General features: G+C 39.8%; 11 protein-coding genes across 16 annotated transcripts in view; 5 read left to right on the forward strand and 6 right to left on the reverse strand.

Moving 5' to 3' along the window:
• The first annotated feature begins 3,171 nt into the window (after window positions 1-3,171).
• On the forward strand, window positions 3,172-7,866 carry acta2 (actin alpha 2, smooth muscle). Its single transcript, XM_030774135.1, has 9 exons — window positions 3,172-3,197; window positions 4,725-4,896; window positions 5,229-5,357; window positions 6,004-6,114; window positions 6,394-6,478; window positions 6,566-6,727; window positions 6,976-7,167; window positions 7,278-7,459; window positions 7,642-7,866. The coding sequence occupies exons 2-9, from the start codon at window positions 4,768-4,770 to the stop codon at window positions 7,783-7,785; spliced, it is 1,134 nt and encodes a 377-aa protein (XP_030629995.1). The 5' UTR covers window positions 3,172-3,197; window positions 4,725-4,767; the 3' UTR covers window positions 7,786-7,866.
• Window positions 7,867-10,102: 2,236 nt separating this feature from the next.
• On the reverse strand, window positions 10,103-15,144 carry stambpl1 (STAM binding protein-like 1). The gene is made up of 10 exons (XM_030775465.1): window positions 15,100-15,144; window positions 14,108-14,325; window positions 13,760-13,835; window positions 13,251-13,346; window positions 12,650-12,959; window positions 12,397-12,521; window positions 11,756-11,893; window positions 10,963-11,075; window positions 10,356-10,455; window positions 10,103-10,182 (listed from the first exon to the last, which is right to left on the reverse strand). Exons 1-10 carry the CDS (start codon window positions 15,127-15,129, stop codon window positions 10,126-10,128), a joined length of 1,263 nt encoding a protein of 420 aa, XP_030631325.1. The 5' UTR covers window positions 15,130-15,144; the 3' UTR covers window positions 10,103-10,125.
• A 3,939-nt stretch (window positions 15,145-19,083) lies between these two features.
• On the forward strand, window positions 19,084-21,559 carry ankrd22 (ankyrin repeat domain 22). Its single transcript, XM_030775916.1, has 6 exons — window positions 19,084-19,104; window positions 20,057-20,248; window positions 20,553-20,660; window positions 21,002-21,079; window positions 21,250-21,348; window positions 21,482-21,559. The coding sequence occupies exons 1-6, from the start codon at window positions 19,084-19,086 to the stop codon at window positions 21,557-21,559; spliced, it is 576 nt and encodes a 191-aa protein (XP_030631776.1).
• Window positions 21,560-22,381: 822 nt separating this feature from the next.
• Window positions 22,382-31,915, reverse strand: LOC115812801 (lysosomal acid lipase/cholesteryl ester hydrolase-like). The gene is made up of 9 exons (XM_030775311.1): window positions 31,811-31,915; window positions 30,668-30,788; window positions 29,474-29,672; window positions 29,205-29,314; window positions 24,658-24,794; window positions 24,403-24,549; window positions 24,159-24,230; window positions 23,695-23,763; window positions 22,382-22,615 (listed from the first exon to the last, which is right to left on the reverse strand). Exons 1-9 carry the CDS (start codon window positions 31,913-31,915, stop codon window positions 22,382-22,384), a joined length of 1,194 nt encoding a protein of 397 aa, XP_030631171.1.
• Window positions 31,916-41,024: 9,109 nt separating this feature from the next.
• LOC115811493 (lysosomal acid lipase/cholesteryl ester hydrolase) lies at window positions 41,025-50,637 on the reverse strand. Of its 3 annotated transcripts, none has more exons than XM_030773721.1 (10): window positions 50,607-50,637; window positions 49,854-49,971; window positions 48,220-48,337; window positions 46,209-46,407; window positions 45,945-46,054; window positions 43,398-43,534; window positions 43,129-43,275; window positions 42,801-42,872; window positions 42,077-42,145; window positions 41,025-41,867 (listed from the first exon to the last, which is right to left on the reverse strand). In XM_030773721.1, exons 2-10 carry the CDS (start codon window positions 49,962-49,964, stop codon window positions 41,634-41,636), a joined length of 1,197 nt encoding a protein of 398 aa, XP_030629581.1. In that variant the 5' UTR covers window positions 49,965-49,971; window positions 50,607-50,637; the 3' UTR covers window positions 41,025-41,633. The 3 variants fall into 3 exon arrangements, with proteins under 3 accessions (XP_030629581.1, XP_030629583.1, XP_030629580.1); XM_030773723.1 differs by lacking the exon at window positions 50,607-50,637 and adding an exon at window positions 50,249-50,586; XM_030773720.1 differs by lacking the exon at window positions 50,607-50,637 and adding an exon at window positions 50,232-50,586.
• A 751-nt stretch (window positions 50,638-51,388) lies between these two features.
• On the forward strand, window positions 51,389-78,091 carry rnls (renalase, FAD-dependent amine oxidase). 2 transcript variants are annotated; one of them, XM_030775691.1, is made up of 7 exons: window positions 51,389-51,559; window positions 52,548-52,653; window positions 52,862-53,007; window positions 54,095-54,256; window positions 70,131-70,304; window positions 73,643-73,818; window positions 77,933-78,091. In XM_030775691.1, the coding sequence occupies exons 1-7, from the start codon at window positions 51,442-51,444 to the stop codon at window positions 78,083-78,085; spliced, it is 1,035 nt and encodes a 344-aa protein (XP_030631551.1). In that variant the 5' UTR covers window positions 51,389-51,441; the 3' UTR covers window positions 78,086-78,091. The 2 variants fall into 2 exon arrangements, with proteins under 2 accessions (XP_030631551.1, XP_030631552.1); XM_030775692.1 differs by having other exon boundaries at window positions 54,098-54,256.
• A 19,719-nt stretch (window positions 78,092-97,810) lies between these two features.
• Window positions 97,811-111,048, reverse strand: ptenb (phosphatase and tensin homolog B). 2 transcript variants are annotated; one of them, XM_030773778.1, is made up of 10 exons: window positions 110,317-111,048; window positions 105,215-105,299; window positions 104,436-104,480; window positions 104,133-104,176; window positions 103,703-103,941; window positions 103,155-103,296; window positions 101,860-101,928; window positions 101,279-101,445; window positions 100,682-100,903; window positions 97,811-99,969 (listed from the first exon to the last, which is right to left on the reverse strand). In XM_030773778.1, exons 1-10 carry the CDS (start codon window positions 110,393-110,395, stop codon window positions 99,784-99,786), a joined length of 1,278 nt encoding a protein of 425 aa, XP_030629638.1. In that variant the 5' UTR covers window positions 110,396-111,048; the 3' UTR covers window positions 97,811-99,783. The 2 variants fall into 2 exon arrangements, with proteins under 2 accessions (XP_030629638.1, XP_030629639.1); XM_030773779.1 differs by lacking the exon at window positions 101,860-101,928.
• A 2,050-nt stretch (window positions 111,049-113,098) lies between these two features.
• atad1b (ATPase family AAA domain containing 1b) lies at window positions 113,099-119,082 on the forward strand. The gene is made up of 10 exons (XM_030773583.1): window positions 113,099-113,110; window positions 114,692-114,879; window positions 115,159-115,257; window positions 115,499-115,619; window positions 115,884-116,084; window positions 116,239-116,345; window positions 116,514-116,603; window positions 116,835-116,885; window positions 117,014-117,150; window positions 117,546-119,082. Exons 2-10 carry the CDS (start codon window positions 114,706-114,708, stop codon window positions 117,664-117,666), a joined length of 1,101 nt encoding a protein of 366 aa, XP_030629443.1. The 5' UTR covers window positions 113,099-113,110; window positions 114,692-114,705; the 3' UTR covers window positions 117,667-119,082.
• Window positions 119,083-119,102: 20 nt separating this feature from the next.
• papss2b (3'-phosphoadenosine 5'-phosphosulfate synthase 2b) lies at window positions 119,103-126,121 on the reverse strand. Of its 2 annotated transcripts, none has more exons than XM_030773582.1 (12): window positions 125,984-126,121; window positions 124,418-124,532; window positions 123,728-123,963; window positions 123,381-123,519; window positions 123,047-123,165; window positions 122,789-122,902; window positions 122,471-122,598; window positions 121,950-122,154; window positions 121,613-121,748; window positions 120,901-121,169; window positions 120,498-120,727; window positions 119,103-120,257 (listed from the first exon to the last, which is right to left on the reverse strand). In XM_030773582.1, the coding sequence occupies exons 1-12, from the start codon at window positions 126,008-126,010 to the stop codon at window positions 120,116-120,118; spliced, it is 1,860 nt and encodes a 619-aa protein (XP_030629442.1). In that variant the 5' UTR covers window positions 126,011-126,121; the 3' UTR covers window positions 119,103-120,115. The 2 variants fall into 2 exon arrangements, with proteins under 2 accessions (XP_030629442.1, XP_030629441.1); XM_030773581.1 differs by having other exon boundaries at window positions 119,104-120,257; window positions 121,950-122,155; window positions 122,487-122,598.
• A 722-nt stretch (window positions 126,122-126,843) lies between these two features.
• minpp1b (multiple inositol-polyphosphate phosphatase 1b) lies at window positions 126,844-130,944 on the reverse strand. Its single transcript, XM_030774520.1, has 5 exons — window positions 130,331-130,944; window positions 129,720-129,914; window positions 129,002-129,099; window positions 128,609-128,739; window positions 126,844-127,904 (listed from the first exon to the last, which is right to left on the reverse strand). The coding sequence occupies exons 1-5, from the start codon at window positions 130,908-130,910 to the stop codon at window positions 127,526-127,528; spliced, it is 1,383 nt and encodes a 460-aa protein (XP_030630380.1). The 5' UTR covers window positions 130,911-130,944; the 3' UTR covers window positions 126,844-127,525.
• An 8,902-nt stretch (window positions 130,945-139,846) lies between these two features.
• Window positions 139,847-141,924, forward strand: part of sgms1b (sphingomyelin synthase 1b) — a 4,099-nt gene continuing 2,021 nt past the window's right edge. Inside the window, exons 1-3 of the mRNA XM_030775615.1 lie at window positions 139,847-139,884; window positions 140,775-141,396; window positions 141,521-141,638. Of these exons, the coding sequence (XP_030631475.1) occupies window positions 140,783-141,396; window positions 141,521-141,638 (732 nt within the window). The 5' untranslated portion in view covers window positions 139,847-139,884; window positions 140,775-140,782. The remainder of the gene's footprint in view (window positions 139,885-140,774; window positions 141,397-141,520; window positions 141,639-141,924) is intronic.

Raw genomic sequence — 141,924 nt, forward strand, 5'->3', positions numbered from 1 at the left:
AATTTGTCGGTCACCCTCTGTCCAATTCATCAACGGCCAGTTTCTAACTGCAGGACTGCTGTTGACTGGATGTTCTTTTAGTAACAGATCGTTCTCCACCCAGCGGTGACACTGACGTAGTAGTGGCATGGTGATGGGTGTACCTTGGGTATGACTGCATCATGCAGAATAGTGTTACAACGTTACTGTTTTTAAATGTCAGCGTTACTGGTGGGCTGAGAATGGTAAGCCACCCAAAACACATCCTAAGAAAAACAAGTCCTGATGATTGACAACTGATGAGGAGCTAAAGGATGGCTTGACAAATGTGCATAGCAACAGATGGACCATAATCTGTACACCAAGAAGGTTTACCTAAAAGGTCAGTGTCTCTAATAAAGTGGCTGGTGAGCTAACAAAGTGAATGGTAGTACATTCAACTGATATTCTGGATTGCATGTTCCTCCTTGAAAATAAAAGCCTGAGAGAGAGAGAGAGAGAGAGAGAGAGAGAGCGAGAGAGCGAGAGAGAGAGAGAAAGAGAGAGAGAGAGAGAGAGAGAGAGAGAAAGAGAGAGAGAGAGAGAGAGAGAGAAAGAGAGAGAGAGAGAGATGTCATAAAACATTCCAAAGCAGGATCTAAGCAGATGCCTGTTGATGTAAGATGTCCAATGAGATGCTAGCTAGAGGAGTCCTTTAAGAACACAGCTGCTTTGCCATTTTCGGTCAAAGCACATGCCAATAGAGCGGAGGTTTGTCCACTGCCCCATTATTGTTTGACACTCCACTGTTCTGATATGAGTGGTTGACTTTAGTTATACAGATTACAGTAAATTCAACAGAACCTGTAGGAATAGTTAGAATATTTGTTATTGTAGTAAAATAGAGCAGAGTTCATGCCAGTGGTTTAGTATCTATTAAAGTAGTGCTTGTGGCAGGAGCAGTAACAAGAAGAAATGTTGTAGAAGCATCATTAGCAAGATGAGCTGAACATGAAGCAAAGTTGCAAAAAGAGTTCTAGTTGTAACAACAGCTTGGTTATAGGAACATTTGGGTAATGATTTTTTTTTAAGACCACCAATCCTAATTTTATTGGTAAAATTGTTTGGATACAGGAAAGCTATAATACCTCATTATTACAACTAAAGTGAAACTCTACACCTCAGAGACAAAATCATTCCAAGGAGTTCTACTGTAATGTCTGAGGTGAGTCACAACATGGAAGAGAGCATATCTAAACATGGTGATGAAAATCTGCTCACTGATCCGTTATCATGAGGGACATCCTCAAATCAGCATGCTCCAACTGCGAAACCTTCCTACATGTGTGCAACTGAGGGATTTTCCCATGGTCCTGCCGCACACACACACACACACACACACACACACACACACACACACATGCACACACACACACACACACACACACGTGTGCACGCGCACGCACACACACACACACACACACACACACATACACACACACAAACATGCACAGATATTTCTATAGACTTAATTAATTTCTTTCTGTGAGGTTGTATTTTTCCCAGACCACACCTTCAGTTGGCTTATTTCTTCCCTACATGCCTTGGACAGGAGACTTCTGCCAAGTCTCGCCTTATTTACTGAACAGCTCCTTTTTTGGTGCTGCATTAAAGGCCGGACTCACTGTTAGCAGGGTGGGGAAAACTGGGCCGTTTCCTTGAATGTGGACAGCTGGGCTGAAAATGCCCAAAAAAGATAGATACAACCGCATGTTTATTGTAGAGCCAACGTGATTGGGCCGTCTGAGTGTAAGAAACCATTCAAAGAAGAGTGCCCAACTCTATGCAAAAAAATCTGTGTTCAAAGCCTGTGGACATATCTTCACAATGACACATCTGACATGTCTTTACAATTAGTATCAAACAATTTTAATTTTTAGTTGGATTTACCCTCAGACAATGGCTAATGTCTGTGAATAACTGTAACCTCAAGACTATTTTAAGTCACGACTCACATTTGTTTTCTGATAACAAACTTTGAACATTCCATGCATTTTTTCCATGAATCAGTTGAGTCCAGAGTATGCATGGTAAGAGATCTGATACACACAATACCGGAATTACACAGTGAGGTCCTAAGATACATCTGGCCTATGGAGCACCTCCACACTTACACATACACACACAGACACATACACACACACACACACAGACACACACACATACTATTGCATATTCAACTTAGACTTCAAGATCTGTCATGTCAGGATGCAACATTTACAAGTCTTAACAAATTTTTTAAAAGGAAACGCATGATGGTGAAAAGACAAAAAAAAAATGTTCCACTCTTTAACTGGGCTAATCATCCATTAGAAAATCAATTGCCAGTACATGTGGGAAAAATTGGAATGAGGAAATGCACTGCTGTAATGTCCTCTGACACACATACAATCCTGTCTACATAATTTTCCTGTGGTTTTGGACCAAATTCTATACAAGTGTACATAACCAAATTTTAGTTTTACAGTTTATAAGAATAATGGATTAATGACATGGTATAACTTTATAGGTGAATACCAAAGTGAGGACATCACAAACTGTCTTGTGACACTGTTGCGATCCCAATACATGCTGAAAATGTAACATTGTACAATGGCATTTTACATATTCTTTTTTAGATTTTTAATAAATAATCTGTCCACATTGAAACATAAAATGAGTCATTGCAATACACTGCCTCGCAGAGTTGGACTATGGTTAGTTATAGTATATGACTTAACAGTGTGATGTGACCTATGTCCTGACGTAATCCCAAATCATTGTGTAGACCTTCTCTCTCTCTGTCTATTCTCTTTTTTTCTCCTTTGCTGTCTCTCTCTTGGTCACAGGTATGAGTGAGTAGAGAGCATTGAATGTGGTTTGGAGGCCCGGCCTTTTCCTCTGTGTTTATGTTCCACGATGGTGAGATCTCCTGCCTTTCAAAGAAAAAATGTCCCTGGAATGCCTGGAGTGCTGAGGCTAGAGGTGGATGCAGAAGCACCCGGATTGGAGTGTTTTCCCCCAGTCATCCCTATAAGGCTGTACTGGAGTGAGCCTGAGGGACGGAGTGCGGCCCAGGCTCCTTGTTTGGGATGTGGGTGGGGGAAGCATACAGGGGCTGGGAGCTACTTAAGAGCTCAGCAGGCCAGTGAGGGGTACACCATCACAGAGTGGCAAAACCCCGGCCCAGCACTGTCAGGGTAAGTAGCAAACACCGATCCTTGCTTGGCTTCGCATCACCTTACCTACTCTCTCTCTCCACCTTGTTCAAAATCCTACACTGACCCTGGGATACCAAGTGTGAGTCTGCATACTGGAAGGTGATATCTGGGCTTGTGCACATATATTGCTTGGACCTTAAATGTAATTTAATGAATTGTCCATGGTAGTTTTTAATGTGTATACTTGAGAAACAGGTGTGGGTCAGTTAGCTTGACAGAGCTTTTTTTTGCTATGTGGTTTGTTGTATGCCATGGTCAAAGACTTTAATGACTGTCCATTTGTTTTGACCGAGGACTGTGCATGTTCAAAATGGGTTCGAAAGAATTTAGTGCGACGTTCGATAGTCGTTTGAATGCACATAGATCAATATTTGAACTCATCCATAACATTTTATCTCAAGCATGTGTTGCTGTATGCGATCCTTGATTCAGACAACTGATGCAGGAAGAATGCATTGTGTAAAGGCACAAGATGGACTGGGTGCTCTTTGTGATAGATTTGTGGTGTGCTACTTGTCTAATGGCTTCGGATGCGAATAACTGGGGTCTTTTGTAATGGAGGGTGCATGTTGTACATGTAGGGGTCAGACGGAAATTCATACAACCCTGCTGGAGAGGTCTGGACCCTCGTGAGTGATGGCTCTTTGATTTGAAAGGTTTATGACTAAATATGGTTCTTCTGGACTCTAGCAGAGGCAACAGTTACTGGCCTCTCCCACCCATCTTTTTTTCCCCTACTCTCTTTTTTCATGAACTCTTGTAGACACACAGGGCCAGAGAGAGAAGGAGTGTTAGTACAGTCCAAAGACAGACATGACTCCCCATCATTTCCAAATTAGGAAGTTTTCCCATGGTGCAGCATTCATTCATTAGACACAGTATTGGAAGCCTTCTGATGGCTGTGCAAGAACTCCACAGCAATGTTATTGGTCTTTCTTTTATTTTTTTTTTTAATCAAACTTAGATTCTTTTTTTTTAATTTGCATTAATTTTGGAATTTTTTTTTCATGATCCTTGTAATCTTTCATAAGATTATTTTATTGCAGGTCTTTGCATTGTTACGTACGAGATGTCAAAAAGGAAGTTTAACAGGAGTTTAAAAATACTTTTAAATATCTCTTTTGGCTTCCGTTTCACAGTATGAGTAATCACTTCAGTAGTGAATTTAAATGTGTTGCAGATGTTGAGAGGTTGTGAGGTACTATGTTGCTATGCAGTTCATTCATGATTTAGAGAAGGGTGTGGTCACTATACTTGAGGAAAGGCACATAGACAGAGATGCGAGCGCACACGCACACACACATACACAGACACACACATGCACGCGCACACACACACACACACACCCTTTGACAATTACTCACTCACTCACTCACTCATTATCTAAGCCGCTTATTCTAATCAGGGTCACGACTTTGAGCTAATGAATTTCTCGATTGTTGTCGTAGTCCCAAAGCCGCACTTTGATAACAAGAGATAAACAGCCTCTTGCATTGTGCTTTACAGTGATTGTCTCCTGTTGGAGTGAAGAAGGCAACCCGAGCTGAAAATGTGTGACGACGAGGAAAGCACTGCCCTTGTGTGCGACAATGGATCAGGTCTGTGTAAGGCAGGCTTCGCCGGGGACGACGCCCCCAGAGCTGTCTTCCCCTCCATTGTGGGTCGTCCCAGACACCAGGTAAGCAGCCGTGGGCTCACCACAGAGAAACATTACACTATATTGTTACTATGTGCTCACAATTTTTTTTTTTTAAGAGAACCTCATTTTTTTTTACTTATTTTGTTAAATAATTATAAATGGATGAGAGCTGCAGTTTAGCAGTCTGTATCCAAAATTAGACTATGCAAATGCTTAAACGTACAAATTTTAAAAATATTGTTCTTTAAATCAAACCCAAGTCACCAAATGTCAAGTCAGTGGCTCTTTAAAAGCAAATTTAAAAGCTATTGACCAATTTTGTCTTTTATTCGACTGTATTTATGAGTGGATCTGATTGCTTCTCTCCTCAGGGTGTGATGGTGGGTATGGGGCAAAAAGACAGTTATGTAGGTGATGAAGCTCAGAGTAAAAGAGGTATCCTGACCCTCAAATACCCCATTGAGCATGGCATCATCACAAACTGGGACGACATGGAAAAAGTAAGCAACTACAAAAGTAAACAAGTTTGGCAGGATGGTTTGTGAAAGATAGAGACTGATAGTCCTTGTAAAAATAGCAACATTAGTAGCACACAACATGATCTGTAGTAATTATCCCAATTATACCACAGATTATCCAAACTGTCATGTCGTGCTATTTACTGCGAGACATTTATATATCCCCTGTGACCACAGTGATGATAACACAGCACAGCCAGCATAATCAGACTACTTTCACTTTAAGTTTCAAAGACCTTGGGGGTGTGTTCATATGGTGTGCACTCAAGCCTGAATCAACAGTGCTTCTACTATTGAACAGTCTGACTCATCCTCTAATGACTCACAGAGAAATGTGTTATGCACATTTCTCAAAGCACACGCTGTCATCACCAAACACATGCGTGCAGCAGATGGTATTATTCCCGTACTTCTCAACCCACTTCACATCTCTCCTCCTCCTCTTCCTCCCACACGATAATCTCCACATGGTCACAACAACTAGGCTAATTAGTTAATTTTTTTTGAAAGACCAGAGTAATACAAAACATAATTTTGTGAGTTCATGCTTGTTGCCTACGTGCTGCGGTCGCCGACACAAGCTTGATACATTTGCTTATTGTTTGTTCATCTGTTTATTTCCCATCAGATCTGGCATCATTCTTTCTATAACGAGCTCCGCGTGGCCCCCGAGGAGCACCCCACCCTGCTGACAGAAGCCCCTCTCAATCCCAAAGCCAACAGGGAGAAGATGACCCAGGTGTGAGAGAGTTTCCAAACAGAGGCGGCCAACGACTGCCAGTGTGCTCTCAAGAGCCTCATGAACACTGTCTAAACAGACATAATGGGACATTGTTTTCAAAATGCTATTTAAACTAAAAGATAAACACTGGGAATAGAGGCACTTATGACTTATCCAGTTTACCTGTGGTACTTTCCTTCTGTGCTGACAGAGAGTATTTATTGAGCTTGTACTATTTTTATGAGTATATTGTCTCATAAAATGGTGATCGCTTATGTTTCTCGTGTCTAACTTTAGATCATGTTTGAGACCTTTAACGTTCCAGCCATGTACGTAGCTATCCAAGCGGTGCTGTCCCTCTATGCTTCTGGCCGCACAACAGGTAAGCTCGTGTGATCAGTTGCATCTGCTTGGTTTTCAACAAATGGATGTGAAACATATGTCAAAACTGAGTATCTCCTCTGTACAGGCATTGTCCTTGACTCTGGTGATGGTGTCACCCATAACGTGCCTATTTATGAGGGCTACGCTCTCCCCCATGCCATCATGCGTTTGGATTTGGCTGGCCGAGATCTCACTGACTACCTCATGAAGATCCTGACTGAACGTGGCTACTCATTTGTGACCACTGGTATGATGGAAACACATTGCCACTAAGATTAATGCTAAAGTCTGTCACAACCAGAGGCGTACGTGTGTGATAAACCTGATCGAGCAATCCTTTCTTGAATGTATTTACGAACATGTACAGTAAAACAAATCTGAGTAATTCACATCTTTGAACTTACATTTGAGTTATATCTCAAGCCATGTTTGAGTTTATCCAACAATTCCTCCGTATTACAGGGAGTTGAAATCTCAATATTCTTCTCTATACAGCTGAAAGAGAAATTGTCCGTGACATCAAGGAGAAACTTTGCTATGTTGCCCTGGACTTTGAGAACGAGATGGCCACTGCCGCATCCTCTTCCTCTCTGGAGAAGAGCTACGAGCTTCCTGATGGACAAGTCATCACTATTGGAAACGAGAGGTTCCGTTGCCCCGAGACCCTCTTCCAGCCTTCCTTCATTGGTAACCTCTATCAGCTTTCTCTGCCGTCATTCCATTCATCTCTCTTAAGACGTCCTAATTCTTGAAAGCACAAATGATTTGCTAACCTATGAAACCTCATGCACTCCTAGGTATGGAATCCGCTGGTATTCATGAAACCACTTACAACAGCATCATGAAATGCGACATTGACATCCGTAAGGACCTTTATGCCAACAATGTCCTCTCTGGTGGCACCACAATGTACCCTGGCATTGCTGACAGAATGCAGAAGGAGATTACTGCTTTGGCCCCCAGCACAATGAAGATTAAGGTTTGTATTCTGAAGCTCAACAATAAATGGGTCACAGGAATCTAACTTGACGAATAACACACAGCGTGAAACTCCCTAAAAATACATAGATATATAAAACGCAGTAAGCGGACGGACCTGAAACATCTTAAAAACGTATCAAATATCGATTGTGACTCATGATGTCATGTCTGTGTGCTCAGATCATTGCTCCTCCAGAGCGGAAATACTCCGTGTGGATTGGCGGCTCCATTTTGGCCTCCCTCTCCACCTTCCAGCAGATGTGGATCAGCAAGGGGGAGTATGACGAGGCTGGTCCATCCATTGTGCATCGCAAGTGCTTCTAAGAACAACAAATCCACCACCTTCCCCAACTCTGCTCTTGCTTTACAGCCTGTAAACTGTGAACGTACCTTCTGTTTTCCTCTTTTTTTTTTCTTTTTTTTTTTGTCTTTGCACTGCCTACACTTGTGTGAATGTTTGGTTTTGTCATTGTGGTTATTATTTTTTTGTTTGTTTTGTTTTGTTTTTTCTTTTTTTTTTTTTTTTTTTGGATGAATAAAGCTTGAATGTGCTGCCAATCTTAAAATATTGGGGATATTCCTCGGGGGTGGTCAGATTCCTTAAGGAGGTAGAAAGAAAAATAGCTGTAACAGATTACCTAAGATCAGAGCTCACGTTCTCCCCCCCTTGTAACACGAAAAATACATCCTTGGACTTAATATGTCTTGCATGTGTAATATCACAGCTGTGGGCTTTGAGGCAGTTTGTATGGATGTTATCATGATAACCCCAGGAAAGAATAAAGCTCTGCAAACAGAACTTGTCTGGTCATATCCATAATCTTGCGAAAAGAAATGAGAAATACGACCTCTAAGACATTTCCTCAGATAAGATTCCTTCAAGCATTATTAAAATGGGCACACATACATATTCACAGTCATTGCCTCTGAAAGAGGCCTTTTGCCATTCAATACAAGTGTCTACATTCCCTTTTTTTGTTCAGTTCTGATTCTGAACACATGACTAGTCAGGTCTTGTTCATTCAGAGATGATATTTCATTGCTACAAATTCAAGTTCAAACAGCTATGACATACCTGTACAAATGCTTTCCCACTGCCCTTAATTCCCAGCACACTGGGCAACTGGCATCACATCACACAGTCTTATCAATCTCATGACTCAGGCAGCTCTCCCTAAAAGACCAACCCCCTCCAGAAAAGTACCACTTAATGACTACCGGGAACACACTCTGTGCGGGGGAAAAAACCACTCTTTCCAAGCTAACAGCGGAGTCATTTTCTTTGCTTTTATTAACAAATCTGCAGTGGAAAAGATGCTTAGTTTATCATCCTTGAATGAGTAAATATATCCTTTTTATCCTTCCTTCCTCTTGTTCATACATAATGGAAGGGAGCGCTAAACATTTAAGCTAACCAACTAGCATAGCTTACACAGTCAAAACAATTCCAACACCACATTGTGCGAGAAAATGATATGTTAAAGCCACTCACAGGGTGGCCAAAAAAAAAAAAAAAAAAGATTACAACTTTCTGAATTCCGTATGTTTTTTTCCTGTACTGTTTTACTGAAAATGGGAAGTTACTCTTACTGCCCTTGGGGGGGAGGGGGAGAAAACCAAGTTGTCACAATATGGCTTCATCATGGCATCGTAATGATGGAATGATACCTGAGATCAAGGTTGTGAAAGCCCTCACACTGATGGCAAAATCTCCTCCAATAAGGCGTATTAGGCTTCTTTGTGTGCTACGCTCCGCGCGCTTTGGTTTAGTCTAAGCAGTGAGACACAACAGCAGGGGGGAAATTTTACTATGTCTTAATGCTTTTCAGCTAGTCTCTAAATTTAAAACAGCTTCATACTTTCAAAAGAAGCATGACTAACAAACAGAACGCGATGAACTGTCGGATTTAAACAACAGTGAATCAACTATCTAAACATATTCTGATTCAGTAGAAAATTAGTTTAAAGTTGTTAACATGTAGCAATGTAGCACTGCCATTAGTAGGGACAAAACTCAAATCTCAGTATCCTTTCTTTCAAGTCTTCTCAATCATTAATATCTAAGATTTGAACCATAAGAAATCTTATAAGGGGGAATCCAATAATGATTTCAATGTGCTCATATCTAAGGCAGCAGATTATCTTATATGGAAGGTCAGAATATCCATGTCAGTTTACAATATCAAGAAGTTTTACGAAATTGGTCAAGATTTCAACATCTTACATAAGGCAAGAATCTAAAAAGATTCCTCACTTCCTTTAAGACAGTCCTGACAAAAGCCTTGTGGCATTGCTTGCTAAATAATGCCATCTTGAGGACATATTGTGATCCGACACTCGGTCAGACAATAAAACACTACAGTATTTGTCTTAAAACAGTTTTAAACATACCCAGCCATAACAAATTCAAACAAATCCAACCATTAGGTAATACACCACGAGAAAGCCTATACTGAACTAGAGACAGAGGAAAAACATCATTGAAACATCTCCATCACTTCACCACGAATGCTCACATTAATTGTGTGCAGCAAAGCAATTCCACTTCACAGTACCTCAGTTTCAAATAAATAAATACAAAAGCCTTAATGTAAACAAAGACATAAATAGAGGCTCTGATAAGAGGAGGAAAGGGGATAAGTTGAAGTGCTTCCCTTTTCTCTGTCACCTGAGGTCCAGCACGATAGTTTTTGAGTCCCTCACCATAACATGTTTGCAGATCTGCAAAGAGACAGATGTTAATTGCTCCACATCTCTATTCAAATGTTCGCAGGTTACTTAAATAAACAATGACGAACATGTGTAGTACATTTATACTGCGTGTTTTGTTTTTTTTTAAATGCTGATTTCTCTGAGTATTTAAGTAGAGAGTAATAAAGGCGTCAGTGTCTTACGGTGAAAAGAGGAGGGTCTTTTGAGTGGGGATGAAAGCCCTTCATTCTGCAACCTGCCACCTCCCCCATTCCAGAGCTGGTGAGTCTGAACACCCCTGTGCTGTAAGAGAAGAGAGAGAAGGCTGGCTTAAACAACACTCTACGTTCTCCAAAACATCTCTACATTTTAATCACATTAATTTACATACAGAGTGAATTATACACCTAAAGTTCACAAAATGTTTACTCTGTATGCCAAATGAATGACACAAATTAAAAAAAAAAAAAAGGTTTTATTTGCGAGGAATTTATAATGTTCCATGAACAGTCATGAATGTCAAAAACCAACTTAAAAACAGCAAACTTCCAGAAAAAGTATTAGGCTTTCACTACTGTATGCCAAGCATCAAATGCTCTGTACAACTGTAATGCTATGCTATACTATATAGTATACTACATACTGTATGTGTACACATTTCTGTCTGAGAAAATGTACTCACTAAAAGTGTACATACTATGCGGGTATATTCGGAGGGAAGCATTTGCAATCCCATATATCTGTCAGCAGGCATTGTGGGTATCAGACAGGTAGGTAGTCTGAGGTTTACTACAGAAAGATCTTACTCACTCATTGTGTTTGGGTGAGCAGACGATTGCAATGGCCTCCGGCAGCATGAGCTGATAGGAGCTGTGTGTGTGAAGGTCCACACTGGAGAGGAAGGCAGTCTGTGTGGGGTGTGTCTAGAGGTACAGTGAAAAATACACATTCACATTAAAGCCAAATGCTTTGTCACTCCTGCGCGTGGTCACAGAACAGAGAGCCAAGCGATTAGCAGGTCACAGGAAGAGGCTTGAAATAACTGCAATGTAAACCACTGAGGCTGGTTTCCATGGTGAACTTCAGGCTTAAACCCGTGTATATTTGATTATGCAAATAAAAAGGAGAACTGAATAGGACCACTTCCACTTTCCTGCTCTGCCCATCATCAGTGCCTACTTTCATTACAGAAATTTTCTACTGATTTCAACTAAATCACAACTACCAGTACTGCATAAGGGCAATGCTATTGGGTAAATTGTACAGGCAGGGCTTTATAATGAAATGGTTTTGTTTGTAAAGACATTCAGTGCTTTTCTCCAAAGTGCACTCGCCTAATTGTCAGCCATATGATGGTGGTACAAACATATGATCAAATTAAGAAATCGAGCCATATTTTTTCTGCAGTTACTTATGACCCTCCATTGAAACCCAAGCAGTTTTATGGTCAAACACTATGTGAGTCATTAGATAAACGGGCTTAGCAAACAAACCGCTTCAACTGACTCATGTAATGTGTGAACACAAGATTTTGTATTGTAGATAAGGCAGCCAGAGAGGAGGAGATGGAGGGAGAGAAAGAGAGAGAGAGAGGGAGACCCACATGGATCCAGCCCAAGGTCAGAAGGTTATGGTGATCCTGAAAACTGAAGAGCTCCTCTACATTCTCCATATCACAGTAGTCAGGGCCAGCCGACTGTTTAGGGACAATCACGTGGGTAAGTACAAACTCGTTGTGGGTCTGCAGGGATAAAAACAAAAGCTCGATTGCAGTTCGACAACCAACTCTCACGCGGCAGGGATAAGTTTAACTCATAAACAGAGAACAACACGTAACACATCACAGAAAAAGCCAAACAAATAATTCTTACTGGGAAAATATAAGATATTTCGGGTCAGTTACAGAATGAGAGAAGAATAATTCTAGTATTTCATACCCCTGTCTAGTATTACCATAATCTCCCTTGCTGTGAAATCATTCAGACCACACCCTGTAAGCGACAAAGCTCATGGCCGAGACAAAAAGAAAACTTCTCTTGACCTTTCCATGTTTAAAAACTGATACGTGAGTATGGAGTTACTCCCTAAGACGTTATTTGAATTGTAAAAAAATGCCCTCAGGAGTAAAGCATACACAAGACCTGTTTATAAATCAACATACTCACCTGAAAAGCACTAGAGTAAAGTTTGACTAGTGTTAAATGTGAGAGGGGAAAGTACACATCACTTTGACACAGCTCTTACCAGTTTTCCACAGAGAACTCCACAGGTCTCAATGCCTCTGGCTGTGTTGCTGTCGGCCAAAAGCAGGAACCTGTAGGTCAGGTCTCGAGGAATGATAACACGCCTTAAGCCTTCTACTCGCTGATCTGCATGCACAGAAAAACGAGCCCCAAAATGACTTTGTCACAATGAGACGGACATCGTTCACATGACCGAGATTTGAGACAGGTTGGTGACAGACAGAAAAAACCAAAAAAACAAAACTAAAACTTACTTTGTACAGCTGCTAAGGTGGCTGCTGGCTTGGTGACTGGAACGGGCGGTTTGTTGCGGTTGGGATCGTTGCGTAAATGGTTTTTGGGGGCTTGAGATAGGCAGGACCCGTCAGTTTGTTCAGGCACTTTCGGAACAGCTTCTTGTTTTTGATTGGCCTGCTCTTGTCTGCGCAGCTGGTCTTCAAAGTAACGGAACTGCTCGGACTCTATTTGCATTTTCCGCAGCTGAGCCACGCGCTGCCTCTCCTCCTCCAACAGAGAGAGTTTCTGCAGTCTTTCACCACAGACCTCCACTGGCACGGCCTGGCTCTGAACACACACACACACACACACACACACACATCACTCTCCATTGACAAATAACACTCAAAAAACGCTCAAATCAAATACATTGTGACCTGTGCCGTGATTGCCCCACTAAACACTAGGTACGTATTCTTTGAAGTTCATCTTTGTATAATCCTTGCATAAAATCTGCATTTGTAACCTACTCTAATAAGCAGGTGTTAAAGCCACATTGGCCTTAGAGCCGCAAATAGCTTTTTTGTGAGATACACATTTAAGCAGAGTGAATACTACAGATGAAATCGGAGTACTTACCTGGCTCTTAAGATATTCGCTGTGTTCCTTACTGTATTTTTCATGGAGGAGTTTCTTCAATTGATCCTTTCGTGGAAAAGCCACCTCTTGCAGTTTCTGAGAAGAGCAATTATGTGATGCTTACAAAATGTCTTTCAAGTACATGTCTAGTAGTTGGCATTGACTGATTTAGCTTTTAGAGATAAATCAATAACATAATGCTGACTCATCAAAATAACAACATTTGCTTCAGGAGGCAAATGCCTCACTACCAGAACTTGCATATTATTATGGTTTCTGTCTGTTTATGTTCTACACACATGACTATAACCACTGTTTATTTGCAACTGGAACACAGACAATCAGTGAGTGTTTATGGATTTTATTGGTCCCCATGGCTTGGATCTAAGAGTAAAATCTACTGTGGTACAGAGGTGCCTCCAAACTTCTCATAGGTGCTATCCAGATTAACTGTGTATGAAACTAAGCAGGTTGAGATTGGGCTAAATCACTCAGTGCGGGAGGTTTACCTTCATTATCACCTGTTTCTCTGGGACATTGCACTGCTGGTAGTCTCGATGAGTGGGGAGCTTCTCTACAAATAAACTGAACAGAGAAACCTCTTAATACAGCTTTTTTTTCCCCCAATCAATTTCAATGTCTTCTAAAATAGTTTTTTCAAAAATAACATACTATAGGAACACAGACGATACATGACTTAAAATACGTGACAGTACGCCAAGCAGTGCTTTAATGTTTCATCCTGAAACATTTTCGCATCAGAAAGAGACAATACGAACTTCTTCCTGACGGTGTGGTATTAATATGCTGATAAATCAGTTGTTCCGTTGCATTAGCACATCGTGTGAGATACGTACGTGATAAACTTGTTGTAGAGAACGAAGGCGTTCTCCAGACTGCCTTCCTCCAGGTACACCGCAGCCATGCGCTCCATCTCCACGCCAGAGCGGAAGTAGCGCCTCGGCGCAATGTCTTCGTTGATCTCAATGTTGTAACCCATTTTGCTTAAGGCTCTGACACGTTCGGCTGCTGGCAGAGTGACATCGGTGTGGTCCGGCTCAGCTGCTAGCTTTTTCTGCAGGAGAAAAGAAGTTCACAAAAAAGAAAAAAAAAAAAAAGGTTCAAATAATACGTTCAAATAAAAATGTTCTCTTCTTCAAGGACATCTCATCATATGACTCAGCCGCACACACGCCATTAGGCCCATTCCGGCGTTAGCGCTCACAGAGTGCTGGGGGAACGAGGGAGAACGGACCGGAAAAAAGTGAGCGTCTATGCTCAGCTGCCTTCCCAGACTCATACTAATGACCAAACAGAGGTTCTCTTTTAGGACTTCTTGAGAAATAAAGGCATCTTATCAAGATTCTGCGAGACTCGACGGAACTTGAACGCAAGTTCTGCAGCATGCCAATACTTACTGGACACTGCTGCAAACACAGACTACTGTATGGAGTCGACGAGTGTGAATATGTAGAAAGGGAAAACTTAGCGATGCTGTGCCACTGACAGCTTTAGCGCGAGTATCGAAGGAGGGGGCATTATTTATTGAGCCAAGGATGATAACACTCTCTTTGTCTTTCGTCGTCTATTCATGAGGAAGGGAAGTGAAGCGTAAAAAGGGGGCTAACATCCGTTCCTCTCCCTCCCTCCCACACATGGATAGAGGGAAACGAATGACAGAGCAGCTGCACTGAGAATGTTAATAGATGTGACTCAGAGGAAGCTAGTCCACCCCTGCTGTATGCCCCCCCCCCTTCCCCCCACCTTGACCTCCATCTAAGAGCTGCATAAGCCCGAGAGGCTAAAACCCTTACCTCGCGACCATCAGAAAGGGGAACATGAGACTCACCAGTGTGCTGAAACTGAAGCCTTGCTCCATGGTGAGTTTAAGATGCAGGCTGGCAGGCTCCAATCGTCCCAATGTGTCCATCTGTCATCTCCCAAGATGATACCACACTGAGGAATAGGAGACATTCTATCTGATATAATGACATCATTCTGTTGTTCAGTGGTCAGTGGATCGATGCACTTTGCTCTCACTGAGCACAGATCGTCAAATGCTTGCCACTGAAGACAATTACCCTGTACTCATTTGTTCAACCCCAAATGGAGCTGTCAGTGGCACATTTGCTAGTGCTACAATATCATCTAGGAGGATCAATTTTTATTTAAACACAATTTTTTTCATTTATTTTTTATGTTCACCTTATACCATATTATTTTGCCCACTTCATAAATCTCCACTGAGATTGCTAATTGAAATTCAGGGCAATCTTCTCCAAATAGCTAAACATGCTGTTATTCATTTCAAAAACTGTGCTACAGTTGCTATGACAGCTTGTAACCACGCAACAAAATATGATGACTCATGGATATCTTCAGCTGTTGGAAAATAAATCCTTGGTTTGCTTTATAATGAAGGACAGTATTCATCTACCTTTAGACAGTTTCCCTCTCTCTGTGTGTCCTTTTATTCTCTCAGTGGTGAAACTAGACAGCAGCACTAGATTTTACATTTACCACAGTGGCGGCTGAACACTTTTCAGTATTGTAGACAATTATATTCAGGTTGATGCTGCCATGGCAACTAAAAGTAGATGCATTATAAGAATGAGAACGTGCTAAGAAGGTGGAGTGAAACATAGGTGCAATTTAACACTGAGCAATCACTGAGCAATGTGAAATCAGGGCCTTGAATATTTGACTTCATTTTCCAAGTAAATTTTGTATGCAGCCCCATAGACTTTCAAAGGTAAGAATGAATAATTTGTTATTTAATCACTAGATTAATGATGTTAAACGAATAAAACATTAAATTGTTTTGCTTGACATAACAACCCTCTGTAAGAGAGGTGAAGCTTAGTTATATATATATATATATATATATATATATATATATATATTTATTTAAAAAAAACGCATTTGATTTAATTGCCAGGCTAAGTTTAATGTGTCTATAATTGTTCACATAGAATAAAATTTCCTGAACGATTTGAGTACTTGGCAGAGTTTCTACTCTCCCTCCTCCCCTACAACAGTGACAGCATCAGAGTAAATCTTTGTTGACAAGGCCTTGTTAATCCTTTGAATTCAGCGCATTTGTAAACTACAGTCAACAAAAGTGACAAGCAAGAGGCCACTGTAATTAAAAGAATCGTTACGCTGAATATTGAAATAAGACCATCGGTGGCATGAGAATTATAAACCAGAAACAAAACAAACAATTTAAAAAAAAGCACACATCTGATGTGAGACTGATCTTAGTTTTGCAAATCGTTTGCCTTAAATATCCTGTTCTAGGGATCCAAGAAATAGTTGATCTAAGTGCTGAGAGATGCCCCAACTAATTAACTAATGACCTGCAGCTTACAAATGAGGCTTGGCGTTGTCAAAGAAATGAAAGAACAAACCAAAAGCAGTTTTACAGCATACCTAAAGTTCCATGGCAAAAGCAAGTTAACACTCATGTACGACAGCCTTATTAGCACAGTGGATTAATGAGAGTGAATTGATCATCACTGTTGTATATTTTCCATATAATGTTCCTTACAACTCAAATGTTTACTAGGTTATTTTAGATGTGCACGACTTTTCAAGAGCTAATACTATATCCAGTAGCCACAGTGAAACCACAGAGTCAAAAAAATTATGAAAAGTTTCACTATCACTATCAAACACAACAATCAAGTTGTATGAACTAAAAGCAAAAGAGGTTCTTCAAGGTATCTTAACAGGAATTTACAGGAATACATGTTTTCACCACCTTTGTCCTCACACCTCTATTTATAGTATTAAACAAATGTTCTCTAAAAGACACATTCTAATAAATATCAACAACAAGAAATCAATTTAACCAAAGCAACATCAATTTTACATTTTATTACCTAAACAAATTTGAACACTTTCGTGTCTTTCATACCTCTTAGTTTTCGGTTTAGTCTTTTTACCCCCACGCGTTTTGGACCTCTGTGGCAAGGCATTATATCACATGCAAGTAGAACTGACCAAGGACTTGAAACCGTACACCTGACAGTTTCTCTTTAATCGGCATCTCAATCCCATGAAAACGACTATGGAAGGTATTTCCTATTCGAATCAACAGACCGCAACGTTCTGAATTAACTCTTCGGATATCACTTTGTAAACGATGCAGAGATTTAAAATTAAAATTCGAAAAATGCTTACCAGTAATTCACCTGCTGAAGTTGTTGACCCGTGCTCTGCATCCCTGGCCCTGTATAGTCGTCACATGTAGCACATACTAGAATTGAGAGCAAAAACAGGAAACACGAGTCAATAAAAGGTTGTTCTTTGATCATCAACATCGCATTTTTGTCTTTATACTTCACAATATTATTATCCAAACGCAAGAGGAGATGTAGGGTAAAAGTTTACAGACGGCAAAATGGCTGAAGACTGTCTCTCAAACTACATAACGTAACATATAAGATGGTTCATCCAGATCTCTGATTCAGATGAGCGTGGAGGCAGCTGCGGCGGTTGTTACAATGTGACAGATAAAGTGGGTGGGGAACAGAACAGCATTGGTCAACGTAATGCAGCCTATTCAAGTGTAACCAGTAAAATCGTGGCAGTTCAAAGAGCCGCTGACACTGTTATTACATTTAGGGACGCTGCCAACTAAGCACCAGAGCAACGCAGCTACCAACTGAACCGAGTTTTACATTATTTTTTGTATATGATTTTGAGTGGACCTGTATCATGAAGTAGCCTATCTTCAGTGTTACTTTGGGTAGGCTAACCTTCGTTTAACTTATTTTAATATCTAGACTAGCTTCTCAAAATGTATCAACAGAGTATGAGATGTGTCCCGGTCGAGAAATGAGAACACAGCAGACTGATCAAATCCGTTCATTCTGGGATGTTATTATTTATTGCGCTTGAACCAAACCATCATAAATTACACTGTGATGTCAGCAAATTGTGAGTTACTCGGAACACTCGCCAGGTGGCGCACGAGCCTCAAAACCGTCAAAACGTCCTTTAATCATTGCGACGGATGATTTTAAAAATTCTCATTTGATGTGGTTGCTTGAGTGGCCGCTACAAAACTTAAAGGAGCCAGCCAAACGGAATTACCAGTTGGGCATGTATATTCATTTATTGTTGTGTTATACTGCAACGTTTGAACTGTTTTAATGGCAATGTCAGTGAAGACCCTGTTGCATTTACTACATGTCTTTCACTCTTAAACGAGGTAAAAATGACATTATAATGATAATTATACGATACATGTTGTCTTGTAAATTTATACATATATATTTCGTTTAAAATAATATAATTTAAAGGCTTGCGAAATTAGTGTAAAAATCATCACATTAAATTTTTTCAGGGTTTTGTGAACTTGTCCGACAGCGATATAGGTGATGTTTTTAGGATTCAATTAGGATACTGTTTAAAACCCCTCCTGTAGGTGTGTTGATTACGCCATGTTCACAATCATGGGTGAAGCGAGGCCGTCATGTTTTTGCTTGTTGAAACATGTGAGACAGTTCCGGCTTCGTCTAGGTAGATTATGATAGAACAGAAATATTTGTCACAAATGCTGCAGTTGCAAGAGCACATCTGAAAAATACCATACCTTCCTGACTCATGTACTCCATCCGCAGACCACACCTTTCGGTTGAAAGAGAATCTACGTATGATACATGTTAAATCAAATCAGGGCAAGGGGTCCGTTCTAAAGTTTCTCCAGCACTGATACTGGTCCCAGATTTTTATTGAGTTTGGGTCACCACTGTCGCTGACTGGGAACCAGGTGTGTTTGCGATTGTGCTTTGTTTACGACACGACGGAGAAAAGGAAGTGCGACATGGGGATATTATACTCCGAGGTATTGTATAAAACAGATCTGTACTCCTTACCTTAAAGAAACGCTCTCATGTTCTGTCGTTTAGATATGTCGGATGTCCAGATTTTATGGGTACCGTACCGACTTGGTTTTGTTTTGGTGTTGATTGTCTAGGAACTCTCTAAGAACCATCCGTAAATAGAAGCAGTTCGTAGTAAATATAGATAGACACTGAGGGTGACGGGGGTCTAGTTGAAATTACAATATTATATAGTGGACATGTAATTGAATATGGAAAGTGGAAATTGAAATACGGATATATATATTTATATGAACAAGCGCATGCCAACCTCTTTAGAACCTGGGAAAGGCTTTGGTAAATGTTGGATTTCATCTGACACCCCCACCCATTTACTAATTTATTTGGCAAGACATTGCATGATACTAGAAATACCTTCTTACAGTACTTTTACAGACCAACATAAACTTTTTGGATCTTATTGGAAAACTTATCAGCTCCCTCTTCAGTTTTTTCAGGCATGCTGTAGGCCGACCTTCTAGATAGGATTACAACATGCTGACTGTGCTTCCGTGTGTTGAAGACAGTGACAAAGTATAAATTGTACCTTTAACATAAAAACAATCAGCATCTAGGTCTTAATATGGAACAAATTTGTGCATACCCCAGAAATATTGCACATGGAAGATATGAGAGCGACAACTTAATGCATAGTGTTTGTGCTTTGTAGAAGGGTGTGTACTAGGTGTAGACACTGTATGCAGTGAGATGTGACTAGACCTGTTAGACCTCTTCACTTGTCAGTTATTATGTTATCATGTGATCCCAGCCAAATGTAGGCTAAAACATAACCAGCTCCCATACCTACTTCCAGTTGTTGGTTATCATTTGTTATATTGTGTTTGTTGTCATGCACAATTAGGTCAGCAAGGTCTGTAAATATATTGTGTGTTCTCTCTTCGCCTTCTTTCACAGCCAATTTGCCAAGCGGCTTATGATAACGACGTCCATCAGGTTTATCATCTGCTTGTAGCTGATGCCAAGAAGCTAAACGTTCAAGACCCAGAATCTGGAGATACACCAATCATTGCTGCTTGCAGACGTGGAAACCATAGAGTTGTAAAGTACCTTCTGGAACAAAATGCAGATGTGTCTGTTAAAAACAAGGTGATGTACCAGACTTTCTAGGCACATTTAGCAAGCTCTTAGTGAAAAATCTGGATGTATTCATAAAGTTTGTTTTTCTTTTAATCCTACATAAATTGTAAAGCAATATGCTGCTATCCATCTCATCATTTATCCTCGTTTCTAACAGTAGTGATGATGAGGACACTGTTACTATTTGTAAAAACAATAATGTACAGATCTGTGTTCAAGTCTTTGATGAAGCCACTGAGGTCCAAATCAAAGACTGGAGTTTTACAAAGGTGCTTGTAAGCATGGATGGCTAAAATCTGTGTTCTGTCCTTAGAAGCAGAGGACTTGCCTGCACTATGCTGCTAAAAGAACATTCTCCTTCCTGGACTACTTGATGATTGCCATTCTCATGCCCATCCTACTCATTGGATATCTGATAATGGTAGAGTATGCTGTTTTGAGCATGTGGACATGACTGTTTCAATCAGTAGTAATTGTAGTACAATTCCAGGCTTCCTGGTCAAATATGATGAAATCTTTGGGGGGGGGGGCAAAGAAGAGAACCAGCTGAATGAAACTGAATGAATTTCACATGCAACAGATGTACACATCTGAGAAGAGTTTGAATTGTGTTGCTGTTTCGCTCCATGACAGTTCCCAAAATCTGCACATCCTTAGGGGATGTTAAAGAAGCATTTCACTTGTATTTAAGAGGGATACATTGAATAGCATGTTTTTCAATTGTGGTACGTTTGTTTATTACCTACATAATCCTTTCAACAGGAGGAAAAACAGAGGAAAAATGTGAATCTGATGAAGCTGGTTTTGAGCCATAGAGTTGATATCAATGCTGTAGACTATGTAAGTATGAGGCAAACTTAAAACAGTTTACAAGAAAATGTATCATAAGAAAATTTAATCATCTTGTGAGCATCCAACACATCAGCAGTGAAGAAGTGTTTGTGGCAAAAGAGATGTTACATGACATGGAATCTGCATGTGTGTGTTTTGTCTTTTGCTTTGTCCCACAGAAAGGAAACACTGGGCTTCACTATGCATGCCAGAGAAAAAGCCACAGACTTATTCCATTATTACTGGAGAAAAACGCTGATATTTCAATAAAAAACAATGTACGTTTTTAAAATCTTTTTTTTAAAGATTTTCTTATTAAACATCTTTGCAGGTTTGAAGGTCTGTGTATTGTTCCTGTTATACTTTGTTGAATGTATCTAAGCCAAACTGTTTTTGTGGTTTTCTTTTCAGAATAACGAGACACCATTAGACATAGCCCAAAGACTTCAGTTCAAGAAAATTGTCACTATGCTGAAGAAATCAAACTGAAAGAACAGGTGGCCACGTCAAGACCTAGGAGCATTGCTTTGTCTCCGCAGCAATGGCTTGACAGAGATCTTTGGGCCGTAATATCATTGTTTTTGTTTAAAGTAAGCTGTAGTTCACTTGATTTGTTGATGTTATGTTCACCTCAGCAATTAGATGGTTTTCCAGACACACATGAACCCAAGCTGTGAGAAGTATATCCCAGTTAGTATTCTTCTTTAAAAAAAAATTCTTTTTTTAGACTTTGATTAGGGTTAATGTGTGTCTAGAAAGCTGCTTCAGAACATTCAGTTTCTTAAATTGTCCCAGAAGTGATATGGACCGTCTGCTTGATTAACAAACTGTGCCTCCATAGTGCTATCAATGGACAAAGTAAAGTTCATTTTTCTTGTCCATTGAGCATATTTAATCAGTCTTTTAGTATACTGACAAGTTTGAATGCAGTTTCTGTTGAATTTGTAATGTTCCTGCATTTTGGTTGAAGAAGATTAGGACACTTTGTTAAATAAATTATTACTCATGAAACATCATAGATTTGCTCTTATTTTAATGAAAAATGGTTGTTGCCACAACAGAATTTTATGAAAGTTTACACACTGAATTATACTCATAAGTCACATAGCAAACTTTTACTGTGTTGTGAACATAAATAACTGATGCAATGTGTTCATCACTGCTCTTGGTCAAATTATGAGATTGTTTAGTCAATGAGGAAAAATTAAAAGCACAAGATGAAGATGCACATAAAAGCAAAGTATGAAAGGATTCAAACATCTGGAGCAGTGTGCTGAGAACTAAGGCTAGAAACAGACACAGTCGAAAGTTTCATATGTGTTGACGCATCAGTGTGACAATGTTATAATACAGCTTTTCCGGGGCATTCAACCCCCAGAGGAAGTCTAGGTGTTCCCAGTACTTTATATCTTGATGGTAGACCAGGTTAGGAATTTTTTGGAGGAGGGCTGCCACATCCTTAGGGTCTGCCAGTGAGTCCTCCGATCCAGACCAAAGAGCAGTGGGCACCTTCATGTTCTTAACGTTATACACTGGTGGGGTAGACTGGTAAGGGATAAGTGGATAAGTGTCTAACCTAAACCACAAGAATTGGCAAAATTCTGACCACTGTTAATTTTCCCACATTTTTTAAATTTGGTCACAGTCTTAGTCTTTTGACTAAAATGTCCCTTAAATTTAGTCAGATATTAATTATGTCATGTTGATTAAATTTAGTCAAGAACTCACTGACTGAAATGGCATATCATTTTAGTCAACGAAAATAATATCATTTTAGTTGACGAAATTACATTTGTTAAATTGTAACAATTCTTTATCTGTAGATTAGAACTAGAGATGCATTTACACCTCTATAGCATTCATACCACTAGAAACCTAAAACTTTCCCCATTCATTTTCGAAGGGAAAAAAACCCATTAAAAACGGCAATTAAAAAAAACAAGTGGAGCGATCAGTTAACTGTATACAAGCACATTACTCAGCATTAGGGCGGACCAGTTACTGCGGCAATGGAATTGATATCGTGAAAACTGCGGGAGTACATTCGGTCAGAGAAACGATCGGAATAATACAGAACTGCCAAACATTTGACTTTTTCCTCCCCGGTTCTGGTGGATTGTCTGCCATTCCATGCGGCTTTTTGAAGACACGACGATGAAATGTAAGAAACTAGTCCAGATGTTTCCTTAATGATAGCTGCCTGTCTGTCAATAATGAGCATGTGTTTTTACTAGTGCTCCTTTGCAACAGTAAATGCGTGTCTGTGATTGGGCTATTTATATTATCCACGTTCTTTCGAAATTGTTTTAATGCACGTCTCGCGATGTTTTCGTTTTCGTCATATTTTCGTCAATAATATAATGAAATCAAATTTACTTCTTATATCGTCATGGTGCTGTGTTTTGTCTAGTTGTCGTCATTGCTGACTAAATTAAAAATCCCTTCGTCAATGAATATTAACGAGATTAACACTGATTCTTACTAATTAGTTATGGGGGGCGGGGGGCTGCCAAAAGACTGGATTAATATGGGATTAAAGCAGGATTATTAGGGGAAATCTCAATTGAGGGACGAAGAAAAGAGGAGTAGCTGGTACATAAGCAGGTCCAGTGCTCCAGCCTTACCTGGTGGTAATGAATAAAGTTTCCTCTTCTTCCATAGTTAAATGCCATAAGCTTGCCACTTTTAATAGCCTAAGAAGAGAATATCACTTAATTTCACAATGTTAAGCATTAATCTGTCAGAATTTCTGGTTATTGTAACATATAAAGACGTTTTGCTCAAGGCGTGTCTTTCCTTATTGTTCCTGATTATATAAAGTTTTTTCCTGTATTTGATTGCTAAGAAGATCTTTAAGAAGTCTTCCCACTTCTCACCCCATGTGTTTATGATAATTACTGTTAGAACCCTATGATCAAAAGGATGTTATGTTGGGAGCAGACTGTTGTTTTCCCACAGAATTTCTCATAGCATGTGGATAATTGTCTGCCAGCCTAGTAAAGTTTGTAATTGTATTTGAAGTGATCTCTAATTTGTGGCTCAACTATCCCTCGATTTACTTCCATACATAATTATCAAGGCTGGTTACCTGAGACCAGTGAATCATGTTCTGGACAGAGGTCCCTGCTGGGGAGTGTGCAAGGTAGACAGGGGTTCTGGTCTGAGAGAAAAGACATACAAATCTTTTTCAGCAAACAAAATGATGATTTTGACATATTGAAGGAAACAGAAAATTGTAGAACTATGTGGAGAATTAAGATTTTTATAGGGTTCCATAATACAAAGATTGTATGCTGTAATGCCCATTAACATGTGAATTAAAAAATCCTTACTTTATTCAGGTTTTGCTCAACAAAACCACAGAGGAGAAAGAACAGGTTTCCACACAATTTATCCGTTACTCTCCCGCTGCAAAATTTTGTGGTGAGAAATTTTAGGAGTGTGCTTTGAGGCAAAAAGTTTCTCTTTCCAAACATTTTCTGTCAATTAAAACAAAACTAAGTTAGTATCAAAGGACAAAAACAGCTTTCCAAACATTTGTAAAATTTATTTAGCATAAGTAAAGCATTGGTTACTACATTACTCACCCAAAGGGTGAAATCAGGTAAAACAGACAGTTTAGTGATGGGGTTGTCAGCGAATCCTACTGTAGCTACAGGTGCCAGAGCTATGTACAACTTAATTTTGCTGGCCAGCTCCGGCATGGTGGAAAAGGCGATAAATGCTGTGAAGACATAAAGGAGGAAGAGAAGAGCAAAAAGGACATGAATATGAACAGACATTTCTCCATATGTGGTTACTAGTATCTTGGACAGAGGTTATTTGGGCTATTAAAATCAATCACTAAATTCAGTTTACGTATCCACTCTTTAATGTTGGAATAATTCAATTAGTTCAAGTAACTGTTTTTCTCTCTTGTTCTCATTCCACCTTATACTTGGTTTATGTTTCAATTTTGAATACAAGGGACATTTCGTTGCAAGAAAACACCGTGTGCAGAGCTTTGAGTTAGAGTTAGAATTAGAATTCCTTTACTGTCATATGCACAAAGAAACAGGTTGCACTGTACAATGAAAATTAAATTCTTATTATGAATAACAATAAAAATTAAGACAGAGAGGTAGAATATATGCACATATAAAAGAAAAGACTCGTACATAGAAGCATAATGTGCACGCACCTGTGTGTGGAATGTATTGTACAAAGAGCAATGCGCATACAAGTATATGCAATGTATGTCCAATAAGTTGGGTGGCAGCAGTTGAAGTGCAAGTTTCGAGATATGTAGCAACAGTTATTGTAGTGTCTGTGAAGTCTGAGGACTTCAAGTATTCAAGGAAGACTGGTAATGGTGAGCTTGGGGGTAGTGGGGCAAGAAGTTAAAAGTTATCTGCAGTAGGCTGTAATGGGTAGAACGGGCGAGTCAGTGGGAGCCATTACTAAGCCTAGAAACTTTTGTAGAGCCTGGTGGCCGGAGAGAAAAGACTGTGTTGAAAGTGGGATGGGTCTTTGATGACGTTGTAAGCTGTCCGCAGACCCTGGTGTAGGAAATGTTTTGCAGGGGTGGGATGGCTGTCCCTGTGATGGCCTGGGCTGTTTTCACCATCTGCTGAAGAGACTTGTGGTCTGGGGCAGAGCAATTCCCATGCCATACTGTAATGTAACTGTTCAGGATACCATCGGTAGCCCATCTGTAGAAGCTGCTAAGAATTCTTGGAGGCTTACCAAAATTTCTCAGCTTTCTTGGCAAGCAAACCTAGTGTTGACCAAGACTGTGATGTTGCATGACCCCATGAAGGCCTCTCTGATTTGAACACCCAGGAATTTGAAGTGGCTTACCCCTCCATCTCACACTCCTCGATGTATAGTGTCATGTGATGTACTACTTTTTTCCTCAAGTACACAATCATTTTCTTTCTTTTGCCGACATGGAGGATTAGGTTGTTGTCCTTGCACCACGTCACCAGGTCTTCCACCTCTCTCCTACAGGCCAATTTGTCACCTCCAGCGAGCAAACTTCTGACTGGGGTATCATCAACAAATTTGATAATTGTATTGTTGTTATGAGCAGGAACACAAATGTGGCTAAAGAGTGTGTCAAGCAAGGGACTAAGAACAACCTTGGGGGTCTTGGTCTTCCTGATCAGTGTGCTGGAGTTGAGGTTCCTACTTGTGACAGACTGGGGTCTGATAGAGAAATTGTTCAGCTCATCAGGCAGAGAGGTCTTGTTGTTAGTATCTCCAGTGATCCTGTTCTTGTAGTCTGTGATATGGTTGTGATACGTTGCAAGCCATGCCACAGGCATCAGCATTGATGTCGTGATATTCTAGTATATGTCTCTAACTCTCCTTGGTTTTGTTGATGCTCCTGTATGGGTCATACCTGGCTTTATTGCAGTTATCAGTATTGCCTAACTTAAATGCGATGGAACAGTGCCTGCAACATTGACCACACCTCACTGTTTATCCAGTGTTTTTGACTGGGGTATGCCCATATGTGTACTGTGGGCACTATGTTTTCAGAGCATGCGCTAATGTACCTGATCACATATGTCGTGTGCTATGTTAATAATAGAGTTTTCTTATGTGGCTACAGCTCTGAACACTTCCTGATCAGTGCACTCAATGTAGTCCTAATGCACACATTCAGTTTCCTTAGACCACATTTTGACAGCTCATCGAGGCAAGTTGCTTGAGGAGCTGTTTGTATGCTGGGTTAGAGGAATGTGGCGGGAAGGAAGTGGGGACAGGAGGCAACTTTGCAAATATGCAAAGATTCATTTGCAAATTGTTGTAGTGATCCAAAGTGTTTTTCTCTCTTCTGGGAATATTAACATGTTAGTGGTTTCCAAACTGACATGGTTAAAGTTTCCGGCAATGACAAATATGGCATTTGGGTGCACGGTCTCTTGCATGCTTATGATGTCTTCCTGCAGACAAAGTGCTGTGTTGGCTTGTAGTGAAATGTAAACAGCCAGTGTTAGTGTTGAACTCCCACATTAAATAAAAGGGTTGGCATTTTGCCAGCAGCAGTTCCACATTAGTTGTTCAAGGCCTTTAGACAATCTTTACATCTGAGCAGCACACATTGTTGTCAAAAAGGCAAACACGCCTGCCCATACTAGATGCAGCAGTGTGGTTCCCGTGGTGAATGGAGTGCGTTTGTAGTTGTATTGCTGACTCTGGTATAGTTTCGGACAACCAAGTTTCTGTAAATATCCAAGCACAATAATCCCCAATTTCTAGCTGATATGTTATTCTGACCCTTAGTTCATCCATCTTGTTTATGAGATAGCACTCAGTGGCATTCTAGTGCACACCGTCCCAAAAGCCACATAGTTCTTGAGAAATTCCACCAGACTTTAAAGTATACTTTAAGAGCATTTTACCCTAACTTTTGTTAAGAGTGGGATGACAATGTCCATCGTTTGGTCTTTGCTCCTAGAGAATTAGTCCAGAAATCTCTGGCTTTCAGTCTCTCAGAGCTTGTTTTTGGTCACTCTGTGCATGGGCCTTTAAAGTTTCTGAAAGAGAAATGGCTCGGACTGCTCAATATGCTGTAGGAGAGTCATGCTAGCAACCCTTAGTCTCAGGTGCCGCCTGTATGAAAGTTACCTGCTCTAGTACATGCTACAGATTCTGTAGTTCACAGTGACCTAGTGAGCCTTCCTCTAAAATTCCTGCAGGCAAGCAACGGAACTACAAATGTATCTGATGGCCCCTAGATATCATTATATGCTCCTAATAAAAGTTGAGCTTTCATCTGTTTGAGGAGTACCTGTTGTTGCTGAGGCCCTGTGGTCAATGAACGGCTAGCCCTCACTGATCACACTGCAGCAACTTTCTGATTATACATTCTGTCCAACATCAGGAAACGCAGACCATGCCTGTCAGAGTATGCAGCCCAACTCCTTGTCTAAGTACTTGTAAATTCAAGATTGGATTACTGCAGCTCTCCACAGGCAGGCCTACTAGTATGTGCTCTTAAACCATTGCAGATGACCCAAAGTGCTGAAGAACATCCGGTCTTCAGTCAACCAAAACAAGGACACGTCACACCTTTCTTCATGTCCCTCCACTGGCTCCCTGTATCTGGCTACATCGAATTTAAGTCCCTGATATTTGCATTCAGAGCATCCAGTGGAATCACATCAGAACCCACGCTCCACCCCATCCACTATTGTGGGAATGGTGTTTAATTAAATTAAGTTACAGTGATTGCACACACACACTGTGAACAGTGAGCAGTGAATTTATCCTCTGCATTTAACCCATCCAACACACCAGTAGTGAACACACACCAGACGCGGGAGCAGTGGGCAGTGTTTGGTGATTCCCTGAAGGGAATGCTGTTTGGTGATTCCATCACTGTGCAAAAGAAAGACATAGGCTGGTCTTTTTTCATACATGGTTCCTTGATGGTGGAATGAGTTGCCCAGGTCCATCCAAACTGCAGAGTCCCTCACAACTTTCAAAAAGTATCTAAAGACTCCTCTCTTCAGTGAAAACATTAACACTGGATCTGTAGACTAACACATTCCCTTACACTCAAAGTAACAAGTGTATCAAATTAACATCATATCAAGGGAAGCTTGCCGTTTTTCCTTGCTGCTGGCAACTACATGTAATAGTGGTTGAAAAATACAAGTCTCGTTGGTGATCGGATGTCTTAATGCAGAATATCCACCTGATTTCTTCTTTTAGAAAAGGATTCAGTCACTGGTATCCTCCACTAATCTTGTTCTAAACGCAATGCTGCTCACAGGTGGTACGTGGTGTTTGTGTTACTAATTAATTTGGGACTGGGACAGGTGATTGAAAAGTGTTCTGCCAAGAAAGCCTCATTAGCATATGCTTGGCAGAGACAGCAGAAGAGGGATTGGGGTCGATGGGCCTAAAATGCAACTGTTAAGATAATTAGCATTTATATGCTGAGAAGCCATGAAATTGAAGACAGATCTCCATAAATCACCTCCATTCATACTCATTCTGCTGTACCTAGAAGTGCAGTTCATATGATGGAGCACATTTTCTACTGCTGTCTTTATCTTCAATAAATTTATCAAGTCCAGGCCAACTTTTAAATGTACTTTATGTGAAACAGTGCCTGTAAATCATGTGCATTTTTCCTCACCGATAGTGGTTCCCTGAGAATGTCCAATATAGAAGATTTGCTTCTGGCCTGTAGTCTTTGTGATGAAGTCTATCACTGCTGGAAGGTCCTTCTTTGCCATTTCATCATAGCTATAACAGAGAGAGAACAAGAGCGAGAGAAAAGGAAGATAGTTATAGTTATAATTATATAGGATATTATTCTGGCGTATGATAAGTATAGGAAAGAGCAATGCAGTGTGGTGCTGATAATGTCAGTGATCTCCGAAGTGCACAATGTATAGTGTTTACCTAAATGCCCAGTAGGCAGATCGTTTAGGGTTGAGTTTGACATGTTTTCTAGACCAGGTGTTGCCCCGGCTATTGCCCAGCCACACGTCAAAGCCAGCATCTGCTAGGAGGAAGCCTAGACTGGACCGGGGGAGGTTAGTCACCCAGTGACTTGCATCTCCCAGAAGACCATGTTGGAGGAAGACAACAGGCTTGGGCTCTATAAAAAAGATATACAATTGTGACAGCACTAACTAACACTGTTTTAATACCAGTTTAAACTTTGAATTTTACACAAATGACTGTAAATTCACATCAGACCAGCAGAGGGTAGGCTTGTATTGACTTCTAAAGAACCTTTTCCATGGTAAACAATTTCCATTTTTCTCTTTGGCACCTTTAGCTCCAATACACTTCAAACACAGTGCTTTTAGTAGCACAAACAGGCCTTTGATACAATTATTCTGCAATTATTCTGCTTTGTATTTTACTCCCCCTACCCTTGCCCCTACAGAACCAAAATAGGGACAATCAGTATATAGGGTACACTGTGTGGTTTCATATGAGATTTAACATCGCCCAGACAACAGTGTGAAAACCTATGAGACAGGCTTCACAAATAGTGTGCCATGCTTGTAATCAAAGCTAAATCACCTGTCTGCTTAGTGAGGCACAACATGAAACAAACCAATGTAACTATGAACTTAAATGCTGATTTGCACAATCAAATCTTTGATAACAAAATCAGAGAGTCTGAAAAACAAAGCCTAGAACAGCTTTTAATGTGAGTAAAGTCATGTGGTGAAGGAACTATGACAAAGGAGGAAGGAAAATGACAACACAAGGCCGGCATCTCTTGAAGGCCCCACAGTTCTTCAGTGGTGAAACTTGTGTAAAGCAAATGTATAGAATGATGGAATGATTTGTGTTAGCATATTGTGTGGTGATATACAGCCACTGAGCTGGTTTTGTACTTGAACTCTACTTCTACTGAGTTCCCTGCTGAGATCACCAAGCTTCAGTAATCACTTTATCTAAAAAAAAAAAAAGTATATATATATATGTGTGTGTGTGTGTGTGTGTGTGTGTGTGTGTGTGTGTCAATGCATGTGTGTGTATGTGTATGTGTATGTGTGTGCACAACTCAGAGATCCAGGTAAAAAAAGAAAAAAATCTTTCATACATCTGAATCTCAAAAAGGCTTTTCACTCTCACCTTGCAAGGGCTTGGAAGTCTTGATGCCATGTGGAATCCTGTTGACAGTTAGGATATAGCCATCCTCAGTAACAACTTCATACTCCTCCGCTGGGTAATCCCAGCGCCTAATGATTCCACTCTGTGTAATTAGTAAATTAACAAACAAATTAACAAAAAAAATAAACTACCATATGTATATTACTCAAATATACACTAGCATATAATCAGATATTGACCATATGCTTGCAATATTGCACGCTCGTTTTGAGAAAACTGTATTTTTGATGAAATACACCAGGAAAAGAATTTAGCGTTGTACTTCTGCTTTTTTACACTCCTCTCCCCAGCTGCACTTGAAATTCATTTTAATCAGTGACTTTAAAGAAGTGATGTGAGCTTTCTAGTTCCTGCCTTGTCATGCAAACTCACTAATGCATAATTAAAGCCCCCTCAATTCTTAAAACACAGTGAGTCTACAGTTTTCAAATTCTACTATGGACCACTTAAGAAGAAACCCTCTGAAGGCCAATGGATAACATGGATATGAGAGTATTGTTCCCTCTATATAAAGAAATGGATGTGACTCAAAAAAGATTAAGATTAAATCTCTGTGACTGCACAGACACACTATGAGCAGTGAGCAATGAATCTGACCTCAACATTTAACCCACACACAACCACTAGGCACATGAGCAGTGGGCAGCACACCTACACCCAGGGGTATAAATAAAACCTACTGAAAGCAAGGCGACACCCCATGATTATTACAGTTTAAAAGAGTATGAAATTCTGTACATGCCCTCTGACAAATCTGACAAAATCTGACAAAATATATTATCATGTTAATGCTACTGATGTCGCAAATTATTATGTGAGATAGTATCATGAGCTAAAAAAATATAGACCACTTCAGTACTGGCCTAAGTTAAAAAATATGTATAGCTTTGTTTGTTTGTTGTCTGTTTTTTTGTTTTTTTTGAATAAGGAAAATTTGTCAAAAATTCAACAAAGTAAAAAGTGGTGTTAAATGCAACCACTAATGTGATCTTTCCATTAAGGGTGTCCATATAGGAAATAAATATAATAATATAATATAATACTATAATAAAATATAATACGCTGTGACAACTTGAGAAGTAATTTTGATTGACTTGTACTTACAATGTTCAAGCGGACTTCAGGGTCCACATTTTGCACAGTATTGAAAGTATCTCCCTGGGGTACTCCAGTAACAAGAAGTCCCATACACAGTGTAAGCCACTTCATCCTCACTCTGCAAGCCCTTAAAACAGGGATACCACTTAAAAAATGTCAAGCTGTAAACAGACCAGTCTAAGAAATGTCAACAAAATGTACCGAGCAAGATCAGAGGACTGCCTGAGTGTACTTAGAAAACAATAAAAGAAAACCCAAAACAGTACCTGTCAATTGACCTGTTATTTGTTCCTTATCTTGAATTACAACCAGTTATAATGCAAGATAAAATTGAACAACTGCTTACTATTCTTGTTGGTCAGCCTTGAAGTGCTCTTGAGGAACCTCAGTGAGCAAGAAGCAAGTCACTCTGGACACACAAAGAACCTGACAGACAAAAAGTTGGCTTTTATATGCTACTTGCAATGGAGGGGGAGGGGGGAGGATGTGGATCTATGCTGAAATCAGAGATTTTATCACAAGTTTCACCCCATCACCTGAAATCATACACCAGGTCAATACATGCGATACAGTGACAGCTGGCATCAAAACTGCATATGAAATGTATTCAGGAAATGTTTGATGCTGATCGGGAGAATTGTTGTCTCTGTCTTATCATTGATGAACAAATATTTTTAGAGATGTCTTATACAATAGATGAGCTAAGGCAAATGACCAGGAGCTCTGTTTGGGGGAGGATGAGCTGTACATGACAGTTTGTGACGGCGGTGAGACAGATTGCTTAAAAAGCCTTACTTAAATGTTAACATGTCTGGAAGGGAAGGGCAGGTGGAGTTGAGTATCATCAGCTTAACAGTCATAGGAAAAAACTTGCAGTGCTATGCAAGGTCACACTTCACAAGAGCTGTCTCAAAGAACCTCCTCCTACCCATCCATCCCCAGGCCCAAATTTATGTATTTTACCAGTGCAAAAGCAAATAAAGTAAGTAAAGTCAAAACACAAAATAAATTCTTTTGTTTTCTCATGTGCATGCATATGTACATTAGTGTATACTCAGTAACTCACTACTCACCTACCAAAAAGCATGCATAGTACCCTTCAAACAAAAGCAACAACTGATCACACACATCCTGCCTACCTTGCTGGAACTTAAAATAAATTATACCATAGGAATTCAGTCACATGAGAGACTGGAATTAGAAGACTGAATAAAATAATTTACTGCAGATATGGGATAAATATGGCAAAGGGAGTGCACAAAAGGGAAGCAATGTTCAACTTGATGTGTCGTTTCAAATTTGATGATGCTGTGGCTGACATTCGGACTTGTTTTTTCGGGCACAAGTTGCATAAAAATGTACATCTGAATCTGTACAGACTAGTTCATAAAACTCCATCAAATACTCATATGCACTGGCCTCAGCAGTACCACTAGCTGCGTTTTCTGAATCGCCTCTTGCACTGGCCACTTTGCAAAAAATAAAACAGTGTCGTTTACAGTGCACCATATGCGCATGCACTGTGTTTTTGGGCACCCTAGGATTCCGAATCTTGCGCAGACCTGAACGATGCTTAAGTTCACGTTCTTTAGTTGCAAATGGATATGTTCATGTTCACCATACACCGAAAATTCAGCATGTTCAATGAGCATGCTCTTTTAGCACGCTCATGCACAGCACTAAAACACGCGACTTGATGACTGGACCAAGAAAGAAAGTGCAGAGTCCTATGAGGGGTAAGCCAAGCCCTGAACCTTGTGGAATGCCTGCTGAGGCTTTACAGGATTCTGATACTTGACCCTAACATGAAATCCAGTGCAATCGCCCATTTAGGAAGGAACAAAACCAGTTGACCCTAGTGCAGGCCCTTAGATGCCAAGGTTCTTGAGGGTTACGAACAAGATCTGGTAGTTTACTGTGTCAAAGGCAGCAGTCAAATCAAGTATGATGTGGACAGATAACCTTGCAGCTGCTCTAGCTAACTGGAGGGCATTGGTGACCATCAAAAGGGCCATCGCCATAGACTGGCTGTTCTGACTGGTTAGGGTCTAATAGGTTATTATCAGAGAGATATTTGATTGAAAACAGTGAGTTCAATTATTTCAGAAAGGAAATGGAACAGCTTTTTATGGTATTCTTTTAGGTTGTTGTTTTTGGGGGTTTTTTTTTTTGTTTTTTTTTTAGGAGAGCAGGGTCAGGATATGACTTTTTTTATCTGTAGGTAAACCCAGGCTTGCTTAAAGGCTGATGTTAATATACGCATGGTATGGATGAATTCACGATGTATGTAAAGTAGATAAAGAATACTGGGGAAATAGTCTGAAGAAGGAGAGAGGGAATGGAGTTGAGGAGGGCAGGTGCTGTAACAATGAAATTGCATACTGTTCAGTGAAGGAGGAGAAAGAGGCATTGGCTGTGTTGAGCCTGGAGTTGGAGATGCCAAATGGGGAGGGCTTTGAGAACTGACTGCTGACACCCAACACTTTCTCTTCAAAAAAGAGAAGAGGGCAGAAATGGTGGCAGCACGTTCAAAACCAAGCTACTAATCACAGATGGCATACTGGATAAATCTGCGAATTGAAGACATGATGAAAGATGATGATTTAAGTAGGAATTAATGCCAGATTGCAAGTAGTGCACAGACCACTACAGAAACCATGGCTTAATAAGGAGAGTCAAGACAAACCTCAGACAATGTACGGCTAGGCAAAAGGGTTGAGTACCCTAATAACCCTAGTTGAAGTTGAATGTCCAATGCAGAATCTGGTCCAATTCCTGAAGAGATCCCTGGTGAGATCTGCTTTCCGGCTTTGCTACCTTAGAACAAATTTCAAATCATATTGTTTAACATGGCTTTTACTGTTTTTACATGAGGCCCATTTTGTTATAGTACTTACTTGAGAATGTGAGCATATGCTGGTTGAATAAATATGGTGTATGTGTTAATATTTAGTGCATGACTTGTAAGCAGCGTGTGTGCTTAGCTTCCACAGAATGAACTGCCAAACAAACTCAAAATAGGTGAGTTTGTTTGGCAGGTGTGGAATAAATTACAAGAAGCAGGTTTGTGACATTTCATTTAATGTTACCTCACAGTTGTGTGGTTAGTTAGCTATAGGTTTGACAATACAATTTGACTCGTCCTTTCATAAGAGACGTGGTAAGAGATCCTGATCTCTGTAATTGCTATCAGTATTTATAATCTGGTGGTAACACCTTTTTTCAGATGAGTCATTTCCCTTTGAGTTCCCTACATTAAGTTATGTAAGTCAGTTCTACTGAAATAAGATACTGTGCATCGATAAGAACATAAGCGTTGCGTATTGTCACGTATATACAGGATGGAGGTGGAACAGGTGACAGCTTGGTGCAACAGACACAACCTCTCCCTGAATGTTGACAAGACCAAGGAAATGGTCATCGACTTCAGGCAGGCCTGCACAGAGTACCAGCCCTGACCATAGATTGTGCAGCCATGGAGAGGATCAGTAGCATCAAGTTCCTGGGAGGCACCTGGCGGACGATCTGTCCCCAACCACTAACACCATGGCCATCGGTAAAAAGGCCCAACAACAGCTTCATCAGCCTACCCATTCCAGCCCTCACCACCTTCTGCAGGGGCACCATTGAATGTGTTATGACCTACTGAATCACTGCCTGGTTTGGAAACTGCACCACCTCCAAACAGAAATAGCTGAACAGGATAGTGAGAACAGCGGGGAAGGTAATTGGTGGCCCTCTCACATACCTGCTGGAGATCTTCAACCAGCGTTGCACCTGCAGAGCCTCCAGCATCAGCATGGACTCCAACCACCCCTCCCACAGCCTGTTTCCCTCCTGACATCAGGGAAGAGATACAGAAGTATCTGTACCAGGACCACCAGGCTCCTAAACAGCTTCATACCCAAGGCTTTGTGGATCATGAACACTTTTGCAACACTGGAATGGAGTTCTGGACTACCTCCATGTGTATTGAGTTGCAATGTGTTTGTGTACTATAATGTATTTTATTGTATTGTATTGTATGTTGTTTTACTTCTCAGTTCTCTTTTTAATTTATGTACACTGTTGGTATAGGAGGAACGGTATTTCATTCTTGATGGACGCAAGTGCATGATAAAATGACAGTAATGCAATTGTTATACCCACAATGTTTTATCTGGATATTTTTATAAGATAAATTCTAGCGTATGCTACAAGATAAAATATCGGTTAGTGCATCTGATTCTGAAGCTGATCTGAAAGACCAAACTAATCCACAAAAGTTAGGGGAGAAAACACATTTTATCCAATGAAGTCTCCGTGAAGTTTCAGTCTGAGCTTCTCCCTCCAAATCATTCACCACGTCCTCATCAGTAGTGGAAATGAATAGGAAATCTAATTTTGGTTGTGAGACATCATGGTGATCAAATTGTTCTATTTTTACGAGACGGGCGTATTCTATGGAAAACATCAATGGTCAAAGCCTTCTCTTGATTTGTCTATAACAACTAAATTGTCATTAAATGCTAGCAATCTTAGACAGAAGTCATTCACTTTGCTGGGGAAGTTCTGTTTGCCCAAACGATCGTTTCGAGGCGCCTACAGATTGTGAAATCTCAGCAATCTTATAATTATAAGCTTATTGCAAGGCACATTGTGCGACATAAATCTAATAAACTTGAGAACAACATCATGGTTCATGCATGTAGACTGTACAATGACAACGCCTGCTGAATCGTAGGCCATAAAACGCAAGTCAACACAAGAATAAAACGTCATCAGTAGAAGTAGAAGTTAGTGGCTAGTTGGTTTGTAAACGTAGATCGTAGCAGTAGTCACATTGTGAGATGGTTATGCCAAATTTCCGGCACTGTCAGAATTTTGTCTCAGGCTTTCTTTGGTTGCAAGACCGTGACAATGCCCGTCTTTGAACCTTTCTCACAGTGCGATATAGGGACACCGTTTTGAAGCCATGACCAAAGATGTCGCCACGTTGTGTCATCTTTTGTCTGGGACCGTTAAACGTTACTGACGTTACCATTTTGCCGACAATTGCAACATAGATTGAGCTCCTCAGTGAAAGTGCCAATTTAACGTTAACCTTAGGCCCCGGTGGTTCCATTTTCTTTATGCTAATTTAATTTTAACAAGGCTAATGCTGTTGTAACCACGATGTAATTAAACAATTTGCTTTTGGATTTGTTTTGGAACATGACACGAACTCATGAGACAATGTTGTAGACTTTTAGCTAAAATGGACCTTATGACGTACACTCAACAAAAATATAAATGCAACACTTTTGTTTGCATTCCCATCTTTTTATGACTTGAAAAAAGATGTAAGATTTCTTCTGTGCAAACAAACGGCTTATGTCTCTCAGATTTTGTTCTTAAATTTGTTAAAATTTGTGTTGGTGAGCACTTCAGTTCCGCAAAGATAATCCATCCGCCTGACAGGTGTGGCATATCAAGGTGCTGATTAAACAGCATGACATCCGTCACATCCAGCTTCTGCAGTCAGGTCAAGACCCCGGTGAGGCCGATGAGCACTCGGATGATTTTCCCAGAGACAGTTTCTGACCGTTTGTGCAGAGATTCTGTGGTTGTGCAAACCAGCTGTTGCATCAGCTGTCTGGGTTGCTGTTCTCAAGTGAACAAGCCGGATGTGGTGGTTCTGGGATGGCGTGGTTACACATGGTCTGGGGTTGTGAGGCCGGTTGGATGTACTACCAAATTCTCAGAAACGATGTTGGAGATGGCTTATGGTAGTGAAATGAACGTTCAGTTCACAGGCAACAACTCTGGTGGGCATTTGTGCAGTTAGCATACCAGTTGAGCAATTCCTTTAAAACCTGTGACATCTTACATTAATTAATTGTAGGGTGAGATTTTCCCTATGTCCCCATGCTAAAATCAAATGTAAATGCACATTTAAATGCTGTGTCTGTGTGTGTGTGTGTGGGGGGGGGGGGGGGGGGGGGGGGGTGACACACCCAAGAAGAAAATGTTTTAAATATCAGCTTCAAAATGTGCGTGCCCCTGTACCCCCCTAGGGGGTTCACATCTTTGTCACCTTGTTCACCCCTGATGAGTTTGCATCTCACATCTTTGTCACCTTGTTCACCCCTGATGAGTTTGCATCCTTGCAGATGCCTGCTGTGAATTATGAAACATTTTAAAATGAATAAATAAAACATGGGCGCGCGGTGGCGGAGTGGGTAGCGCTGTCGCCTCACAGCAAGAGGGTCAGTTCCTGGCTGGGCGGCCAGGGTCCTTTCTGTGTGGAGTTTGCATGTGCGGAGTTTGCATGTCTCCCCGTCTCTGTGTGGGTTTCCTCTGGGAGCTCTGGTTTCCTCCTACAGTCTAAAGACATGCAGGTTAGGTGAATTGGAGATAGGCAATTTAAGTGCATGAATGTGTTTGTCTGTGTGTCTGTCCAGGGTGCTTCCCCATCTGTCACCCAGCTAATGCTGGAATAGGCTCCAGCACCCCTTGCAACCCTAATTACGATAAATGGCTTAGATGATGAGTGAGTGAGTAAATAAAACATAATTTATTATAGGTATTGTTGCTTATATCTGCCATGGTCATGGAAATTGCATCAAAGGTCATTGAAAAGTCATAGGAAAGTTTTGAAATCTCGTCAGTGAAAATGCGTGGGAACCCTGTTTGTTGTATGTGTTCATCCTGAAATTAATTTCAAGGAGCAGGTTTGTGACATTTCATCCAATGTTACCTGACAAAGTGCTGTGGTTAGCTAGCTGTGGGTTTGACAATAAAGTTTGACTTGCCCTTTATTTAGAAACGTAATCATTTTTGTCCTGATCTCTGTAATTACTGTCAGTGTTTACCAGCTGGTGGTAATACTCTTTTTTTTTATATGTCATTTCCCTCTGAGTTCCCTACATTAAGTTACGTAAGTCAGTTCAGCTGAAATAAAGTGCTATGCACTGATAAGAACATAAGCATTGCATAGTCACATATGTTTTATAAAATAAGTTCTAGCATATGCTGCAGGATCAAAAATCAGGGAGTTGCCACTTGGTTTTCAGAGGGGCAAAAGTGTACGAGTAGAATTCCAAGTACTTCCTTCCTGTACAGATGACGTTGGTGCTCATTACCTCACCACCAGCCCTTATTATGTCCAAATCCATTACATGTGTTATGGTACCTTCAAAGATCTTACAGCTCAGAAGCTTACCATTCTCTCAACTGCATACAGTCTTATGGAAGACAATATGTGCGCTGGTATCCTTTTGGCAGCTTTGTATGCCAGCACCAGCAACTGATCTGATCCCGACAGCTAGAGCAGGCATGAGGCATTGAAGCTTGATCTGGCTGCTGCATTCCGGATCCTCCGAAGTGGCTGCATTGCACATGCTAGCAAGTCAACCAGGAAGTAGTTGCAGTGGTCCTGCTACCATGACGACTCTATCTTCTAACGCACTACCCTATGATGTATACTTCATGGCACTTCCTTACTATTGCCATAAACCTATGCCTATACTGACCTATGTGCACTGATTCTTTTTACAATGCAGATTAAGCTAGCATTTAATTGTGATACTCAATACGCAGTAGTTTATATCATGGGGGCTCTTTGACCCATTTGTAGCCACTCTCTTTTTTTTCCCCTTTAACTTGCTTGAATGTGTATCTAGCCTTATAATGAACTTGGCAGCAATCCGCTTATGCAACAATCAGCTCCTCGATGGCTATTTGCTCGGTTTTGTACTCTGCCTGTCTTAGACTTGGATAAAAGCGTCAGATTTGGATAAAAGCATCTGTGAAATGAATAAATGTGAATGTAACTGTAAACATGATCCAGTCTAGGGATGAGTTCTGCCTGAACAAGGACTATTTCAGACCTTTCATCACAGTGTGACTTTCTTTGGATTTCTTTCCTTTTCTCTCCCTTTCTAGGTGTGTTTTGCTTGCTGTCTTTCTGGCTTCTCTAGCATATCAATATCAGCTCTGTCTATACACAACCAAGCAGGAGCAGAGGTGCTTTTTTGACCACATTGTCCATATTTAGGAGACAGGGCAGGCTTGGACATCTGTTGGAAGAGTAGAGCAGTGGAACAGTTTGATGCTGTGGTTCAGACTCTTAAAGTCAGAAATTTTTAAAAGTTTTCTAGCACCCAAAACATCTGTATTGTTTCTGGCAACACAGATATGATATTACATGGAGTCTGTTGGTTATCGTTTGTAAGTATTCTGCTTTGTTCCTTTAGTCTGTATATTGTTCCTGTTACACTTTGGTACATTTTGTTAACGCATTGCTAATTTTGTGGTTTTCGTTTCAGAGTAGCGTGACATCATCAGGCATCGCCCAGAGACTTAAGTTTAAGACAACTATGACTATGCTCAAGATATCACATCGAGAGCAGGAGAGCATTGCTTAATCAAGGCAGCAACATCTTGTCAGATGGGGAGTGTGATATCACTGCCTTTAGTATCACAACTGGCATGGGTTTCCTCCAGGAGCTCCGATTTCCCCCTACAGGAAAGACATGCAAGTCAGGCGAATTGGAGATACTGAATTGTCCCTGGGTGTGAATGTATTTGTCTGTGTCTGACTGGACCTGTCCACCCAGGGTGTTTTAGTGAGCGCTGGGGGTAGGCTCCAGCACCGCCGCGACCCTAATTAGGATAAGCGGCTTAGAAAATGAACGAATGAATAGTATCATTGTTGCGGTTTAGAGTAAGCTATAGTTTTGCACCCACTTGACTTGCTCATGTGACGTTCACCTCAACAGTTCAAGCACGTTGACCAATTTTTGAAAGTTTACCAGACACAGATTAACTGTAAACAATATTTCTCAGAATATTAGTGCTCTTTTTGAAATTTATTTTAGTCCTGGATTTGGCTTACTGTGTTCAGAAAACTGGTCCGAAATGTTCAGTTTGTTAGGTTGTCCAGCACATGGACAATTGGATTCAGTGTGCTTCTATAGTGCTATAATATACTAAGTGAAGTTTTTACTCTATATGACTTCAGAGCAGTACATTGTGCATTGAGAGTATTTTGTCCTTTTTTCTTCTATATGGACAAATATACTTAAATATACTTCTACTGAATTTGTAATGCTTTTGCATTTTGTTTGAAGAAGATAGGAAACTTTGTTAAATAAACTGTTATTAATTAAATCTCAATCTCAATATAATGAAACTCAAATACTAAAGTCTTACTATTATGAAAACAAGTCAGGGCAAGCTGAATGCCTAATACACCTCATTTGTCATGTGGTATTTATTAGTTTTGGTTCAATGCTTTACTCAAAAAACATTTTTTGTTCATAAGAATCAGAATTAGTTTTCATAATCTTCACATCAAAGTCCTCAGATTTCAGATTAAACGGTACAGAAAAAAATACACCATCAGGGTCATCTAATGACGTCACAATTAAAAGATATGACCAGTTTTATGGCAAACAACAGGTTGTTTGCACATATAGAACAATAAAAAAGTTCAGTTTGTAAAGTGCATTTTTTGAATATGGAGGTATGAGGTAAAACTGGTGAGTGGACAGAATCTCGCTCATGTACACTTACAGCTCATTATGGGCTCCATGACATTCTTAACACCTACATCTGATGTAGGATTTTAGCAATCTTAGACAAAAAGAATCACTCAGATATCATGGAAGGGAGGCACAAACTTTGACAAAAATTTGTTCTCAATATCATTTTGTTTCCCTGCTACTCATATTATGAGATGGTTCATGCTATTAGCAATATGGAAAAAATTAAAACAAGACACAAATAAAACCAAAACAACAAACTATTAAAACACCTGCAGCAGTATGCTGAGAACTAAGGCTGAAAATAGGCACTGAAGGAAATTTTATAACTGTTCATGCATCAGTTTGATCATGTCATCATACATCTCCTGTGGAGAATCCAACCCCCAGATGAAGTCCAGGTGCTCCCAGTGCTGGATGTTACGGTGGTAGACCAGATTGGGAATTTGTGTAAGGAGAACTCCCACATCACTGGGGTCTGCCAGTGTGTCCTGTCCTCCAGACCAAAGAGCAGTGGGAACCTTCATGTCCTTAACGTTATACACTGGTGGGGTTGACTGGTAGGAGATAAATATCTAATGTGAACCACAGTATTTGGCAAAATTGGGATTTCTCAGTTTAGTTACTAAGACTGAGTTAAGATGTGCTGGAGGACTGGTTTAATATAAGATTAACATCAGACCATTAGGTGTTACAATCTAAACTAGAGGCTGAGAAAGAAAAAGGTGTCACTGATACTTAAGCATGTCCAGTACTCCAGTCTTACCTGGTTATAATGAGCCATGTTCCCAGCTTTCCCATAGTCAAATGCCATAAGCTTGCCACTCTTAACAGCCTGAGAAGAGAATATTCCTTAATGTCAGAACGTTAAGCCTTAACGTCATGTCAGAATTCAAAGCTATTGTAACAGATAGTGAGGACTTCATATACTTAGCCTTACGTGTGTCTTCCCTTATTGTGTCTGATTATTTACTGCATGGCTAAGAAGAGTGAAGTTCCTTAAAAAGTCCTCTCACTTCTCTCTTCCAGTGATAGAATAACTTTCTTCTCAAAGTTAGAATTGGAAAACCACAGCTCATCTGCTGTTGCAGACATTAAACATATCTCTTCAGGCCTTTAACATCTCCAGGCCCGTCTCTCTCTCTTCACTAACATTTTACTCCTTAAGTTTTAGAATTCACTTCAAAAAAGAAAAATAAAATGATGTACTTGTGATAATTACTATGGTAACTCTACTATCAGAAGAGCTCCACAATATGGTGGGGACATACTGTTGTTTTCCCACTGTTTGAATTCACTTTTTGAATGGGATAGCGGCTGAGATGGACAAACAAACAAACCTGTAACTGTAACTGGAGTCATAGTTGATTTCTTATTCAACTGGTTGCCTGATTTACACCCACATTGAAATGTCACCTTAAAAATGACATTTTGAAAAGAATGCGAGGGTACTACCGAGAAATGAACATGCAATTGTACAATGTGGGTACCTGAGCCCAGTGAACCATGTTCTGGACAGAGGTCCCTGCAGGGCAGTGTGTAGTGTAGACAGGGGTCCTTGTCTAGGAAAAAGAGATACAATTCTTCTGTCAGCAAATGAAATAAGGATTTGACGAATCAAAAGAAATAGACATTTAAGTACTATGTGGAGCCTCAAGCTATAGTAAGAAGTAGATTCAGGATGAAACAAAACTACAACAAGAATTTCAGTACAACTTTTGTCTAGTACTGAAGAGGCACAGATGTTAATGCTTTCCCATAACACAGAGATGGTATGCTACACTGTTCATTGATGTGTGAATAAAAAAAAACCTTCACCATGTTCAGGTTTTGCTCATCAAAGCCACACAGGAGAAAGAAGATGTTTCCACACAGTACATCCAGTGGTTTCTTGCTACAAAACTTTGTGGCGAAAAACTTGATGAGTTCATTTTGAGGAAAGAAGATTTTCCTTCCAAAGATATCCTGTTAATCAAATCAAAGATTAAACCAGTATTGGCAGAGGAAGCAAAAAGGCAATCATCCAGTCTAATATTTGTAAAGTTGATCTAGCATAACTAAGGCATTAGTAAGTAAAGCATCCTTACCCAAATGAGGTTCTCTGGAAAGACAGATAGTTTGGTCATGGGGCTAGCAGTGAAAGCTACTGTAGCTACAGGTGCCAGAGCAAAGAACATTTTAATTTTGCTGGCTAGCTCTGGCATGGTGGAAAAGGCAATAAATGCTGCAAAGATATAAAAGAGGAAGAGAAGAGAAAAAAGTATACATATGAACAGAATTTTCTCCTTGTGGTATCTAATAGTATTCTGGATAGAGGTTATCTGGATTATTAATGTTGGCGCCTTTCAGTCACTAAATTCTATTTCTGTATTCAAGCTCTTCAATGTCAGAATAATTAAAACATTGGAAAGATGAATGAAAATTCATGAAGATATCTTTTACTGTCTCATTTTATTCCATTCATTTTTATGCTTCGTTATGTTGTTTCGTTTTGTTGTTGTGTTATGTTGTTTAGAACACAAGGCATAATATGTCCTGGTAAAACATTTTAGATCACAGAAAGATGATTTCTGTGTTCATCTCTCAATGACTTTCAACATAAAAAAATGTGTTTATACTGAATAGTGATGAAATAAATGTGGTCCGTTATCTACTCAAATGCCTCTTATAAGCAGATTGTACTATTTTGAAATATATCTATTTGAAGCAATCTTTTATCAACAGCACGGTTCAATTCACTCTCACAGGCAATCATACAATAAAAAATGTCTAATTGAAGGGCAAAGCACTGCTACTGTGTAGATAACATGTTGGGTTTTTTTTTTCAGTTTTACTTCTGCAATGGTAATCTAAAACAAACAGCAGAACACAAAGATCATTTCTCACGGAAATTTGCTGAGTAAATCTTGCACTCCATTTCAGTTCCCCATACAACATGTCCTTGTACATCTCCCCTCACCACTTCCTCTTAGAGAAACTTTTTAAGGGGCAAGATGCTTCTCTCTTGTGTTATTAAGTCCTGGTCTAACCCAACAGCAGGTCAAGAGAATTTGGACTGAAAGCCATTCCACAGCAGAGAACGCAGAGTTACAAAACTTCCCATTTCAGGGACTGTCACTGTCCAGAATGCATTGTCACAACTGAATTCCAGTTGAAAGCATCAGACACTTTATATAAAAAAAGGCAGTTTAAGAAGTGTGAAAGAAATTAAGAAGAAAAACTTTTTAAAGTGTTAGTTTCACAAATGATCACAGACTTGGTCCAGTCTTTGTTTTGTCATCTCTCTGACAACGAAGATCTGTGGTCAGGTTTATTATATTTAATCATAGCTATTCAAGTGATATAGAAGCTACATGTGTGTAATTACATGCTCTTATGCTCGCGGCCACCTTCTTTAGTATGCAGAAATGGGGCACATGGAGAATGTTTTGGACCCAGAAACATACAGTCATCTATCACATCTTTTCTGTCTCTTTTTTTCTGAGAAGCTGGAAATCTTTTTTTTTCTTGAGCCAATTATCTGACTGACATGTCACTAGGGCTGATTTCTTGTATGATTTACTGAAAAAGAAGAGTTTCTATGTTAAACCCTGCAGCTGTAGTGAGTGGTCATAATATTGGTAAAACATGTCTCTACCTTTCATACCATTGGATGCTTTTAATAATTAAAAAAAATCACTCAGACAATGATAGGAGTGTTCCACATCTACCATATCATTTTATGTCCAGTGCAACTTTTGTGGGAGTGGTACCATGACTTGTTGAACTTTGGATATAGGCCTAAAATAAATGTTTAAAAGAGGGCCTCACATTAGTCAAACTTGCTCTAACATAGACATAAGAAGCATTCTTTATTACATTTAACATTACATTACTAGAACATATTGAGAGAAGTGCACTTCCTGTGCTACTGCAACTACTGTCATCGAATTTGAGTTATTTAATGTACCTCAGTGCCCTCTATGGACCAGTCTCAATATAGCAAAGAAAAAGTAGCTATTCTGGCTGATCCCAAGGCAAAATGATGCGAAAGAACCATTTGTCTAAGAGGAACATGATGCCCATCTACCACAATATCAACATAATTTCCATAAAAGTCAAGGCGTGTTTTGTATAAGCTGCTGAGGGGACAGGAATGACACAGTTCAGCACCGCCATTCAACTACAAAGGTATGCTGTACCAAAAGCTTATTTTAAACCTTAGCCTCTTCCTTACAGCTTGTTGCTGCTGGTCTTGTTATAACCACAGTGCTACTCACAAGTGTGCACTGGTGTCTGTGTTACTAATTAATTTGGGACTGGGACAGGTGATTGAAAAGTGTTCTGCCAAGAAAGCCTCATTAGCATATGCTTTGCAGAGACGGCAGAAGAGGCATCAGGTCTGAATAACGGGCCGAAGATGCAAGTGTTAATATAATTAGCATTTATGTGTTGAGATGCTATGACATTGAAGACTGATCTCTGTAAAGCACCTGCATCTGTGCTATTTCTGTTGAGCTGAGAAGCGCATTTCATGAAATGAACCATATTTTCTGTTGCTGCTTTTACTGAAAATAAACTAATCAAGTTCTGTCCAGGCTTTAAATATCATTTATGTAAAATGCTGCTTGCAAACTGTGTGACCTGTTCCTCACCAATAGTGGTTCCCTGAGAATGTCCAACATAGAAGATTTGCTCCTGGCCTGTAGTCTTTGTGATGAAGTCTATCACTGCTGGAAGGTCCTTCTTTGCCATTTCATCATAGCTATAACAGAGAGAGAACAAGAGCGAGAGAGAAGGAAGATAGTTAATAATTATATAGGATATTATTCTGGCGTATGATAAGTACAGGAAAAAGCAATCCAGTGTGGTGCTGATAATGTCAGTGATCTCCGAAGTGCACAATGTATAGTGTTTACCTAAATGCCCAGTAGGCGGTCTGTTTAGGGTTGAGTTTGACATGTTTTCTAGACCAGGTGTTGCCCCGGCTATTGCCTAGCCACACGTCAAAGCCAGCATCTGCTAGGAGGAAGCCTAGACTGGTGTTGGGAAGGTTGGTCACCCAGTTGCTCCCAGCTGCCAGAAGACCATGTTGGAGGAAGACAGCCGGCTTGGGCTCTGTAAGAAACATGCAAAGGAAACTCTGTACCACTCACATACCGCTCAGTAGTGCTGCAATGTCACATCTCCGTACAAGCTTTGAAATTTACGCTAAAGGCTGAGATTTTAAATCCAGCCTGCAGAGGGCATGCATGTATTGGTTGCAGGTTCTAAAATTCAAAGTGCAAAATTTTCATTTTCCTTTTTTGGACCTTTCAGTTCTCCAATTTATGTCAGAAACAGAGCGTAAACTGGTCTTTTCAGCAGCACAAACAAACTTTTGTCTAATAGGATTGTTCTGCGTCATACCAGTCATTCCTTTTACTCCCCTTCCCCTTACCCAACACAGAAAACCAAAACTGGGGAAATCATGTTCAGATTTCACACTTTACATAACAACACGATGATCTTAGAGGGAATCGCATTGCACAATGATTCACTCTGGTCCTTATGGGAAGTGAAACGCATGTTAGAAGGCTAATATCTGAACCTTGTTTGAATCCTTATATTTAAATCATACAAAGTCTTAATGTGAAACAAATTATTTTAAAACTATATGAATCTATTTTTAATGGCTATTAATAATATTGGGTACGCTCTGAACTTTGAGGTGGGATTCAACATTCTCCAGACTGCTGTGTAAAAACCTATGAGATAATCCCAGATATCCACGCTTTCTTTAAGCCATACAGACCTGATCCCGTGTGATTTAGAGAAGTAGGACAGCGGGAAATGAGATGCATCTTCCATACAGCGCCGGAATTCTGTACTTATCAAACTGAATATACTCAACATCACACAGGTGGGAGCCAGGCGCTTGACAGCTCTTTAGTTATTTAAAGGTTATCAGTATTCATGATTGAGGTTTTAGCAGCTGTTGATCACACTAACAACTGGTATTGCTCCTAAACAGCATACCATGCTTGTCATGAAAGCTAAGTCTCCTCTCTACCTAATGAGGCACAACATGAGACAAGCCAGTGTCAATATTGACATTAATGCTGATTTGCATATACAAATCTGCAATAAAAACTCATAGAGTCATCTGAGGAACAAAGCCTGAAACAGCTTGCAAATGTAACAAAAAGCATTTGGTGAGGGAGGTAAGACAAAGCAGGGTGGAAAAAGACAACACAAGGCTGACATGTCTTGAAGGCCCTACAGTCCTTCAATGGAATTTATGGACAGCAAATATATTCTCATTTAGAATGAAATGAGAGTTTGTGTTAGCAAATTGTGTGGTGATACACAGCCACTGAACCGGTTCTTCACCACTTCAGTAGTTTCCCCACTGACATCAATATTCGAGCATAAGCTTCAAAATACAATATTAAATTCATATTATAAGCTTCACTTACAAACAAAATAAGACACACAATAAGAAATAAAAATAAATAGATTTCCAAGACCTTTCCTGAGATCTCACAGTTATTACAACTAAATGTACTGTGGACTTATGAAAAGGGTGTTCTAAAATCTCCCTAGTGCAAGAAATGTGTAAATTATGCATGTTTCATAAGCAGCAGGGAAAAATGGAGATACTTAGATGAATATTAGGTACATCAAAGAATACCTCTCCTTTTTTTCTTTTGAAACAAAACCACTGCTAGCCTGTTGGCCTGACAATATTTTTGAGATGTGAAAGGTGTGTCTGCGTGTGTGTGAGTGCGTGTGTGTGTGTGCGGGCACGTGCGTGTGCAAGATTAAGAGCTGTAGTTCACAGCAATTTTCCAAAGACCATGCTGGTGTTAACGGTACCTATGTTTAAATAATTACGCTAATGAAAGCTCCTTTAAACATCTGAATCTCAAAAAGGCTTCCCCCTCTCACCTTGCAAGGTCTTAGTCTTGATGCCATGTGGAATCCTGTTGACACTTAGGATATAGCCGTCCTCAGTTACAACTTCATATTCCTCTGCTGGGTAACCCCAGCGCCTAATGATTTCACTCTGTGTAATAAATAAATAAGTGAATATGTATTACACACATATGTACAAACATAAAACTAGACATTTCCTCATGCTGGTGTATTGCACATGCTTAAGATTGACTAGTTTTGGTCAAATGCACCAGGAAATGAATATAACATAAAGCTTCTACTTTTTCCTCACAGGAAAGAGGCCGCTGATCAATTAAAGCTCACGGTTATTTCTGCTTTTTGAAGTTACACTCCTCTCTTTTAAAGAGATAATGTGAGCTAGTTAGCTCCAGCCTTGTCATGCTAACTCCCTGGTACATTATTAAAGACCCTTTCTCAAATACAATAGGTCTGCAATTTGCACATTCTCCTATGGGCCATTTAAGAACAAACCCTCTGCAGGCTAAATATGGACAGGGAGAGAAAACTGTTTCCTGTCTCAATCCTCCATATAAAGAAATGGATGGGATATAAAAAAAGTGTGAATGCAAAAGAAGACCAGCAAAAACAAGAAGATCCAAGATTGTAAAGAAGAATGGAAGATTTCCATATCTAATGTTCCATTTTAACACGATTCACAATTAACACAATTTCATTAATCTCTCAAACTATTACTACAATATAATAACATTAACTAGAAAATGTCACTATACATCATTTCATTGGTGGTGTAAGTAAAAAAAATACTGTTTGTACAGTTATATTTTTAATGATGGCGATTTGTCACAAGTTCAACAATCAGAGCAAACAGTGGTTTCAAAATCCAACCACTAATGCTACGTAAATATGCACCCTCAAGCTTATCTATGTAGGAAATACAGTCCACAAATTTACTACGGTTTTGAATGAGCATCCAAAATTATATTATATTACATTATATTATATTATATTATATTATACTTTGCATGCATGTTTATGCAAATGGACCTTGGGAGAACTTATGCTAACACTGTGCTAACAGCTAGGAAACACAGAAAAACATTTCAGAGGCTAAATTATGGAGGCAGTGAAATGTTATTCACAGAAATGCATTTCAATCCAAGTTCCCACTCATGTGAATAATTGGAATTTGTTGCTGACTTTTAAAACTTAATTTCCTTTAATTTGGTTAATCTTTAATATTAAAGCAGCAACCCAACAAGTTAAAACTGATGTATAACATTACATATACTTGTTGGCAAGCCTCTACATGCATGTGACATTATTTGGTTACAAAGTCCAAATGAGCTAAAACAACATGAGCTAACAACCTGCTAACAACACTTGCATTTTCAGTACAACTTATCACCTTTTTTCACAAAAGTACAAATGAACCTTTCCCCATAAAAGTCACATGCTTAGCACCCGATCATCATTTCCTGTACTAGGCCTATTTCTGAAATTTTTTTGTCAGCAGAATTACTTTGTGAAATATCCATTCACATCATGCTCTAAACCTCACCCTTACACTCAAGTCCAGAGATAACTGGTTGACTGATAGAAAACAGCATATCACAACATGTTATCAGTGTATGTTTGTACTCACATTTTGACTGACTCATACTTACAATGTTCATGTTGACTTCAGGGTCCAGATCCTTGTTGTTTTTAAAAGCATTTGACCTACACTGGGCCAGCCCAGTAACAAGAAATCCAACGCATAGTGTAAACCACTTCATCTTCTCTCTGTAAATCAGCAAAACAGCGTTTCCATTAGAGTGGTCAAAACATGAGACTTTTCATTTGCCTTAAATATTCTGTACATGATTCCTCACGAGTCAAACATGAGTATGTAAATATGCTCTTTAGGATATGCTGTTCATTTGTAGTTAAACTGTAATCAGACCAATACGTCAACAAAATGTAGTCTACAAAGCAAGATCAGATAATTACCATAGTACACGAAACAAGAGTATACTGAACAAAATAGTAAGTTGTCAATTAACCTGCTTCTCATACGTACACCGCGGAATGGTGATTATCTGAAGTTTATGTTGCTTATCAGTGCTTGCCTCCCAAACTGTTAATTTAGTTTTCTAAAAGTGAATTAAACTACTCTGGCAGCAAATTACAGGTTCTTACTACTGTCGATCAAAATACACAAAGCACAGTATTGCAATGGCGAAACTGAGCCCATTTCATTGTCCTTGCAGCATAGTAACAACAACAATTATCGCCCCCCAAGAGACTTGATATTCCTTTGCGTTTGCGCTGAAGACGGCTGGAAGCTGTTTATAAACGACATCAAAAATAAAGCAGTATTAATAATCTCTGACAATCCAGTATGCAACGGCAAAATAAAGGGAACCCTTAACACTCACCCTAAGATCCCTCGTTCTTTTGAGTTAGGGATGGTCATGAGAACTTCACGGAATGAACGACGTCACCAGCCCCCACCCCCATAAAAGATTAAACAAGCCTATTATCAGCATGCCTAACTCGAGACATTTAAACTAAAAGTCACTTTCTTCCACACTGCATTAGTCAAGATCACGAAGAAATACATCATGTGAGAGAGAGTACACTGACACAAATGTTTTGTAATATAGCCTGCTGCGGCCATTGTTCCCTCTGCTTCTTCAAAGCTATATTATTCAGGCGAACAATAGTGATAAACTGCTCTATCATCTATTCTCTCAAACAACTATTCAGATAATTCAATCTTTAAAAGACATTAATCTAATCAAAATATCCTGATTAAATGGGTAAAGATAATGTTAATGCAATTGTTGCCAAAATAGTAGAATTGTTTCACTTTTCATTTCAATAGAACTGTAAAACGCGCATCGCTGAATAATCGCATATGTAATGAGAAGCAAATAATTACGATCGAGTGTATTTACTTACTTACTTACTTACTTATTTGTTTATTTATCGTCGCTGTTTTCATCACAAAAAAAGGAAATAAAAAAGTACCCTCTAATTAACCAGGGGACTGTCGCTGCCCAATTTGAGGCGCCTCCAGATATGTCACACACACGCTGTGGTCAACAATGGAAATGTTTTGGTTGGCCAACAACATATATGATTTTATAATTCTTAAAGGGGCCAAGGTGCACTAGAATACAGTAGCGGGTATCTCAGCTAACTAGCAAGCTAGCAAGTAAAGTTTTTCAGCTGCACTCCTTTGTAGCTATTTCTTTACTTTAAATAAATATGTCTCGAGTTTTAATAGTTGGTGCAGGACTTACAGGCAGTTTGTGTGCCTGCCTTTTGCGGAGGGAACTGCCAAACAAAGTCAAAATAGTCGTTTGGGATAAATCTCGAGGAGCAGGTTCGTTTCATTTCATCTAACGTATGTTTGTTCGCTACAGGTTAGACACTGAACCATGACATGCAAGTCATTATTAATACTACGTTCGCTGCCCATTTTGTCCTGATAACTACAGCTGCTTTCAGTGTTTTAGAGATGCTTCTGGGATCTTACTAGCCACCTGGTGAACACAGAAGCTTGCGGCACGACTGAGTTTAAGTCAACGTGATGTAACTGTAGCTTCAGTACAGAACTGTGGAATATTGCCGGTTAGATCGCGAGGCCAGGGGATTTGAGAAACCGTGTTCTGTTTACCAGACGAGATTTTTTTTATTTCAGTCAGTGTTTGGTTCAAAATGATGAGTAGTGTTGTCGTTCCTTCTGGTCTTTCCTGGAATTCATGACTTCTGTTGTTAATTGTTATTTATATTGATGCATCCAGGAGCTTGCAAGAGCACAGCAGTCCGTGCTAGGGCACAAAATGATAACGTTTCTCTCTGAAATGCGTTCAGTTTTTCTAAATGAGCTTCAGACTATGTTTAAAGGATCAAAATGCATTTTCAAGTAGTTTGTACACAAACTGTTTATGTGAGCTAACGACTGATCAAAACTAATCCACGAGCCTCACTGCAGTTTGATTTAGTTTTTTCGCTCTGAAACTGTTTTAGTGCAAACGAAAGGTCCTTTTCTCATTTGCAGAATTAAATAAGGTGGTTTCTTTTACTCATAATATACAACTACAAATATACATTGCTGTAACAAAAAAAGTTAGCCATCTTATGATTCTAACCACTGCCTTGGCCAGAAAAAATGGCAAACCAGAGGTCACTAATTGTGTTGTGTGGGCTCGCTAATTTTTCACACGTTTTTGTATGCCAGTTTTGCTACAGTATGCTAGCTGCTTCATGGTAGTTTTGATTTTGTTGACTGTGCCTTACTCTTGGTAGTGGAGATATGGATTACATTTTTGTTTTGTCTGTTTGAGTTTTTTTTGTTTTGTTTTTTTTAGGAGGGAGAATGTCTACAAGCAGAAGTCCAAGTGACCCCTTTTGCACAGCTGATCTTGGTGCTCAGTACATCACTGCTACGCCCTATTACGCCCGAATTCATAGCAGGTGAGGCCTAACAGAGATGTGACTGGTGAAGGTCCTCTACGTGCGGCTCACAGCAGATGCTCTTTTGTTAGTTATTATGTTGTTATACTTGGTGTTGTTTATGCAGTAAACAAAAGTGGGCCTGTGAGTTCTGTGCACTGACTCGTCCATGAGTAATTTTTAAATATCCAATAAGTCCACAGACATTTTTGTGCCCCGACTCTTCTAGTTTTTATGAAGAGCTCCTGGACCATGGTATTTTAAAACCTCTGGAGACCACAGTAGAGGGTATGATGTCAAAGGAGGAAGGGCTGTTGAACTATGTTACTCCAATGGGGGTCTCTTCCATTGTCAAACATTACCTAAAAGAGTCAGGTAGGTGATCAGAATTTCGGTTAACTTGTTCGACTTTTCAAAGTCACCGTGTACTTTCACCCTGAATTCCTTTACCTTGGATATATGGATTCAGAACTAAATGTTTTTCATTCATTTGTTCAATGCTTGGTTACACAGCCACAGTAAAATTTACTGAAGGTGAAAGGGGTTAGTTTGTACACAGAGTTATGTGGAGAAGATTGACGGCTAATAAAAAAAAAAAAAAGCTATGAGACATAAACAGCATGTTCCCGTGGAGGGATTGCTCAGCAGAGTGTGCCTGGCACCATCTTTGACAGACAAATACAATTATTTTGAACCACGTAACTTTCAGGTTTTTCGTTTCAGTCATAAAAATGGATAGCACTTTTATTTGAGGTTTTCATAGTCATGCAATAGTTGTTTCATTTCATATTCACTCTGCTTTATATCTGTTTCCAGTTTCTTAGAAACAATGAGGCAACTTTGGTTAAACTGTTAAGCAGAATTAAGATGAGAACAAAAGGGAATTTAGGCACTAGATTTGTGGTAACTTTAGAATCAAAGATCATTTTCATATTTCACATGTATAAGGGTAGACATGCTGTAACATTAAAGGACATACTGGCAGTAATGTGGTAATACTATGTGACTACACAAGATCATCCAAAGATCAACAACACTATGCATGGCTGAACCTGAATAATCCTGTTTTCAACTTAATCTGTGACTTAAGACTTAATCAATCTTGAAACATAAACTTATCGTCACACACATTTATAAAGTTAGCACACTTCCTAGAATACCAATCACCAGAACAATGAAATATCTCTGTCATGGTTATTAATTGTGGGTGGTGAATAGCTGCTGAATTCTTCTCTTGTTCTCTTGGGGAGTTGGAAAGAAGTTCTCTCAAGGATGCATGTGTCCTTAAATTCTGCCTTTCAGTCCTTTTTAATTCCCAGGTGTGCAAAGCCAGATCTTTTTCTCTCTGTGTGACTTTCTTTGGATGTCCTCCTTCCCATTCCCGTCCCCCTTTCTCTCTTTGTTTCCTCTCTTCCGTTCTTCTTCACCGCATCATTGCCAATTGTGCCCATCCGCACTCAAGCAGGAGCAGAGGTGCTATTTGACCATCACGTCACCCATATTTACCAGAAGGGGACAGGCTGGGAGGTGTGTCGGAAGGGTGGAGCAGCAGAGCAGTTTGATGCGGTGGTCCTCACAATGCCTGTCCCTCAGATACTACAGCTGCAGGGAGATCTGGGCTCCTGTAAGTACACACACACTAAAACTACCCAAGAACGGAGAACTGTCAAAAAGATACTCATGGCACGCTCTTCGTGGACTGATTTATAACAGGCCAAAGAACTGAAGATTTGATGTTCAGCTTAGGATGTTGTCCAGTGATTCTTAACATGGTGTCATAGGAACTGACTTCAATATTTCCAATTTAAATGTTTGTAGATTTTAGATTTTTAAATGCATACATCACACTATTCTCCCAGGCAGGTTCTAGTTGGTGCGATCCTTATTAGAGAATGTCATGTCTTCATTTTATTGGGGTATTTGTGAGTGTAACACTTAAACCCTATGTCTATTAGTCATAGCCCTGAATTTAAATATACACTTCATCCTCTCTTGACTGTCAACTGATTGCCCAGTGACTGGAAACATCCAGTAGAGAGTAAGCTTGCCCTTGGCTGCCACGCTGCCGAGTTCCTTTAGCCGCATCTTAAATTGGTTTCCAGCTGTCTAGCTGCAGAGAACATCCTACATCAGGATCCAGATTGTTATTCTCAATGTGAAGTTCCAAGCCCAATACGCTTTTTTTTTTTTTTTTTTTTTTGAAATGGTAAAACAGGAGTCCTGAAGGACAAATATGGAAATGGGAGAGTAAGGCCTCTGTCTCCAGGGTGTGTTGAGGTTCTTGGAAATGGTGAATAATGCAGGGTGCAAGAAGTTGCTACATTAAAAAAAAAAAAAAAAGCTGCATCTGAAATTAGATGGGCGACGGAAAATGGAATGAGACAGCTGAAAATGGTGGAGGAATTGCTATCAGGGAAGAAACACCACTCTGAATGGTTGTGGTGTCACGCATTGAGTCACAGAAGTAGGGCAAAGCAGGATGGGTTTCTGTAGTGTTGATACCCTTGAAACTGGCTGCACTGAAATATTCATCTTGAGTTTTGGCTGCATTGATCAGTGTTACAGAGCATATGTACTGGGAGTAAAATTACTTAACGAATTCTCAGTATTGAAATGGTGCCTTATTAGGCAAAGCTCCACATGACAAGTCCATGCTAAGAGAACAGGCTTAGCCAACCATGTTCTGTCTGTTGGTTTATAGTCTGAATGAACAGCATTCTCAATCCAAAGATGTTTGCAATAAGAGAGGGGTGGTTTTTTTTTTTGGAAATCATAAGGTGAAAATATGTTCAATGCCACTGAGGAATTCTGTTTACAGAGGTTCTGTTGCAACTGTTCTGTTTGAGTCTGAATTCTTTTTGAGTTGTTTTTGTTTAGCAATAGTTCCTCTGGTGTTCATATGAAAGTCTTTGTTCTCCTAGAAGTCTTGAAGTTAAATGAGCACAACATTACAAGTACTGTGTATTGACGTGAAGATGCAACCTGTGCTTTGTGGACTAGCATACTTAATGACCTACTATAGATCTACTTTCACACAGTTACACTGCAAAAAGAAACTTCATATATTTTTTTTGTGTTTGTTTTTATTTTAATGAAATTATTTCTGTCGAGATACATTTAACAACTCCATTTAAAACATGCTCATTGACTGAAACCGTTGAACAGAATTGGAATCTTTGACCAAATCCTTTTAAGAATATTATACAATTCTGCAGTGACAGTAATTGAACATAGGGGGGCAGCAGCTAGGCAGCTGAAACCGTTTCACATTCGCGGAGATGCAATCTGGAAATGATTTACACAGATTCAATCTATACACAGAGAGAAATGAACGCCTCACACTTCCTGCCTCATCCCAGCTCTGCTTAACAGAATTCAGAAACTTTCATTTGTTCTTCCCTCATGTGAAAATCAGATGAGTGGACATATCCTGTGGTTTCATTTTTCATATGTCTCCCACATCTCCAGACGGTCCTGTGCCGCTATGTGTCATCTTTTGCCCTCATCTCTGGTGATCTCCAAAGAATTAGTGTGCAAAGGGCCAAAAGCGTTGGAAATATTTTGAAAGAGATTCCGACAGAGATCAGTTTGTTTTATAGTGCATCTAAAACGGCGGAGCCCTTTGTTCTTTAGGAAATCTAATTTCACATTTATGTGGTTTCTGAAAGTATTCTAAGACCAGTAACCTACTTTGTGACAGGCATACCAGTGAGATGAGTAAATGACCAAGATGCAAGAGAACCCAAACAGTGTAGGTACACTGAATTTCTAGTTTTTTTTGGACACTGAAGAAAGAGGACATAGCTTTATTGTAGTATATCCCAGAGGGCAGGTCCCCACATGCCTGATAGAGGTCCCTAATACAAGAATGCAGAAGCTGTTGATTATGTAAGAGATTGTGGTCATTATGTCCTGCTCTCATCAAAATCTTGTTTCTGCAAATACATTGAGCTAGCTGCAAAATAACATCAACAAAGTTTTTCAAAACTACCCATCATGCCAAACAATTCACAGCTGTCCATCTCGGCTATAAAAGTAGTGGATGTTTTTTTTTTTTTTTTTTAATGTTTGCGAGTAGGCCTTACATAGGATGTCGGTAGGATTTTTATAGTCTCCCTAATGCATGGATGAACGTGCTTTAAGAATTTGGCTTGTACAAAACTTTCCATTTGCCATAGGGCCCGGTGAAATCCAGAGGGGCCTTTAAATAATTGATTGTAATCTGAATGCTGTGAGATTCACTGTGCTGGAGCCCTGCTTCTGCATCTGGTGTACTTTGGCCCTGCGTTGCCTGTCCATGTGCAGGGGAAATGAGGAGGAAATATGGCTGTGTATCGTTTGCGAAAGATGAATGAACTCAGCAAGCACTGCTGGTCTGTGACATGCCTGATGTAAATCAGTTTTGTTGGGGGATTTTTTTTGGAGCTTATTTGTTCCCTGTAATATATTGCTGAACACTTTGGGTCAGTGGTTTGACTGTATTCCTAGAGCATAAGTTTAAGGGAGAGATGTCCTTTGAAATAGGGAAAGGTTGCCAACTCTTCCGCCAAAACCTTAATACAATCTCATGCAGCCAGTTTCCCCGAATGATTCTGTTTGGTTTTTGGACAGAAATCCCGAGAAAGTTTTTCTTCATATATTGCAAAATTGTCCTTTTTATTCTTTGTTTTTTGGCTAAAAGAGTGCTAACATTGATAAGCTGTCAAAAAGCCAAAACTGAATAAGGGACAAGAATGTTGCTTTTGAAACCACTGGCAAAGTCTTCAAAAATTCAAATGACATAAGACATTTGATACTTAGCTCCCAGTGTTTTTATCATCTTTGGTGTTTCCACATTTTCTGTCATTCACAAAAAGGAGACATGTTCTCAGCAAGATCATAATTCCACGTGCAGAGACACACGTATATAACCCAGGTATTTAAAATGTAGTAGCTTAAGAAATAGGAACTCGTAGAGTTTCTTGTTCCTAAGGCCCCTCTGGATTGTAACTTCGTGTTCCCAGTGTACACTGAATCTTTAAAATATAATGGCTTTAAAATATAATGCTCTCTCCTGCCTTGTATCAGAGGATCTAATTGATAACTGGTAGTCAGTCTGTATGTCCAGCAGTACAAAATGGCTGAGTATGTGCATTTTAAAATAAGTATCTGATCAAAATTCACTTCCAGTTTGGCAAGCACAGTAAAAGCCTATGAGGATCCATTTCTGCTTTTGCGGTTACAGACAGAGAAGATCTGAAAGAGGAAGCTGACACTCTGCCCATAAAAACTTTACAGCCTTTTCTGTGAATGAGGTCTTGTGCTCTTCCAATTGACTTGTGTTTTTTCTTTTTAAATATGTGGTGATATTTTGGATTGTTATAAGTTGCCTGTTTAATTTACAGTGCAATGAAGTGCTTTAAGGTAGTCATGGAATCAAGTAGTTTAGCTTAGTTTTGACAGGCCTTTCTTAATGTCATCAAATGTTAACAGTGAAGTAAATGACTTGCTGAGCATGATTTGATCTGTCCTGGTTACCCCTTGACCATGACATTTTTTTCGGTAATTGACTTTGTATCATAGTTGAAAAATACAACTCACAAGTCATGGAGGTTAGTGTACTTTGCCCCTCCAGAACCTAGACTATCAACTGTATCTGTAAAATAATGGCTTTCATCAAGCAGTAAATCATAAATAGAGGATCCAGTTTATCAGAGCTCCTACAGTTTTGAAACATTTACACATGCTCAGACTGCACCTTTATAGCTGAGTACAAGGTTAGGGCTCCCATAGTTCATCATGTTCCTTCAGTTCAGGGAGTCTCTCTCAGGCTGAAATCTGCAGAGGAAAGCTTTGGCCCTGACTTATGGTGCCAGTTATTTCTTTGTCATGTTCCCTCGCTCATACAGGGGGTACTGAGTGATGCAGTGTCCACACCCTTTCCTACAATGACACTTAGTTATTTCCTGTTGACATAATTTTTGCAGGTCTGTAAAGCTGCAGAATTAAGCCTTGAGACTGTCTCGCAGTTTCCCTTTTGCATGAAATAGCCACGAGCGATTACGTCAGCGTGTAGAAATTGGAGTGGTAGAAGGAGCAGAGCTAGCAGCAACGCACCTCTGAGTAGCCAGCAGTAAAGCTCATGTCGAGCTTTTCTCGGCCGTAATCTCCTGCTGGCCTTGAAACTCTGCTGATATTGAGAAACATGATTCTTCATTTCTAATGAAATTAAAGCTCTATTTTTGGCAGGCTTGGTCTCTCATGTGGTAATCAGTCTCCCTGGCTGCATTATTTGATTTGGGGCTTGACTTTGAGAGATAAATAGCATACTGATTGTTTCAGGGATTTTTTTTATTTATTTTTTTTAAATTCATGTTACCCTTTAAGAGAGATTATTAATCACCAGATACGATGTGACAGCACGCATCAAGTGTTGGCATTTTTTTTCCAACATTTTTATCCGGCATATTATTTTACAAGCAATTACCTCGAGATAGAGCTAATGCTCGCAGTTGTATTAATGTGTGCCGTTACATCATCTTCCTCCAATTCAGGGAGTCTCTTTCTGTCTCCCATTGAGTATGGCTGTCTGGGTTGCTGCTTTCAAGTCTGTGAGTCTGGTATGATGTAATCTCTTGTTCTGAGTCCTGACAGAGATGCATGGCTTATTTCCCCTGTGCTGTCTGGGCGTTGCGCTCTAAATGGATACACTCTCTGTCTCTCAAAGACACTCAGGAGGCCAAACAATAGAGGGTTTTTCTCTTTTTTTTTTCTCACTCTCATAATTAGGTCATTTAACCTTGTAAAAGCGGTGCTCAGCTCATTGTCGATATCAGACACTGTGTTATATCTCTTTGTGGCTTTTACAGCGAGGGTCTCGTCTCCGCTTGGCATATCCTGGTGTGTCAGAGGAATCTGTGGATAGTTTTAGAATTTGTCTATAATAGCATAAGTCTTTCTTTGTTCAAGACAGGCTTAGATGTTACATTTACCTGAAAGAGGAAATGAGACACTATAGAATTGCAGATTTGAAAGCGGGCGTAAAATGTACAGGTATTTATTCAAATAGCACACTTTTGGTTTTTCCATCTTCCAAGCCTGTTTTTTTTTTTTCATTAACTCGTATCTTTGTTAACAGTACTATTGTCACCTGATGGCAAACTCTGCCACTACAGGTACAGTAAATGCCATTTGCTTTCAGGGCTCACAAAATTTCCAGATCTCTGGTAGCCCTTCAGGTGGGCATTCTTCAGTTTTTCTGTAGCCTGAAATGACCTTTGACTAGCCCGAATAAAAAAGACCATTTTTTGTGTAGACATATTCAACAAAGCAATAAAAAACATTTATTTAACAAGCACAAACTACAGCAGTCATCATGCATAAACAAATCAACAATCAATCAAAAATCATCAAAATAAATATTCATTTAGATCCCTCAATGCATTGAAACTTCAATATGATCACAAAACAGATGGTAATAATAAGTAATGGTAATAATCTGTATAGCATAGCATACACGCTAGCATAGCTAGACACTAAAAAGTTGAGGCAAATGTTCATATAAACTGTCCCACATAACACTGCATCCAGAGCTGTGCTTTTATTCCTTTTTCACAACATTGTCCTACAAATACGTTACAGTCTTCTTGTTATAGTGTTGCTCTAATCTTGGGGCCGGATTCTCAGAACTCACTGTAGTTTACCACTGGCGTCGCTCAATTGGACTGTAGTAATTTTGGTGAGCTCTACCGGTCAACATGAGTTTTCTGAAGTTTGAGGATGACTGTTTAGCATTTGAATTTCATGCACACATTGTAGTCGAACATGTGAGAGATTTACCCGAAAATCTCAGTTAAAGCCCAGAATCTGAAAGTCCTTACTTTGCAGAGCTCACAGTGCCTCACACAGCCTGATCTCAGGCCTTGGTGTGCCAAAACTAAATGCCTTCTTTGGATACTGCCATCATCTGTATTTCATTTGAGCTATAGATGAATGGGCACTGAATTGCCTTTAAATTTAAAAGTTTGCCATGGTAGTTAGGTGGAGCTGACTGTAAATTTTGTGTTTGCTTTCTTTTCTGTCATAGCGTGCCATCTTGTTTTAAGTTAAAGTAACCGTGTCTTGAACATATAGTCCACCCCACTTATATAATAGTGCTTGGATTCAAATACAGGAGCAATACAAATTCTACTTGAACGGAAACCCATTTCTTATATTTGTAACTGCCCAATTTTGATCGCTGCCCGATTTTCGCGGAAGTACAAAAGTCCGGAAGTCCAGTCTGCAACACGCATGCGCAGCAAACACACCTTACGACGCTACCCAATTTGCATTGCATTTTTACGACATTACATCATATTTCTGTCACAACAGATGTTAGACATCTAGTATGAGAGAATTCTAAACAGAATATACTCTTTTTTGTGGGTTTTAACAACATTGCGAAAGAAAGACAGCAAAACCAAACGAAACAGTTTCATATTACATAGGTACTTCAACAACATTATCAGAAATATAGGCTTAACACTCCATCTCTCTATGAAAACACTATGTGTTCTCTGTGCCGTAAAATGTTTATGCATGAGCTAGACCGGACTTCCGGACTTTTGTATATCTGCAAAAATCGGGCAGCGCACAAAATCAACTGCGCGTGTGCACCGCAGACCAGACTTCTGGACTTTCGTACTTCTGCGAAAATTGGGCAGGTGTCAAAATCGGTCGGTTACAATATTGTTTCAGTATGCCCCCCCCCTTATCATGCTTGTGTGCTAAAAATCTCCAGTGAAATCAGCTATTACTTTACTCCCAAAAGTTTGGAACAACGTTCCACACATATTTTCATTGCTAAAAGGTAATGTAACCCCTGGTGAGCCTGAAAACTAAATCTCTTAAATGATGCCCATGTAGTTTAAATAATCTAATTGATCTTGTTATGTGGCAGCTTTCATTTGCTCTCTAAATTTGTCTGCAGTTTGAAATGGGACATATTGATTTCCCATACCACATCCTTGTTACTCTCCAGCAATGACATATCACTAAGGTACAGTACAAATGGGGAAGCAGGATGCTTTTATGCTTTCATTTAGAGCAGAGGAGAGTTATATCTGTGCTGCTATGTCTTTAAAAGAATGAAATGTGAAGAAAAGTGGGGGAAAAAAAGTAGATAAATAAATAACAGACTACCTTTGACCAACTGCTTAAAATAACCACTGTGGTTTGACGTCAGCAGTGAAGCCCTAAGGTGGTTTCCTTAAATGTCTCTGTTTAGCACCGAATTATGCAGAAACTATGTCTGAAATACACCCAGCTGTTATGCCTTAAACTGCTCATTTCTACAAAAATGTTTTAGCTGACATAAGAGCAATGCTACCTTTGTTCACCTGGCCACACAAAAGGGTTCTTCTTGCAGAAATATTAATAAACAGCTGGATAAATCTGCTCTTTAAAGTGGACTGCAGCTGTGGAGAGAGTTGGATCTCTCTTGAAGCATACGCCAAACCTCTGCAAATAAAAATCCAGGAGGGTTTTTTTGTCAAGTAAAGCCAAAACTGGCAGTTCATGGACAATTTATGTTTGCTGCCCACTGGTCTTATTTTGGTTTGGTTAAGTGGTTGAAGATTAAACCTAGACCTGTCTTGTGGTGGGAATCGTTATTTTCCACAGAAATGTAATAATATACAGAATTCATAGAGGAACTAAGGGAACAGTCAATATTATACTTATAGTTTACATTATAGGCTATAGAGGACTACGCTAAAGTGTGTGCATGCCTATGTTATACCTGGGCTACAAATTTACAATAATATTTCCAATGTTAAAGTAGATTAACAATTGCATACTTTCATTTAAATTAAATGATATAAATTTTTAATTCAAACCTTTCACAAACATAGAACCCAAAACTTAATCCAGCCTGTGTATGAGAAGTGTTATTGTGCATCATTTTTTGATGAAATCTTTTGGCTAAAACGTTGGGTGACTTATCAACGTTTGGATTTATCAATGGTTTCCCAACTGTTTGCTGACAACTTGGAGACGTCTGCTCTGCTCGTTTTAATTGCTTCAATTGCATTCATTATGAGATAAAGGGCTTAAGCCTCCAGGTGGTTTGGCAGTGACAGTTGTAGCTTGCCTTGGCACTGAAGTTACCAATTTCATCAACTCTGCAGCCTTTGTGTTTTATTCCCCATGACTTAAATATGACCTCTCTCTAGACACATAGTTGGAAAAGTAATTCATTTTTTTTTCCATGAATGTGGGATATAACTTAGCTATCGCATGTCATTTGGATAAATAGATGTTGAAAAGAGAGTCCAATAGGAGACACGGCTCACGGTGGACTTCTCGCTGCTCCGTGAAGCCCGTTGAATGTTGAATGATGCTCAGCACTGGTTGCCCTGTCCTGTCCCAAAGTGCTGCCGTGTTATGCCCTGCCCAATAAATACTTAACTTATTGTTGGACACAGTTCACGAAACAAGTGCATTAAAGGTTAGGAAAACAACTCCCCGTTTTGTGGGATGCTTTCCAAAACCTCTCAGGCAAATATTAAATCAACCTTTAAAGGGCTCAGAGATCATAAATTGGGAAACAGTAGAACGCTCTCGCACACTCGGAATAACTTTCTGTGTGCCACAGTCTTGCTTGGACCAAATCCCTAAGGGAGCTAGCAAAGGCCAGCCCTCCCAGGGAACAATGAATAATACAAGGGAGTTGGTGTGTTCACTTGCAACAATGTTGCCTCACACAATACCAGCCTCAAATAAATCAACCACCCACATTCAAAAATAACCTTGTTTTCAAATTGAGAGCGTGTTGCAGGCAGTTTTTTAGTCTTTTCATTCAGTTTTCAGTCTTGAATGAAATTCTCTGCCTGGTGATCAACCTGATGTGACTGACGGTTTATTTATGCTTTGCTAATGATTTATGAAGTCGGTATGTAGTGACACTGACTGAATGCTGAAAAAGTAGCATGCAGAAAGTAACCATTTAAATTCTGGTTGAACTTCAGGTTCAAACATGAGCATATGTTTCTCTTTTTTTACTGGTTGTGTAGTAACAATTGCTCTGACTGTCAGAGGTTGGAAATCTTTCTATACGTTACTGTTGATACGCATTGTATTAGTCAAAATCACATCTCATTCTAATGAGTAATTAGAAGTTCCTGTAGATTTGAGCACAGTTGTGTTTGTGCTGAAAAGACTGGAATGTCTACAAAAGAAGGAGTACATGAGTCTCACTTTTATGGTTAAAAATGATCAAAATAATTCATACGTGGGTTCTTGGTTACATTATTTTCATTCACTGTTTGCACACATACGCTGTTTGTGACCATCAGTCGGGTCCTCAAACTCAGCAACATAGTGAAATATCCCACACAACGAGCGGACCCCACTGATTGCGAGTCCAAGCCATTAGTTATTAACAGTGTGTAACCATGCTCCATCTCCTGTGCCCTAGCACTTAGAGAGCTCTGTCTGTGCTTTATGTAGCATCACTGCTACAGCCCTCAAAACTGCACGGAAAAGCGCTGTATTTCTCCATACACCAAGGAGACATCTCCTGGGTTGGGTTCCGTCAACCTCCATGGTCCACTGATGCCTCAGAATAGACCTACCCCTGAGGTGCGGAAAGGTGAAGGGTTACTGGGATATAGGTGGATACTTCCACACCCTGCCTCCGCGGACACAGCACTGTTTCTGTGTGCCCACTGAAAGGACATTTCAGACACTGAAGCGTTCTTACCACAACTGATACTGAAAGATGAACTTTGTTTTCTGAGAAAACGCCCTTGCTCTATAATTCCTCACTTTTCTTTTTACACCCCATTGATTGCCTGTGAGCCATAGAGCATGTTTCACAATAACATTGGCTTTTTTATGGCCTAACCCATGCCAGATGGGAGGAGGCCGTGGCGTTTATGATGTGTAACCGGCCTTGCAAATGACGTGCGACTTCGCGTAGTTGCCACTCCAATCTCTGCCCAGCTTATTAGGAGGGCTCGGTGATAACACAATAAGTTGTAAAATCGATTGCAGTGTGAGGTGTGAGATGACTGTCTCTCGAGATGAGCACGTGCAGGAAGACACACTCACTCTCCTTAGGTTGTGAAGGCACTCTGAGCTAAGCTAGCATTCATGCCCTTTTGAGGTAGGTGTTATGACCGCCGTGACGTCATAAATACGATAAGTTACGATACGAGTTGGAATCTTCCCTCTCAATAAACACGTCAGACGTTCAGTGTGGAACATGCCCTTTTTCCTTCCACCGTTTTTATTAGTCTGTCATAGGGAATTTAATGGTTTCCTGAAATGCACTCTCACTAATCTGGTCTCCTTCTTCTTTTTCCATGTACCTGTTTAATACGTGACATTGACCCATTTGTTAGTCAAGGTCAAAATCCGTGTAAGAAAAAATGACACTTTATGGAAGTAGTCATTTTTTACAGTTGTGATGAGCTTTTTTTTTTTGCTTGTTTTGTTCTGGGGGGGGGGGGGGGGGGGGGGGGGGCAAAACAACCTCAGAACTGGTTTCTAACCGAGTCTTTGTGAATTTGCAAAGGAAGAAAATAATTCTCACAAGCTCACATTCGGTCTAGACCTTTCTGTCTCAGCACGTTGCCTCACATATCTGCCACTCACATTATTCTGTATTACCCAACTTCAGAAATCACAGTGAGCAATCGCACGCTAACTTCCATTGAGTTACCCAAGCTGGTGGATGTAAGGCTCTCCCTCGTACAAGCTCTGCTTCTTTGTCTTGAATCTTGTTCTGTTAGTGTTGTTGTTGTTTTAGCGCTTGTGTATGAGGCCATAGTTTCAAAGCTAATTACACCAGTGTGGCTGTGTAGCTCTTAAACAGTTTAATCTAGTGTGTGTGTACCAGTGGCCATGACACATCATGTGGTGTTGTGTTTTGACAACACCAGGTAGAACTCATCTGAAAAGCACCTCATAATGGACCTTTTTGAGATGTAGCCTGTGTGTTTACAGATGTAATACAGGTCTGCCGTGGTACCTGGGCTTAGGTAAGGCCCCCCCTGCTTAGTTCCTTTGTGTGCTTTGTATTGTAATGACTGTGCAACTAAACAGGACCTTTAACCACAAATCTGCTATTATTCCTCGCTCGCAAAGGAGGAAGTTCTGTAAGGAAGCCCCGCATGTCATGCTTTAACATGAGACCTCAGAGCCTCGTGTTTGGATAGTGATCTAATGTAACTTCTGCATTCACACTCAGATTCTGCTTTTGGGAAAGCATTAAAAACATCTTATGATGTATACTTCCTTTTAAGCAAATCTGTGTGATATGGTTCACTAAATGTTGAATACTGTTTCAGAGAACTTTGAACGTACTTTGTAGAGATGCAGGACAAAAAACGTAAACGTGACAAACAGGATAAAAAAGATCCGCAGACAGAAAGAAACGGAGGGGAGAAGCAGGATTTCTGTATGTGGTGACTCGTATCGTCCATGTTGCAAAGCTCAGGATTGCATTGATTAAGTAAAGCTCTGTCAACATGCTGAGATTCACAGAGCGTTTTTTTTTTTTTTCCCTCTCCCACTTCAAAGAGTCAGGGCCACAAGCATACAGTTCAGCACAAGCCTCTGCCCACCTCCCCCCCCTCAACCCTCCAAACAGAACGCTGGAAAAGTTTAACTTTCTCAGTATGGCTCAGCTACACTTATACTTATGCATACACCAGTTAACACATTCATTCTCATTCCTACACTCTTTTGATGACTAGCATTGGTGCTAGAGAGCCAAAGACATATAGCAACGCTGGACACAAGATCTAAGCGCTGACCGAAGTGATGGCTAATTCCAAACCACCACGTTGTCGTGTATGTTTTATTGTGAGTGTTTGTACAGCAGAAGATGCGTCTGTGTAGTCTCTTTTAGATATGGTTTGTATGCCGCCAGTCTGTTTTATAGGCGCAGGAAAGCATTCATTCAAAGCTGGTAAGAGTTTGGAGAGGCTCTGTCACAAGTCCTGGCTCTGCACATAGAAAACAGCTGTTGAGAGTTGTGCTCAGATGGCACAGGGGAAATTTGTCTCAGACAGACAGACACTGACAAGGCTCCTAACCCCAGGGACCTCAGTGGTGTCAAGTGTGCAAAAATGAAATGGACGGTAGGTGTGTTTTTGTTGCATGCACGTGTATCCGATGCCCCATACGCGCATTCCTGTTTACGCTCCTACGACCGTGTATGCTTCTGCATATACTATAGTGTATGTTTCTACACAATTGAGGTATGTTTAGGGCTCACTTGGGGAGTGCTGAGTGGAAGAATCTTTTTTCTCCAGGAGATTCATGGAGGCCCACTCTTTGGGGAGGGTCCTATGCACTTGAGTTTTGTATTATCTGGATTTGTAAGAGTTCTGTCAAGGGAAGAGTGAAAGAACAGAAATTAAAAAGAACAAAAGTATGTCCTGATATTAAATCCCACTTGAGTAAGCCATGAGGTAATTGTCAGTCTATTTAATCAAATCTACAGTTAGCTATTTTTTTTCTCGGGGCTAACCTATGCATCAGACTTTAACATTGTACGCTGCTTTAGGTGTTGATGTGACTAAAAGCAGGACAGAATTTAAGCAGATGATTAAAAAAAAAGATTCATTGAATGTTGAATAAAACATCTAAAACTGAACACGTAATACAAAGTGCATGTCGAACGAAATGAGAAGCGGAAAAAGAGAAAGAGAGAAGGTAAGGTATCAAACTACTTGCTGAAGAACTTAAACTTAAACTTGAAACTTAAACTTAAACTTAAAGAACACAGCCCACCACCTGTTGGACAGCTGTGCATGAGAAGAGGCATCGCAGCTAAATATTCCTCCAGATGAACGTAATTGGACATCCATCTGGAAAAATGCAAGGCATCCTGTCAGGTCCACCTACAACAAACCGCTTAATCACAAACGTGCTCACAGCACAGAATGCTGAAAAAATGAGGCTCAAAAAAGATACAGCGGAACAGCGTTTAATATCATTGCGGTAACAGTTTGAGTTTACCTCCTATTCCGTATGGCATTGTTCCTCTAGAGAAAACTGACCACCAGTAGTCCAGTCTGCGTTGATATTTACTTTGCAGAGAAAAGGCATGACTTTGATAGAAAGAGCCATGTGTGGTGGTTTCTTGGCTGTTGGTTTACTTACTTGCTGGTTTTTGTTCTAATTGAAATCAGCGATGTGTTCTGCTTTGTGAGTGTGGTATGTGGTTGTGCTTAAAACCAGAGGAGCCACAGTGCTAGCCTGGCAGTCTTTATTGTGTCACCCAAGCTAAGGAAGCAGTCGTCGCCCTGATATTCTGTTAACTGTCTATTTTTGAAACACACCCTGTGGGTGGAACAGTGGGTATCCAGTTTGGGTACCAGTGATTTCTGTATTTGTCTCCGTGAGTTAATGCGGGTTAATGCAGCAAACTGGATTCTGATATCTGTTTCATTAGATAACTGTTCTGAGTTGAAATGTTTTATGCCACACAACAATGGGCTGCTCTGTAACCAGACTCCATTAACATGAGAAAGAGAAAAGCCCCTTTATGGCTTTAGCTGACTGAGTTAGCATTATCCCTCAGCAGTCCTGACTCTATTGCTCTACCAGATTGTTTCTCTACCAAGGGGCACATTTATGTGCTTCTAATCTCACCCAGATGTTCTGGAATGACACAGAAAATGATAAAAGGCGTGCGTCCAGAGACAGTCATGTGACCTGTTGACTTCTGCTGTCATATTCTCCTTCATCAAATCGTTTTGCCCTAATTAAAAGAGCGTTTAGCAAAGTGGACTTAGTGTCATCTTAAATGCAGCAGTGCGGCTTTGTCTGTCTTTTTTTACGCACACTGTCACCACACAGAAACGGAGCGTTTTCACACGTGGTTTCGTGTTCAGCGGCCAATGACGTCTGTTTTTGGAGCAGCAAAGACTTATTCCGTCACTTATTCTTAATCTTCACACGTTTATTTGTATGATCGAGTTGCGGTTCTGTTCGTAACGTATTTTTATGCAACGTCTGCTCCTAACCGTTGATGAAAGATGCAGTTAATGTTTTGTTCGTTGGGCCTAATTTTGTTTGTTTGTGTATTTTTGAAGGGGCTCAATATTGACTTCTGTGGAAACAGGGGTGTCTTTGAGTAGAAATATGTATTTGATTTCACAGAGGTGAACTCTAACCTTTAGTATACTCTTTACCCGAGGGTCTTAAATAAACCTAAAGCGGGGCCAAGCTTGATCTGCCAATAAACAACAGATGTTCCAGACAGGAAACAAGGACAGCATTTCTTTGAAAAAAAAACAAAAAAAAACATAGTAAGTAAACTTAGCTGGGTTGGTCTTGAGCTGTATACAGTGATACAGCTCCTAACACAATTCTTCAGAACAGCAAAGAGGAACAAATGAACAAGAAAGAGATCTTTCAGATTCCCTGATCAGCTTGTGGACTACCGTCTTCATTTCAAGCCATACATTTTATTTTCGATGAGCTGCAAATCTGTAAATAGAAATGACCATTGCAAAACGGTAATGTGGTCTGTTAACCATTTCTTGACCGTAACATCTGGTTGCAATCAGCAGTTACAATGCTGTTTAGCAAACTCCAGACGCTTACTTTTGTTGATTACCCTAAATAGAGGCTTTTTTTTTCCTGACAACTATTCCAGAAAGTGTACTGGCATGGAGTTAGCCTCTAATGATAGATTTGGAGAGTTTGTATTTAAGAGACATCCGGGTTTTAGAGATGTCCACTGCTGTTTTGTTGCATGATTTTATATTATTTATATATGTTATTTTTTGTAATACTTCTCTATTTATTTGTCTTATGTGAACATCTCCTGACTTGTCAAGGTCAATTATCATTTGCTGTCTTCCGAGTTTTTTCTCTTTCTGTTCTGGTGATTTAAGACAAATGGATTTTATGTTTGTAGTACCTCATTTTTATGAAGCAGGAAGTCATGGGAGGCCACAAACACTTCCAAAGAATTCTCAAACACTGAGATGAACTTGAAAAGCAGCATACCCTAGAAAATACAGTTTTGTTGGACTTGATTTGAGTTAATTATATGGGATATCACCCATTATGCTTATTCTTTTGGGAAGATATTGATATTAGGAGATTAATATTGAAATATCTTTTACTCTGAGTGATTGGGCAGTACTTTTAATCATTATAAGAATAATCTGTCTAATTCAGCTTTGTTTGTTTATCTGAAGAGTTTTGGAAGATGTTTAGTCTATGTATGGAATTATACAGACACCCAAATGGAATGAGTTGTCTGGAGAGATTTGGATTTTTTTTTGTTCTCGTGTGCCATGTTTTAGTCCAGTGCATTACCACGTTAAGAGGTACGGGAAAGCATCACACAGGTATTTCCATTGGACCACAGAGAGCTGTAAGAGTATAGGATATTGCTTTCTCAGACACTGTGACATGGCTGTCTGATGAGACGTGAGCGTGCGATGGAACAGTCACGGGCCTGGTGGCTTACTTCGTTTTTTGTGCTCTCTCTCTCTCTCTCTCTGCAGTGATAGGAGAGAATGAGAAGCAGAAGCTGGAGGCTGTGAGCTACTCCTCCCGCTACGCGCTGGGACTCTTCTACAAAGCCGACGTGCACATCAACGTCCCCTGGGCCGCCAAGTACATCGCCAATAATCCCTGCATTCGCTTCATCGCCATAGACGATAAAAAGCGCAATTTAGGTCAGTGCTTCAGTTTTTCTTTTTCTTCTCTCTCTCCTCTCATGTGTGCGCACACAGACGCACGCACGCACACACACACACACACACACACACACACACACACACACACACTGTCTTTCTGTATTGCATGTCTTTCCCTCTCACACAGATTCTCTCATTTCTGCCTCTCCTTTACTAACTTTCTCACAGTGTCAAAACCTTTCATCTCACGTCTCTTCCACTCAGACTCACTATCTCTCTCTCTGTCTCTCTCTCTCTCTTTTTTTTTTTTTTTTACTTCCCCTTCTTCCTTACTACCAAAAATGGTTTGTGTGGAAGGTATGCATGAGGCAGAATTACAGTTTAATTGAAAATCTTGAATGTCAATGACCCTGCATCATTCGGTGCCGTAGAGAATGTGATTAATTTCACAAAGGAGCATGTTGTTGTGAAATTGTGCGGAATGGTCCATTTTGACCATTCACACAACTGTTGATGTTGATGAGCTATGTGTTCGTGTGTGTGTGTGTGTGTGTGTGTGTGTGTGTGTGTGTGTGGGAGGAGATGATGCTCATATGTACTTCCTGTACTGTAGATTTGATTGGCTTGACTGATTGCTGGCTGTGGCCAGCACAAGAATACTCTCATTACTCATTTAAGACAGGAGGGAGAATCCAGACGCAGAGCTGGGGAGTAGAGCTCTTCTCAAACTAGGCTCCTACACACACACACACACACATACACACACACACACACACACACACACACACACACACACACACACACACACACACCAGCACTTCATTAGCTTCTCCACTTGGAAAGCCTGTGCCATTGGCTCTTATGTGTAAGAAAAACATCAGCCACTGTTTTTATGTACATCTGTTGACCTGAGGAGGCACGTCCTTCATAAATTAGTAATGTGACTCTGTGTGTGTGTGTGTGTGTGTGTGTGTGTGTGTTTGACTGTGCAAATGAGAGAGAATTTTAGGGAAAGCAAAACAGACTTTGTGGAAGTACAGCACCTGTCACCTTTTATACACTCCATTGTTTTGAAGATAACATTTTAATTGCCGTTTCCCAAGCCAGAATACTTGTCTCAGTCCTCCCTAACGTCCTGCTGCATGTTAATCTTCCTTCTAATTTCTGTAATGTAGATTGCTCTTACCTTCAGTAATCTTGGATGAGCTCTCATATGTGATTCTGACTCCAAAGCTTTGTAATTCATCTGCAGTGATAGAATTAAACCTGACAACTCTTCCATAGCCCCATCCCTATGGCGAAGGACTAATGTCGCAAGGTCAAAGCTTTCTAAAACCAAGCAAGAACTCTGTGCACCCTTCCGTGGATGACAGGACCCCCAAATGCTTGGAGGATTTGTAGGCTTTTGACCAAATTATTAAACATGTATTTTGGCACGATGAATAAACTTAGTTGATGTTACAGTTAGGTGTATATGGAAATGTTTAAGAATCTCAATTTGGTCCCAAATTAACAAGCTTTCAGATAAATTTCAGGCATTTTTTTTTTTTTTGTAAAATCTGTTCTGTGTCAGACTGCCTGCTTTTTCCTACTGTTCTCTCTGTCAACTTTGTGACCTGTGCTGCCCCCCTGACAAATACATGACTCAACCTGTAGGCATGGTGCCAGTCCCCTACCCACACAACCTGACCTCTCCCCTCTCACTCTCTTTCTCTCTCTCTCTCTCTTTTTCTCTCTCTCTCTCTCTCTCTCGCTCTCTCTCTCTCTCTCTCTCTCTCTCTCTCTCTCTCTCTCACTCTCTCTCTCTCTCTCTCGCTCTCTTTCTCTCTCTCTCTGGCTCAGAGCCCAGGAGCCTTGACAGTTTGACACCGCGTTGCAAACCAAGTGACTGTAGCACTATAATTCAGGAGTAACTCGACCGCCGGGTGTTTATTAGCAAAGTCAAACAATACAGCTAATGGCCCACTCTACAAAGATTCCCTCCTCCCAAATGTTGTCCACCCCCCCCCCCCACCCCCCCCACATGAGAATGTATATTCATACAAAGCAGTTGGTTTAAAAAACGATTACCTTTCACACACAAGTGAACAGAGAATAATATGTAGCCTGACTACAACTTCCTCATTTCATTCGGCCAAAAATACTCCGCAGCAGTAATGCAGTTCATGTGTGGAGTATTTATCAGACCCGTACATGTTCAAACAGAAATTCTGTGATTAAAGTAAAGAGCATAATTTAAATCATTCCCTTTTACCACATAATCCCACATAATCTGACTGAACTCAGCAGGTCTTTTTGAACAAATCGCTAATTTACTACGCGAAATCTCGTCAGTGAATACTTAACATTTCGTCAGTCTCCTCAGCCTCCTCCAAGAAGTCCTGCCTTCTTTTCCCCCCTGGTAGTCATCAAGGTTGGGTTATGGCTTCTCTGTACTACATCAAATCATTGGCTTGGGCCTCTGAATATGCTAAATCTCCAGCTGGTTAAACACAGGACATGTTTATAGATTGCAATAAAGCATTATTCCTCACAATCAAGTTAAATAGGTTTTTAAGACAGTGTCATTAAAGAGATGACTTCACAGCACACAAGACTAATAAATCAGCTGAAAACCCCAGTCATGGGTCAGAGCTCTGCCGAAGGGCTTTGTCTGTACAGTCTTCACTCACGGGCCCCACACTGCCAGTGTATGATATCAGCACGACCAAGGCTCTGTCACATTCGGAGACTGGATTCTGTACTGAGCAGTTATTAAAATAGACACAGATTAACCCTAGCAGGCTGATGTAAATATGTGACTAATAAATAAAGCTGGTCGCAGCGTAGTTTTAGTTCAAAGTGCTACAGTTAGTTTCCCTCATTAAAAATGTAACACGTGTCTCAGCAGAGGCTCATGTAGTTCTGATCATTTATATGATGCTTACATGAAGCTCTCCCTTTTTTTTTTTTTTTTTTTAAAGAAAATGCCAGGGTTTGGAAAGAACTCTCTCTCTCTCTCCCTCTCTCACCCTCTCTCACCCTCTCTCTCTTGCTCTCGGTCTCTCTCTCCCCTCCCTCTTTTGACTCCTCACAAAGATTATCTCTCATGTAAGGCTGCAGCAATTGTGGCTTTTTCAGTACATCTCTTCCATTTTTTTTTTTTTTTTTTTGAGCGCTGTCAGGGTTGATTTGGTTCACCCTCGCTTCTCAAACTCTACCGCACAATCATTAATATATGAGCCCCTATCGGGAAAACACAGATTTAAACTTCTCCTTCCTCGCTTCTTCTTTCTCCAATGCATAAGTCTATCTTCTGTACCCAGTAATTTGACATTTGGTTTCAAGTTTTATCTGCTGTGTTGAGTGGTAATCTGTGCGTGCGTTTTGCTGTGCAGTGTCAGGACAGTGTGGGCCGGCCGTAGTCATCCACACCAGCGTGCCCTTTGGCGTCCAACACCTAGAGGAGGATAAAGAAGAGGTCCAGCCAATCATAATGGCTGAGCTGGACAAGCTGCTCCCCGGCCTTCCCCCACCAGACAACATCAAATGCCAGAAATGGAGGTACTCGCAGGTCAGTGGATGTCAGATGTGGGAATTGACACAGTCAATTGCAGATGTTTGTTTAAATGTGTAAAGGTTTTTGTTTTTTTTTTCTCAGCGGGCTGGGTTTTGTGACTCTCAGAGACACTTGGGATTAAACATGAGGGAGAAAAATAAAAAGTCAAATTATCGATCTTCCTACCCGTTTTTAGTTAAGTATCGAATAATCAAAATATATGGTTGCACAGGGCACACAGCGTTCCATTGTCATATACCTTTTTTTTTTTAAATTTTTTTTTTTGCTTTTGCTATGATGTTGCACTGAATATTTAAATCTGTTCCCGGACTTTGAAGGAACGCTCCGCGGAAATCTTCTGTGACGTGCGTGATTGTGTAAGAGCAAAATATATTTTGAGGCTTTTGCTTGTAGTTGCCGGAGAGAGAGAGCACGTTCAAGTGGTCCTAATGAAAAGCTTTCTGCCTATACGGCATAGGATATTAATATCTGATAAACTGGGTCAAGAAAGAGGACTGTAAGCTTGAACAGTAAAGAAGTTAATGTAGAGAGGATTCTGGACGAAATGGCTGAAGATAGCTGGAAGACCTTCACTCATTAATGTCGTATTTTCAGTTTTACATTCTCATGCTCAATGCACTAGGCTTCTCTCTTTTACACACACACACACACACACATTAACACATGTAGTAATACCGTATTCAAATACAGTATTTAAATTGCAAGCTTTCTCTTGTACACATTTTTTCTGTCTCCCTGTCTGATGTACTCACATATAATCTTTCTCTGTGTAACCCCCCACACACTCTGCTCCACTGTGACATGCAGTGTTGGGCCTCAGCTTAAGGTCAGAGGACATAGAACATCTGTGTGGGAGCCCAGATCCCTGTGAGTGCCAGAGAATGGGCCAAAGCCCAGCTGGGCTGAACAGGCAGGAATAGAATAGAACACACACACGCACACACACACACACACACACATGCACGCACGCACACTCACCATACATCATTTACCTACACACATGTATACACCAGTTTCAGGTTAAATACACATTGGATGCACACTGAAAAATCTTCTCAGAGAAACTGGCTGCCAGTTAACTGAAGCTGATTCATACCGATTGGTGCAGCCCTTTTGCAATTCGGTGAGTGGAAAACAGCAGATACGTTCATACAGAATGCCAAGGTTATGGCGACTATGGGTAAAAAAAAGAACCTTGATCCTTTCACTAACTGCTGTAGAGATCAGTTTCTCCTCCATGGAGCAGAGAAGCAAAGTCCCAGGTCTCTCAGTGATAAAGGACCATCTCCATCCAGTATTACAAAACAAACAATTAAATATCAACAGCAGAACAGCAGAAAGGGGAGCTTATCATTGTTTATTCCTCAGCTGTGAGAATAAAATTCTAGACCTTAATATTTGCCAAGTCTTGTGATATGTGTAGTTTATCATAATTGTAAACTAGAGCTATGATTGAGTGAATGATATCATTCTCAAACAAACCACTTAAACAAAATGTTTGCGGGATGGTTTCATCGAAGGCGGTTATATTATAGATGTCTGTCTGAGTGCAACGCCCTGTGTACAAATGTCTCCAGACGTATCCAGAAGTCCCTGTCTGCCGTTTGGGTGAATTCGGGAGATATGTGGAGTGAGGCAGATATGAGGAGGAGGAGGAGGAGGTCATGGCTGCTAATATCAACTTACCGCTAGAGTAAACCAAACAATTTGTTCTTGGCCACATTTCAGCAAGAACGTTTATCAATTGATTTACACACAGATTACTGTTTAAAGATACAAGAGGAAAGAAAAGGTTTAGAGGGGAAAATGATAGTAACCATAGTGCATAGTCTATAACGATGTCTATTAAAAGCCCCAGGAAATGGGTACTATTTCCTTAGACCCACTGCACTGTACCTCGATGTTTATCTTCAAACTCTCGGTCCAGCAGAAGCCTCCGTAATGGGCCATGCACGTCTATGGAATGTGTTTACTCAGAGAGGTCATTAACATGCTTCATTTTCGGATTGAGGATTTAAACACTGCTAGAAAAACCGTTGGCAGCGTAGTTTCTGTTGAGTTATCTGAGGCCAACTCTCTCCAAGTCGCTCATTTTTGCTTAGATTCATACTCTGCCTCAAAGATGGGCCATACTCAGGTGTTCCTCCATGTCGTAGAACCACAAATTTTTTGCTGTTTTTTTTTTTTTTTTTCTTTAGTATATGTATCCCATTTTAAATGTATATGTTTACATGTATTACACTTTTATGAAATTCAGCTTTGTTAAATGACGTTACTGAGATTCAACTCAGATCTCTTATAAAAGTATGTCCTCTGCGCAGGGCACACAATTGCCCTGCTCTGTAGAGAGACCGTGTCATCCTAATTCCAGTTATTTCACCCTCTGGTCTATTATTAGCCTTGCTTCACTCGATTAAGGTGCCTCTTGCAGTTATTAACAGCTCAAAATGAAGCCTCATGGTATAAAAGCTCTCTGGTTAGATAACCCTCGTCAGTGCATAAAAATGCAAAGCAGAACACACACGGATCACCTGAGGTCACGGGCTGACAGACATCTGTTACCATCCTCTACTAATTAGGGAGTGTTTTTGTTGATCCGCGCAGCCAAATCAGCTTCTCAGGGCCTGCTCGATCACAGACGAGCCCCGAAGAGACTAACTCTTAGTGAGACATATGAAATGAATCAGATGAGCTGCATTGATATTCCTATTAATATGCACATTTCACAACCTTCTCCACCGTTTAATTAAAAAAAAACAACAACAACAACAAAAAAAAAAAAACGCCCCAGTTTGAATTTTGTTTTGAGAGGCGAGACCAACCGTAGTTCAAAATATACATTTCTGTGGTGTTTCTGCGTTCTCAGTAGCAGCTGCCGTTCGTCTAAAACCATCAGTCACCTTGGTTGAATAAACGCTCTCACCTCATCTTAATACCCTGCGCTGTTTCACTGGTACGTGCAACAACGACGACAACAACAACAACAACAACAACAACAAAAAAGATCAATGCACTGTCAGGGGTTGTTTGAATTACGTCAGACAATTTGCAGAGATGTCCTGCTGCAAAGACAGAAATACAGCCTTTGCCCGTGCACTTTGCTTGCACACTGCCTCATCGTCATACTGTTGAAATCTGTGGTTAGTTGAGCCAATGTGAAACGTAATGAGTGTCCTCCACCCTGTTGAATGAGCCCCCCCCCCCCCCCTGCTGCTCACCACACAGAAGCACAAAGTGAAATTTCTGTTGCGAATGGAGTAAAGAGAAACGAATGGGAGAAAGATCTGCACCGCACTTTGACCACATAGGTTTTCATTGAGCCTCCATAACCTTTTCACAGCAATATGTTCAGAAGCCCATTGAACTTCAACCAACATAGACTACACACATAGTACTGACTTAAGGAAACGAGGGATAATATTTGAATATTTTTTGCTTTATTTTCTGTTATTTCAGAACCTTGTGATGCTATATGTTGGTTTTGCTATTGTTTGCAGCTAAACAACCTCAAATACCTCAAATGTGTTTCAAACGGAACTGATCCACAAGCATAATCTTTGTTTAACCATATGTATGTTTGTTTTTTTTCTTTTTACATCAGTTGCAGTTATCACCCCTACTGGTATAAGTGAGGTTTTACCCACAAGTCTCAATATTCCCTTGTTAACCTTAGGTTAAATAACAGTTGGATATAGTCATTTGAAATGTGTGGCTTTAAGAAGGGAGCCTTGCAGTCAGTCTCATATTAAGTGTGAAGAACAGAATTCTAATTTTACCACTCGAGAGACCAAAGGAGTCACAGGACTGTTTTAATGTTTCTCTTCGGTGTTAATGTTTGTTCAGTACGTTTTTACACGCACAGCATATAGCTGCACTCACAGCGCTTTACATGCAGACACGGAATGACACATAAGGAACACGCAACTGCAATTTGAGCGAGGCGTCTCTACATGCAGCAGGCTTTTTCTGTGTGTGGACGAAACATAAGCCATTGGGAGCGGTTCCATTCGATAACTTTATAAGATGGAGGTTGCATCAGCTATTGAATGTCCAATCGTTATTACAGCGCTAATGCTGTGTGCACTCGATGTTTTGGTTGTCTAATTAGGTGACGAGATCGGTGACTGATTGCCCCGGGCAGATGACACTGCTCTCCAAGCCTCTGCTGGTGTGTGGGGGAGATGGATTTACTCACTCCAATTTTGACGGCTGCATCGAGTCTGCCCTGAAGGTCTTTGAGGTTCTGAAGTCGTCCCTCTGAAGTGGAGCAGGAAGGGGTTTTTTTTTTTTGGGTGGGTGGGGGGGGGGGGGGGCTGTAAGGAGTGGGGGCGGATTTCAAACATGATTCTGGTTTAGCTCCACCCCATTTGAAGATGAATGTGCTGTACAAAGCACAGTACTGTCTGCGGAGCCAGCATGCATTTTGTTACAAGCCAATTATGCTGTCTGCTCCATATTTTCTGGACTAGGAGGAGACTGTAAATGAAGTGTGTGTGCGTGTGTGTGTGTGTGTGTGTATGTGTGTGTGTGTGTGTGTACCAGACAAAAAGCTGACTATATAATGGCCTTAAATGGGCCAGAATTCAGATGAATGGGTAAGCCTTCCGATCACAAACGTACTGTAAATATTCTCATTGTCTTTGTTCTGATGATCTCTCATGATCTAATCTCACACCTGTCATGGGTTTCACATTTGAATAAAACAAACAAGAAAAAAAAAAACATACAACTGTCTGTTCAATATCACTTCCTCTTTTGTCTTTGCAGTATCCAGAACGCAAAGATAATTCATGCAAATCATTCCTGTTTTGTCTGTGGATATCAGTGTTCACAGTCTGAGCCACAACCCCCCTTCTCACCCCCCCCCCCCCCAAACACCCACTTCCCTGCTACCCCCTACTGCTCCTCTGGCTGTGTAATTCTAGTGAGAGGAGCAGTCACTGACCGACTTCTGCAGATTAGTGGCAATGCATCTGGGCAGTAATCTGGGACAAAATGTTTGGCAGGTGGTCTTGAGAGAGAGCCCCCCTAATCTGGGCATAATTACAGCAGTGCAGGCCCTGGGCCCACTTTCATAACTGGGGCTGTCTCTCTCATTCATTCATTCATTCACTTACTCACTCACTCACTCACTCACTCACTCACTCATATATACTCCTCTGTATCTCAGGACTATTGCCCTTTGCTAGAATTAAGTCTTCACTAACTTTTGTAAGACACCATTCAAGCAACTGGATTGATGGAGCTCGGCAGTCATGCTTTAAATAGATTATTCTTAGATAAGTGGCCACTCTTAGGCACAGAGTTTCATACCACCCATTAGATTTTGCAATGGCTTTTCAGACTAAATCATTTTTCTCAGACTGTATTATCGTCATTTTTTTTTTTATCTCTAAGCTGTTTGTGTGTACATGCTGTGTAAAACCTAGCTGTAGTGCTCTATGCCGTTGCAGAAATAGCCATCATGTAAACAAGCCTAGTACAATAGCAAGGACAAACTTTGGCAAGTATTCCATTTTATTTCACTGTGTAATGATGGTGGTTTTGTGATAAGAGCTGGCAGGCACCGCATTTTCGTGAATGTGAGGTGAAAAAGTCAGCGTCAGCTTTTATGGTTTTCAAGCAACCCCCCACAAAAGAAAAAAAAAAAACATGCAGACTTATCTCCCCTTTCTGAATTCCACTTTATAGATATCTTTTCTCTAGTGGCTGTTCAGAGATCTTAAAAATGGAACTACATAAAAAATTCTGTCTCTTTCTCTGTCTCTCTCTCTGTCTCTCTCTGCTTCTCCCCTTATAGCTATGTCTGATAGACACTATCCTGTGTATAGACACGGGATTGATATGTCACAGCTAGAGAAAGAGGACAGTTTTACTCTAATGGATACATGATTCATAGGAGTCATCCAGTGAGAAATAAAACTCAGCTGCCTACAATAGCCTTGCCACAATGTTGCATCAGCTGCCTGGCTTTCATTAATACGCACATTACCAGCTGGAAGTCTTTGATCTTATTTTAGCAACCGATAAGAAAGAATGAGTTATAGATGAACAGTCTGTCCCTAGGATGAAAATTTAAATTCTGGGTATTTGATTAATTTACCATTTATATGTCAATCCCAGTTTACATAGAGTTATGAGCAGTGTCGGGTGGTGGTGTATGGAGATGCATTGTTTTTGGTTTTATATTTATGTAATAGATGTTTGTTTATTTATTTATTACACCATTGATTATACCCTTATTGGAGCCTTGTGGATAGCCACATGCACTGGAGTACGCACTGTATGGCTGTCGGAGTGCTCAGTAAACGACAAATTCTGCCTTTCTGTACCAAAGCCCAGTACTCTTCTCTGTTCTGTCTGTTATCATTGTTTAAAAAATTTCTTATCTCTTTACATCATTTTTATTTTTATTTTTTACCATATTTTGCATTCACATCTCTACAGACTCTTGGCTCTTCACTAGACGCTGCTCTACCTAATGCACACAAAGCCACAGTACATGCTGCCAGAGACACAAGGCTCTTTGCGCGACTGACCTATTTTTGTAAGCTATTCCGACGGTGCATGCTAACTGCTGTGCACTGTGGGTAACTGATTTGCATTTTTGCAAAGTCACTGGCAGATGGCACCAGAGGTTGAGGAGATAGCAGTAGGTTAATCCCCCCCCCCCCCCCAACCACACACACACACACACACACACAGAAAGTCTACTAACCCCCCAAATCATCTAACCACCAGTCCCTTATATACCCCCCCCCATCCCCCCACTTTAAGGCCTCAAAGGCTGGACTCCGGTCATGTGCGTCCTCTTTAGGTGGACACCCCCCCCCCCCCCCCCCTTTCCAACCAGAGTGGATAGACTGGATTGCCATCACACAATGTCTTTCCTCAGTCAGGCTATGTATTTGTGGTTGTGTTCAAGAGCATCACTAATATGATTTCTCTCTCTGTGTTTGGTGCTGGTGGTGGTGATGTGGAGGGGGGGGGGGGGGGGTTCTTGAAGGAAATGAAAGGGGATAGAGCCTACATTTAGGTATATGAAAATCCACTCTGTGCATACAGACAGAAGCAGATTGGAATATTTAGACACACACTCTCTCTCTCTCTCTCTCTCTCTCTCTCGCTCTCTCGCTCTCTCATTCTCTCTTTCGCTGGTCCCTGGAGACTTCAGGCTTGTTTAATGAGAGGGGTAGTGCAGTGGATTATGGGAGTCTACGTCATCAGCGGCTTTCCTCTCTTGTTGCAGAGCAGAGCAGTGCTCTCAGCAGAGCTGATGCCCAAAAGCCCTTTATTGATTGGTAAGTAAGGAGACGATGTTCATGTGTGGACCTGCATTTTTTTTTTTGTTTGTTTGTTTTTTTTTCTTCTCTCTCTTTTTTTTTTTTTTTTTTTTTGAATGTCTGCCATACTCGTTACTTTCTATTATTCTTTTACGTTTCAGCTCAGCAGAGCATATTAAAACATAATACCTTTCAAAAAAGCACAATACATCCAAACATGAAACGCTTCCAATGGCGTGTCAACAATCAATCAATCTCGTTTCAACACTCGCACATTACCTTGTCATTTCTATATCCATCCAGCTAACCCAAATATCCAGACACCCCAGAAACAACAAGGTAACTCAAGCCCAACCCGTCTAACTAGTGCAACCTTCCTGTTCCGATGCTCTTTGGAATTGCTTTGAAAGCACCTAGAGTCATTGACAGGTCTTAAGATTTTCACAGCGTATGCAGGATTGGTGCATTCTATAGATGGTGAAATGATACCATACCACAGATGAAGTCTTTCAAAGAAATTTATGACTTTTCTTTTTCCTATTATCACAAAATGCTTCAGGTTAGTCATTGAACTCGCTCTTTGTCTTTTGTCCTAATGCCATTGGCCAACTTTTTTTTGGCTATGAAATGATGGAATGTTTTGTGAGGGTTTTTTTTTTTCTTTTTTTCTTTGGCAGTAACGTCAGTGTTTCACGTCGAGAGTTGAGTTGTGTCATCTTAAAGGCCACCAGATAGCTGGTGAACAGAGCGGACTGTCGCTGTGAACTTCCCAATGTGTGAGTCGTGTGAAATGAACAGACACTGACTGTATCCTCAAAAGCCCATAGGAAGTGATGATTTTTCCAGCTTGGAAAGACACTGTTCTCTCTCTCTCTCTCTCTCTCTCTCTCTCTCTCAGTCTCTCATGTCCCACTCCTACTCTCTTTGTACTGTAGTAGCTATGGGAAAAATATGGATGCATGAACAGTGGTTATATTTAAGAGAGACTCCTGATCACCAATCAAATGTTTTGCTCTGGCTGCATCAGGCTGATGTTTCAAATTAAAAAGCCATCGGTGCTGCGATTGCACTCTTTTGTCGGGCCAAACGCGGACTACTCGCTGTCTTTGCTCAAGGCTGTTTCAGGGACTTGATAAGTAGTTGGGAAACTTGTGAGGTGATGTAAGACAGCTTTAGCAAAGGGGGAAATGGGCGGAGAGGTCTGGTTAAGCACGTACTGCAGGAGTGCCACACCCTGAGTCATGTACTGCTAAAGGAAGTGTGCAGAGTCAGCCTCCCCCCCCCTGGGGAGTGGAGTCATCCCGCACACACACACACACACACACACAGGCCAAACCAAGGCTTTTAAGCCCGGAGTGTGACACATATCTGACTACATCCAATTAATTATTTAGCTTTTCTCTTTAGGTTCGCGATACTTAAAAAGTGTTCGCATTTACAATACGAGGGTAAATTTGAGCGCGCGGACTACATGTGATAGGGGCAGAGCGTCGTGTAAAACTGTCTTCAGAGTACACGAGAGATCATTTAATGCAGGGTTGTGTCCATAGACTGATGTACCTCCGGGCCTGCCATGCTGTTACGTGATTGGACGCCAGGTGCAAATCAGACTGATATACATACGCTCGAAAGCCATTTTATGAGAAACAACTACCTGGCTGGTTTACAGTTAGAGACTAAGGCCTATTTGTTGCCACGCATAGTTTGTGTTAGCCATCCCCTAGCTCTTCATCGATGGTTGGTTACTGGAAACAGGACCACTTTTGACTAGATATTTTTGAGTGGCAGACCATTGTCAACACAGTACTGACGCTAGTATGTGTAGAAACACTGTTGTGCCTGATAGACTTGTGCCAGCGTCACACCCACCGCTATTTCATTGTCACTGCTGTGTTTAGAATGGTCTGTCAACCACATGATATGTGGTCAACAGCGGTCCTGTGGTCAGAACCTGGTCGTTAATAAACAAGGTACAGAGTGACTGACAAATTGTGCTTGACAACAGTTGGGCTGCAGTTTCTAATTGTACACCAGTGTAGTCTACCTATACGGTGGGTGTACCTCATAAAGTGGGTGTAAGTTGAAGGTAAGTGTTTTTAATGCAGTGGACGGTGAGTGTACATCAGGCATTCACAGTTAGGAGCCTAAGCACCTATAAACAATAGGTGACTGACTTTTCAGGCTCATAAAACAACAGGTGGAAGGAGGGCGGCTCAGATCACAGTGTAGTGCAATGGGTATTCTTGTATTACTAGATCTCTCTCTTCCTCTCTCTCTCTCTGTCTTTCTCTCGCTCTCTCTTTCTCTCTCCTCCCTGTTCCTCTCTCCCAGAGAGGATATCATTAATCAGGCTGATAAAGCTCGCTTGGTGAAAGGGGGAGTCCATTACTTTGGCGTAGCCGTTTGCAGGACAGTCTGCCGCTCCGCTAAAGCTGTTCAGCGCAGATTAAGCTTAGTCTCTGCGTTATGCTTTCACAATGGTCCTCACCAACTTGTAAATCTGCAACAGCTTTGGACTTTAGGCCGGGAGAAAAAGAGGGCAGAATCTGCAAAAGCTGGCGAACATCAGCGTTTGTTGTGGTCCTTTTTGTGGGGGGTGGGGGGGGGGGTGGGTAAAGGGAGGGGGTTCGGGGGGGTTGGCACGGCCAATCAGAGAATAGGTTATGGGAGTATTGTTTTGTTTTGATTGGTCATATTCGTCTTGTGTAACATCCCTCGCTCTAAAAGCAATATAGACGTTCTCTCAGTCCACGTGCTTCCGTCCATTGGCAGACTAACTGAATAATTCACTTTGGTTGTTTATTGATATGCTGTAGATAATGAGACATACATATTGCAGAGCAGACAACCTTGAGAGTTAGATGGAATGGTTGCAATCGATACATTTTGAAGTCAAAGAGCGTACAAGGTAAAAGTGTCTAAGGCTTTCTGCAGATTGACATCCTGATTTGACACAGCTGAGATTTATTTTCTTGTTTGCCAGTGAATTGAATATCTTTTACCTTGAATTAATAAAAAAATCTCTCTCTCTCTCTCTCTCTCTCTCTCTCTCTCTCTCTCTCTCTCTATATATATATATATATATATATTCTTACTTTTTTTAAGTAATCTTTGAAGTAAAACTTGGCGTAATTATGCATAATTTTGTGAATCATTTCATTGAACGGGCTCTTTGCATAATCCCAATGCTGTTTTCACATACTCAGTCTGAGCCATTCTAGTACTTTCTCTGTGATCCCTCCTCTCAGATTCAACCACGGTGTCCAATCAGCCACACTTTCAAATTTCAAAACTTCAGTAGTGTCAGATGAGGTCTTTCTCGTTTTCTTTGCCGACAGTGCCTACAGAAAAGCCAGAGGATTCTGTTATCCCTACTTCGCTCTGAAGCGACCTTTTTTTTTTTTTTTTTTTTTTTTTTTTGCTGGATCCTTCGTTTCCGACCCTTCACGGTGGTTCTGACACGTCCTGACGGCCCATGCTTCACATTTAACAAGAGACACATTATAGCTCATAGGAGGGATCAGCCCTTTGTATATTATTTTTGCCTTGCCCATCAGTATTTTCGCATTGTTTCTCTTTTTTTTGAGAGAGAGAGAGAGAGAGAAGTCATAGAAGTGTAATTAGATAATACAATTAGCTCTTTTATACCTCTGTTAATTTGTCAGTGCATATTTGTGTGTGTGTGTGTGTGTGTGTGTTTAATTGATGATGGGTCATTGAAATCTTATGTGTGGGAGTGTGTCACACACAGAGAGAGAAAGAGAGAGAGAGAGAGAGACCGAGAGAGAGAGTGAGAGTATGTTCCCTGCTCTGCCCACTGCAGTGGCTTGCTGTGGTCTCCAGACACTGGGGCTTTTATGGCTGTGGGAAAGGCCAGAAGGTCACTTAAATTTCGTCAGACATTTTTTTTTTTTTTTTAAAGAAAGCCATTTCAGCGTATTCTCTTTTTTTTTCCCTCCGCAAGTCTTGTTTACTTTTATCCACTTCCCACTGTGTGGCTCCACAGCAGTCTAGGGAATAAACAATCTACATTTTTACTCCCATTATCTGCAGTTGCCTTTGGCTTGAATTTATCAAGAGCCAGAACCCACTCATAGTGCTATCCTAGGAACCATTTCTACTCCATATGATCAAGCAGCCCGTGTAGGCACGTACGTTAGCATTGTGGAAGTGGAGTGCTGCCTTCCATTCGTTTAAAACGGGCCTTAGTGTGGGTACACTTTAATGATGGGGTAAAGACAACCCTGGCTACTTAAGCTCAATGTCTTTTTTTTTTTTTTTTCAGAAGATGGAGAAGGTTTAAAGTTTCGAAAGAGAGGACAAGAAAAACATGCCTTTTTCTAGACTGGAAATCTCATTAGCAATGAGACAACTCAGGAATAACAATGCGGTCGTTGGTCTGTAAAAGCTGAGCATGGAATCAAAGAGCCGAGCTCGTTCGCTCCATGTGGTAGACATGCTGATTGTCACAAGGCATCGCTAGGTTTTTTCGATTTCACATCTCCTGTGGACATAAATATTAAAGCTATCTCAAGCTTTGAAACGAGCATTAATAACCAGTAAAAGTAATTATCCTTATGACAAACTATAATCGGAACTTTCTTTGCAGAGGAACTGCGGATGGCTCGGTAACAAGATTCCTTGTTAAGAAGAGCTGAACCAGAGAGCTGAGTTCAGCTTTGATCACACTGATATTCCAGTATGAATTCCTCGTTTGCTCTTGTCCTGTGCTGGGGGTGGCTGGATAAAACTCTTCAGAGACTTTAGACAAACAGCACTGGGGGTTTCAGAGTTGGGGGCGGGGGGTGGGGGGGTTATGTGGACTGATTTGAACTGAGCTTGGCCTTGCTTTACAGAAACACTCCAGAGACAAGGACCTTTACATTTCCCCCCTTTATCTCTTGCCCAGATGTTTCTCATCTCACAGACAGAAAATCTCTCCTGCCTCTACTCCTTCCTCCGCATACCCTTACCGAAAAAAACTTCTAATACCTGCGCGAGGGAGAGGCTGTGTCCCCGTTGATACCCCCCCCCCCCCCCCCCAACACCTGAGACGAGGACGACTATGTCCATTCTTCTGGTCCTGCGTTGTGGTTTGGGTGGGGGGGTGTGGGGGTATGGGGTTTTGTCAGGAGAGGTAGGGATTGGCCACTGTACTGTAAACGATGCTGACATGGGTAAGAGGAGCAGTGGAGAGGAGAGGAGGGGGGAGCTGAAGTGGGGTGTCAGGAGTGGGTGGAAAGCGGTGTTTGAGGACCGTATGTCTGAAAAAAAAGTGGGGTTAACCCTTAATTTGCTAACTTCACTTATACTAGAGTACATAGGCTTTTACTTACGTGGAAAACGCATATGCGTATACTCTCACTCTCATGGATTACGTAGCTGCACGGATAGATTGTCACACGCAAATGCTGCCTTGTAATGATTTTATTTATATTTGGAAAGTCTTTTTTTTTTTTTTTTTTTTTTTTTTACTTGCGCTAGCTCTGTTTGTCGTTTTGGTGGAACTTCAAATTTTAAGGTGACGACAGCGGGAAAGCCGAGGAGTTCATGCACGTGCTTTGCTTTTGGAGTCGACAGGAGAGGCACCCCACCCCCACCCTTTACAAAAGGCTCTCGCCATCCCTGGGGCTTCGCTCCTTGTAACACCCCCCACCCCACCCCCCCCACCCCTGCACTCCCCCTTCACTCCCCCTTCACTCAACTTCCTCTGGGCTGTGGGCATCTGCAGAGGCTCTGCTCCACCACGTCACCAGCCTAGACACGCATGCACACACACACACACACATACACACATACGCAGAGTACCAAGCAGAGCGGGAGAGATCAGGAGGCAGTCTGAGAGCTAAATGTAGACATTGTCTGGTTCTTTTTTCCCCTCTGTCTCTTCACTGAGAGAGCTGTCTGTTCACCGCTGCTCTGGCTAATTGAGTACATGGACTAAATGGAGGAGTGAAGGAGAGTATGACCGTATAGAGACATTCATGGCTTACTCCATAATTCATAGATTGCTTTAATATTACAGTGCGGAGGCTCTGACACGACTGATTTAAGGCAAATTCAGTGAAGTGCCAAATATCTTAAATATGTCGCGTAATTTTGTCACGTCCCCCAAAACCATCTAAATGTCACCCTTCCTCTTGACCTCTCCCCACTTGTTCTAAAATGATATGGTCCCTGCAGCCAAAGACCCTGGTCAGCATCCCAACAGATGGCATTTAATAGGCTTGTTGTAAAGATACTTATTACTTTGTTGTTAGGCTAAAATGTTCCATCTCGCTGGTTGTTAATGTGGGTTATCTGAACTCAATCCGGTTTATAGTGCGAAAGGCTGTTTAATCTGAGGTTTTGGTCCCTGATTAAAACCTTTTTAACCCTTTCACATGGCCGTGTGTGGGGTTTAGATCCTCTCTGACACCCTCATTAACCCCCTGCACTGTTTCCAGGAGATTTAGGATTCAGATATTTTGACTGTGGTGTCCACAGCATCTGTGATATTAAAAAGGCCAGCTTTAGATATATTTTGGTTCTAAACAGTTTTCAAGGTTTATTATTCATGTTATCTTCTTAATGCAATAATTGCTACCATAATCCTTCTAGTGGTTTTGGCATGTAATCTTGACCATTTTCTACGTATCATTATATTCCAACCGTGTGAGTGCAAATTAAGTTTGATGACGTTTTCATTTTGGGTATTTTTGTATGTTAGGCATTTTTTTTTTAAACAAATCTCTCCCCAAGTCTCCAGGACAGCATTTATGTGATATGAATTCACGATTTACACAGTTTTGTGTAACCTTGAAAAAACAAAGGATTTACAATAGAGTAGAAATTAATCTTCACTGCACCATGGTTTTCTTCAAATTTTCACACACATATCTCCTCCTTCATCCAGGATGAATGCAGGCTTCATACCTTTGAGAAAGATCTGGAAGAATCCAGTTTGTCTCGTTCCTCAGATGGTTGCCAATTGATGCTTTTTTTTATAGACACACACACACACACACACACACACATACACACACACTGCTTCTTTCTATTTTTGCTGTACTTGCAGTGAACTTTAGGCCCCACACATGGAATGGGGAGATGGCTGGTATTGTCAGGGGAGTGTTGGGAGTTCACTGGGTTTTAGGTTCACTCATTCTGACCTGCAGTTGAGGTTATAGAGTCTCAGTAAAGATCTGGCCTGCAAAACTTTTTGTCATCTCAGCCTTAGCCACACCAGGTCCACTTCTGTATCCGCATCCACCTTTAACATGGAATAACTGTTTGATTTTGGACATGTTTGACTGCAAAGTTCAGAATAACATTTAAGATGTTTAAGTGTATAGAAAATCCCCTTGCTCTAGTACTAAATTTTACATTTGAACGGAATAAATATTACATGCGCAATATCTTTTCTGTTTTTTTTTTTGTTTGTTTGTTTTTGTTTTTTTAAAAAATACTAATTAAAATCAAAAAGGAAACTCATATTTTTTCAAGTTTCGTTTTCATCATGTTTCTGGAAGGTCCCGGCAGTTTTCCTAATATGTGTGGCAAAAGTCTATTACAATGTTCTATTTAGAAATGCAGAGGAAAAACAATGCAAGTTCCTGTGTGTTGCAGTCACGACCTGTTCAATGCTACATTGCTTCTGCGCTGACCTTTAAAAGGCTACACATGCATACATACATCTAGTCATCTTATTCCTGTAGTATTTGTTCACCTGCAGAGCTAAGAAAGTTGACTTGTGCTTTGTCTTCATGCATTGCCTACATGTGTGCCTCATCCTTCGACCTCTTGTAACACTGAGACGGAGAACAAGAAAAGCAGTGTTAGCCAATATCTCACGGGGTAATGTTGCATAGGAGTACACAGCCCTCCTCCAGCCATTTGGAAAAAAATGAGATCCTTTTCTTTTACTAATTCACTGCCAAAACAAATGGAGACAAAGAAGAGGAAGAAGAATACACTGCTCTACAGAGTTTCTTAGCTTTAGCCAACGGATGCCGAATTCTTTTTATTGTTGTTTTATTCCATGTGTCCGGCCTCCGTGATCTTTTCTAATGAGCGAAAGCTCCAAAGCTAATCTGTTTATCTGATTAACCTCGTTTTGAATACGTCGACTGTCCGCGCTGTGGATGTAAATAACGCGGGGGTTATTTGTTGTGTGTATTACTACAAAAAAAAAAAAACCCTTTCGTTTCAAGTTATTTTGTATTTAACCCTGAAGCAAGCTGGTCTTGGTGCCAGTTAAATCTCCTAGATGCCTTTCAGATGTAAAATGTATTTCTTATTGTACACTTATCCAGTGTGTAGTATTCCAGTTTGAGTACTGTATTGGAACAAAATGTTCTCACTTTCGAATATCTCAGATCCTAGTGGGCAAAATGAGGAAACGGCGACTGTAATCCATGATCATTCATTTGGCAGCTGGTTATCATCTCAGTTGTATCTTTGGCCTCAAGGATTAATGTTAAAGTGCTTCACCATGTAATAACTTTATAAACTGAGAACAAAGCTTCACGAACCCAGTCGGAGCCAAAGAAAAAGATGCTGCGGCAATTTTCCCTTTAAAAGTTTCAAGTGGTCATCGGAGGGTACGAAATGCCATAAAAACAGCTTTAGCAGCACAATTGACTCGCCATGGTTACTATATTTTGTTCTTCAAAGCGCAAATTGTGTACTCTAGATGTTTCTGTGTCTGGGCATCATTGATCTCTTGTATTGTAAACATCTAACAGAGCTTGTAAAGTAGTTTTAGCTGTTAAAATCCACTCAAAATAACTCTGCAAAAAACTTTGGCATGCCCAAATGTTTAAGATTTGGCCTGGATCAAGTAACTCATAAAGACCAAATGTGTATATTAGTTGCCTTATAGTTGTACAATGCTGATTTTTACCAGGCAACGTAAGTACTCTGTGTTTCCATTTGTAACAATGTTCCACAGAACCTTTAAACATTCATTCTTTAAGCAGCATAGACACGTGTGGACCTCAAAGGATCTTCCACTAATGACATCGCTGAATACATGAATAAGTGAAATGAATGTGCATCACCACAGACCTCTGGAAGGCCTCTATGAAAGATTACAGGCCTTGTGAAACTCTGTCTCTCTACTGGCTGCCAGATACAGGTTCCTATATCCTTGATAACTTACAGGGCCAGAGGTTTTTTTTTTTTTGTTTTTTTTTTGTTTTTTTTAGTTCTTGTTTAATTTCCACTTCCTGCTTTATTCTTGGCTCAATACAAACGCAGGCCAGCTGTGCAGTGAAGTGAGAGGTGGGCCATCAAGGGGGAGCAGAGCAGGAGAGAACACACATCAACTGCTTTAACAGATTACGGGGAAGTGAGGAACAGTTGTGCGTGGGGTAACTCTTCATACCAGTGTAAGAGGAGCAGGGCGGACCATTTGTCCGGGGACGCTTTGTGCAAACGCTTGTTAGGTTAAAGCTCACAGGCAAAACTTACACTCTCCAGACCACAGAGATCATTGCCGTGCTCGTTCATTCGTTTTTAGGTACGCTGGCGTGGAGGGGGACTAAAAAAAAAAGCATTTTGTATCACCAGAATTTTGTGTGAACTCTGGTAACATGAAGAGGCTACAGAAAAGTAGGGCTCCAAAGGGGTAGCCCATAAACCATGTGAACCATGTGAACTGCCGGCCACACGTACTCAAGGAATCCACTTTCGTTCTCCAGTTGAATGACCAGTAACTTGTATATATTGCAACATTAACAAATGATTTTGCAGCAATTGTCATACACAAATATCTCTGAACAGGTGCTGGGTAGAGGAAATGCACTTATTTCACACAGTTTATGCTGCATATGGTTAAGACCTGATGGAGATCCATTTGGATCAAAATGTTGTCTTCTGGGCGCAATAAAGCTCTGTGCTGAAGTATACTTCCATTTGTAGACTTTTTTTTTAAATTCCATATACTTCATTTTAGTTTTATCTCTCGTAACGCTTTTAATCCACCGCGCTATCCAAGTTAGACTTTAAAGGGAAAAAAAACAAAACAAAAACAAGACAAAGTTGGGAAAATGTTGTACAACTTCATTCATTTTGAATCGATGTTTTCAAGTCATAATATAGTGTCTGTCTAAGTAAAGTAAAAGCAATATGTGCTTTTGTTGGGAAGTTAAAAGGCTCAGCTAAGACTCCCCAAGGGAAGCTTCTGCAGTATGTCTGCAATCCCCCTGCCCTTCACTGGCTTCAGATGAGAGAGAGTGACCCGGCCTCAGCCCTGCCTCTCACCTCGGGCAGGTCATTGAGTTCAGGGCCTGGGGTGAGCCTTGAACAGGCAGGACATCTATCTCTCCCAGTGAGACCACAGAGACTATCACTCAGTTAGATGGGTTTTGAAGGAATTAAACCCCAAATGGCAGATGTTACCATTGGTTCAACAGACCTTCAACATCACTTGAATAGACATTGAATTGAGCTCAGTGCTGTCAGAAAAAATCATAGGCAATGTATGGTGTACTCTCAATGGATTAAGTTTCAAATTTGATTGTAATAAATGTAAGAATAGACTAGTGTCCATATATATTTAATAAGTTGCAATGGCTTTTGTAAGATATTGCGTCGTCTAAAATGGAAATATGTTCAGAGCCGAAATGGTGTTAGCTTCAGAGTAGAACCCATACAAGGCTCTTACCACGCAAACCACAAGAAGCTCATTTTCATTGGCTCATTTGCTGAGTATGTTTGTGTCAGCAGGAATCAATAAGCTAATCACAGGCCTTCATGCATCATGAGGAACGTAAACTACATGAATGTGAACTTTTGAAAGATCACATATGTCATATGCCTGCTCTCGTTGTATTCTAACTGACATTCATTGGGCTAATGTAATGATCCAGATTGACTGACAATCCTTGAATGTCAATTTGGTCTGGTGTGCTCATACCACAAGTAATGGTAGCTTTGCCCCCTGCACCAATGAAACAAGCAAATGAGTCTGTCCAGTCAATAGAGCTTGGGGCATATGCCTCCCATGATCCATATATTAGCCTGTTAGGAGTCTCACGAGCTCGGCTGCCAAAGAGAACTGAGTTGCGTAGAGACACAAGCGAACAGTTATCTAAAGCTACTTAGTTCTGCATTCTATCACTGGGCTTAATGCTCCAAAGTACTGTCTTCACTTACTTAAGTATCTGTTTTGGACAAACTTTATACTAAATAAAATCCTCATAATCACATTAATCTATGGATATACTCTTTCTGATCCAATGAAAAAAAAACCCAAAACAAAAAAAAAAGCCACAAAAAGGAAGAAAAAGAAGAATGAAGTCTTTCTAAAGCCTGTTCCTTTAACACTGGATTAGGAGTTGCAAGAGGTTCTGCCAGAAGGTCTGCTAAGTGTTCTCCCTGTGTTGAGGAGACAGATGCTGGCCTCTCTCTCTCTCTCTCTCTCTCTCTCTCTCTCTCTCTCTCTCTCTGCCTTTGTGAACTCAGCTATGTTGGCAGAGGGGCCAATGATGACTAGACAATGTTCTGGCTGTAGTCAGAAAGAACAGAGTCCACCTGTCTGTCTCTGGATAGCCATTCTTCTTGTCTGAGAGAACCACCACTAAAGCTGGGCCCTCACTTCATCATCCCAATGGAGTCCATGATTTCCTTAGCAAACGATACCTCAACAATACAGTCATATACTAGTGAAGAAGTTCATAAATGAAAAGCAGGGGATGTTTTGACTGCTTTTCTCTATGTCTTTTTTTTGTCTGCAACTCTTCAAAGATGTTGAAAGACCATCATGAATTCAAGAAAGTATTGAGATTCTTTCAATATATTACGTGTAGGAGAAGTCTCCTTGGGTTAAAAAAAAACTTCACCACAAGTAATGCAATACATTTTGCTGTGGAAATACCCCCCCCCCCCCCCCCCCCGCCTCGCCCCACCCTCACCCCTTTCACTCTATAATGATATCTTACACAATTCCAGGGGCACAATTAACACAATGAGATGGGTCTTACGAAAAATTCCTTTTCGTTCTCTTATGTCATTCTGTCTTGACACTTGCCTGTGTTAGGACAGAGTTAGTCATAGTTACAGTAAAAGACACTCTTTTTAATTTATATGTCATCTATGTAATCCTTCATGCTGCGCGTTTCAAAGAGAAAAACATTAAAAGTTTCATTCTGGTACGTTGATTTAGCCTACACCAGATGGCTTTCGCAGGCCTTGTGTGTTCAATGTGTATTGTTTTTAATAAACTTTTTCTCCATTCCCAGGGGGGGGCCTCACTTTGGGTCTTTCTCCTTTCTTTCTTTCTTTCTTTCTTTCTTTCTTTCTTTCTTTCTTTCTTTCTTTCTTTCTTTCTTCCCTTGTCCCTCTTTCCTTCTTTCCTCATGCAACAAGTAAGTAGGGAAGCCGGAGCAGAAGTGCGTGTGGGAGGTGGTTATATCACCCATCTCTTTGGGACTTAACGTGTAGCTTGTGTGTTAGGTAACTCTGGCACGGCTCTCTGCTTCAGCCTGCCTGACTGGAAAGGCCAGTAGAACCTCCAAGCCGTCGGCAGCATGCAATCATCGGGGCAAAAGGGGAGGACACGCGCGTCCAGGCACGGCCTACTTCACACTTCCATCTTTTAACAGCTGGAGACTTAGAAATGGGAGTGGCTGCAAATGAATGCGGTGGAACAGAGGACAGAATGTCTGTGTGGACGAGATGCTTATGGGCTAGTCCGTGTTCCTGTATTAGCCAGTGACTCTGCAAACCTCTTCACACACACACACACACACACACACACACACACATAAAAAGAATGCTTATTGAAAGCATGTGTGTGGGCTTGCACCCTTGGTGACAATCACCGAAAGTTAAAAAAAAACACTGAAGCACTTAAACAACACACACACACACAAAAAAGCACAATTTGAATGCTTTAGTATTCAGATTTCTCTTTCTTGGAACAGAAATACGTTTGTAATGAAGGACTTCCCCATTTAAAGTGTCACGTTGTTTCTCTGGGATCATACTGAAAATTCCTCATGGTGCCTGACCTGCGGTACACATCATGTTTCGTTTTGTGACAGCTCAAGTGGTCACATCGAATCACAGCAAATACAGACAGGAAGATCCAGAAACCATACCGTGTACCAAGACTAAGGGGAAAAATAATCACACGTCTGGAAAACTAGCAGTGGGCCACTGTCATAAAAAAAGCTTTGTCATCACTATGTATAGGCATATATATATATATATATATATATATATATATATATATATATATATATATATAAAATGGACACGCCTTCATATGGATGATACTTAACATATTAACAAAATAAATATATGGAATTAAGTTCACAAAATGCAGATTATACTCATAAAGGAAGTTGAGAAAATACAGAACAAAAACAAGAGGAGGTCAAAGACCATGGGAAATTCAACTGTGTATGAGTGAGCATCATAAGCTGGTCATGTTAGTCAACATGGAGCAGAATATAGTGTTGAAATCTCTCACTTCTGCTTTTGCTTCCCCCTTAGATCTCAGCATCCGCTGGGTTAGCGAGATCTCAAGGGTGGAATGTTTCAAATGTTGAAAGGAGCAAATGTATTTCAAAAAATGTATGTTTTCTAAAAAAAAAAAGAAATGAAATATGATTTACATGCAAGCACAGACCGAAGCCTAACGGTTCAGCCAGCTACTGGGCCGACTGCATCGATGACCCTCATTGACGTGTTCTTTTCACAGACCATAAAGAAAATAGAAGAGGAACTCAATGAGCATGAATATGCGGTACCAGTCTCACAGAGAGACGAACCAAAGCTGAGCTAGCTTCCACGCGTAGACTTAAAACGATTCGCTCTCTTTCCGACGGTTTCTCTTTTTAAACGTCAACACACAGTTCTAACGTTATATTCCGGTCTGTCACTGCAGTTCTGTGTCATTCTCCAGTGATGCCATTATTTACAGAGACTAAAATCAGGGGTCAGTAACACACGTACAGATTTGCAGTCAAGTTTCCTTGAGCAAAGATTGTTTTAGCGGAGTCTTCTGCTTCTGCCTGTTTAAACCCAACATGAGATTTATTTAGAGCATCTTCTATGCGTGCATTTTCAAGCCATGGAAAAAAAAAAGAAAAAAAAAAGAGAAAAGCTTATTTACGAGAAGCTGTAAATATTTTTTCAATTCCGTACAGAAAATGTAAACAGTACACAGGAGGCATTTTCAGAACGGACCACTGAAAAAAGCAAGGGTCTGGATCCACATTCACATTTCTGTGAATCTTTTACATTTCCTTAAAAAAAAAAAAAAAAAAAAAAACTCAGGGCCACTCAAGAGACTTAGAATGACAACTAATGTCATGTATTTTTCCAACCACTGAGGGCAGTTTGGTTATAAAATCATTTTCAAATGAACGGGGAACTGGGGAAAACATATGGTCTTTACATTTCTAAAGAATTTAAGCTGTTTAGACCAAAACTTCCTCGTGCATCTCCAGGCAAAGCAGTCCATCAATACGTTCATTCAACACAAGACCTAATCCGTTCTACCTCGATTAATGACCAAATTTAAACTCAATATTTTAGAGCGCATAGCTTTAGAGTTTCACAAAAGTTAAAATAAAACAATTAATGTGGGGGGGGGGGGGGGGGGGGGGACAGAACAGATTTGACACATTAAATCCATAGCAATGAAATGAACATGGTATTTTGTCTTTTAATGGTCACTGGGTTTTACATCAAGGAAACTGCACAAGATGACAAGAATGAGCCTTTATTGGATTTATGGAGTTTATAACACTAAGATAAAGGGCAGTTTACACGTACAATTACAAACAAACATGTGATTTGTATGAGCATCATTATTACCTGTACAATATTTCATACATCGTTGGTTGTGTATTCTCAGTGCATAGCATTACACACAGAGCAACTGTTGCACAGCACAATAGTATCTGAACAGGCTGAAATGGAATAAGGCTGTTTCTTTTTTCTTTTTTTTTTTCTTTTCTTTTTCTTAAAGACTGAAAATATACCGAGTTTAAGTCTGTAAAATGTAATCCCGAAAAAAAGGGGGGAGGGGTGGGGGGTGGGGGATATTCCAGAGGGACCCAAGCCAGATCGTCCCTCTACTGCAGGTAAAGCCCCAATTTGAATGCACAGTACCATCTTGTCCATCTGCATGCCCAATATATTCTAAAACAGTATTTAATTAGCACTTCTTTTTTCTTTTTTTTCAAACAGGAAACAAGAGGCACTTTGTGGAAACCACAGGCATCATTTTAACATATTGCACAAATCAGCAAATAACTGGTGACATGAAACGCACTGGCATCTTTTAAGATGTTTTTTTTTTTTTTTTTGTCGTTGTTGTTCTTGTTCTTCTTCTTCCTCTTCATTAAAGCTGAAACTTAATTTTAACGCTGACTGTGTACTTCACGCAAGTTTTCACCTGTGCCACATAAATGTCAAGAGGTTTTTTTTTTTGTTTTGTTTTTTTTCAACTTCCTCAGTGTTTCTGTTTTGTTTGGTTAAAAGGTACTGTGGCTAAAACATCAGAAGTGCGGCTACAGATGACTTTGGGGGGGGGGGGGGGGGGGGGGCTTCGTGTAAGCTTCTTTAACAGTGATGCCTTAAAGATGCTGAACGTCCAAAAAGTAAATGAGCATACAATTCAAAAAGGATTCAAGGGTTTAAAAAAAAAAAAAAAAAAAAGGATACTACCTGCAGAGTGTCTTTACCAGAATATAGATGAATACTGTCATAAATAGTTACTAATTTTCCCCCACTTCTTTAAAAAAAAAAAAAAAAAAATAGAGGACATTTTCAGTCAAATGTATCACAACTGATTGGATGGGGATGCACAGATGAAAGAGAAAAGGTATAACCTGGTATGTGTATTCCACCTCCACCATCTCACATACTTCAATGCTTGCAAGGTTTGTACTGAGGGGGGAAAAAAAAAATACTGTGGACCACTGACTGAAACCCTGCAAAAACCTGTAACAGTGCAAAAGTCTAGTACAATATGTTGCTCTATTATAGTAGCTTTAAATAAGTACTTGAACTATCAAGTCAGTGCTTGGGCAGAATGGTAGATTTCAAAGCAGTAGCAGAGTAAGCATTGTCAACTTCAAGTAAGGCAAAGAATACCTCCCGTAGGTCCCATCTCCTCCTCAAGAGAACAAAAGTAAAAATCAAGCTTAATTTTGGCAGGTTTTCAGTGATGTAATAAAATGTAAACAAAAGAGAATCCTTGATTAAAATGTTTTTTTTTGTTTTTTTTTTTGTCCTGGGTTGGCTAGTGTATATTTGCATTAAAGAGACGGAGCCTCCACTCGATACCTAGGGAACGTATTCTTTCTGAAAGAAGGTGTATCATCATACGGTATGTGCAGTGGGTCTGTGAGAAGAGTGAAGCCTCACTGTCAACAGTACAATAAAGGCAGCTTACTCACTACCCTCAGTGAAGATTCTTGCCCAAGAAACTGAGAAGGTTTTTTTTTTTGTTTTGTTTTGTTTTTTTTTGGTCTGGCCTATGGTATACCATAGGTCAGGTGTTAAAAAGAATTTGGCATGCTTACAAAGAAAATTATACATATTTAAATATTCTCATATATAGGGCTTTTATATTTCTGAAGCAAGCACGAGACTTTCAGTAAAATCTGTAGCTGCACTATCTTCATTCCAAAATGGAATGAGACCTGTTCAAGAAGGAGAGAAATAAAGAAAAAAACAAAAAACAAAAACAAAACAAAACAAAAAAAAAGGAAAACAAATAGAACCCCAGCCAGTCAAGGACACCAACTGTAGAAGACTATCAAATTGTGCACATCACTGCACATCTAACAGTTAGAACACACACAGAAGTCGTGCAATTTGACTGCAGCTACTTGCACCATACGATAGGCACAGATTCTTGGCTCCGTGATTATTGTACATTGTAAGTTTGCAATTTGGCAGTTTGTAAGCACCATTGTTGGATAAACAAATGATCCAGATTTCATTAGATCATGCTCAATAAGGCTACAAACATGTCTGGGAGCCAAAGATCTGATATCCAATAAAAGCCATAGTTAAAAGAAATTTTTTTGTTGGGTTTTTTTTTTTTCCCCCTCAGAAATATACACTTGCATATGTTGTTTAATATGAAACAGAACTTGCATCTGTGGTTTCTAGAGCAGCTCAGAGGCACAATGTTACATTCAGAACTATTTTCAATTCACATCCTTTACTTTCATAGACAACAGCTTTCTGCACACTACCACTGTGAACTCAGCAAAACTCAGCATGCCAAAAGAGTTAACGTCCAGCATACTTGACTTCCTAACTCAACAAAATCCTTTTCATCTATATACACAAACACACCACCCTGTGTGTATTTCTGGAAAAAAAAAAAATCAGTAGATTTCCCATGTTTAACTAGTGATACTTTCTAGCTAGGGCAAAAGCAGGCCCGTGATTGGCTCGTTGGGAAGAAGGGCCCATGCTGAAACCTCAATGCGAGTTCTGGTCCATATCATACAACATACAGGAGTGCATATTTTCATCAGACATCTTGTCGACGCACACGATTTCTCTGAAGTTCTTATGAGCAAATGAAGTAAACCGTTCAGAACCTTGTTAACCCTGAAAAGATAGTCCTCGATGACACTTAATGTTTTAAAAACAGTTTATAACCAGTTTAAGGGGAAATTCACATATCTTTTTTTTTTAAAAGAAAAATACCACTGTTGGCCTGTCTATGGATTAAAGTTATACCTGCAGAACCCACTTGAGTGAGGGATGCCATTTTCAAATGACCACCTAGCTACATACAATCAAATCTTAAATGACTTTAGAAACCGCTTTTAGAAAAACATTGTATACCATTTATTTAACAACATGGATACTAATTCCAATAAACATGCACACTTGTCAATTAATAGTGTTAACATTATTGCAACACTGGTTTCCCTGCTGTTTGTGTATTATATTTCATTACCTTAACATAAAAAAAAAAACACTGACAATACAAGGGATACTGTTTTCTGAGTTTTTTTTTCCAACAGAAGACAGTGGTAAAAAGGAATGGACATTGCTAAGATGTCATGTAGCCTAATAATAATAATGTAAATCATTATTACTATTATAATAGCAATAATAATAATGATGACAACAGAATGAAGAATTCCTAAGGTGCAGTTTTCACTGCTCTACTTTGCCTTGTATGAGCCAGCCTGCAAACAGCACAAAAAGCGTTTCACAGTTGGTAAGATAAAGAGGAGGGGGGTGGGGTGGGGGGGTGGAGCTCTATATTTGAGGACAGACATGGAGGGGTTAAGAAAGACTACAGCACTGGCCTTGGTTTCAATAGGAGATGGAGCAGCAAATTTAGACTTCTACTGAATTACTTCCATACCTGATCTTCCATCCCCTGATTCTGTTTCCTTTTTGTATTTTTGACACAATAATGTATGTACATAATAGCTACTGAACCTTTTTTCCACTGAACTACAGTGCCAATACTTTGTGGATGAAAGGGGCAAACAAACAAAAAGGGGAAAAAAAAAAACAAAAAAAATATTGGTCAGGATTATTGTCCCTAAAACCAGTGGCATTCTGCCATGACAAGTGTCCTGCTTCTGTTTGAGGGGCGGGGAAAAAAGGTACTTGCTTTCAGTTCATATTCAAGTTTTCTCCTTTTTACAACTCTGCTGTATTTACGGGCTCTTTTTTTTCCCATAAAAATATTTCAAACTTTTGTTATCTGTGTTTGTTGCTCCTCGTCAGAATTGTCGTTTTCTGGGTCAGAGTCCGTTGTGTCTGAGTATCGATAATGGTCTGGTTCATTGTCACTAACATCCGGCGTTACAGATGTGGAAGTGCTGGCCTCTGAGTTAGATGGCTCCTCCACGGTTTTTGTGAAGTACAGCTTCACCTGCCACAACAACAAAAAAAAGAGAGTAGTGAGCCTCCAAAAATCAAACCCAAAATCTAAATCAATAAATTAAAACCAATTAAAGGAAAAAAAAAAAAGAAAAGACAGATACATGTCAGAATATGGTTAAACACTTCTAGTTTGACCATAATGAGAACATTTCTGTGGCATTTGCCTCCATGGCTTTGCTGCAGCCAAGAATGCTAGTTGGCTATTAGGAAGGGGTGGGAAAATGTTTAATAAGACATAGATTTGCAGTTTCATTACTTTGCACAGTTATCTGTGTGGTAAAAGTCTTACCAAAGTAATAAGTAGTCTCCAGACATGAATTAAGTAAATGTGTCTTTGTATGTACAGTAAGTGGGCCTCCTGATAGCTAACGACATCATAAACACATCTTGACCATAGGCAGCATCTCACAGGGCTCAAAGAACAGACCTTTTTACCATAACACTAAGATATGTTTGAACTTTTTAAATCTTTGTTGACCTACTTATCTGAACGTTCAGGCAGCTACCTTTGATGTGTCATTAAAAAATGAATTATGCTAAGTTGTGTCCCACATTATTCAAATCGGGCTAAGAATATCTACCAGGCAGCATTTCAGTACTCTCTGCTAAACGCTAAGGTTTAATAAGGGATGAAGAAATCGATTTGGGCAGTTTTTTTTTGTTTTTTTTTAAATCTGGTGACCAAGATTTTGATGCTATACCTTGAAGTTTGGGGAGAAATATCTGTTGGCTTTATCTTTGTTGGCCTTGTCAAGGTCGTTCTTCGTTAAAGTCAGGACAAGATAATCCTTGTCATTGTCTCCCCGCTCTGCGGTTTGGCTTTCATCCAGTTCCTTCACTACACTGCCGTTTTCTGCCTTCTCTGAGTTCTCCTCTGGTCCAGGGATAAAGAAAGTGTTCACCCAGAAGTGAAACATCTTGTCCTGCTTAACGAACATAAAAAAAAAGAGAGAAGAAAATTAAGGGAGAGGAACTGGAGAGAATTTTTTTTTTTTACAAGATTGCACAACGATTTCAAACTATGAACCAGCTCACCCTTAACGAAACGAAATTGCTGCTATTATGTGCCTTCAAAATTAACTAATTTTTCAGAGATGTTAATAGGTCATGAAATTCAGTTTAGATTGAACTTAGACAGAACACTTATTCCTCTTATTTAAAAGACACATCACCGTGATAGTGAAGTAGCTATGACTGATTAAGAGGCATGTAAGGTGATGTCTAAATTTGGTTTTGGACCTCACTTTCAATTTATTTTGCTTTGCTTTCACTAAAAAAAAACCAAGCAAGCAGAATACCTTTTTCATCATCTTGTTCTGCTTGTGGAAGAACTCCACTTTGATGTCTCCACACACAGGCAGTGGCTGTGGAAAGTCAAAGAACATGTACTTGTCCTCGCGTCTTGTGTATGCTGGGTTGGAAGTGTGGATTTTCACCTTGAGTTGGTATACCACAAACTGGGGATCTATGGATACAATATTTTAAGAATGTCAATATAAGTTCCTTTTGACAGCCTAGACAACAATAAGTAAACAGTCTCATCTAATAAACTCTTGTTGAAGTGAATTAGCAGAAAAGGACAAGTGGAAAAAAAACAGGACAGAACAGAGCACCAGGCCAGAAATATTAATTCAGAAAAGATAAAATTACAGTGACATGCTAAGGGCCCTATTCTGAGAGCAACTGACCAAGACCAAAAGTCTTACCTGCTTTACAAGGGTAATAACAAGAGTGTATATAAAGTGATGTGTGGGGTAAAAAAATCAATACATAATTAAAAACAAAAAAACCTGAGAGGTGCATTCAAAATGAAGTCTAAACAGCAACACTGGCTATGCTAACGGAAAATGACAAACATTTTATAAAAAGCTGATTTTACCCCAGTGCCAATTCCCTTTTCTGAACCCATGTGGAATCTGCTCACTCTTGTTTTTAACAGCAGTATCCCCTTGGAGAAAAAGAAGGAGATTAAACACTGTCCAGTATTCTTGCCAGAGCAAGTGAGGGGACTCAGGAAAAAAAAACCAAAAAAAAAAAAAAAACAGATGAACAGAGCTACACACCATACACATACATGCAGTTCAAGAGGTGATCCAAATACAACATACCTATCCATTACAGGCTGTAGATAACCAGCTCATTAAAAAAAACCTACTGTAATAACCATTTATCAATACATGCCGTTCTGTACAGAACAAAAACATAGGAACTTGTAATACTTCTGAAGAGAAAACAAATATCAATCTACAACAATTATAACCTTAACAAAAAAAAAAAATCAATCAATCTACTACAGAACATATTAAAAAAAGCAAGCTATGGGCAGACTATAGTTTTGCAACGTGGGTGAACACGTCATGCGTCTCCCAAACAGAGCTCTCTCTTCCCTCTGAGGGAATTTCATCTAAAGCTTATGAGGAGCTAGAGTGTCATACAGGTGCTGTATGATGGAAGACGGTTTGGCAAAGAAAAACTGTGTGAATGCACTGCTGACCACAAACAGGAAACTCGGTCAGTGTCCCTGTGTATGTATTCAGAATAGGGCCCTGAGGGGTAGCAGTCAGAGAGACAGAGTGGTACACAACACTAAACATGTCTGATTCCAGATGCAGCTGATGCGAGTCACCGCTGGACACATTCACACGACGAAATTAAAATATGTCTTCGTACGAGCAAGGGAGCCACGAAAGATCCATACGGATCTCCCGACGTTCCTTAAAGCATATGCATTTGAGGATGATGCCAGACCAAACCTCTGAGTAAGTCAATCAAATGATGACGGTATAAAAAAAAAAAAAAAAATACAAGAAAAAAAAAGAGAAAAAAAACAAACCAAAACAAAACAAAACAAAAAAAAACCACAGACGTTTCTGTTAAGGCTACCGACTATTTGAGTAAAATGAGGTTCATGTCAGGTTTGGAAGGAAAAGGGCAAAGACATGCAAAGTTACCAAGCGGAGTTTAAGAGAGTTGAGAATAGAGGGAAAGGCAGTAGTCAGCCAACAGACATTCCCAAAGCACCACTGAATACTGCATGTTTAGCCAACTTCACAGAACCCCAGCAGGAAGGACGGGGGGTGGGGTTGGGGGGGTAGGGAAAACCGTGAAGGCCTTAAAACTGCTCCAGTCTCCAGTTACCTTCGGCAAACTCACTGAGGATAGGAAAGCACTTACTGCAAGTTCCTCCACTGAACATAGGCACTGTCTCAAACACCATTTTGTGAAATAGCAATGCCACCGGTTTATACTCCAACTGATTTTTCAGCAGGTAGCTGTAGTAGTACACATATCGCCTTTGACTGGGAATAGTCACTCCCTGCACAAAAGCACAAAAAATACACGTCAGCCAAATTTGAAATTCAGCGCTATATACTATGGTGGTTTTAAAATGGACATGTAAAACTGTTGTTTGTCTGGAGAGCTAAAGGTCAATTAACAGATTTGGTTAAATGACTACGTTGTGTTATTCCCCCTCCCATATATATATACACACACACACACACACACACACACACACACACACACACACACACACACACACACACACACACATATATATATATATATATATATAAATAATGAAAAGTTAAATAATAAAATTGTTTCAACCCTCTGATTTTTGAGGGGTCTATACTGCACGAGATCCAAGACATCATACCACAAAAAAACCACACAAACACATTCAGATTCCAGAAACGAAACAGAAAAAAGGCGTAGGTTACCTTCTTGTCTCTGGTCCTGACTTCTCCGTAGAAGTCTAGAGCTTCTTGTGCTTTTAGGAATTTGCCTCGATGTAGCAAGTAAGCACAGATCATGACCCCCGTGCGTCCCTTTCCGGCTTTACAGTGAATGGCTGCCACATGACTGTCATCTTCACTGAGCCACTGATCTAAATCTTCACAGAACGGTTTGATGAGTTCTAACTGCGGTGGGTTATGATCTTCAAATGGATATTGTGCAACTGGAAGAGACACAGAAAAAAAAACAACAACAACTGGTCAGTCAAATCCAGATCGTCAACCATAAAGAAATTCTAAACCTTTTTCACACCGCATGTCTTGTCTCCACACAGCCCACCCCCCCACCAAAAAAAAGAAGAAGAAGAAGGAGAAGGAGAAGAAGGAGGGCTGACTCTCCGCTCTGACATCTTACCTCTGCAATTAAATTTGGCAGCATCGTAATGTCTCTCTGCACATCTAAAAATAACATAATGAACAAAGAGTACCGTAAGCCAATGCAAATAAAACCGAAATGATTCCGTTTTGTCACGGGCACACCGGCGGTTCTAAACGACCACAATAGTCAGGCATATATAATGACTCAGAGATTACTGCAAGCATAGCACTATATGTTTAGTCACTGAAGAATTTTCCCTTTCAGTTATTCAGATATCTGCATGCGAACTTATATGTTAAGCAGTTAAGAGAAAAATAGTCAGACTGAATGTAAACTTACAGATTATATATCTTGTAATGATTTTTATGTTTTGAATCCAGAAACCTGGGGAGAAAAAGACACGAATTACTTTTCCAGAAACAAAACTCTGTTGATTTTGGTTTGTCTGAGCCTGTCTCTACACCCCGCAAATTGTGATCTAAACATGAGCTTCTGTGACTGTGGTCATGAGGACCAGAGTGTATAGTGTAACCACATTCACATTACCCTGACTGAAGACCAGTCATTTAGGTGCTGCTTGGTCAAAGCCCCCAATGATAATGTCATTTGCAAACTACACATGACCTATGGGCTAAAAAAAAAATCCAGATAATCATTTGTATGTATCTGGTTTATTTTTAGTTAACGCGACATTAAACAGGGGAATTATTACTTTCACTTGATCAGATTGGACGCTAGGCCGGGCATCAACTTACAATAAACTTCTTTAATCAGAAAATGACTACGTATGCATGCCACAGAACAAAATATTTCACTCACATCTACTTTTCCCCCCTTGTCGGACCACAAAACACTCAAACATTTACAATATCTGCTTCAATTCCAGTCATACATCTAACCAAAAGTCATTAGACAGACTCTGTGTGTGTGTGCGTGTGTGTGTTATTTAAACAAGTTAAAATGATTAGTGCGTGGTGGCCGCGGTTCCGCTCTTCTGCGTCCCGGTACAATACCTCCTCTTTCACCGACGGATGAACGAGGGAAGAGGAAAAGACATTGTGACTTATGATTGTTGGGTGAGACAGGCTATTCCTATCTGCTTTAGCAGGAGCACTCACCGCACGACATCATCAATGTTGTTTCTGTAGACCCCCTCAAGTCTTTCAGCAGGAAAGCCCATTGCGATTATGTTGGGATAAATATCTGTGGAGGAGAGTTAAGGAAACCGAGACCAAGCTACCCTCGGGAAGTTCAAATGGTGGCAGACTCGTGTAATTACTCATGTCAAGAATTTTACGTTGTTTTTTTTTTTTTTTTTACATTGGATACCATCAATCCGATCCATGCAATCTTAACTAGTATGAGACCGACTCTTCTCCCAAAACAACTGGCGTACATTTAGGCATTTAGGAATAGAGAGACAAATGTCTATATGAGCAGGCTATTAAAGCAGTTAAACAGCATTTTTCTTTTCTGCGTGTGATGAAAGGCCAGAGAACAGGACTCTTGGTAATATAGAACAGATGGTCATCGCTGTAAGAGATCTATGCATAGCCCTCTAACCCAGAAGGCCACACAGGGGCACTAAATAAATCACACCCAGCCTGGAATCACTTTCCCCTTCTCACCTCTCCATAACAAGTGCCATGACAGCATACCACTCGCTTTAACCAAAGATTTTGAGTGACTCCAGTGACTTAAAACAATATGCTGTCGCATAGTCCAAACAGTGCAGAAGCATAGAATAGAGCAGCCATATCCCATTAATCCACTGGAATGTCGCACTCATCACGTACTCACCCAAATTGCAATTTGCTTTTATAAACAAAGCAATAAAAACAAAAAATGAAAAGCTAGGCATTACATCTCCATAAAAACAAAAAAAAGTGCAGCAAATGTTGCAACATAAAGCTTAATTCACTCCCCAGATAGATTTGCTAAAATATGTGATGTTTTCTGCTGATACAGAAGTAATAATACAGTAGCGTACACCATTATTAAAGGCAAGGGAGCCGCGAAACTAAACCTTAAGTATAGAAACATACAAACTAGAGCTGTGTAATGCATACAAAACCTCAAAGGAAAAAAAAAAAGAAAAAATTCAGATAAATAGGAAATCCCAAGACACGTTTGTCACGATGGCGCACAGTCACACTACTGACAGTAGTCACGTATAAACTTTGGGTAGCGCAAAGCCATTTTTGTGTCATTAAGGACTTTTTCCACCCCACCACCATTTTACTGCTTCCACTACTGGAGGATTACTATATTTGGTGTTCCATCACTTCTTGACAGTCTTACGATTGACAGATTAAGCCTCTCACATTTACTCTGTCAGTCTACACATTATGCAATGTTAGAAAACAACTGAAGCGTGTTATGGATTGTGAACAATGCAGTAGAATGGCTGTCACTACAACACACTTTCTTTCTTTTTCTTTTTCGTTACAAAAGACAACAACGTAATTATAAATATTATATCTGCATATAGCGTAGGTGTTTTGATAGAAAAGAAACCTGGGGGCGTCGACAGCTGATGCTTTAAAAGAAAAAAAAAAAGACATTTGTCCTTTGCATAAATCTATACGAACACTGTACCCTGACATGTACACCACTGTCCTTTCTGTACAGGAAGACAAACTACACTGAAACAGTAATGTAAGACGAGCTCCTAACATGTGCTTTTGAATATGGAGTCCGATTCGGAAAAGTGGATTTCCTCTCTGTCAGTTCAGAAAGCGAGGGAATTACTCTGTGGGCGACTAAAATGACCTCATGAGAAATCACAAACTGTGCCCGAATGACAATACTGCTAATCTGAGAGACCTTTTTGTTTCACCTCGAAAATTCCAGGGGACTAATATTTCCCATTTCTAATCATGTCTATAACCAAGCTCCTACTGTGTGAATCACTTGTCAGTCATAATGTTACTAGGAGTTACAACAAGGTTAGAGCTTTAGACGAACCAACAGCCTGAATGACAAGCAAAGAGAGGCTTGTTCTATTACTGACTCATAAGGTGGATAGCAGCATAGGCTGATTTCCTTCTAAGATTCTTGAATACAAGAAAGACCAGATCTTTAATTCTTGAATGTTTCAATGTAAATGAGCTAGTACAACAGGACATTCACAGATAAGCAATGTAAGACACAAAACAGATCATTAATGTCTCGTGAAAAATATTAACACAAAAACACTAATTGTATACCAAGTGCAGCTCGAAATGGAACATGCAGACAGCTACAATTGCCAACTATCACCAACAATCTGTTGGTGCAGACAAGAATCTAAATTTGAACTCATATGACAAAAAGAGGGCGTGTTCTCCTTCTTGTAATCCTATCATTAATGCATGGAACACATACGGTATGTTGTAGGCGTTGAATAAAGTCCAAATCTGAACATTTGTGTGGTCCACTATACTCTCTACATGAGGCTCACTCTAACAAATCGTAGAAAAGCCACAGTGGTTTGCATCCATTTGTGAAAACTCAAATTTGAAAATCCATCTGTGATTTTACCAAAGGGTTACAAAAATCTTTATCATGAGCTGTTCTTCATCTGTAGATGCTATCAGTGATCGTAAAAAGACAACGCTATCCAATCAGCTTGACCGTATAGTGTGAGTCATAAAGGATTCACAAACAAAGTCCTCAAACGGACACTGGAGAATTTAAGGGCTGTCACTGCCTGGGAGAATCATGTGCAAATACATACAACTTCTCATCTATTTAATCCCCTCATATACCTGTTGTTTAAAGTCATCAGGCCAAATAAGACTATTTTTTGCTACTAAAAATTCAAACATTATGTTATGGCTGCAGTAGTATCTTCCTCAATTGTGCCCTCACATATCTTTATCTGCAGCAATGAGGGGGGGAGGGGCATTTGCATTTGAGCATTTGCTGTAATTAAAATCTACTTTCAGTGACTAAATCCCTAAATTACTATTCTTGAGCCCCTTTGTAAAGTGGTTTGACTGTAAAATGAAAATAGAATATGTGTAAAATGTGAAGATCTCATGTTTACTGACATGAATAGATTTCAGTTATCTAAACCCAAAGCAGACATTTCCCAAACATCCCCCGAGAACAGGTAACAACCACAGCCAAAATTTTAAGAATCAGCGATAACACAGAATAACTAAAAGAGCCATCATAGCACAATATACTGTGCAAAGATCTAGGCAGTACTTCATGACCATTATGCCATTACTTCCATTACTGCATGATGGAATTCTGTGCAAGCTAAATCTTTTATCTTTGCAATTAATTTTTAAATAATATTCAGCATAATTGGAGCCAATAGTTAGAAGCCAAAAACCAGCATCTCTGTGGTTCCTGAGGAAAAGTGAATTATACTGGATAACAGCAATCACTCAAATTATGACAAACACAAAAATTCCAACTTCAGTCAAGCAATATCAAAATGAAGAGGCTACTGACACAGCCTCCGGAGAGCACTTTAATCGCTAACAGAGCAGTTTTTTTTTTTTTTACTTAAATATCTGGAATGAAAATACCTAGCAATTTACTGACCTGCTTATGAAACAGACTATAATTCGGCGGATAATATACGGTATATGCCTAACCAAATGAATATGGCAGCTCCATTAAAAGATCTGCCATTTGGCTTTCTGAGCATTTTTGCTTCCTAAAGATATGACTACATTTCAGCCAATGAATCATATACACACCAGAACAAAGCAAGGATTGCTCTGTTAACACATAGGCCGACATACCACCACCTGACATACTATTCCACTGTGTGCAAGCAAAAGCAAATGCATCCCAGCAGCAAACAATTTATTAAGCAGTTACTGCAAAACATGAAGACCACTGCTGCGGCTTATTCCATTTTTACCTCCAACAACAACAAAAAAGTCCGTTCTATTTCAACACTTCATTCATTATTTCCTTCTTCTTTAAGCAGTCCAACTAAGAACCTTGACCAGCCTAATCATACTCGAGCACTGAATAAACTCAATAGATGAACATCCTCAAAACCATACCATTTAGACCTTGCTTAATATTTCAAAACGATTTGAAGTCCAAATAACTTCAAATATTCTTCTAACATGGTGTAGAATTAAATTCATCTAGACGATGAATGATGTTTTTTGACTGGTGCCGGTCTGAGACAGTGTAACATCATAATTGAGAAAAAGGGTCAAGTGAGACAGAAAGCAGGTTGTCCCGAAGGAGATGATGCTCTCTACAGAAACTAGAAGATGCTCCTCTAATCCGTCGGTGCAACCGGTTCATCGCTTAATCTCAGCGAATACTAAATATCAACCAAATCTTCAACTATAGCATCAACATAACGACGAACGAAAACACTAATACGGTTTCTGAACTTAAAACTACCAAAACCAGACTGCTAATCGCTGGGAGATCTCGCATCACAACGGAAAATAAGGGCTTAAACTCTCACATATAGAGAATCAACACTGCAGCCCATCGGCTTTTATAGTGCAAATATCTTTACAAATGTATCCAGGACGCCTGCATTATCACTCAGTTGCACATTAAGTGTGTAAGTGAGGTCTATCCTAAACCCAGCTGATGTAATGGTTCTTTGTGTTGCACTGATTGTGAATTTAATCTAATCCATTGCATTATGTAGGCCAGTGAACCCTTCAAGCGACGTATGAGATGGATCTTTTGTTTCAATTCCAGTCCTCTAGCTGGCAACATTTCTCATATCAAGAACCTTATAACGCAGAGGCCAAACACTGACGACCAAACATTACGCTCAACCAGCGGGTTAGTTAAAAGAACAAATACGGCTATAAATTCTCTCAGATAAATCAACTAAGAGCGAACCAACGCAGCGAACATTTTAGCCGACAGCAAAGTGATCAACGTTAGCTAGACATCTGACTATTACCATGCAACTTGTTCGCTCATTGGCTGCTTGTGTCAAATTTACCCGTTGCTAAACAGAATAATAAAGGATGCTCTAGACAGCACAAGCTTTGGAACGACTTGTATGATAATTAGTGATTTCATTACGGTATTGAGCTTTAACCCGTGCTAGATATAATATGACAGCATGTTCTGAATATCGATAACTTTAAAGCACATTATCAAACCTGCACCAAATGGACAGAAGTATTTTTGATCCTAGATTACGAACAAAACGGTGTGTATTACCTCACCGGCAGATACAGCTGTCTACACAAGACACACAATATGGACATTTGATCAAAGAGGATACAGGTCAAGTCCAAGTCAAACCCATCTTCCTGGTATCTCCTTTTGTTTCGGCTGACAATTTCCTTTATGATCGCAGCCATGGCTGTGACAGGAGTCTTTAAAGTGTTAATATTAAGAGAGAGTATTGTTGCCTGCGAATAAAAAAAGCCTTTTTGTCAATCTCTCTCCCCTGTACTCTCTTGATTTCGCAGTCCCCTTGGAGTCACTAGCTAGCTTACAAGCTAGCTAGTTGTCGTTCAGAACGGTGTCTGCAGCTGGGTCATAAAGAAGGGCCTTGCTCCACTCCACCACAGGCCCGGCTTCCAAAATCCCACCAAATGACTTAGAATCCTCCAAGTAAAAAGGTAGACAACTCTCCAGGTCTCAAATCGGAATATTTCAATAGCACACCAAGTCTCTGAGTCTCCCGCAGCCGCCGTGATTGTGCCGAAAGGCGGAGAGGAATCTCTCCGAAGCCTCAAAAGCAGAATTGTGACAGACCCACTCGCTCTGTGTGGCTTTGACTAGCGGATAGCTCAATGGCTAGCTAGCTAGCTAGCTAGCTGATATTCCTGGTTAGAAATAAAAGCCATGAAACTTATCTGTCCGCGTCGTCGAGATTCCAATGGGTATAACAAAAATTTGACAGCCTCCACCATTGAAATTAAAACGCGGTGTTAAAATACTGCGAGAAAGCTCTTAACGTCGGTGTTCCCTATCAAGTCCGTTTCCTTTTTATCGTTCTCCCTTGCTACACTCTCAAACTTCCATCATGGCTTCCCATAGAAAAGAGGTTACGATCTGACGAAAAATCTTCCGCTAAATCAAATAGTTCCATGAGATTTATGCGTCTTGTAAAGCTTGACTGGAACGAATATAAATTTAAACGATACCGCAAACCTGCCGACAGCACACTTTATATCACACGTGACACATACGTTTAGTTCCTTGATCTCAAACACAAGTATGAACAATTTTTGCCGACTGCGGAAGGATATGCATACATTGAACTCGAACTAATTTATGTTCCAGGGTCACGTGTGCTAGTAAATGGGGGAAGTTTCCAATATTTTATATCAGATGCCACTCAAATCACATGTACAACACTGTAGAATATGTTTTTCAGTAGGGCTACGTTTCAAATACGTACGCGTTTGCTATAGTAAATACTGTTACAAGTATAAGCAAGTGAACCGTCTGAAAAACTGACGACATTAATAACAAGGGGAAAAAAATCTCAGAAAGTCTTCCCCGCGCTTCACACTACTCGGCAGCAGGGGCCAGGAAATTACTAAAATGCTTACGCAAGCAGAAAAGTAACTCAGAGTATTGTAGAGCAAATCGACATAAAACATCGCATTTGTCTCATAGTTAACTCGCTAACCAAACTGTTTTGTATTTTGTCATTATAACTGTAAAGTTCTCACTGTGCAGAAGTGCCACTTTTGAAACAGAGCATTGAGAAGTTGCCTGATGCAAAGTACCCCCCCTAACAACCTGCAGTTTTTCTTCTTTTCTCTAGAAGGGCGGGACAGAGGCGGAATGTTCTAGCTGTGGTAAAAACCTCAAATCGTTATTTTAGAGCGCCACCTGTCATACTTTTGTGTAACACCAAGGACAACTCGAGAGCTTCTGTGGTTCTGTCATCATAGTTGTAACACTTTATTTGTAAGTACTTGGAGTTTGTTTAAAACAAACACACAAAAAAATACTAGTAAAACGAAAACAATTGTTTGTCACACACAGGTTATGATCGACTGGGAGGGGACGAATACAAGTAGCGGGGTAACATCAAGCCGACATTATACAGTTTTGATATGGCCAGACATACAGTATGTGTTAAGCCTGTATCCCTTACTTACTTGCACAATCTACGGGAATTAGGTGTCCAGTCATTTTCCTCAAACAATTTTTGTACTCATTACAATCCTCATTTTTAAGGGGGAAATGTTTGTTTTAATAACGTCTCTAATTTTTGAAGCACCTTTATTACTATGTACTGTTGTGTGTGTTGGAAAACACCACAAGCAATTTGGCACACCTACATTTGCTCAGGATCTGCCCCAAGTCAGATTTTAACTTGAAGAATTTACGCGTCAGGGCAGAATTTTGATGGCGCAATACGTCTTTCTTCATTACAAAATAAATGAAATAAAAAATAGCGTCATCATACAATTCAAGGCCCGTGACTGACTGAACTCCCATTTTCTGCACGGCATAGACATTAAAGGTAATTTACCTCCCAGACATACCGATGTCATCATTGCGCCTATTCTTTCTCTCCGAGACTTTTTGACTCCTTACCTTACCCCATAAAGTATTTTTTTTATCTGTCTACTCTGTGTCAGGCAGAAGCATTGCCCGTTTTGAATCTCGATTGCTCTTAAGGTTTCTTCCTATTCCGAAGAAGGTCGTCCCTGTCATTGTTGATTTACGCTTGCTCATGGGGCGTCTCACGCCCGGTATTATGAAAATCTGTTTTACAGTTTCTTTGTAGTATCTAGTGTAACTTATGTTTTTGAGATTGCTAAGAATTTTAAAAGTATCATTTCACATACTCTCTTATGTTGTAAAAACGGTTAACGTATACAAATGCATTGATGTAAATGGTACGTAAAAGCTGTACAAACACACTCCTGCCGAATTTGAGAATAGATATGTCCCAATACTTCTGTTGCAGATTTATTAACTATGATCCGCCATCATGAGGCTAAACCGTACTTCACACTTCTATGCTGTAGATGGCGATACTGCAAAAAATAACTCCGGCGAGATTTCTTAACTTTCAACGAGGAAGTTGTAGAGGAACCGCTGAGGTGAGTGTCAAAAAAGCTCACTCGTTGACATCAACATGTCAACTACAAACTTAACTTTTGCTTGACGTTTTTCTTAGAATGTCCTACGTATCTGAACAGAAGTTGTGACATTTGTGGATGGCTTTGTGTGTCCATGAAAGACTGCGCTTGTATTTTATGAGTGAAACACGAGGCTACTGCTATCAAGAAGGTCACTGCTAGCCATCAAGCTATCGAAAGTAAACGTAGAGTTTTGTAATAGCCTTACCTAATGTATGCTGCGTGTCTGACAAGGATAATAAAACGCGAAGTCAGTCAGAACAGCCATTGTATGGCGAGTACTCCGGCCAAAAAAGACTATGAGGAGCTATTATCATTTAAAATGCTCGAAAATTGTGGGTCTAGCGTTACATAGCTAAGCCGCAACTAGCTGGCAAGCCACATACCTATCTTGGATAGATCACCCTATATTGCCAAACTGAATGTGGTCAGCACCATAGTCTGAGTCTGATGTATGCTTATTTAAAGGTGAATTTATCATCGCGGCCACTGCGAGGGGATGTGCCACATTTGGCAGATTCGCAACTCATGTTAATATACAACTTCCATCGATTTGAGTGCCTTGCACGTCATAAAAGTCCGGAGCAAAGGACGCAGAAATAAACAGAGATGAATAGTAAAGACTTGATTATGATGTTCGTGAGTTTGATGTTTAATCGATACTGTATATTCAACTGATTTGAATTCGGCACTCACACGTTAGTTTTAATTTTTAGATTTTCACTTTCGTTTTCTCTTACTTTCCGTTCAGAATGGCTCACATTCAGTTATTGTGTCATATATCTTTTCTCATTCTACGTAATGAGATAGGAGAAATCTGAGTGATGCATATAAAGAGGTTAAAATACTACGCGTAAATTATACGAGAAGGGCAAAGAAAATCAGTGTGTAACATTAGTTATACGAATTTAAATTACTGTAGTGTACAATCTCATATGTGGTATAATGACCTGAATACAACTGTGATGTGAATTCACATGTCCCAGTTTTTATTCCCATGGTTCTTCAATCTTATCTATAAGTGAACTAACATTGGTAACCCTATGTGCATTAGTATGTATTTTTATCCTGTTCTAGTAACTAATTCCCTAGCATAAATTACGGTCCTATTCTCTATTAATAGACCTATTTCTTTATCTATTGATTTTTGATAATATTTGTTAACCTGTGTCATGGAGGACAAGGCTACTAAAACATTACACATTTATCTGCCATTATGCTTCCTCTCTTGAATTCTCATGAAGTAGCTCTCAAACAACAATGGGAGTTTTCTGTAATCTCAAGTTGTCGTGTTTTTTGAATATTGATTGAAATGTTAGGAAATGTAAGTGTTCCTTAGGAAAATTAAAACAACACAGTACTTAGTGGTTTAAAATTCTGAAAATTGTTGTTCAAAATCCAGTAAAAAGGAATATAATGCTCAGAACATTTAAATCTTACTTGAAGCTTTAATGGTAGGAAATCTTTGAAGTAATTTTGTTAAAGTAGGCATGCAGTCCCAGTTCACCCTCTTCCACACCTTTTGTTCTCTTACATTTTCAGGTGAATGTGAGAAGATGGTTCTAAAAGAGATTCCAGCAGATAACATCACCCGTCCCCTGGGTCGTAATGAGGTCATTGGTCTACTCTTCCGCCTTACAATATTTGGAGCAGTTACCTACTTTACAATTAAGTGGATGGTTGATGCTATTGATCCCACAAGAAAACAAAAAGTTGAGGCACAAAAACAGGTAAACTGCATAACTAGAAAGGAAATATTAGTCAAGGGTATTAATGCTCCACATTTCCTGTCATCTGACTGTCTAGTTCAGCGTACTTAAAAGAAAATCGTCATAACCAATGTAGCGTTATCTCATTTTGAGGGAAGGGGGAATATACTAGATACACTGGTTGGATACATTTTGGATGTTATTCTCATGAGAAGAATTAATACCTGGTTTGTGTAATACCAGTGAAAACACGAGTTCCTGTAGTAATATCTTTGTGTCACTCCACTCCACACTCAACAGGCAGAAAAACTCATGCGGCAGATAGGTGTGCAGAACGTCAAGCTGTCTGAATATGAGATGAGCATTGCAGCACACCTAGTAGACCCGTTAACTATGCAGGTGAGCTATTTTATACCAAGATGCTAATCTGTTAACAAGGATAAAGATAACGCAAAAATTTGAAGTTTTACTTTATAGTACCAATGAGTGTCTCTGAGGTCGTCACGATCCAGTTTATATCGTTTATATAATTCTCCACTTAGATGTTGTTTGTCCAATTTATTTTACTGTGTTCTTCACAATGAAAACTCATGAATTGGTCTTAATATCGTGATTGCTCAGTATGTCACTACACCTGCAGATTACATGGAGTGATATTGCTGGCTTGGATGAAGTGATAACAGAACTGAAGGACACAGTCATTCTTCCTATCCAGAAGAGGCACCTGTTTGAGGGATCCCGTTTGCTTCAGCCGCCCAAAGGTGGATAGTCTCATTTACTTAGTAATGTTGTAATAACTATAAAGTTACTCTCTGGCGTAAGGTTTTTTTTTTTTTTATCGATTAATGTAAATGTAATGATTGTGACCGCCCCAGACCAGATGACATAGCTCGCTTGGCATGGGCTGTGTTTGAGAGCCCAAAGATTTTGTGATAGGAGAAAAAAAACAAAAAAAACAGTGATGTGAGTTGCAGTTAAAGCACATCTGAAATGGTATCTTATTTTTACACGCGTCTGTTTGTCAGGTGTACTGCTCTATGGACCGCCTGGCTGTGGTAAGACCCTTATAGCCAAAGCCACTGCCAAAGAGGCCGGCTTTCGCTTCATCAACCTCCAGCCCTCTACTCTCACTGACAAGTGGTACGGAGAGTCCCAGAAATTAGCGGCTGCCGTCTTCTCACTCGCAGTCAAACTCCAGCCCTCCATCATCTTCATAGATGAGATTGGTAATTACATACCTTATGACTAACATTTACGGTATTTGATATGTCCACCTGTGTCCAGCATTCGTCAAATGTATGATACATTTGTCAAAAAAAAATAGATTCAAATCCTGTTTAAAGATTCTGTATTCTAAGCGCTTCTCAATTCTCTGCCCAGATTCTTTCTTAAGAAGCCGCTCCAGCTCGGATCACGAGGCCACGGCGATGATGAAGGCTCAGTTCATGAGCTTATGGGACGGCCTTGACACCGACTATAACTGCCAGGTAAAGTAGAAGCAGAGCCCCATAATGAAAAAGCACAGGCATTTCAAATGGTATATCCATCTGACTAGCAGACTGTGAATAAGCTTGAAAGATGATTGTCTTCATGCTGCATTCAGGTCATTATAATTCATACTGCATACAGGTCACTATAATTCATACTGTATACAGGTCATTATAATGGGAGCCACCAACCGGCCTCAGGATTTGGACTCTGCCATACTTCGAAGGATGCCCACAAGATTTCATATAAATCAACCTGTAAGTTTTGTTGCCGGATAATTCTGTGTTTTGCGCATTTTTGTCAAAAGCAGATTTGTAAGTTGATGTTAGTTTCCATTAAGTAGCTATTTTTGCATTCAGTGTTAGGCCTTGACAGAATTTTTGTGGTTTGGTTGTTATTGTGGTCTATGCTGTGTAGTCATGCTTGACACTGAGAGATCCACACATGGGGCATTGTCCACTAACTGAGACCATTTTAAATCCTTCTAGAACCTCAGGCAGCGGGAAGAAATTCTGAAACTTATTTTGGAAAATGAAAATGTGAGTACATATATATATATATATATATTTTTTTTTTTTTGTTTGTTTATTTTTACCATAGTGCAATAAACTTGGGAAATTCAATCATGTCAGCAAAAAATGGAGTTAACATTCTCTTTGTAATTAAGGTGGAGTCCAGGGTGGATTTAAAAGAAATTGCAAAAGACACTGAAGGTTTCTCTGGAAGTGACCTGAGAGAGATGTGTCGAGATGCTGCCCTCCTCTGCGTGCGAGACTATGTGCACAACACCCCTGATGATGCCAGGTAGCCCCTTAATCTACTCTCTGATTTGTATGAACTGTGTTAGTATACTGCTGATTTTGTATCTCCAGACAAGACAGACTTACTCATTTTTAGTCTCAGGTTGTAAATACATCTCTTTGAGTTATTTGTTTGTTAGCCTATACCCTTTATATTCCTCTGATCACCAAGCCTATAATCCGACATTATATATTTACTTGAGTGGTTAATCATTGAAGACTTGTTAAAGGATAAAACACACAAAGTGTGAGTCTGACAGCTTTAACCATTTCACACCTTTGTCAGTATCACGTCTATTGTACGTGTGAACTCGGATGAATAAGTGATACTTCCTTCTCACAGAACTAACTCTGGAAGTCATTGTCCTCCCTGTGCTTATTTCTGTTCTATTTCCTTAGCGGTGAGGAGGACTATATCCGTCCCATCGACCAGCAAGACCTCCAGAAGGCCATTCAGAAAATGAAGAAGTCCAAATCTGCGAGTGGTGTGGGTGTGTTAATGCACGCAGCCCTGGACTGATTCTAATACAGACGACTCCTTGGTTACAGTGTCTTTGTTTTATTTTGTTATTTAATTTTTTTTATTTTATTTTTTTTTTGGACTCATAATCTGTTAAGCCCAGACCAGATCAAAACAGAGTTACTCAGAAGAGACTACTGAATTTGCGTCAAAACTCTCTGAACACTGGACGTTAAGACAGCTGTTCAACACCGTGTGACCAGTAAATGCTTTTATTAAATTACTATTGGTCAACATATAAGATGCAGTAAAATGAACAACAGGAAGCCAACATTTTTACCTCCTATCATTTGATTGATTCAGATGTTTTGATGCAAAACTTTAGTCGCCTGCAACAGATCAACCAAATTTGCCTTTCAAAGCAATTATTGATCTGAACTGGGTTTCACAGCTGGCTTTGTGGGATTCATGTTCTGACGCAGTGAAACGGATTCTGTGAGTTTCTTCTTGGTCCCTCATATACTGTACTTACTGTACTCTGCTATACTATTATATTTGATACTGTTTTCCTAAGCCTCTATTCTTTTAAGGTTGTCTTGAGGGATCTGTTAATTTAAATATGCTTGAAAGCACCAAGAAATACACCATATCAGGGTTAGCATATTATTTGTGCATATGTAGTATATTTACATTACCCTTTCAGTTGTGTGGGACATTATATTGGGTTGTAAATACACTGTAAAATAAATCCATTTCAGTTCTTTCAAAAAAAAAAAAAAAACGTTAAGTGAATCAGTCATAAGCTTGTTTTCAGACAGTGTGACTAAAGTGAAATGTATCACTTTTTCTCCTCTTTAAAATGGAAAAAACAAACTGACTGAAAGTATTTGAAAACGTTTACAGATATACTGCCTTTTTAGTTTGATGGAGTTGTCAAAAAATTCACCTCGGTGAATTCCAGAAAATGACAGTAGTGCAATATTTTCTGAACATTTATTTCCAAAAGCAGTAAGAGGTTAATATGCAGGATCTCATTTAATATGTGATATTGTTCCGTGTGAGGGAAGTTTCTTTTCATGTTGTTATGTCAGGAATGCACAACTACTGTCATTAAAGGCTCAGCTCCTGCTCTGTGTTTATTCATAATGCTTTGTCGCTGTCTGGCCAAAGCATGCTTGTACCTGTTTGTCATGCAGAGGCAAGCCCGATGTAAGGGAAAAGGTGAAACTTAAGAGAGCCAGCTTAAAAGGCATTTGTGTTGGGCTTGTTTAGATTTCGGGGGCCAAGTTTTCAGCTGCTGTAAAATGCTTTGTGTGCCGAATTGTCTCCTGTGATGTTTATTCTGGAGGGACACTTGATCATGGAGATTTGATCATGTAAACAAATTACGAACTTGTAGTGTGTTTTTAGAGTTTGTTTTTTCTTTTTTTTTTTTGGAAAATGTACAATAAATAGAGTTATGAATTTGCCAACACATTGTGACCTCAAAGAAAAAAAAACTTTTGAACTAATGGGATTGGTTACATACAGAACTGCTGTTTGATTGAGGATTAGTATCAGTTTTAGTGTTCTTTTGTAATTTGTAATGAGACTTTTTTTGGAAAAAGTGCAAAAAAAAAAGAGTAAGTTTGAGCAAATGTAATGTTAAACATTTTAATTTATGCACTGTATATTAACTGGACACTTTGGATTTCACTACTACTGTATTTTATTAAAAGTAACAACCACCCAGTACATATTTCAAAAGGTTGTGTCAACAGTGAATTTCTGGAAAATCTTCATATTAAAACAAATGTGCACATATTTCACAACTCATGTTAAAATGAGTTTACGATAAAGGTCATATAATAAATATATTTTTTGTTACTAAAATAAAACACAGGCCAATAAATATGTTTTTGGTCCTTCACACAAGGGTCTCTCACCCATGAAACTATGATTCCATAAGAAAGACATGACAACATTTTGCATAGTTAAAACAACACATAATTTGATGATGTGCAGCTCAGTGACACTGTTATCTAAAAGATATCAAGGCACACATGAGTATCAGGCTCAGTGTATGGTCCCCAGCCTGTGTTGGTAATCACTCACAGCTTTTAGTTTGGGAATAACATTCATTTCCTATACGCAAATTTCTCAAACATTTCTCATAAGTTCTTCTATGACTAAACTGCAGTATTACCAACAATGGGCTTCTCAAACTAAAACAGAAATTTGAACAAATGTTTAATCCAGGTGAGGTAGGCTTAGGCGTGGTCTCTATCATTTTAGGGGCTACTTTGTTTTTCTGCTTGTTAGAAACGTCAAGGCACTTTGCTCATGAGGGACATACTACAATAAAAGAAAAACCAATCTCAAATGTCAAAATTTGAATTCTTCTTCTAAATGTCACACTTAACATCTATACATTACACTACATGTTAAAATATGAGGATTAATAGAGGATAAAATGGAACTCTACTCTATCTGACTCGACTAAATCTTTTTTCTTATTTCCCTGGTTTGCTTATTGGTCCTTCTGAATGGAGCTGTAATACTCTGTGAGGACCTTCCAAGCTTTGGGCGCCATGAAGCCATCAGGCGGGTTCTCTCCACTGCGTGCTAGGGCCCTCATTTTGGTCCCAGATATGAACTCGAACTCATGATGGCTGCAAAAGAGAAGCGATATTATAAATCAGACTGCAATTTGGTGTCTTTTCATTTCAAACAGGTAATTTAATTTTCTGGTGGTGAAATAAAACCTAAATCTAAATCTAAATCATCAACTAACTCACAAAAAAAAAAAATTTTTTTGGAGACCATGATTAATTTTATAATGTAATTAAAAAAAACACTTTATGAACAATTCTGAATAGTGCACTTTATATAGGATCAACAGAGTCACTTACCGTTCCTTGTCGTAGAAGTCCATAGCCCTTTTCACTTTATTGTATGCTGCAACTCTAAAAGGAATGATCTCCACAGAGGTAAGGCCAGGAGCCATAGTAAGTACCTTTCCACCATGGGTGGGCTCGTAGAGGTCGCGCTTGGTCTCGGGGTGGGGCATGCCTGCTGGATCACGGCCAACGATGTAAAAGTTGGCACCAGCAATCATTCTTGCTCTGCAATGCCACTGCACCTGGAAGGACACGGTCAAATTTCGTATCAGATCAAAGGTACGACAGGTCCTACTGAAATCAAAGTGCAAACAAAAGGAATATATCTCGGCTTTCTCTGCAGATCCCAACTCGTGGTTATCTATGCCCTGGAAAACTACAAGGAGCAGAGATAAGGACACATGAGGGACCTTACCTCAGTTGGCCCAGCGTACATCATAGGTGATGGGAATATTGCCACAATGGTGCTGGCTGGGTCCAGGACGCCTTCCTCCAGAACGGCAGCGTGCTGTCTCATGCGCCAGTCCAGGGGCACGTCATCCTCCTTGGTCCAGCCGCCCAGAGGGTGCAGCAGCAACACGGGGTTTTTGTAACCTCTCTCCAGGAGCCGACGTTTGGTGTCCTGCATCAAAAGGGCATGCCCGTTGTGCACAGGGTTGCGCAACTGGAAGGCAAAGATTGCATCTGGAGGCAAGAAAAAAAAGGGAAAATAACTAATGTTACGTGCAAATGTGACCTGTATGTTGTTAACAACACTCACAAAACATGCTTTATCCTACATGTAATGTATTGAAACGACACACTTCAATTAGTGTGTGCCAAGCTAGTTAATTTTTAATTTTAATGCTTTATTATAATATCATATATGGAGTTTTATGACTGCTCATTCAAGTTGTACTGATCAGTTAAGATAAATGCTACGAGTGAATTATGGTATTTTCATGTCACTACTACGACAGCGAGCTGACTGAATTTAACCTTTCAAACACCATGTGTTGAGTCATGGCAAAGACATTCTAGAGAGCAAGCAGTGAAGTACGTGATGAATTTAAACGACTTTGTTAGGGCTGCATTTTTTAAAAAAATAAGTTGAACAGGTGTTTCTCCCCATAGCACATCCCATTTACCTGCTTTCATTTCCTTGAACTTTTGTCTGAGCTCCCTTGGAGTGAGGCGGTACTGGTCAAGGTTATCGTTCCATTTTATTCGTTCAAGTACCTCCAAGTCACCACCAACCAGCCAATCACCTCCTTCCATGACCATCTATGTATAAAATTGTAATAAATTCAGTACTAACAGAAGTGGGGAGGAATCGAGGTTACACCAGTTTGAAACACTGAGGCACATCAGTCAGCAGTCAAAAATAAATTTGCTGCATTGTCAGAGTGTACAATAAACACAGTAAAAAAAATAATATAATGATGAAAAAAGACATAGTTGAGGTAGTGAGGGTCATTGTCTAACCTTAATGTACGGATGCTGCGGACACGTTGTCCCCCACTGGCGAGCACACCGCTCCTCTTTCCGGTGCTCGTAAAATTCGGGGTTACGTAGAATTGCGACTCTACGACCTTTGAACTCCAGAGCAAATGCAGCACACCCATCCAGCCTGGTTTTGTCCTCTGTAGACACCGGCAGGACAATGGGTACCGTCAAGTTGATAGTCCCACCTGTAAACAACAAGCCATATCAATCTTTTATATTTATGAAAAAAAACATGTCCTCAAAGACAAGACATGTCTTTAAAACTTTAATGTTGGAGAGCAATAGCGGTGTAAAGTATCGAACAGAAGAGATGGTGCATTATCTATTCCTCACGTCTCAAGATATTGGAATGTCTGAGTGTTGAACACTCAGATGAAAAACTGTTCAGAGTAACCTGGAGAACTGGAGAACAGCATTTTTTGCTGTCTGTATGGTGTAAGTGTGTATGGTACAAATCACAGAGCGATACAATGTTTAAGGTTTCATTGAAATCGAAAGGATCTGTTAACAACATACCATCCAACAGGGTTCCAAAGTGTAGGACCTGCAGAAACTCCCTCTCCCTCATGAAGCCCTTCAGAGGGGTGGCCCAACCTTCACCTAGGACCTGAACCCACTGGAGATCCAGCTAGAGCAGGACAAAAGCACAACTGCTTTTCAACAATCAACAGTGCCAGAATTATTGTTGTCGTTGCAATTAATGCATTAACGTTTCTCTCTGTTTAACTGAGTTTTTCTTTTTTTTTTAATTTATGGATATTCCTCCTCATACAACACAGTTGTATGTTGATATTGTGGTTTGCTCAAAAGCAAATTACCTTTGTTATGCTTATAGTGGGCAATGCGTTGGCATCACTCAATGCCAAGTCCAGCTTGTTTTCAGGAACAAAGAGCTCATTTACTTCCTCTGTCACACCAGTGGGTACAATACCCTGTAAAGCAAAGAGCAGCTCATTGTATCAACCATTGGCCTACATTATCTCTGAAACACATCCGGTATCCCCACAGTTCAGTGTTGAAACAAAGGGGTACGGGGAGTTCAGTTATAAAATGTAAGCGAATAAACAAAATCTCACCTGTTCCTTCAGGAGCTCCACCACCATTTGAATGCACTCACTCACTGTAAGCTCATTTGTCTTCAGCACAAGTTCGGGTGTCTCTGGCTTCTCATAGTCAGAGTCTATCCCTGTAAAACCTGGGGAAATCACAAAGAGTGTACTATTGAATATCTATCAAACCAGGGTCATCCTTTCTGAACAAAGTAAAGTAGCACACGTCCATAGTGGGGGTACTAAATGTGAATGCTATGGGTTTGTAATACACTGCTATATATGAATTTATTAGCACCAAAATACTGTTAAAATATCCAGATCTCGGGCAGCAGTGTGTGTGTGTCAGACAAAGTAATACCTTTAATCTCTCCAGCACGGGCTCTCTTGTAGAGACCCTTGACATCCCTGCTCTCACACACCTCTAATGGGGCATTTACAAACACCTCAAAAAACGGCAGCCCTGCACTTTCATGGATTCTTCTGGCCTCATTTCGGTCCTACATACATTTGGGTCAAGACAAACAAGCAAGATAAGTTTATGTACAGCTGACGTGTATCACATTTATCAACGGTCAGGGCGGTTCACAAATTTTGAAATAAAGTAGGATGGATGTTGTCACAAAATATGAACTTGTAAAGTGAAATGTGATTGATGTTTGTTTCTGTTCATTAAAATGTACTTCAGTAGCCACACCAGAACCTCACCTTCGCAAATGGAGAAATGAAGCTCGTTATGCAAACGAGACCAGCGTCGGCAAACAGCTTCGCCACTTCAGTTATGCGTCTTATGTTTTCCTCTCTGTCCGCTGATGTGAAGCCCAGGTTTTTATTCAACCCGTGTCGAATATTGTCACCATCAAGTGAATAGCACGGGATGGCATGGGAAACTAAATACTCCTCCAAAGCAAACCCAACTGTGGTCTTTCCTGCTCCAGACAGACCTGAATGGTGATATAAAATGCTTGTTGGCGTTGAGCGTAACAAAATGCTTTCTGATTGGAATTTGTTGGCCCATTGCTCTCTTTAATGAATAGCTATCTTCCACTTGCAGTTAGACAATGACGTGATTGTTTCTGGCCTGTATTAGCTTCGCTTACACAAACAATCTTACACTCCACCCTTTGACCAGTTAGAGTCCCTGCCTTTGTCTAGAGCAGGACTGTACAAGCTATGGCCCAGGAAACAGATATAAAACCTCGGTTAGTCTCTATAGCCTGGGACTAGACGGGGCACCTATCGGTAGGCAGTCAAAAAAGGCCAGGGGGAAAATTCCATAATTCTGTTACTGTGAGAGCAGATAAACTTGAATTTCCAGATAAGTTTGATAAGAATCTTATACAATCTGTTTAACGTAGAGGAATGAACTCCTGCGAGAACAATAATGGGCGTTTTCACCTGTTAACCAGACGGTACAACCCCGGAAACCTCCTCTGGTTCCTACAACTTGACCTCTCTTGCTCCTGCTCACGTGATGAGCCTGGTACACAACATTGGTCGCTCTCTGAAGATCCTAATGAAGGCAGCATGTTACAGTTAAGACACAACATATGATAAACACACATAAACAATCATAAGAAAACAGTCACTGGTGCCTGTGCTCAGAAAGTATTACACAAATCTGGTGCTGATCACTGGCTTGAATAACACTCTGTAATTCATTAGGTAAAGCTACTCATATTAATGAATAATGTACAGTACCCCAACTAAACAATTTTGTGCTAATCTAATGAAAGCCCTATTATATTATAACATCATACTATATTTGACTTGTAGGCTTTGATTTGCTTTGTATTTGTATTTATTTGCATCTACTGGTGATAAAATGTCCCCAGTATAGTAGAGGGTTGAGCCAATAAGTCTTTCAACATTCGCGTTGTTGAGTAGATGAGCAGGCTTTGTCAGTTGTGTTGCAACTGCAACCAGTGCTGACATGGACGAACAGCATTATTAAACAAAAATTTAAAGGTAAATACCTCACATAAAAAAAGGAAGAGAAAACGGCTTTGCTCTTACACAACTTTACTACTGTAGGCAGTGTGAGAAACATTGAATGCTTGAAAATCAGTTAGTCATCCAGTGTGAAATCAAAGGTGAATGGAGAGAGGGGGAGAGGGAGGCAAGTAGGCTGGAGGAACAAACAAGTCTATTCATGCTAAGCAGCAGAGTGGTGGTCACCCAGCTGCAGCCTGGAATAACGCCATGTCTCTCCGCTGTACACCTCAGACAAACTCGACAACTCCGCTCCATTCATGAGCGTCAGGAAGAATAAAGCGTCTCTCAGATTCATAAAAACAAGACTCTCAATTCATAGGCCGTCAAACTCAAATTACATTTAGCCAAACAGGCATTTCTATAACACCAACATACTCGGGCGTTCAGTGTCAATTGTAACTCTGCACGCTTTACGGTACACTATCTAAAATTACCCTCTTCTGCATAATTTTCCCTCTGTAAAATGGACTGCCCCCCAATGCCTTAACTCTTTAAATTATTCTATCTTTTTATCATTCTTCTGCAACACCTTGTTCAGAAGAGTCTGCAAATTGTGAAAAAAAACATTTACCTAACAAATACTTTATGTCCTCTGTGACAAACAATACATGTAATAATCAAATAGGCTACATTACAACAAACTAAGTGTTAAATATTCACGTGATAATGTCATGTCATTATTTGCAATCGTGGCAGTCTGCTTTTACGTTCGCAAAATACTCAACATTCCTTAAACTCTTCGAAAGTGAACATCACTCTCTTAAACTGCTTTGCTGAATGCAAAACAAATTTGCTTATGTACCCAGCCATTTCCGAAGACGAAATGGGAACACCGAAACAAATTTGCATAGAAAGCGATGTACAGATTATCTTTGTACGTTCCTAACGTGAACGACAATGTTCCTTCACGTTAGTTTTGTTAACACTCATAACAAAACTTTTGAACTGGACAGTACTGTTCTACTTTACCGTTTTCTGCTTTTTAATCCCAGACATTTTGTGTCCGTTTAGTAACTTTCGGCGTTTTCCTTGAGAAGTTCCGGATCCGTGTGAGTTAATGATAGAGATCGAACAGGTCTCAGATGTCTTCGACACGTTGCACTTCCAGCGGCCAGTGCTCTTCCTGCAAGCCTATTACACAGAACTGTATAGCCCTGCTTACATAGTAAAACGTCAGAATCACGACAACCCACTGGGCTGAGTCAAATCTTCAATAGAAAATCCATTGAAACCCAGCCCGGCCCTTTCTTACACTTTCTCTGTCGTTCGTGGGATGATTTTTCCTCAGTATTAGCAAAAAAAGCAGTGTCCGCCGACATTCCAGTCATTAATCACCAGAAAAGGGGAACTAAAGCCTTACAAAATGTGTTACTTAAGCAGTTTCATGGGTTAACGTAAAATATGTAACTGTCTATTGGAGTACTAAATCCCAGTTTTCTTCCTTAAGAAATGGTTGTTTGGGATAAAATGATCACCAATTATTCATTTCTGTGTGGCCCCTGAAGTGGTGCACTGTTCAAAGCTTGCTTCAAAACAACCTCCTTTTCCTTTTGTTTTAGTTTAAGGGTCATTAGCCAACTTTCTGCTTAAATACAATTTAAAACTGTAGTACACTGTAATCTGACCTCTTTTATCAGAATAAAAACAAATTTATTTAGCAAAAACCAGTGAAAAAAGTTCATTCATTAAAACTGAAAGAACAGAACAAAATGACAAATACAAGCAAAAATCCCTCCCTCAAAATTCACAACATTTAATAGTTTCTCACAAAAGCATAACAGAGAATATTGACAAAAAATAATAATTTTTTTAATCATTAATTTTCTTTGCCCACTCTTGTCGTCCAATTTACAGGATGTTTCAACAGGAGTCATATGACCAGACCAACAAAGACTTTGGTCTAACTGGCTGAGGTAGCGGACTTTTACGACATAAATGTCGGTTAGGTTGTGTCAACTTAGATGCAAACCCTTCTCTCTCAAACATTGAAAACTTGTCTCACAACAAAAAGTGAAATGAAATCTGCAATTACAGATGACATGGCAAATTATTTAACAAAATATCTGCAAGAGCAAAGGCCCCGTAACCCGTCAGAAAATTTGGTACCCTAAAGCCAGTGAATTACAATGAACCTATCTGTAAACAATCCTCAATTCAACAGATATCAGTTTTGAATCACACAGTTTGAAGGAAGAACTTCCTTCTCATAAATATGATCAGAGTACATAAAGTATAGAAATATAGTCAAAGGACCTCCTAACATCACATGACACAGAAGTAGCTGAAAACCAGTTTGTGGGTGTGTACGTATATTGTGTATACATACACATACACACACAATCATTCTCAATATGAGAACACATGTAACGCAAACAAAGGTGGACAAACGCTGTGCCTTAAACAGCTTCAATACAATTAAAAGATACAATATATTTTGGAAAAAGGTAAAAAAAAAAAAAAAAAAACAATTTTATTTGGTCAAGGTGTTTAGTCATTCACTTCTTTTGCTTCTCATAGTTCAGAATTCTTAAAGTTGGCTTTGGGTGATGCACACTCCTTCTCAAAGTTACACCCATCCAGGAGCTCTTTGTAGTGCTTCCTGACAGTATCATATAATGGTGTTGGCGTACTTATATCAGGAAAAGCCATAGGTTTCTCATTGAGCAGGAACTGCAGTCTGAGCCCATCACTGCAGTCATACAGGACAAAGACTAAGTTTGCAGCATAAGGCACTATCTGACTCGTGCGGAATGTGCGATTTTGCTGCTGCGAAAAGTCCTCTGCAGTAAGAGGCTTATTATCCCTGAAGAAGCCAAAAAGAGTGAGCAGAGGTAGAAGGGTCTCAGCATGTCCAACCTGAATGGTCGCCGTCTTCTTTATCTGACCATTCCTAACAAGTAAAAATAAACACAGATCGTTCAATGTGTAAGAGGGTTCAAATTACTGGGAGACTGGGTGGGGCCATTTAAGACTTGGACCCCCTATGTTTCCTATGCTATGTAGCCCTGGAGAAAAAGTTGAGCCTGACCCCGACCCGACCCTCCGCATTATCATTGTATAATTCACACTCTAAGTTAAATTTGGAATCAAAAGAAGTTGAGATTTAATTTGAAGAATTTTAACATTGACTGATAAGACCTCTGTAGGCTAGTTATAAGCTCAGTGACACACACCTCTGTAGGCTAATTCTAAGTTCAGTGACGCACAAAGAGGAAGCATAATAGTCTTTGCCACGTAGCAGGTAGAATTTCAACCAAAGACCTAGCGAGCTTTACAGAATACGAAACAAGGAGAAATGCCCTGAAGCACTCTGCTATGCTGATGACAAACACAATAATGACTAGCTTATGCAAGGAGACTAGAAATGACACTACACAAGACAACGTGGCATCAGGATAATCAGTCCTTCCTTTGACTCAGAAAAATACAATAATGGATATTTGTAAGTGTTAATGGCTCTCGCTGTTATCAGTTTTGTTGCAATTATACCTGCTACAAAATTAAAAAACTGTTGACTTTTTAATACCCTAGACTGATTTGATGGTACGTCATTGGTTTATAATTATTAGGCTTTTGAACCCTTGTAAAACTCACCTGAGGTCATACGCAACTTCATCAAGGCGCCTGAAGAGGTCATGAAAGAGAGTGCAACTGGATTTGCGGTTGATGTCATGTCCATAGCTCCTTTTCCAGTACTGTTTAAGATCATTTTTGTATTCCAAAACCTGACACAGGCAAATACACACAAAGGAGGGCATAAACTACCATATCTCTTGAACAATTTTAGTGATCTTATATTTGGAATAATATTATTATCATAATTATCATCATCGACATCACTATAGGCAGCAGCACGTGTTTGGCATGGTCTTTCTTTAGGACTGCCATGAACAAGAGTGTGCATATAAAGACTCAACAATTTACTTATAACAGAACTTTTTTTTCTGATATTAATATCAACAGTTAAGAGGTGTACAGCATACTTACTTTAGCATCCTGCACATCAAAAAGATTGCACCACGGAGAGTTCTCAGACTTAATGGCAAACTCATATGAGCACAAGAAGAATGCTGCCTCAACCAAATCTGGTGAGAAAATTAGAATCAGAATCAGAATCAGAATGTGGTTTATTGCCAAGTAGCTTTACACCTATGAGGAATTTTTCTTAGTGTGTTGGTGCACCATACAAACACAAATACGAATACAAGTAATCAAAGTATAATTAATTATTGACTGTATTATTTACATACTTACACAAGGCATCAAGGACTTAATTTCTGACAATAGTTTCCCTATTTTAAGAATAATTATATTAAATAAGAATAATTATATTAAATTAAATGGTTTGAAAAATGTCCACCCTACAACCTAATGATTTCCCTAAATTCTAAAACTACTCACGAAATTCAATGATTTTTTTTTCCTTCCATGAGCGGAATTGCCAAGTATGTTGGCTTGCCTGAAAGATTTTAATCAAGACTGACTAGCTGCAACAAGAGGCTAAACAGTATGAATAGATAATCTTAACTCATTGCCTGACTAGTATGATATGTGAAAGATATGATAAGTGAAAACACTATGACACAAGATGTTCCCTGATGGTAGATGATTAGCCATTAAGGCTTTGTGAAAATGGACTGGTCTGTTTTGCAAAAGTTTGTTTACTGGGTGTACACAAATGACCCTACATGATAAAACATACAACCTGCTGTCACAAGGCTGTGGGGAAGTTGCAGCTTATCAGCAATTTTCCTCTGGACTATCCCCATCTCCGCCGAAGACTTAAACAGAGACACTTCTTTCAGAGCGGTTTTGCTGTTTTCAATATCCTCAACAAACCTTTGGCAGTGATCGAAGAATCTCATCAGGGTATCATCCACAGTGTGTTTGAAATCATAATCTGAAACGGCATAAAATGAAAGCTGAAGTTAATACAGCCAACAAACTGACAGAGAAAATTAAGAAAATGTGCACAGAGCTTAAGAGTGCAGTGATGAACAAAGTGAATGAACATACCCTGTCAACAAAAGAAAGGAGTTCAAGCAATCTCATTTCTTTACAGTATTTTCCTGATTTCACATAGCACATATGAAGCTTATATGAAGCGTTGAGCTTATTTATCACTTCATATAGAATAGAAACAACCCTAAAAAGGACCCAATACCAGATATGAGTGGTCAGAACAAAGTAGGTTATTTGGCAGTGGACTCCTATGTCCTATCTGTAACTGTTTACCGATTAATGAAAACAAACAAACATTGCCTCTATCATTTTCACTTTGAAAACTTGACTATATTGTAAATATCTCATTTGTACCTTCCATATTCCAGAGGCCGAACAGGCCTTCTTGAAAAGCTTGGATGCTATCGATGCACCGGTGTTTGGAACTAGTGATAAACTTCAGGTTGTTGTTTAGAAGATTCTCCTTGGATATCAAAGTTGGAAATGATTTGGACAACCTGATAGCCAGATGCCTATGATCGTCTCTTCCTCTCTCCACAAGTTTGCCATCCATATCCTCAGTGTACCACATCTTCCATTCAGTTTTAATTTCCCTTACCCATGGCTGAGGACTCGTTGCCGCACTTGCAATAAGATCATAAAGGCGAATCATCCTTTTGATGTTCTTTGTCGTTGGGTAACGTGTTCCGTGTCTAATGACCGCAGTCAAGTGGACTGCATGGCAATTCGAGGACGGTGGTCCCAACAGAGATTTGTTGATAGACACAATGTCATCCAAAAGGTGTGGATTCACATCCTCATATCTACTTTTCGTTCCAAAATAATTTGCAATCGCTGGTACTGATGGTTTCGCAAGTTGGCTGTATGAAAACCGTGCCAGCGTTATAGATAAAGCAGTGATAAGAAATTTCCTATTAGACAGAATCGACTTCATACTGTACAGCAGACAGAAAGATATGTTTGCCACAACCAAACCTTCCTCTGCTAATGCTGACTCGTGTTGGCTGCTTTAATGGTGCAAGGAAACAAATGAGTTGCCGTCGCATTTTGAACTTTGATCGCTTTGAAATGGTGGCCAACAAAGCATACCGCTGAGTTTGTTGGCCTTTGAGTGAGAGAATGTACAGGTATGGCTAATACATGAGCGATTAAAAATAGATTAAAAAAAAAAAAAAGTAAATAAACGGCTGTTGTAACCGAAGGGTATGTAAGTTCCTAACTCAAAGTGATAATTTAGGTATGTGGGTATTCTCGGGCTTAAGCCTTATGATTGAATGAAAACAGTTCTTTGTGAAAAAGGAGACGCTGAAGAATCTGATGTGAGGGCGGTGGCGTCAAAAACGTTGGTGACATTGAGCAAAAGTTACGCTAAGTCACAGTTAGTACATTGCTTTGTGGCTCTCTGAAAATTACAAAATGTGCAGTGGAAAATACCACCCCTCCCTGCCTCCCACCCTCCCAATGTCACAAGGCGTGAGGGTTTCGCACATTTAAAGCTAATGTAGAACAGTATCGCAAAAGTCCAGACGGGGGAGCTGCAGGCCACCCAATAAAAAGACATTGCGACCTTTAATGGGTGGTATAGATATCATTTGAATGAAAAAAAAAAATACATTGTTATCATCAGAATATATAGTATATAGTATAATGAACTATACATAGAATACCATTTAAATACCTACAATTCAAAGAACATTTGAAGAACTGCCCATAGATGTCCGTTTCTGTAAATTATTTTGGCATAACAATGTTAAGCTAAAGTTAAAGAACTATTTAAGTTAAAGAACTATTTGTTCTTCCTGTTATGTTGTCAGTGTGAGTTTAAAGTCCATGCAGTTACCAAGACGTGGTTTATATACAGCTATATTCGATGGGCTGAAATTTTGTTGTTCCTCAGGTATGCATTCATCACAGGCTTTTGGTCTCATGTTTGTTTGCTATCTGTGTAGGGACAGTATATATAAGGGTTTTTTCCCCTCTCAAATTAACTTGGTAGAAAGGGGGGATTCGGAAAGACACATGCTAGTTGGAAGCCTGAGGCCTTTGATGAGCACGGACTTTTAAAATAAATTCTCTGGTGTCCTAACATGAAAATGACTTCTTATTGAATTATTCTAACCATAGAATCATGAGGGGCTGGAACTTCTCCCTAGAGCTCCCTTAAAAAGGATACATATTTCAGATTTTAAAATATAAACATAATAACTTACTAGAGCAATATTTAATAGTATTACTTTTTTCCACACAAACATTAATTGTAGATGTTAACTTTGAATGCACTGCCCTCATGTTCATATTATGTGTTGTCCAACATTGCATGAAAATGGTCTGGCTTTGTATAACTAGGCATACAGTAAAACATATGTATTTTATGGGGAGGAGAGAAACATTTTAAAGGAAAGTGCATCTCATTTTCATGTGCTCCCAGTCACCCTGCTCATGGAGAGGCCTGTTCCTAATGTGCTGTCTGTTTTCTGCTCCCTGTTGTTGCTATTTACATAAATAAAGGGCTCTGGTGTTTATGGAAAATATGACACATTCGCTCCCTGAGCGGGGACACCTGCTCCTAGTATAGCATTTGACTCTAACATGCGGAACTGTTGATGAACGTGCTATGGTTTGTTTAAAATTTGCTTACACTTTGTCTTATGTTTAAAGTAAGCTGAAACTTTACATTGACATGGTTTTAATGAAGCCACTAAGCACCACAAATCTTTAGCTTATGTTCATAAGGTAAGCAACCAAAGTTAAGATGGGGTTTGAAAACAAGGTAAATATTAACGACTCATTTTCTCCACTGTCATTCATAATACTAAACCTCATCTCTGTTGTCCAGGTGTCTTTTTAAAGTTTTCCAACAAAATAATCAGTACTGAATATTTTACTTGCTGTTTGCTTCAACTAAGAGTATCAGCATGAGAAGGAGGCATTTCCTTGTGACAAATGATAGGTAATGCAGCAAGCTTAATACAGATTAAGAATACACCATTTAATATAAGGCTTTTCAGTTTGTCACAGAATGTTTAAACATCTCTCTCTCTCTCTCTCTCTCATTCACTCTCACTCTGTTGCTCTCTCTCTCACTCTCCCACCTCTCTCTCACACACACGCGATTTACCTCAAATGAGCTATTCATAACTTACTGTGTTGCTAGGGTAAGGTAAAATTTTGAGTTTTACACCAACTCCTTTCCGCTCCTCTTAAGGTTGTACTAATAGAGCTGGACGTTTAGGCTTTTATTTGTTGTCTGAGTAAGGGGGATCCCCCCTGGCTATGATTAATTAGAATTGCACAGTGACACATTCACTAGCTCAAAACCCCAGGGTTAATTTCTCTTATCATTGAACAAAAGCTCTGTGGACCAATTCAGCTGTTAACCTGTTTTTAGGAACTCTTGATTAACTGAATGAGCAAGGAGGGGACATTTTGATTAAATCTCCCTTTGTTCAAGAATGTCTACCTGACTGTGTCACAAAATAACCTTCAGTGCTTTCAGGCTTAGTTCTGACGTAGTTACCATTGAAAATCTGCAGACGTTTAAAACAAGCTAGAATTATCGTTCCCATAATGCTCTTCTGTTTAATATAAGGGTCATCCATTGTTTTTACATCGCCATGAACTTCTCAGTGAGGGTCAACAAAATAGGTCATTAGTTCCTGTAAAGGTTAACTTTTGCTAAACTGCAGTTTGGTTTAGGCCTAAAGTCACTTAAGATATGTTGCTTGGACAGATTAAAATGCTAAAAAAAAATTGCAGTGAAACTATCAGATAGATTGATGATAAACCTTTTATGTCCATCTCCTTAAAGTTGCAGTATTCACTGGAGGCGACGCAATCAAAGCTGTCAAAGTCATAGAATGTCAGTAGTTAGTATTAAGCTCTTGGAGCTTCAAAAGTCTCACAGATTCAGCTGTAGCATACTCTGTTTTGTCTCTTAAACAATCTAGTAATGCAGTTTTGATTTTTCATAGGGAACAGAAAGCATAAGGTTCATAAGCATAAGAATTCATAAGCATAAGGTTCATTGTAAGCACATGTCTCTTTTAACATTACTGTTTTGTGACAGTGATAAGAGAGGCAAAATTTCATATTAGAGATAAACAACACTAAAAGTTTACAGTACACAGATGCGTCTCTTTTTTCAGGCGATAAGTGTCATGACAAACACTCCAGACTGCTAAAGTGTTTTGTCTAGAGCAAAAGTTTGATCAAATCTCTTGCATCTTTGTTGACTGTTTGGCGAGGAAGCTTTGCTATGACAAATTACATTTGCTGGTTGCCATCATTTTTTGACTTTTGAATGAATTTGTTGGATTGTTGCTTCCTTTTAGCCAGTGTTTTATACCTGACCTCCTTCTGGACTTTGTTTTACTGCACCTCGAGGAAATTTGGAGAACGTGTACTTTTAAATTCTTTCCCGGAATTCTAGGTGTTGGATATTTTATGTCTGTTCTGAGAGTTCACCGTGTTAGACATGTGACTTCCTCTTTGTTCAGTGCACCAAATCTTTTTGCCCATAAGGGCCCTGTAAAGCTTAATCTTCACAGCTTTCCTATTACGTGAACTCTGAGAAAAGTTTCCTCATGCATACTGTAGGTCAAAAACAGAGATATCCTTTTCAAACAGTCATGGATCTGTCTGTAACGTGTGTGCAAATATACATTTTTTTTAGCAGATGAACAATAGTCTACATTTTAAACCACTGTCTCGGAGAATGTCTGAATCATGAAATTCATGGCACACAGAGGGTGATTCAGTTGTTGAATAGCGCTGTTGAGCTCTGTCATCTGATAGACTGTTGTGAAGCTGTCCCTACAAAATGTTAAAAATTTAAAACCTTTTTAGTAGAGCACTTGTCCAGCAACCCACATCCACACATGATAAATATTGTAAGCGCATGCCACGATCTCAGGCATTGTTTGTGTGAAAACACAAGAGTGCTGGGTCTGGACTTTTTCTTTTTAAACGTCTTTACGTTTACAATGATGTGGTTTCAACGACAATTCCTAGGCTATTTACTATCAACTGTGGCTTGAAAAAGATGTATTTGTAACTCGTGTGTGTGTATTGTTCCCCCGATATAATATTTGGAGAATTAAATGGTGTGGTCTCTTCACCTCTTTCCATAAATTGCTTTAGGACTCTTGCTTCAGTGGACACAAGCATGGGATATTTCATTATAAAGTCAATTAAGTAATAGAATTTAATCATTGTCTGCTTTTACAAACCTTAATTATGGCAGCAACAATATGTTACTAAGAACGACATGAGCGACCAGTCCAGAAGCTATTCCAAGAGCCTGACCAATCAGAGTTTGATATCTGTTCAGTAATTAATGGTATGTAGCCAGCTGTTGCAATGACTTGACAACCCGCTCCCTCAACATTTTATTCATTAGAGTCTCAAATTTCATCCCTTTTGGAAACTCTTTGAGAGCTTAGTGAAATCAGTTGAACAAATCCTCATCAGGTTACAATTTATTTGGAAGGTTTGTTTTAGGTTTTCACCTGTTTTTGGAGTCCTCTGCAGTCTTCCCATTTCCTCTCTGATTGAAGATCAGTTCAAGTAGTGCATTCACTTGAACTGCTAAAGCTACCATGAAATTAAATGTGCAGTCTTATTATGCACCGCGCTGGTGACAGACACCAATAGATTTCTCTTCTGTCTTTGCAGTCTCCTACAGCAAGGATTACAGGTTTTAGCTTGACTGAGCACTGGACCAGAAAAATGAGAAACTTATATTCAACAGGAATGTAATTTACTATACAAGCTCAGTCTGAAAGTAAATTTGATAAGCTCATTTTATCCATTTAAAGCCAAAGGTATTGTTGTTGTGGCATGAAATTGTAGCCAGCTCACATAATACCTTGAAAACCAAACATACGCTAGTTAACCAGTCACATCCTGTACAAGATAGGTTTTTTTTTTTCTTTTTCTGTGTGATTTGTGAAATACGATACAGGTGAGAGCTTGAAGGGTTGTCATTGTGTTCAGTTTCTTACACCCTTTGTTTGCTCTGCAAACTTTAAGGAGTTCCGTAACCAAAAACCCACTTTTTGTAAACAAATGGCGTTCTAAATGGAATGGGGAAAGAAAGGATGGAAAAGAAATCCTACTCAGTACAATGGCGACCTACCTTTCTTACCTTTTGTTGTATCTGGTGAGGTTTTCACTAAACCTTTTGAAAGCTTTTGTTTTCACACCTTATTGCTGATCAAAATCCTTTGTGATTTACACAGCGGAGTTGAGTTCCTCACAGAACTGTCACTGAATGGTGGATGTTATCGTCCTCTGATTAGTGTTGTACTCATATAAACCAGGCATCGGCTTTTTTTTTTTTTTTTTTTTTTAGTAAGAAATCTGTAAATCTCTGTGATTGCACACACACACACTGTGAAGGAATAGCGCTCTTGCAAGACTACATCACCATTACTTAAAGTTAATATTAAAAGATTCCAGTCCTTGTGGTTACTTGATTATGTATTTTTAAGATGTAACCAAGCAACTGACTGAGCACTCCTTCCACTTCTCACAGTTTCAAGGAAACAGTCATGTGGGAGCCTTTTTGTGCAATGGCCAGTTCGATGAGTGAGTTAATGAGATATTTCTGTGGCTAGAGTCTGTTAGTCACCAGATGGGCGGGACATTCTCACTCAGTGACTGAAAAGTATGAGGCTGAACTGTTTGGGAGTGATTACGATTTCGTGGCTGGAGCAAGAACAGGAGACAGCTTGATTTTCATGGCTGTTGTTAACTGGATGAATGGTAAGCTAAAATGGTGTGTGTGTGTGTGTGTGTGTGTGTGTGTGTGTGTGTGTGTGTGTGTGTGTGTGTCTGTTTGTGTATTTGGGGTGGCATAGAATTGTATGACAGCAAACTTTGTAGTAATATGGAAGTGAAATGTACTCAGTAAATCTCACCATTCAAAGCTGTATTTGGTAGTGGAGCATGTGCTCAGACTAGTCCTGAAAGGAATGTTTATTTTCCATAGCATTATGTTTTTCACACAGTACTACAAAACAAAACATTACACAGGAAATACATATATTTCCACATTTAGGTATATGATGGTTTAACATCTCACTGGGAGGAAAGTATAACATGATCTCATGTGTTAGCATAAATGTAGAAAGGAACAATCAAATGACTTCAGTCAAATGAAATGACTTGTCAAGTTTTCAACTTTTCCATAGATATTTTGCAGATATTCAATCTATGTTGAAAGTAACATCAACATGAATAGGCTTTGTATGTAGAATTACTTTTGTAGTACATTAACTTACAACATAAAAAATACATTTGAGGTTCCTTAGCTCATTGGACATATTTAGAATAGAACATGGAGAGGAAGCAACTTAATACACACACCTCTGTGTTTCAGGAAAACTCTCCTTTCCTTTAGGGTGAATGACACAGAATGATATCATATGAGATTCCGTCATATCAGATATGACACAAACTGAGAGCTATGCAGCAGCCAAATTTTAACAGATAGTGTCGATGTGATGTGTGTCAAAGACTAAGCTGTTCATTCTTCTCCTCTTGTTTATTGTTAACAAAATTTTAACATTAATTCATGCTTAACATCCAAGAAGGGTTAAGTCAAGGGCAACTGGACTTGGTTGTAGATTCTTGGAGATGTTTCAACTCTCATCCAAGAGGCTTCCTCAGTTCAGTTCAGGTATTTAACCTCTGTGGGGTTGTTATCAACTACCAAGTCACATGATGGCCTTGAGAACGACCCCACAGAAGTTAAATACCTGGGACTCCCCCACCAGTCAGTCAGAACTGAAGACACCTCTTGGATGAGACGTGAAACTTCTTCAAGAATCTACAACCAAGTCCAGTTGCCCTTGACTTGACCCTTCTTGGATGACTATGACCTGGATGACAGAGAATCTTCACGGATTTCATTCTTAACAGTTTTATACGCAGTTTGTGTACAAACATGTAACTTCTTCAAGTACCGTAGCTAGTCTGAACGATGACACTGACATTGAGTAAATTTTTCCACCTTTTCCACCTTCCATGGACTAAATTTGACCATTGTCTAAGAGGACTTAATTGACCTTGTATTGCTCAATTTATGTATGGAGAAAAACAACAATTCTATGCTCTGCAGTGTTGTGTCATTTATAGCAGGGCCTGTTAAAGAGGTAAATAGAAGTTTAGGGTTGAAACGTATCTCATATTGCAATCAATTTGCTAGTAATACGTCATCTATACTTTATATAAAGAGGAGACCAGAATTAACAGAAGTTTCTCATCTATCTTTTCTCATCTTGTTTTAATATCTTGCTTTGGTGTTTTTTCAGTGTTTTGTGTACTAGTGTAGAGGACTTCTCCATATGAGTGCCAAACCAAATAACTTACAAATTGTGCGGGGGTGCTCACTCAGAACTATGAGTAAGAAAACCACCTACAGCACAAAACAGTGCACAGAAAGACTTGTCAAATAACTTCAGACTAACACAGATGAAACCATCCAAACCATGGACTCAGAGCAGAGTCTACTGTAAATGTAAGGGAATGACCTCACTGAGAAGAACTATATCTGTAGCTGTTCAGAAAGTCCGCACAAAATTGTATGGTCACGAGGCACATATCATATTGTGATGACGACACAAGAGACTTGTCTTGAACACATATGGATTGATTCTACTAAAACATTTTTTCTTTGGTTATGAATAGAGTGAGCAATAAATACATTATATATGACAGGTGGACTGTTAAAAGTTATCAGACCATGACGTATATGAACAAATGTGCATTTTGAACCTCTGGGTAAACTTAATATATGGCACAACTCTCTGGCCTGGTCTGCAGCTCTTCCACTACCTGTCCTATAACCTCGGTTCAGAAACAACAGGTTAACAATTATTTCAGCACAACCTCACAAACATAGACTCAGGAATACAGCTGAATTGATTTCTGCCACTCAAGTTACTATATCTACTACTCAGTGTAGCCGAGCACCACTGATTTTAACCAGTGAAGACTATAGTACCACATCTAGTTGTTCAGTCTGACTTGGAGGTGTGTGTTTGGAGCGTGATAAAATGTAAGTGCTTCACACTTGTCATTCTCAGATGAAACCATAATGAGAAGAATACTGTGTTCCGATATGCAATATATGTTTTTCTGAATAACAGAATAAGAAATGTTTAGATCTAAAACGTAATTTACCAATTTTAGCAGCATGCGTTCATGATTATATTATACGAATTAGTCATGTCTGTGGTCCAACTGTTATAGCACTTTCCTCAGTTTATGTTAACATAATGCAGTTACCCTGGCGAAGTTGTAGAGAAAGAAGAGGAAGCCAACGTCACCACAATTGTTGCAATAGCATTGCATCAATCTTGCTTACATGGAGATATTTCAGTATTTCATGTTACAAGGCAGAACACGTCCATTCGATTATTCTCAGTAAGTAAAAATAGTTAACAACTCCCATAACATGTACGCTTTGATAGTCAGGGAACCTTGCACAGACACTTATTGATCATGCACAATTTATTATCATCATGTCTTCTCCTCAACTTCACAGTAGCTCGGTCCTGTATACACGCGCACACAAATTCTTTCAGTTAACAGTAACGTAACATACGAATTCGCTTTTAATGACAACCTCGTTTCAGGGACACCTACTGTAATGTAAACCAAATGGCGTAAGAAGACGACCCTTCCCCCTACCCGAGGAGCACAATTGTAAACAGATTTACCACACCCTTGCTAACACGCTCACGAGTTCTTAGAATTCTTTAGAGCAGGGGCCATACTTGAATTCACTTCACTCTATTCCGCCACTGCCCAACAATTTGAGATTTCGAATTGTAATCTGGTCGATGACGTGCGAACGAACTGAGCTATTTCGGAAAGTATAATGATTCTTTTAACTTCTTGAGGTAAGTTTGTGGCCCGGTTTAGAGCAGAAGTGAATTTCTGGCTGATACAATATTAGAAACGGGTTGAAACGTTCGGTTTTTCCCTTTTCCAAGAGTTGTATATTCGTTGATATTGTCGTGTCAGGTGATGATTCACAGGCTTGTCACTTATTCGAAATTTCACGCTGTACGAGGCAGCAGCCATACATTTTGTGATTTTGTTTTTAAAACGTTGATATTAAGGGTAATATATTATGGGTAACGTAAATATTATGACTTCTTACACGCTCCCTTGAACGTCGCGCACGTGTTAGAGTGGGGTTTCTACCGAAACTGAAAAAGATTTGCTTTAGTTTGAAGGATGTTAGCTAATCGCTACACCCACTGCATGAATGATTGGTACATTACCGTGTAGGGAAATAGTGATTAAAGACTGTTCAGCTCTTTCACCATGTTTGAACTTAAATGAACCCTATTTTCGAAATATTCCTATTACTTATTCCGTTACTTTTGAGTGTTGCAACAATGTCCAAGCGCTATTCATTCATCCGTTGTTTCGTAGATAAGTAAACGAATAAGTAAATATCTCCCCGTTTTAAGGTTATGTATGGTGCAAATTCACACAGAAACAAATGTGCCTAGTATGATATCAGTTTACATGAATACATTTTCCAGTAAAGTTTCTAGAACCAAATCTTTCTTTCAGCACATTGTAAGAAGTTAAAAGTAACCACGGCCAATGCCTCTTATTTTATTTGTTTGTTTGTTTGGTTTTGCACTTTTGTGGCTTTGACTTTTAGATGTGCTTGTCCAGTCTATTTACTCTATCATGAGAATCATTGGGGAAGCGTTCTAGCTCCCGAGAGCTCTACACTGTCATTCAGTTAATGTTTTGTCCTGTCCAATCCTAGGGACTGATATGAATAAAGTGGCACTTTGGTCAGTGGATGAAGTCTCTCAATGGCTGATGGAAGAGGGCATGCAGGAATATATGGAATGTTTTCAAAATGTAAATGGACAAGGCTTGCTGAAGCTTTCTAAGGCAGATTTCCAGAAACCTCCTCTGTTACGGGTCACCTCAGATGGAGGGAGACAGCTCATGGAGAAGATTGAGACGCTCAAAATTGGACACCATATGGAGGAACATAAGAACGGACATGCCAATGGACATGCCATCCTCCATCTTGAAAATGATGCTGCTCCTGTCAGTAAGTCCAAACGGAATGGAATGGTAAATGGCTTCCACAAAGAGTTGGTTCGGATACCCATCCCAGAGCCATCCCATCCCACATTCCCTACCGAGTGGGGGAAGACCGCTGTGGCCTTCGTGTATGCCATATGCTGCTTTGTCTCCACTACTGTCATGATTTCTGTGGTACATGAACGCGTGCCTCCCAAGGAGGCTACTCCACCTTTGCCGGATAAATTTTTTGACTTTTTCAACAGAGTGGAATGGGCTTTCTCTATATGTGAGATTAATGGAATGATATTAGTAGCCCTCTGGATAATTCAGTGGGCCTTATTAAAATATAGGTAGGTACCAAAACTGCTTTCTACTTCACTACTTGTATATGATCAAACAGCATTCAGTTATTATGACACCGTGCAAGGGTTGTACACTTTTTGAGGGTTAACCACGAAATATACCGTCCCACAGGTCCATTGTTGGTCGCCGCTTCTTTTTTATTGTAGGAACACTCTACCTGTACAGGTGTATCACAATGTACATCACTACTCTGCCTGTACCTGGGATGCACTTCAAATGCTCTCCTAAGGTAAATCCATACGTATTTTTCATTGGACTTTAGCAAATGATGATAGATTGTTGTATGGCTAGTAAAGATTTATGAAGTATTTGTGTTGCATAAAAATGCTTGTTTCACTATGTGCTGTGTTATGCAAACACTGTTAATGTCTTTAATGATAATGTGGAAGAGGACGTATTTGTAATCTGAAAGAGCAGAATCCTGTCAAATAGCTATTATAAAAGCTGCATTAGTACAGGTTGAATGGGGTGCTTTGGTAGCTGACTTGTGCTTTATTTTGAAACAATTATATAAT

Source organism: Chanos chanos, chromosome 5 (genome assembly GCF_902362185.1).
Source record: "Chanos chanos chromosome 5, fChaCha1.1, whole genome shotgun sequence".
Taxonomy (NCBI): domain Eukaryota; kingdom Metazoa; phylum Chordata; class Actinopteri; order Gonorynchiformes; family Chanidae; genus Chanos; species Chanos chanos.

Coding starts and splice junctions, on each gene's coding strand:
- acta2 (XM_030774135.1), top strand. CDS start 4,768: ATGTGTGACGACGAGGAAAGCACTGCCCTTGTGTGCGACAATGGATCA. Junction 4,897..5,228: donor TGGGTCGTCCCAGACACCAG/GTAAGCAGCCGT, acceptor TTCTCTCCTCAG/GGTGTGATGGTGGGTATGGG. Junction 6,115..6,393: donor ACAGGGAGAAGATGACCCAG/GTGTGAGAGAGT, acceptor GTCTAACTTTAG/ATCATGTTTGAGACCTTTAA.
- rnls (XM_030775691.1), top strand. CDS start 51,442: ATGTCTCGAGTTTTAATAGTTGGTGCAGGACTTACAGGCAGTTTGTGT. Junction 52,654..52,861: donor TACGCCCGAATTCATAGCAG/GTGAGGCCTAAC, acceptor CGACTCTTCTAG/TTTTTATGAAGAGCTCCTGG. Junction 53,008..54,094: donor ACATTACCTAAAAGAGTCAG/GTAGGTGATCAG, acceptor TCCGCACTCAAG/CAGGAGCAGAGGTGCTATTT.
- ptenb (XM_030773778.1), bottom strand. CDS start 110,395: ATGGCTGCGATCATAAAGGAAATTGTCAGCCGAAACAAAAGGAGATAC. Junction 101,929..103,154: donor GTTCAGTGGAGGAACTTGCA/GTAAGTGCTTTC, acceptor TTTTTCTCCAAG/GGGATACTGCTGTTAAAAAC. Junction 100,904..101,278: donor AGAACAAGATGATGAAAAAG/GTATTCTGCTTG, acceptor TTCGTTAAGCAG/GACAAGATGTTTCACTTCTG.
- papss2b (XM_030773582.1), bottom strand. CDS start 126,010: ATGTCTGGGATTAAAAAGCAGAAAACG. Junction 124,533..125,983: donor GGATTAAAAAGCAGAAAACG/GTAAAGTAGAAC, acceptor TGCCTTCATTAG/GATCTTCAGAGAGCGACCAA. Junction 123,166..123,380: donor CCGTGCTGGAGAGATTAAAG/GTATTACTTTGT, acceptor TGATTTCCCCAG/GTTTTACAGGGATAGACTCT.
- LOC115812801 (XM_030775311.1), bottom strand. CDS start 31,915: ATGAAGTGGCTTACACTGTGTATGGGACTTCTTGTTACTGGAGTACCC. Junction 24,231..24,402: donor TTGAGCAAAACCTGAATAAA/GTAAGGATTTTT, acceptor CTTTTCTCTCAG/ACCAGAACCCCTGTCTACCT. Junction 23,764..24,158: donor ACATGATTCACTGGTCTCAG/GTAACCAGCCTT, acceptor TTCTCTTCTTAG/GCTATTAAAAGTGGCAAGCT.
- minpp1b (XM_030774520.1), bottom strand. CDS start 130,910: ATGAAGTCGATTCTGTCTAATAGGAAATTTCTTATCACTGCTTTATCT. Junction 129,915..130,330: donor CGGCCTCTGGAATATGGAAG/GTACAAATGAGA, acceptor ATGCCGTTTCAG/ATTATGATTTCAAACACACT. Junction 129,100..129,719: donor CCACAGCCTTGTGACAGCAG/GTTGTATGTTTT, acceptor TTTTCTCACCAG/ATTTGGTTGAGGCAGCATTC.
- LOC115811493 (XM_030773720.1), bottom strand. Junction 46,055..46,208: donor ACCGCCTACTGGGCATTTAG/GTAAACACTATA, acceptor TCTCTGTTATAG/CTATGATGAAATGGCAAAGA. Junction 43,276..43,397: donor TTCCAGAGAACCTCATTTGG/GTAAGGATGCTT, acceptor TTTGATTAACAG/GATATCTTTGGAAGGAAAAT.
- atad1b (XM_030773583.1), top strand. CDS start 114,706: ATGGTTCTAAAAGAGATTCCAGCAGATAACATCACCCGTCCCCTGGGT. Junction 115,620..115,883: donor TTTGCTTCAGCCGCCCAAAG/GTGGATAGTCTC, acceptor TCTGTTTGTCAG/GTGTACTGCTCTATGGACCG. Junction 116,604..116,834: donor GATTTCATATAAATCAACCT/GTAAGTTTTGTT, acceptor AAATCCTTCTAG/AACCTCAGGCAGCGGGAAGA.
- ankrd22 (XM_030775916.1), top strand. CDS start 19,084: ATGGGGATATTATACTCCGAG. Junction 20,249..20,552: donor ATGTGTCTGTTAAAAACAAG/GTGATGTACCAG, acceptor TTCTGTCCTTAG/AAGCAGAGGACTTGCCTGCA. Junction 21,080..21,249: donor ATATCAATGCTGTAGACTAT/GTAAGTATGAGG, acceptor TTTGTCCCACAG/AAAGGAAACACTGGGCTTCA.
- stambpl1 (XM_030775465.1), bottom strand. CDS start 15,129: ATGGAGCAAGGCTTCAGTTTCAGCACACTG. Junction 14,326..15,099: donor GCTTCAGTTTCAGCACACTG/GTGAGTCTCATG, acceptor TTTCTCCTGCAG/AAAAAGCTAGCAGCTGAGCC. Junction 10,183..10,355: donor AAGACCCTCCTCTTTTCACC/GTAAGACACTGA, acceptor GTCTCTTTGCAG/ATCTGCAAACATGTTATGGT.